Source organism: Polypterus senegalus, chromosome 13 (genome assembly GCF_016835505.1).
Source record: "Polypterus senegalus isolate Bchr_013 chromosome 13, ASM1683550v1, whole genome shotgun sequence".
Lineage (NCBI taxonomy): Eukaryota > Metazoa > Chordata > Cladistia > Polypteriformes > Polypteridae > Polypterus > Polypterus senegalus.
Window position 1 is genome coordinate 145,394,218 of NC_053166.1, and position 144,179 is coordinate 145,538,396.

A 144,179-nucleotide genomic window follows, 5' to 3' on the forward strand; every position below is an offset into this window, starting at 1 on the left:
AAATGGGAACTTTCACAGCTTTTAAAAATTAACTAGATGAGATATAGGGAAAATGTAGCTATTAGATAACTAACTAAGGTAGAGCCCTGGATGGTCAAATCTTGTGTGTTAAACTTCTTATACTATTACAACATAAGTTCCTCAGTATGAAAAATGATAAAGTTACAGTTTGAATATATAATATTTATTGCATAATCAATATGAACAGAAAAGCACAGTCTGTCATTACTCAGTAAGTAATATATACTACAAAGGTGTTTTTTAAAAATGCTAAGCATCAAAACTGCACACTATTCAGTTATCTCAGCAACACAAAACAACAGCAGAGTGAAAATAAATGGCTGTTTAAAAAACTGACGGAAACGTAACATTAAAACCACTATGGATTTAATGAAACACTCTGCAATAAACAGTAAAATAAAACACACATTTAAAAATGAAATTGCAAAACTAAAAAAATAAATAAATAAATAAATTGTACAGAACTAAGGGTTCTTAAAAATCTAGTGAACTGCCAAACACCTAAGCCTCTATACTTACAGAGCCATCTTTATCATCTTCAAGATCAACTGTACTCAGCCTTCCGATGCGGAAGATATCTGAACTTGAAAACTGAAAATAAATGCATAAACACATAAATAAACAAAATTAAAATAATAAAATAAAAACAGAACATAAAAGTGAAATTATCCATAGAAATAAAATCATAAGCCATGCGTTTGTCTGTTCACTAATCATGCAAAAAAATGGTTGATCCAATTTTCACAAAATTCTGCACATGCCTTACAAGTTAGTCCGACTTGAAACATAGGCTATGTGTCATATCAGGCAAAGGGGTTATACTGTAAGAGAAGCAACCCAAAAACCAGTAGGAAATGTAATCCCTGCATCACACATTTGGAAGCGGGATTACACTACAGTTGATGGAGGACAACATTTCTACTGGTCAAAACAAAATCTTAAAGACCACAGGTATATATGGCATTTTCTTCTCAACTAGTACAGATATCAGTTTCCTTGTCTCGCTGGATCGTGGAGTTTGTCTAAGAGTACATCTTTTTGTCTCATCATGGATTGTGTTTAGTCATGCTGAATTTTGAAAAGAAAGTGTTTCTCCAATCATCTATACGAGCAAAACTGGGTACTTTGGCTAGTTCAAAATAAATAATTTAAAGTTGAATTAAACAAAACTAAATTTTAAGGAAATCACATTTAAACTGTTTTGCTATAATGTAGAATGCACTAAAATACTACTGAAATCAAAACTCTATAATAGGTAATAGGTAACAAAGTATGCTGCAATACTGTCAATGGATGGGATGATAATAAATCCGCTTGACTTCAGATAGCCTGCTGTTTTTCTAGAAACTCCTAAAAGAAAATGTTGTGCTTAATTACTGTACTAAGCTAACCCCTAGAAGAATAAAAGAAAATTGATGCTACTCTTAACGCCCCTTAAAACCTTGTTGGGCTCCATCATCCAATCGAATGGGTTCTCTTATCAGTGCTATGCCGATGATACACAGCTGTACTTTTCATTCCCCCTGGAGGACAATACAGTATCGGCTAGAGTCTCTGCATGTGTTACTGATATCTCAACTTCGATGAAAGGCCACCACCTACAGCTCAACCTGGCAAAAAACGTGCTTCTTATGATCCTATCCAGCCATTCTGTTTAACTGCCCATCTCTGTACAGCTTAGCTCACTACCGCTAACACCCACCAGGTCAGTTTGCCATCTTAGGCTGGTGATTGATGAGCAGCTATCTTTTTCTAACCACATTCCTACTGCTTCTCATTTATGAAGGTTTGTGCAGTACAACATCCGCAAGATCAAACCTTTTCTGTAGTATGCAGCACACATCTGGTCCAGGCTTTGGTCTTGTTGCGTCTGGACTACTAAAACTCACTTCTGGCAGGAGTACCCACATGTGCTATCAAGCAACTGCAGATGATCCAGAACGTATTGGACCATCTTGTATTTAACCAGCCGAGATGAGCAAATGCCACTTCTCTCCTCAGGTTGCTACATTGGCTCCTTGTACCAGCATGCATCAAGCTCAAATCCCTGATGCTTCCCTACAGAGTAGTCAATGGGTCAGCACCGAAGTATATGGAGACACTGGTGAAGTGCTATGCTCCTTATCGTCCACTCATGTCTGCCAGGGAATAGCATCTGATGATGCAACCTTTACATGGCATCAAGTCTTAATCCATACTCTTTTCGTGTGTGGTTTTGAATTGGTGGAATGGGCTGCTCATCTCCAGCCATAGTGCTGACTCCCTCAATGTATTCCAGAAGCAATCGAAGACCCGTCTGTTTTGTGTATATGTCTAATTGAAAAGAAATAAAAAACTTTGCACTGCAATATTTTATATTCTTGGCTACTTAAGTGTAATTGCTTTATTGATCATAAATATTTGATTTATTACAATTTTTCACTTGCGCCAATCAACTTTTGTTACCTGTCCTATTACACGTGCTGAAAAAACAGGCCCCAGCCTAATGTTACTCAATTGTTTACCTCTTTTGTAAATCGCTTTAGATAAAAGCGTCTGTTAGGTAAATAAACATAAATGTAATGCTAGACAACTAACTATGCCATAGACTTGCTATACCATGATACTCATAGTGAATGCTGATTTTATTCTCCACATTCAGAGATAACACTTACTCTATATGGAATCTATCAGTCCAAACATATTAAAATGGCTTCAAAAGTACTGCAAGATTTTATTAGTTATAAAAAAAAGTTTAAAATATTATAAAAGTACAATTTCAAAAAAAAAGAAAATACATCAAAAGTACTAAAATATCATGACAAGGATTCTTTGGACTTCTCTCTTTAGTTACTTTTCTCAACAGATAAACTGACAACATACAACAGGCTTAACTCCCCTCTGCACAAATCAAACCAGCGTTCAAGGGCTGCATGGTGGCAAAATTATACCGGCCACCATATAACACTGTCCCTCTGAATTAGTGTTGGATTGCTACTAAAAGTTTGACTTTAGCATTGATACCAGCTTACGGCTCTCAGTACCATTACCAAAATGGTCCCCAACCAAATAACAGATTACTATAGCCTCTATAATGCACCACACAATTGCTAACCTCCCTGGGGTACTGCACCATCGCATCCCACTACACATCACTTCCCTCTTGATAGCCAAGAAGTCGAGATTGCATCAAAGCAATCGGTCCTCTGTGAACTCTTGATTACGATAAAGCATTTGTGGGTCAGGGGCGATACACAGTGAAAACAAGACCACATTCTTTGAAAGATCACCAACAAACAGCAACTTTAACTATTTTTTTTTAATAAAATATGTATTCTGTATTTCTCATTACAAGCCACTTAGGTCACTACCAAAATGAAATAAAATAATTAGCCCACATTTTAAACATCATAAGTTGCAACCAACTATCCAGTTAAACATACAACAAATATTATTTATATGTGTAAAATGCTCCAAAGGCTTTATCTTGACTGGTATATAAATTGATATGGCTTAACTACAAGTGAAAAGATATACTTTTTTTTTGTAAAAACATCTTACTCTTTTTTCCATTTCCTTGGACCTGTGAATGGACCACATAGTTTTCTCCAAATGACAAGGCCTGAGTCAGCCTTCATTGGAAAATTAAAATTATGTTTTTAATAAGCCAATGTATGACACACAAATTCTAATAGAGTCAACTTCTCATTTCTATTAGTGAACACTAGACGGACTGCACACCCTACATTAAAGATAAATTTAGATTATCAATAACTTTGTCAATTTAGTTTCAAATCAGATTCTGAGAAATGGCATTGTGTATTCTGCCATTGTGTATGACATTAGCCAGGTAGTGTTTTTGAGAGTACTGGATAGGTGTTAATTGACTTCCATATACCTTTTCCTTTACTCATAGACAAACTTTTACAGGAGAAATATTTGACTTATCAATTTACTGCTTAAGTTCACCATCACCTACATGCTTACTAAAGTCTAGTGTAAATCTCATACCTAGTCTCAACACTCAGTTTTTGCAGTAAGCACTAAAGACTTACCACCCCCAATGGCCTACAAAAACCAAAACCACAATACTGTTGATTCAGACCTCACCAAGGACTCAGTGGGGATGTTTTCAATATGTAAAATGTACACCAACTGCAGCCATTTCTAAAAAGTGTGGCTTACAAAATGACCCTTCATCCTCCACCTGTAAAAAGGTTTGGAGTGCAAAATAATAGCACTCCAAATAACTCCACTCAATATTTTATATGTATGAACTTTGCATATTTAGGATAATCAACTACTCTTCAAGCGAGAAGCAAAACAAGTCAAATATTGGACATGCACACACAGACGGACGGACGGATAGACAATTTGGCCTGGTCTGCTCAGAATATTAATTCTTCTCTGATATGCGAGAATGACTTCCATATCTAAAAGAACATATAAATAGTCTCACAAACTACACATTTAAAAAATCTCACTAGAATGTTTGTCTTCCTGTTGCCGTAATGCACTGGGTGGCAAATGATGAACCTACTAACCCTGGTTACCTAATAGCAAAAATCCATTTTTTCGACAAGTGAAGTAGCAGTTCCCTTTTACAGTTTCCATATCAGCCTCAGTCTCTGAAGCAATGTTCCTCATAAGAATGCAAATAAAGGTCTCTCTGATATTAAAGAGTAATGAAAGGTTTCTTTCTTCTATCTTTACATTTATGTGAAATTTTAATTAAAGTTGGACATTGCATATAAACAAGCAGAGTTCATTGATGGTTGTCTGCAGATAATAAATTACCTGCTGAGTCAAGAGGGATAGAACAATTAGTACAACTTTCCAGTATTTGGGTGAGGTCTTACGAAAAAACAAAGAGCTAAAAATTTTAAAATGTTTTACGAATACAAATACCAATCGGATAAAGATGCCAAATGTCAGAGATATAAACATGATAAATATCCCTGTGAAATTAATATTTTAATAATAAAAGCTCGTAAAGCAGCACATTACACATATGGTGCTGAACACTGATAAATCACCTGACAATGAAAGACCTCTAAAAAACATTCAAGTTTACAAAGGGGCTAGTCATCAGATGCCGGAACCTTACCAATCATCTGATTTAAAAAATCCTTCCAGATATTTAAGTATTCCTCATTCGTGGACACATGAATCAGGGTCCTATAGTTTCAAACTACTGACCTCCGACCTCACTTGAGGCTCAAAGAAGTCAGAAGACAACTAGATCTCTTTTATCGAGTTCGCTCAGGGCAGTTTTTATTTTTAACTTTATTTAAGCAAAGATCCAACCCGACCTCAAATGGGATAAAGGAGTATATTTCTAGGTGTCCTCAACGTACCATGCTATCTCGATCATTTTACCATGTTCAGTTGTGCATAGGTTTCAGGATATGCTTTTTTTTATTATTTTTAAAAAATGTTTAATCGCACCACTTTGCATTTACCACGGTAGACGTACGAGAAGCCTTTTTTTCACACCTATTCGGTTTTTTTGCATGCTCACCCAGTCTTCCCCTTTCTATTCTTACCTGTCTGCTAGTGCCGTTCAAAAGCGGGGTGCGCTCGGCGACTCCGTGGTCATCTTCCCGACTGGACCACGACACCTTCTTCATTATGTTGGACATGTTACCTAGAGGTAGGACCTCGGTTCCTCCGTCCTTCTCTGCCACCGTTACTGTTTCAAACTTATGTCATTGGCAAATGCCGAACAAACCACTTCTGTGTTTTCCTCTTCTTTTTTCACGATGACTTAAAGACTCTCAGCTTCAGGAATCCCGTGACGCGAAAATACGGCATGTCGGAAGGACAAAAATCACAGTAGCGTATCCCGAAGAGCAGGATTATGGGAAACGTAGTGTTGCGCAAGGTTTTTGTTCGCTAACTCCTTATGATGTCATAGACAAGATTATTCGGCTACACTGAAAACAAAGTAAAAACATTTTGTGGAATGATAAAATGAAAACGTTAGAGCAAATTTATAAAGTGTGTAAAATCAAGCACATCTACATAACTAAGCAGAGCTAAAGCTACCATAAAAAGGAAGTTCTTATTCAGGCTATTCATTTTCTGACAACAGTCACCTTACTTAAAAATATCTTAACATTTGATGAACAGTAGAGTAACTGATTATATTCATTTATCACAGTGCTTGGACCTTGACTTTAGCTGAGACACTTTCTGTGTGGGGTTTGCATGTTCTCCCCATGCTCCAGGGGATTTCCTGTTTTGAACTTTCACTTTCTTCCCATGTATTTAGCTAAAGTGGCCTGAATTTGAGTGAGCAGACCTTATGATGGACTAGCATCATGCTCAGAGCTGGTCCCTATGTTGCACCCCATGCTGCTGCGATAGGCTTTCGGTTGCTATAACACAATAATGTATAAGTACTGTGTGTAACAATGGATGGAAGAGAAATCCCATGTTTATGCATACAAGACAAAACTTGATTCATAACTGTGGAAAAAACATTAAACTTAATATTTTGAATCGTAGCACAATTAACTAGATATACAGATATAGATTATGCTTTATTTGTCCCTATGGGAAATTAAAATTTTATGTTTTTTGTTCAACCTGTGTATTATATATTGCAGCTTACTTCCTGGGCCTATCTTCAGTTTTCCATAACATATGTAGGGGTTGACTGAGAACGCAGAGCAAGTCCCAAAACAGTTTGGGTGTCAACTGGGCAAAAAATGTTTAATTTCAAACAAAACAAAAAAAAAATGAATTTAACAGGACTTTGATGGTACAAGCAAAAAGGTCACTCAATGACATCTTATCACCCTATTTTGGCCTTATTAGGTAATTATGGGTTTGGAGTCATTCCTGGCAGTTGGGCTCTCAGGTCCAAATTAGGGGTGGGGCTTATCTGCCTCTGTTGCCCACAAGGAGTGGCTTCTCAGCCCTAAGAGGGAAAAAATTAGATAAGACTGTTAGCGACTGCGCCCCCTTCTCATCCCAGGATGATACCACGTACCTTAGGTGAGCCAGGAAGGTGACCATCTGGCACACATGTGTGATATGGCACATTTTCAAAACTTCCTCATTTAATTCAGGGTTGCATGGGGATTATCTCAGAAGTATTGGGCATGAGGCAGGAACCAGCTCTAGACAGGATGCTAGTTTGAGACCTATTCCCACACACACTTACACACATTTTGTTTTTCATATAATTAAAAAAGTTCACATGGTAATTCTGTTGTCAAACGTTTTAATATTTCAATAACACTTTCTCAGTGATTTGATTTTTGCATGAAGCTTGTGAAGTTTATGAACAGACATATATAAACTGTATACTATATACATATGTATATATATTTTATATACTAGAGTGTTTGCCTCCTGCTTGCTTCGCTCGCCAACCCCTCCAACCACCTCTGCCACTTGCGTTGTGAAGAGGGAGGCTGAATGCACCCCAAAGGAGATGCTGTCGCTCCTACGAAACTCCCCTCTTAAACGGTGATACAATGGAAACAAATACAGTTTTTTTTTACCTCCTCTTTGCTTGAACAGCTGCTGGCTTGCTGCTGCTGCCGTGCCACGTGATCTGCATCTCACATAGCACTTCGAACATTTAAAAGCCTGTACAGCAGCTGCCCTACTCTTTGTCTTTTATTTCCAGACCCGGGCATGGTTAAATCTCTTGGCGTAAAGTTTCGTCTCTCGGGACATGAGTTCTTGATATTTTTTAGTGTATAATTTAAAAACGGAATAAGAATCTGAAAATCTAACAACATCACATTAAAGTTCGATAAATTCTTATAAGAATGATACCAAACAAATATATTTAAGTTTTAAAATAATAAGGCCGATTTAAAGCGTGACAAAAAACGTTACATAAAAACGTCACATAAAATCGTTGCACTTTAAGACTTAGGATTTTATATTTATAGAGCAGATATATATAGTGTAGTGTATATACAAACACACACACACACACAGTGCCTTTAGAAAATAATCAAACCATAACAGTTTTTTCACATATTATTATGTTGCAGCCTTATACTAAAATATTTAAATTCATTTTGTCTCTCATCAAACAGCAGGATTGTACTAATTTATTAAATGTAAAAAGCTGATATATTACATTGATACAAGTATTCAGACCCTTTGCTATGACACTTGAGATTTGGCTCAGGTACATCCCATTCTATCGATTGTCATTGAGATGTTTCTACACCTTGTTTTGAGGTCTACCAGTGATCACTTCAATTAACTGCACATAATTACGAAAGGCACACACCTGGCTATATGATGTCACACAACTGATAATGTGTATTAGAGCCCAATCCATGCCATGAGTTCAAAGGAAATGCCTGTAGAGCTTAGCAATGTAATTGTGTGGAGGCATAGATATGGGGAAGGCAACAAAAAAATACGTAGTATTGAAAGTTGCCAAGAGCGCTGTGGCCTCCATAATTCTTAAGTGGAAGAAATTTCAAACAACCATGATTTTTCCTAGAGCTGGTTCTCCAGCAAACTGAATAATCATAGGAGAAGGACCTTGGTAAAAGAGGAGACCAAGTACCCAAATATCACTCTGAGCACCAGAGAACCTGTGTGGAGATAAAAGAAACTTCTAGAAGGACAACAAACACTTCACTAATCTGGACTTTATGGCAGAGTTGCCAAAGGAGACATTCAAGCCCACTTAAAGTTTGAAAAAAGGCACCTGAAGTACTTTCAGACTATAAGAAACAAGATTCTCTGATCTGATGAAACCAGGATTGAACTGTTTGTCCTCAATTCTCAATGTCACATCTACAGAAGATCAGGAACCGCTCATCCCCTGTGCAGTTTCATTCTAGTGGTGAAGCATCTTGGAGTCAGCATCATGCTGGGGGGTTTGTTTTTCAGCAGGGAATACTGGGAGACAATACAGGGTTGAGAGAAAGCTGAACAGATGTACAGAGATATTCATAATAAAAATCTTTTCTAGAGCAATCTGGATATTCCACCAAAGGTTTACTTTCCTATAGGACAATAACCTTAGGCTCAAAGCAAAGACAACACAGGAATGCCTCAGGGTCATGAATGTTCTTGAGTGACCCAGCCAGAATTCAGACTAGAACCTAATCGATCATCTCTGGGGAGACCTCAAAATAGCTGTCCCCTGACAGGCTCCATCCAACCTGACACAGCTTCAGAGGATCTGCAGAGAAGAATGGTAGAAAATCCCTAAATCCAGGTGTGTGAAGCTTGTCATGCCATATCCAAGACACCAGGCTTTAATCACTACCAAAGGGCTGCAGAGAAGTACTGGGTCTGAAAACATGTGTCAATGAGATTTTTTTTTTTTAAATAAATTTGCAAAAAATTTCTAAATCCTGTCTCCACTTTGTCATTTAAGGGTTCTTTGATGAATGAAAAAATTAATTAAAATGATTTTAGCACAAGGCCATAACATAACACAATGTGATAAAAGCGAAAGGGTCTGAGTACTTTCTGAAGGCACTGTATAAGTTACATGAATTGCAATTAAATCTACTGTCAATTATCCATATAGTGAGACAGGATGAGAATAGATATAATTTTAGTCAGTGTAATATGTACAGTAATTCAATGACAGTAATATGTAATATACAAACTTCTAATATATTTATGTATTTCCAATATGTCTGTCACTGGTTTGCATTATTCTGTGTACAGCTGCATTCACTAATCATAAAATGGGGTTTAGGCTTTGTCTGCACTCCCTTCAAGCTCAGCAGAACGTTGATTGCTTAGCTCAATAACCTCCAGTACTGAAAGCCTGTTGTACAACTCCACAAGAAGTTCAGTGTGACCATTCACAACCTGTGTCAGGTCAGAAAGTTGCTGTCCAAGGGAATTAAGCTTTAATGCTTGGGTCTGGCACTCTCCTTTTTCTGCTGAATTAATTTTCATATCCCAATCTTTACTGGCTACAGACTGGCTTATGAGGGCAGCCTCCACTGATGCCATCAGGTTGTTCATTTGCATTTCATTTTTGTTGCCTTCAGCTGTTTTCTGTAAATGGTTCAACTGGTCTTGAAGTGCAGTTATCTTTTCAGTAATAGTTTTAATTTCAAAGCTTATGCCATTTTTGACTGCTGAAATTTCCGACCTCCACTCTTAAAAAAAACAAACACAGTGTAAGTGAAAATTGAGTGCAAACTGGCTTTGATAAACCATTAAGATATATGGTAGCATTACGCCTTTTGGATAACTCATGAAGAGTTTTCAAATTGATTTTTTCCATACAATAATAATAAACACTCTCTTAGTTTCCTTATTTTATCCCTATCATGTAAAGCCAAAAAATATTTATTTGGACCAGGAAGCTTGTGACAGTTTTCCTGTTGTTCAAGTGTGCCATGGTTGCACAGTGGTTAGAGCCACTGAATCATGGATGCAGCATCCTGGATTTCAATTCCGTATTTGAATTTCTTTCTCTTTGGAGTTGCAAGTGCTTCCTTTGTCTGTGTGGGTTTTTTTTCTGGCTAATAAAGTTTCCCTCCCAACCTTACCACGTACTCTTCAGAATAGGTAATCCACATGAAGCTAAGCATGTTTGGCCCTGGCCAGTACATGAATGGGGGACCAATCAGAAAAACCTTGGTTTCTGCTGGAAGAGCTGTTGGTGAGGCTATCAGGGGATGCTTACTATGTGGTCTGTGTGTGGATCCCAATGCCTCGAGTGTAGCAGCAGGGATTGGTAGATAGATATGAAAGGAGTCATATAATAGGTTAAACTTTACGAAAACTCAAGGAATATATATATAAAACATTTGGAAAAACAATACTGTACTTGTTCTTTATTTCCGGCCCCGGGCAAGGTTAAATTTCTTTCTTGCAGGACGTATAACGCTGCTTGCGTTGTGAAGGGAGTAGCGGCTCAATGCATGCTAAGGAGAAGCAGTTGGATCATTTGGTGGCTTGTTGCTGCTGCTGGTGAGCTGCGTATTCTGCTTGTCACACTGCACGTCGATCATTTAAAAGCCTGTACAGCAGCTGTCCTTTTGCCACTTCACGTCTCTGCCGCTCGCGTTGTGAAGTTAGGTGGGGGGGTTTGGCTGAATGCATGCTAAGGAATAGCAGTCAGATCATCTGCTGGCTTGCTGCTGCTGGCGTGCTGCATCTTCTGCTTATTTCATGTCATTGTTTTAAGAGATAGGAGCACAGGAAGCGTGTCTGGGAAAAGCATTCCAACAACTGCTAGGTTAGATGTCTGTGAACTTGTTTTAAATGTTGTCTCACTGCCTTGTCTCACGTGACATTAAAGTGTCTCTCGCAGGACGTCAAATTGTCTTCCGAGAAGATCGTCTCGTCTCCCTAGTCTCCCTTCCAATATATATATATATAAATATAAGTAAATGGGCGGCATGGTGGCGCAGTGGTAGCGCTGCTGCCTCGCAGTTAGGAGACCCGGGTTTGCTTCCCGGGTCCTCCCTGCATGGAGCTTGCATGTTCTCCCCGGGCGCTCCGGTTTCCTCCCACAGTCCAAAGACATGCAGGTTAGGTGGATTGGCGTTTCTAAATTGGCGCTTGGTGTGTGGGTGTGTTTGTGTGTGTCCTGCAGTGGGTTGGCACCCTGCCCAGGATTGGTTCCTGCCTTGTGCCCTATGGTGGCTGGGATTGGCTCCAGCAGACCCCAGTGACCCTGTGTTTGGATTCAGTGGGTTAGAAAATGGATGGATGGATGGATAAATATAAGACAACAAACCCTCAAACACACATAAGAATTTCTGGCTTGAATAAGAAAGTTGTTGCTTGTACTGGGAGTAAGATGTGATCAAATCTACTCAGTTGTACTGGTTTACATTTAAAGGAATTGAAGAAAAAAACTGAATGACAATGTTGCCAAGTGAAGTCATAAGTAAGTTATAGTAGATGCAGTACATACTGTAAAATGGTGAAAACATACATATAACAAGAATGACCGATGAGTATTTGAAAAATGTGTAGATATTTACTAAATGTAACGTGATTAGAATTTCACTTACTTATCTTTACATATGAAATGCTAAGTATTGTGTCCATCTGCCACATGATTACATGTAAAACGCTAGAACCTTGTTTTTGGTCTTAATTGAAAGCTCATGACGTGATGCATACTGATGAAGTAAAAAAAAAAACTGGTCATAGCAACCTCCACTAAGATATTTGGGTTCACATCTTTCTTGTGGCAAACTACTCAAAAAGGTAATGAGGAAAACATTTAAATTCCAGTATTGCGTGGCAAAATATATATTAGGAAGTAATTATTTAAAACACATAATATAAATGCAACACTTCCAAATTTTTTTAATTCAAATCAGGGATGCAGTTAAGTTGGAGTCTACCCCAGCAGCATTAGGCACAATGCATCAATTGGATGACTGTGTTCTCACAGAGCCCACTTATGCACCTGCCCACACTCCCACAGGGCCATGTCTGAATCACCGGTTAACCAAAACTGCACATCTTTGGAGATGAGGGAGGTGTTAAACCCACACAGACATTGTGAGAACATCTACACAGACAATGAGCAGATGCAAACGCTCTAACCACTGTTTCATTGTGCTGTCTCATATTAAAAAAAAATAAGAGTCTTACAATTTTATGTTGAAAACCAATGCAATAAGGCTATTACACGCCAAGACTAAGAAAAAAAACTTACTATGAGGTTTCTTGACATAAAGCACATGTAAAAGTCATTGCTTTCCTAACTCCTTAATTATTTCCCCAGTTATAGTAAAGAAAAAAAATATATAGTTGTAACTCTAGCTACTGGAATAGCAATTATCTCAGGATGTAGTTCAGCCAGGAATGAAGGATATATACCAGACTGAACTAAAAAGTGAAAATAAAAAAAAGTCTTACAAAAAATACAGAATAAAAACACTGTGTAACAGGATAAAAATAAAAAAAAAAAATAAATTCATATATATAGATTTATTATTATTTATGGCAATTACTCACAAACTATTGGGCATAGAACCTTGATCTTGGTCTTAATCAACAACTCATGGCCTTATATGTTCCTGAAATTCAACATAAATTATCTAATAAAATACAGTGCTCTCAAAAAGCAGAGCTGGCATGTTAAGTGGCTTTCTTGTGATCATACATTCAGTAAGAGAACACCGGCTTTGCATTTTATAACTTTACTACAGATAGAGGAACATTTTGGAACTGGTTAAATAAATAAATACACAAGTAAATATAAGCACTGTGATATCTGACAACAAAAAATATAGGCAATATGAAATGTGAGTATAAATAAGTGAATGTGTCATGAAATATATATTTTTACTGCTTATTTTGTTGAATTTTTTTATAAATAAAATGTATTATTATTAAGCACTTTAATGAAGGGAAAGGCACTATATGAATGAAATGCATTATCAGTATTTTGAGTGTAGGGAAGGCACTACAGAAATAAACTGTACTATTACTTATCATTATGGTAAAGAATACATACAGGCACATTTTATGAAAAAGAAAATCTATTCAGTATTTTATATAATGAAGTTATTGAATTATAATTGGTAAGTTGTACCTTGCAATGATGCAGCTTATGTAAATTACCACAAATGTTTGTAAGTGGCATAGCCAGGGAGAGGTTCTATCAAATAACAGCATAATACTGTAGGAGCAAAGGGAACCATGAAATATCCTAAGCATTACCCTGGGATAGCATTTCATTCCGGCTTCCAGCTTTATCAGCTTTTTTCCATTTCTGTCGATTTTCCAACTGGAAGTTTCTGAACTGCAGCCACAATTCAAGGAGTCCCAGGTGAAGCCTTGGTACCATCTGCAAAGAACATTTACTTTACTGACTGTTAACCAAAAAAACCACAGGACAGCAAAAGAATTTGTTACCTGCTCAATGTGCTCCCTCTCAAGAAATAAGCGATCACTTGAGTTGAGTATCTGGATGGCCTCCTTTACTTTACTCCATGCACTCTCAGAAAATGTATCAGTGCTTGGACCCCCATTTTGTTTGGTGATTCCTGGGAGCACAAACATGAAGCAAAATGCAGCAGAGAATCGAAGACTGTGAGACATGGTTCTTCTCTAAGTACTGTGAAGGAGCCAGCATGAGTGAGCTCTCACTCAATGAGTTGGTCTTATTTCAGCTGTCTGTCATGACAGATGACCTCTTGGTTGATTGCTTCACTGCACAGAGACTAACTAGAGTTAGGCGACATGCAGGGGAGATCTAATACAACTTGACCTGCACTTTTTTTGAAGATTGCAGTTTTTGTTTCATGAAGCTGTCTACTTTGTGGAAAAATAAACAGACCATACATTGAGGAAAGAACAAGGGGTGATTTATGAGTGCAAGATGGGCAGTGAGTCGCTTGTAAAAAATAAAATAAACTTCAAATGGAAAAAAAATATTTATATTCTAGCAACAATTTTTTGACAGTCAGCTCTCTGAACCGACTCCCAGGTTCGATTCCCGGGTCCTCCCTGCGTGGAGTTTGCATGTTCTCCCCGTGTCTGCGTGGGTTTCCTCCGGGCGCTCCGGTTTCCTCCCACAGTCCAAAGACATGCTGGTTAGGTGGATTGGCGATTCTAAATTGGCCCTAGTGTGTGCTTGGTGTGTGGGTGTGTTTGTGTGTGTGTCCTGCGGTGGGTTGGCACCCTACCCAGGATTGGTTCCTGCCTTGTGCCCTGTGTTGGCTGGGATTGGCTCCAGCAGACCCCCGTGACCCTATTCGGATTCAGCGGGTTAGAAAATGGATGGATGGATGGCTCTCTGAACCACTTCCAGGGTAAGGGATGGCACAAAAACTCTTGGGACTTGTTGTGTTTCAGCCATGGTTTTTTCCCTGCCTTGCGTGTATTTTCTGTTTCATTGTTGTTTTCGTTATTTTTTTTTAAGTATTATTTTTTTCATGTTTCTGGGTAATTCTTGTTAAGTCTGTTTACTATTTAACATTGCTGTACTGTGTTATTAAATATTCCTCTATTACAAATGTATTGTGGATTGAACCCCAGGAGGTAGATTCACTTTTAATTCATTGCTGCTGGGTCCACCCTCTGCCTTTATCTTGAGGTTGAAGAGTAATTCATTGTGTCTGTTGGACTTCTGATGTGAGCATTGCCTTCTACTGTTTCTGTGAGATTATTGGACTGCTTATTTTGCTTTTGTTTGTGGATACTGCTTATGGATTATGATTTTTAATTTGTTAGTTACAGGTTTAAACCCTTCTTGTTTTCTATTTTAATTTTTTTGTCTATTGATTATTCTTTTCCAATAAATTCTTCATTTCTAGATATACTTTGCTTTAATATTGTATTTTATAGCCAGAAGTATTATGACTTGAGTTTGTTTTTATATTTTCTTGGTTTTTCCTGAGGCATGAAAATTTATCTTGATTTTGTTTTGGATGTTTAAAAAGCCAAGGAATCCAATTCTGCTGTAAGAATTCTATTTTGAAGTTGGTTTATTTTTTACCTTTTTTTTGGTGAGTGCAGCCATTTTGTGGTATTTGTGTGATCTGTTTCCATGGAGATTCTCCCATGACATACTGAGGCTACAACAGTTGTAATGTCATCTGTGCACCAGTATAAAAGTTCCCCCAAAACAATCAAATCGATCTGAAATTGGACCAAACCTATCTTCTCACTTTAGTTGATATTTTGATTACTGATCAATGAAACAAAGCTCTGTCTTTCAACTCTGATTTTTGTTTAGGATTTATCTCTGATGCTCTTTCTTTTTGACTTTTGGTTTTGACCCATGCTTTATCTCATGTTCTTTCTCCTATGCATCCTTCCTGTTTTCTGACTGAGTGTTCTTTTTGCATTCAGTACAAGAGCTTTTAAAGACAGTTATATTTTTGTTGTTTTAATATTCTCTCTTCTTGCCAGAGGTTTTACAGTTCCTTTTCCTTGAAAGACAGTATGTATAATTTGGGACTATTGAGAAGCATTTTGAACTTGTATGCCAGTAAGCTTTTTTTTTTGGTCTTTTGGGAGGCCTTGCATCCGTGTTTGTGTCTCCAATTCACAACAGCACAGTCCTTTTATAGCTCCATCTAAAGGCTTCGTTAGTGCAATCCTAACACAATACCTTTCTTTCTAATGGGATAGGCACTTACTACCTTTCCATTAATATAATATAGGCTGCAGGAAGTCACATACAGAATAGTGGGTGTTTTGCTGCCTCTTACTGCCCTGAACTATATTTAAATACTCATAATATCTCATAAATATTTACAATTCCTGTTCTCACCTGGTCTGTCATCATACGAATATGATAATTGGAAAGCATGGTGAATCAGAGAGTCAATCTGCTTGTGACTGGCCAGCCAATCTAACTGAATATGAAAGGATGTTAAATCAGCAGATTAAAATTTATATATAAACATGTGTGTTTAATATCTGTTATTGACAATGGGACTGGATGGATAAACACAACAGAGTGTCTCACAGTGGACAGCATAATGGCAACAGTTCACATTTGAAAAATTGCTTGATTATCTGGCATTATAGCCACATTAAATCTTTTTTAACATGCAAGGGGGAAATGCTTGCCAGGAAATTTGTTTTCAGGCAAACTAAGTTATTCAATGAAAGTATTTAACCCTTAAACTCTGCAGCTTCAAGTAGGGCTAAATTATGCATGAAAGTTAGGAATGTAATATACGGCCCCTTTACAGACCCCTTCCTGGCTGAGATTGTCTCTCCCCTAATGTGTTTCTTGGCTTAAGTCATGTACACTCACTGAATCATTTTTATATTTCTTGTGCATAGATTTAACTCATACAATCAAATAAACTTAACTGGCAAAGCAGAACAATTGCTTCTGGATCAGGTAAAGCATTGTACCTACTCTGAAATTCCCAGATATTTTAAAGAACGGAATAAAGAATTTTTGGTAAATTTAGCAAGCACATTATGATATTTGGCAGATGGATAGATTTTTAAATGAGAACCCCAGGTCTCTGGTATTCTAATCTTCTCACAACTGTGAATTCAATAGACATTGTTGTTTAGCTTCAGACTGACACAGCCGTCTGGCACTTTCTCTCTTACTCTGTTTAAAATTGTTGCCCTAACAACTGTATTACAGAAAAAAAAAACTTGTTTAAATTTTAAAATAAAAACTACATTACACTGTACAGGTATGTAGAGAAATTACTGTTTTTAATCACATAAAACAGTGTGGATCCAGAGATCTGTTCACATGAAAGTAGAAACTAACAAATTTCAATTTACACTTCAAAAGTAGATAATATTTCTGACCAATTAAGTTCAATGCACAGACTTCTTACATTATTCTGTATTTTTTTTTTTAAAGTCATATGAATGATTAACTGGCTTTGCTCCAAAGATGATGCCTTTGGTTCAATGCCTTGGTTTATTGCCTTGATTACCATTACTTAATCATAATTATACCATGATGTATGAAAATTTCCCAATACATAGACATACTTCACTCGCGACAGATTACATATAACTTTGACTATGTCAATGCAAGCATATTATATTCTGTAATAAATGTCTACAATATGTCCAGCAGCTGTTAGAAAATACCCCAGTGTAATGGATAAATTTAAGAAAGACATTATCTGCACATATAATATACAATTGTATGTTTTCATAAATTAAAACCTTAGTAAGTAAGCTTGGTATTTCTTTATCATAAAGCAAAACATTGAAATCCATTTTTTTTTTTCAATTAATCATTTAGAAAGTCCTGACCTTCTTCACATATCCAGTGTCCTGGGAGTGAATCATTCATACCATTGTTGACTGTGGATTTTTCACATTTTCCTCATCGGTTTTATTTCAGTTATCTAGTGCTCCTTCCACATTCCCAAACAAATGCACATTTGGTTAATTGGTGATTCTTAATTGGACCTGTGTGAGTGTGGGTTTGTGCCAGAGTGGTCCCTGCAATGGACCAGTGCACCACCCAGGCTTGGTTCCTGTCTTCTACCCATTGCTGAAATGATAATCTTCATCTTTCTCCTACCATGAATTGGGTTAATAGGTTTAAGAGTGCTATGCTATAAAAATTTTCTGTTCTTAATTTGAAGGCCCAGTTGCTACATTCATACATCTCCTGATCCAGATTTTCACCTAGGTGCTCCATACTGGTGGAACCTTTTCTTAAGTGTACCTAACTGTAAGTTTTCTGTGAACACGTAGTGTAGTCTATTGGCTCAGACAATTAGCTACAAGGTTTAAATTTCATTTGTGATTCATTGCACGATTCTGAGCATTTTTACTGTAAGAATGTATTGTGTGCCATGGGAGATGCTTTGCAAGTTTATATAAGATGAAAAGGCTGTCTGAAAAAACAAGACATAATTGTAATTCAAAATACTGATTAGCATATAGGCTAATATTTTTTTTATTAATATCCATCAATATCATACTTTAAAATGCAGGGAAGTTGTTTAAGACAGTAATTGTATTGGGTCATTCATAGATTACCATATTATATAAAACCTTTTGTTAGGGGGAGAGACGTCTAGGTGTTCAGGAAAACATTATATTCTGTGAGCTGTCCCCCTCCAAGGAGAAAGCTTGGAGGATGAGAGACAGGCTTTAGGTGTATGAGCACAAGGAATGTTACCGGTGCACACCACTAATCAAGAAAGTTGCATAAAGTCAAATGATGAGCTGGCTAAGAAGAGAACAGACCAGACATTGACATGAAGAGAGCAGGCCAGAGAGAATCGAGTGTAGCTACAAGTTTATGTGCCACCTGAAATCACACATCCAACACTATCAGATTGTATGGCTTGAAAAGCCACCTTTTATTTGTTTTTGTTAATGGCACAAGTTATAATATTTGTAGATTAAAATTTATTATACGCAATGCATTGATAAATGTTTAACTTTTCCTCCTGTCTGTTTTGGTACTATATCCAATTGCCTGTGTTTACACACGGAAAAGAAAGGGAGAAGTGCTGAATTAAAATACCTAACAGTGTGGTAAGAGTGTTGGATTTGAGTAGTTTTGATTAAGTTTGTATAATAAAAAGTATAATGGGGAATAGTGTCACCCTAGGACCCTACCATGACAAAACAGCAACCAACAATAAAAAAAATAATTTAAAGCAAGCCATGCTTTCTCACATATTATGTTTAATAATTTGAGTACTTTTTCATTTGAAAAAAAGTGATATTAATTCAATTCCAAAGAAACTAAGGGGTGAAATTGCTTTGTACAACATGCTGTTTCAATTCCCTTCACTTTACAACCATTAGCAAAACAATTAGACATTCTGTTGGAGTAACTGTTTTTTTGAAAATGAACGAATGAACTGTAAACATTTGATCTGAGAATCATTCTCTGAAATCTTATTTAACAGGCTTCATGAGTAGTAAGACAAAAAGAGCTTCTGCACAGGGATACAGTGTCACATGCCAGGTCTGTAACTGGCTAATTGAGATCTGAGAAGTAATTCCTGCGACTCATGATTGATTCCCACTAATGTCAATGCCTCAAGGAGAATGGATGCTTCACTTAGCAGTACAGTTACACTTACCAATTTAATATGTCTCATGTTTGTGAAAAATAACTTTGACCTGAAACGTACTGATCTTATCCTTTAAGAATAAGCTCTGGCAGTGATAGTATTAATCTTCATGTTAGTTCCCATATCTGCGGTGGGTTGGCACCCTGCCCAGGATTGGTTCCTGCCTTGTGCCCTGTGTTGGCTGGGATTGGCTCCAGCGGACCCCTGTGACCCTGTGCTCAGATTCAGCGGGTTGGAAAATGGATGGATGGATAGTTCCCATATTTAGAGTGACTGCTCTGGAAATACTGACTCAGCAACAAATGTAGGAAAATGGTAGTGGGGATTACAGGAAACTTATTTAAAATCAACAAGACTGGTAGAGGACAACATGGAGGCAATCTGTGTTATATATGAATCCTTTCTGTATTTGGCAGATGGCAGGCTAACTGGGAGTTACCTGTCCCTTTAGAGAGTAGATGGGACACACAAGAATCTGCTTTCTAGTTTGAATTTTGAGATCCATGGTCAATCCCCTTTTATCTCCAGGCCCCTCTTCCATCATATATCTTTCAGCCTGATTCTCTGCAGGACACAGGAGCTTAATTTGCCAGAAGAACTTTGAAAATGACTGATAAGGTACAATGAAAAGTTCATGCCTTTTTTTCTTTTCTTTGAGTTAATAATCTAATTTTATTATTCTTTTCAAAGGTAAAAACATCCATTTGAAAGATGGTATTTACTCTGGCATACGGCCATCTTTTATGTTTCCATATTTGGTGACTGTTGCAAATTATAGAGACTGGGACTGGGCTCAGTTTCATCTTTAGCAAGGTCATCCATTTAAGGGAGTTATGTTTTGGCCAGGGTTTATTCTATGGTTTATGTCTATTTTCTTTTATTGTTAGTTTTGAAGTATACTTTTATGTTATGTAATTTCTGTTATGTTTTTATAATAGTCTGTATTTATATATTGTGTATTTAAAGTTGGTTTCTTCTGTTCTGTCGGTGGAACACCAAAAGGCAGGGCCACCATAACATCACACCTTAAGGACTGCCCTCCAACATTAGATTTTTGGTGAATGAAACAATTTCCATCAGGTTTTCAATGAGTGTTATTTGGAGTTTTGCAAAGATTTGCTTTTTTTATATATTCTTTTTTTTATAGATTTTTTGATTCTGTTTCTGAACTCTGATTTCTGGATTGTATATTGCAACTTGTTTGATGTGAATTGCCTTTTTTGGCAAATCCTTTTTGCCTTATTTTTGCCTTTGTCATTTTTATGCTTTACATTTATAGAAATAAACTATTAATTTAAAGAGATACTTTGTTTAGGTTGTCTCAAAAAGCCAATGGTTTGTAGTTATACTCTCACTTCTTAATACATCTTTGATTATTTAAAGCTTTTTAAACCTTCAAATCCAGCTTCCCATTTTAGGCCTAAGCAAGCCAAACCCTGTAGGTAGTAGTTTGACGATAGTTTCCGGGTAGGTCTATAAAAGTCCTGCCCAAAGGGCAATTTCTGGGCAGGTCTGTGAAGGTACTGCCTGCTTTTTGGGACTTTTAATAGGCTTTACACCGTTTTTCCATATTTGTATCACCATCTTACAATAACAGCTGAAATTTTGCCTTTTCAATATAGCACCCAGATCATTTAAATTTAACACTGTTGATTTCTACAGCTTTCTCTGGAATTAAGTAGCTCCACACTCTCTCAGTGGTCCTAAAGGAAACAGATCTTTGCAATTGTGGAAGTAAACCCTAAAATTCCAATCCCGATACACATACGCCCCCACAACAATCTGACATACTACTGTGTAAGGAGTCAGCTATGTCATTAAATAACAATGCTTGGACCAATCTTTCATTGCCTTTTAATGTTTTTTTTACTTGTGCCTTTGTACAACGATCCATTATTTCTATTTTAGATTAAAATATTTGGCTTTGACTTCCATATGATGGGCCCACAACAAAAATTAAGACATTAATGCAATGTTACTCATTGTGGAAATGAAAGCTTAGCAGTGAAGCACATACTGTACATACAATAATGTATTTTCCAATACTACAACATCATCAACTTTTTAGAATTCCTTTTTCTATAATGATTCCAGGGAGGCAATAACTATTAAGTCAGCCTTTGGTGCAAGGTGGAACACCATCCACTTTAGGACATATTCCTACTACTGTAGGTCCCTGGATATGTGAGGTAACAGTGCTCACAACCGTACCATGATGTCAGTCTAAAACCAATATGCTGTATATCTTAAGCAAAATACAATATAAACCATTGCCGTATGTACTTGTGATTAGTAAGCTACTGAAAAATGTGAAGGTGTGCTCATATTTCATACACAGCTAACAAATCCAGGGTCTTGGGTTCAGTTTGACACAGCAAAATCACCGAAAATACACCATGAAATACTTATTACTTATTACTTACTTTAACAATGACAAATGTTGAATGTGTAGGTTTTCTCTACAGGTACTTACTACAAATAATGATTAATTGGATGAGCTTAATTGAATTACACATAAAAATTCAACATAAAGACACACAATGACTGAACAAACTTATCAGGAAAGCCTTTCTCATTGCAGGGCTAACCCTGGACAGGCTGATAGCTGCTGTAGAAAAGAGGATGGTGGAAAAACTGGATATCATCATGAAAACCCCCCTCCATTACCTCCATTCCTCTCTTACAGCCACTTTTAGCTACAGCTACGTTTCAAAACGGTGTTCAAAGAAGCGTCTCTGGGGGTCTTTTCTACTCACTGTGATCAGGCAATTCAATGTTTCCTGCTGAAGTGCCAAAGTAATTTCTTTTTCTATCTATCTATCTATCTATCTATCTATCTATCTATCTATCTATCTATCTATCTATCTATCTATCTATCTATCTATCTATCTATCTATGGCTTTATTGTATTATTTGTACTGTGAGTCTGTATTTTTGTTTTGCTGTATGCATCTAAACTTCCCCATGGGATTAATAACATTTATCTAATCTAGGCTAATCTAATCTAAATATAAACTGAGCAGTTCAAATTCAATTCAAAATAATTACTCTAATTACTAAAAATAGTGGAAGGAATTAGGTAAGTGTAACTTAACTTAAGTCACTCAGGGTGATTTTAACTGACAACTGTAAACATAAAACAGTTATGTTAAACCAAATTACAGAATGTTAACTTCACAAAATTTAAATATGTTGTGCACTCTTGCATTACATGATTACATAACTTCCTATTAATTAAGTAATCCCAAAAAGTAATCCTTTGTTTTCAGATTTATCTTCACATTTTAATTTATCTGTCGAAGTGTCTGATTACTAACCATAACCATATCATCATTAAATTTTATTGTTAACTAACTAACTAATTACAGGTAATTCATAGATTTTTTTATGTTTTTTCTTTCCTGGTGTCACAATTAGAAGAAAAGCCTGCATGTGTGGTGGAGGATATTTAGCAGGTTTGCCAGACACACCCAGAGCCACATTCATAACCACAGAAATCTTTGGCACTTAAAACACTGTTATGTAAAGTCTTTACCTTTCCCTGACATGATAAATTAATGGATAGTGGCAAAACTTGGAAAATATAATAAAGATGGGGTCCCTTAAAGCATATTAACTAATTTTATGCTAAAAACTATCAAAAATAACTTAAGACTGCTATAATATATTTTGGAAAATATTCCAAAAAAATAGTACTATATCCAATCTTCTTTTTCCCCCACTGGAAAATTTGTAAAAAAAAAAATGTAAGTTTGTATCATTGCTCTTTCGCATCCTAATCTGATTGGTGATTCTCTGTCTATGAAATTTGTTTGCTTTTTATATGCATAAGTTAAGTTATTAAGACATCCAAAGAAATGTCAGTTTTAGTAGGAACAGATATGTAAAGCTTATAAGCATGCTCATGGAATCAGCTTAAAATAGGCATGTAATGTTTCCCAAAAATATTTTTTAAAGCTTATAAACATACAAATATTTAGCAAAATCAACCAAAGGTAATTGTATAACAGCAATATATCCTAGAAATGACATCTGTGAGTGGTGCAGTTAATTATCCATCCATCCATTATCCAACCCACTACATCCTAACTACCGGGTCATGAGGGTCTGCTGGAGCCAATCCCAGCCAACACAGGGTGCAAGGCAGGAAACAAACCCCAGGCAGGGTGTCAGCCCACCACAGGGCACACACCAAGCACAATTTAGAATCTCCAATGCACCTAACCTGCATGTCTTCTGACTGTGGGAGGAAACCGAAGCACCTGGAGGAAATCCACGCAGACATGGGGAGATCATGCAAGCTCCATGCAGGGAGGACCTGGCAAGTGAACCCAGGTCTCCTAACTGCGAGGCGGCAGTGCTACCCACTGCACTACCGTGCACTATCTTGCAGTTAATTAAAGAAATGAAATCCATTCATATTGCTTCTACATGAATAATTCTTAATGTGACACTAGGAAAATTTAAGTCAGTCACTAGAGATGGTTACTTAAAGCCTTAAAACTTACTCATTTTGAGGAAAGTCAATTTAAGCTAGCTGAGTAATAGCGATATACCCCAAGAGTATTTTTCAATATCTAGTGTAGGTGTGTGAATGATTGTGCTCTACGATGGATCATTTTATTGTATTTGTTTTCTCTTTAAGTCTATTTTCTTACAATTAAAGTCAAACTTGGGTAGTGTGTGTGAGTGCTGCCAATTGGTGTGCCATCACATTTTGATTCCTCTTTAGCACAGGCTTCTGCCATTGCTCAGCAAGGGATAAAATCAATGTGAATGGAATGGATCACATGACTTACTAATTAACTGATCCCATAGGCTTACAAAGTAACTCTATCAAAAATATTCTTGAACAACAAACTTTAAACAGCTTGAATGCAATCCTTTCAAATTATTCACATGCTAGCTTCAAAACTAAAAGCACATATTGGGATTTTTTTTGATGTCCTTTTCAAAGGAGTATGCTTCTTTTTAAATTGTCATATTAAATGTGCCATGGGTTCTCTGTTTTCTTCTTTAAAGATGAGGCAAGATGTGTTTCTTCTGCTGCTCTCCAAGACACTGCTTATGGGTTTTGAAAAAATCATTTATACAAGGAACTTCAAGCATATGCTTTAAAGTTAGTTTTAAATATGGAGAGGCTTAATGTGCTTCAGACAAGCAGAGGCCCTTTGAAGCACAAGGTGATATGCTAAAATCCCACCCTCGAGCATGTCATTGGACACACCCAGTGCTCCAGATGCACCTGTATCTAATATGTTGGTAATTTGAAGCGCTTTGAGATTTAGCACACCAGGAAAGGTGTTACATGAAACAAGATATAAAGGGAACATGTAAACTCCCAGTATTCTTAAAAACAATATTCCAGACAGCCACACGCTATGTGCTGCACATTTCCCTTCACTTCTGCAATATCATCCAGTGTGATGATTGTCCCCCGTGGGAGTCCTTTCCCCATTACAATTCCAGATACTTCACCAGGGGTCAAAGCTTGGTTCCACACTGCAAATCCCGCAAGGCTCCCAACAAAGGACTCGGTGATGTCAAATCCTCCTCCCATCGAGTCTTGCTCTTGACCAATGACAAGCGATCCTCCGGGGGTAATCTCATATCCCTTCTGAAATTTTGATCCAGTTGACACCAACCTCCTGTCAATGTAGTACCAATATTTACCCTCAATGGAAGACCAAATGAGACAGATGTGGTGCCATTTGCCATCCAGGAGTGAGTCAACAGGCAGTTCTCTATAGGCTGGATCACCAATAACAAAGTGAATACTGGTCTGGGTGGTGGAGTTGCGTCCGTGCAGCACAAGCTTGTTATCGTTTTCTTCTGTAGCGTAGGACAGCATTGTGCCCAGATAACCAGAACCAACCTGCAGCCAGGTACAGATGGAAAGCTCATGAATTCCAGTAGAAAAACCTTTCTTGAATGTCACATAATCATCCGTGGAAGAGTTAGGGAAATAAAGCATTGATTTCACGTTGCATACTATAAGAGAAGAGATAAATTACTTTAAATCTTGTGATCAAATCTACAAAGGCTAAATTAAGTGTAATATAGATTAGCCAAAATATAAAACATCTGTCTAAAATATGAACTTGAATCTGATGTTCCCAGTCCTGCTCCACTGACAGACTGAGGAGATCATTCCTCCCCCACACGATGCGACTCTTAAATTCCACCTGGGGTGGTAAACGTTAACATTATACAAAGTTATTGTCTGTTTTACCTGCATTTTATCACTCTTTAATTTAATATTGTTTTTTATTAGTATGCTGCTGCTGGAGTATGTGAATTTCCCCTTGGGATTAATAAAGCATCTATCTATCTATCTATCTATCTATCTATCTATCTATCTATCAATCATCTATCCTTTCAATCATCTATCTATCTATCTATCTATCTATCTATCTATCTATCTATCTATCTATCTATCTATCTATCTATCTATCTAGCTTTATTTCATTAATTTAAAAATAATGCATTTTAGAGTAGTTTTACATTATTTGATCATGACCAACTTATATCCTACATATTATTGCACTTCAGTTTGTGCTGATAACAAAAATACGAAGCACTTTGGAAGCAATGTGTGTAAAGTTGATGAAATTTGCACAAATTTCAGTGCATGATAGAATCAAAAATATTCCTCCGTTTACCCAGGCACCAGAGGCTTAATTCTGAAAACAAAACGTAATGCTGCCAGTTTTACTGTATAAATGAATTTGTTAATATACTAGGTTCAAGATCCATGCTGATTCTATCAAGGTATCCACCATATACATACAAAGTGATGTAATACGTAAAGAATGTACATCACAATTCCATTTGGAAAACATTTCAGGATTTTAAAGTATTAGGATGATTTTGTAACTGGATGGTCTCTGTTAAATTACACTGGTCAACAACAGTGTGTGTGTGATTCTGTACTCTAAGCATACATTATGATGCTAAAACCAAATATTAAGTCTGCTTTTCTCTCTCAGGCTTAGTTTTCTTGTGACATCATCCTTATATTTTCATAATTTTCATGTCATCACAAGACAAAAATATTAATAATTAAAACAGGCCTATATATTTTTCAAATATTAATCCCTATTGCATTGACTCCTCAAAAGTCAGTCTGAAAGCTGTCCTTCTCTGTAATGGAAATAAATTCCGTTGTGTACCTATAGCACATACTTCTAATATGAAAGAGTCATATGAGAATGTGAAGTTACCTGTAGAAAACATTCAGTATCACAAATATAAGTGGAATATCTATGGAAATCTAAAGGTGACTGCATTTTTACTTGGTTACGCCAAATCTTGCTATTTTTTTGTGTACACGTGAATAGGAACAAGAAGAACCACTATGTGTAAAAAGAGTGGCCAAACATGCCTCACCAGGAAAGATAAATGTGGTAAAGTAGTTTACTGCACTCCTCTGCATATCAAACTTGAACTTATGAAAAACTTTGTTAAAGCAATGGATAAAAAACACTAATGGAATTTGTGTACTTGAGAAATAAATTTTCCTGGATCGGTGATGCCAAGATTAAGGAAGGTAGGTCTTCAGATGTTGATCATATTCTTTATCAATGCTACCCATTAAATAATTTAAATTTACAAAACTACTGGTGACTGCCTTACAGTATATGGTAAATCAGTATACTAACTTGTGCCATCTTTGATTGGCATTTCTTGATTCTTGGAGATCTTTTGCATCTGAGGAATCAAAGTAGGGTTTTGAGGTTTCAGCTGGTTAGATTTTATCAGACTTTCAGTGGTAGGCTGGATTTCAGTTTCTTGAGTTGGGTCTACTCTGGTTGGCTGGGGCGGCTGCTGTTTCTGCTGCAATTGCTTGCTTCGCAAATGCTTAACATGGAGCTTTTGGTTGGAAGCCATTGTCTTCTTTACCTGCTTTGTAGGAGTTTCTGGGCTTTCTGAAGATTTGTCTTTGGGAGTTTCATTAGATTTCTGCTGGGAGAAAGTCCTAAAAGAGACAACATCATTCTGCAGAGCAGTTCTCACTTGCTCCTCAAACTTGTCCACTTTGACCCTTTGACCATTCACTGTTTCTTGCAGAATCTGCACATTTGCCTCTATTTTATCTTTGTTTGCAAAAAGAGAAGTGATTTGATTTTTCTGACTTTGAACTTCTTCTGTCAAATTAGTCAGTAAAAGGACCTGCTCTTTTTTATCCTTGGTTTGTTGCCTGTTTATGTCATTTACAGCTTTCTCCAAGGCATTTACCTTCAAGTCAAGCTTCTTGCTCTTCTTCTGAAGCTTCCTGGTCCAGAATTTTAAGCTGCTGAGGTCATTTTCTGCCGTAGCCTTGAACCCATTGATGCTATCTGAGATGTTCTGGTACTGCTCTGTTAACAGCTGGAAATGGGCATCAATGTTATAAGATACATTGTAGTTGTCTGCAATTCCTTGAAGGCGGGTAAGTGTCATTTGTTGAAATCTGCGGAACTGTTAAAGTAAAAATGAATTAAAATTTATATTTTTACTATATAGATATACTTTTAAGCATCTCATCAAGAAAAATAATGCTATTTATTTTATAAAGCTAAAATCAGATAGCAGATGGTCATGTGGAAATAATACTATAATAGTCTAAAGCATAGACTAAAGCATACTGACAAAAATCTGCTTGAAGACCAGCAGTCTGTAGAAAGTTTCCACTGCAACTTCCAAACAGCCCTCATAACCCAAGCCACCAAAATCATATTAACCCTTATATATGGGACCAATTTCTCTTTATAAACGCTTTGAATTTTTCACTAGCAATGGCTGTTTTGTTATGGATCTCTAACATGTATAATTGCTGAAAGAAACAGCCTATATTAGATACATTGACAATGTACTGACTCGCAAGAAACAGTAATATACAGTACAGTATATACAGAATATACACTATACGATCAGGCTGGGAGATACACATATTTAAAACAGACAGAAGTCAGGACAGTGAGTCAAAAGAACCTTTCTTTAAAGTTAAAAGACAAAAAGGTCAAAAACAAGAGCTACGATTCAAGTGAGAAGTCATATACACTAAGTAAGGATTTTTATCTGCAAACCCGGTTAACCTGGAAATGCTCAGGTCACCCTAATACTGATGCTCTGATGACATCAGTGATGTCAGACACTACACAGAATTCTTAGAATGTTCCCATGGAGATGACAGGGGTTAAATGGCATTGTGTAAAATGTAAATAAATTATAAGATGAAATCCATGAACACAAAATCTGATCTTAAATTCAAAATGAGTTTATATCCGAAACCCTATGAACAGCTTACTGAATGTCTGGTTTCATACAGGATATTGCATGAAAAATTTGCAAAAAGCACTAATCAGATAGATAGATAGATAGATAGATAGATAGATAGATAGATAGATAGATAGATAGATAGATAGATAGATAGATAGATAGATAGATTAATGTTTAATGTTTAATATTTGTTAGATGGATTACAGCATGTTTTGCACAAATTGAAGAATGAATGTTGCGAATTATCGACTTTCATGACTTGCCTCAGATATTGATAGACAGCTCTCTTTCCTCGCATTGCAGAAAGTGGTCTAATGGTGAGCTCTGTGACAATATTTGATAAAATCTGGAAATGCTGCCAATATTCTTCTCCTTATTACTTAAAGTATTTTCAAATATGAGCATTAGAGTTGGATTAGGAAAGTTAGGCAAATTCTTTTTTTTACAAAGTCCCTAACTTTTAAATAAAGAAAGTATGTTGAAGGGATTCTGTGATTAAAGCAAAACTCATCAAGTGGTGCAAACATATCCATCCATCCATCCATTATCCAACCTGCTATATCCTAACTACAGGATCACGGGGGCCTGCTGGAGCAAATCCCAGCCAACACAGGGCTTAAGGCAGGAAACAAACCCCGGGCAGGGCGCCAGCCCACCGCAAGTGCAAACATATAATCAATATAAAGATCTCTAAAGGTTGAGATACCTAGTGTCTTGCAAAACTCCAGCACTATATAGTTGAGGGAGGGCCAGGATGTAAAATTATCATGTAATGGAGCGGAAGCCAGCAGTGTCTTTTTCTTACATAGTTTTCTCCATTGGTTCCATGTTTTGAGTGAAGAATGATCTGATTGCTAGTATATTGGACAAAAGTATTAATAACTGGAGTACACAGAAAATACAAAAAGAATTTCTTACAGAATTTTATTTTCAGATCCACCCAGGCCAGTGTGTATTGCCACTGTCTTCGTCTGTCCACTGTCTCAAAATAAGAATACCTGCAACTCAGTAGGATAGTTGTAAGTCAGGAAACACCATCCTTTTTAAAGTAATGGTTCAGTAACGGCACTTTACTGGGTTTTGTTCCTTGTAAAATCATTGCTTGACAAAAAAAACTTTTCAGGTTTTCAGGTGGAGATTTTTATTACTTGGTGCAAAGAGAATTGTCTGCATCTTAATATCAGCAAAACCAAAGAACTGCTCATTGACTTTTGCCACACCAAAGAGACTTTATGTTCAGTTACTGTTCAGGGAATGAATGTAGAGGTGGTCCATTCCTATAAGTACTTTGGGGTCCACATTAATGACAGGTTGGACTGGTCTCAGAACACAGAGGAAGTATAAGAAAGGTCAGAGCAGGCTCATTTTACTTAGGAGACTTTAATGTGGGAAGTGACATCCTTTGCATCTTCTATAACTCTGTGATGTCCAGGGTGTTTTTCTACACTGTCATATGCCGGGCCAGGAACATCACTTCAAGAGAGGCCAACCGAATCAGCAAGCTAATTAAAAGGGCAAACTCAGTTATAGGATGTACTCTGAACACCCAGGAAGTAATAGCAAAGGAGAGAAAGAAAATAAAACTGAATGCCATTATGAATAATGCTGCACATCCTCTCTCTGACACACTAATACTGGGGACATTTGGCCAACAAATGATTCAGCAGGAGTGTGTCATGAAACACTGCGAGGGTGTGTGTGTGTGTTTATTTATTACTTTATTAAAAAATGTATTTTTATGTACTTATTTATTTAAAGAGCTTCAGCAAAAAGTCAGGTTTCCCCCGGGGGAGAATGAAGATCTATCTATCTATCTATCTATCTATCTATCTATCTATCTATCTATCTATCTATCTATCTATCTATCTATCTATCTATATATCTATCTGTTTCTTTCTGTTAGGGGTTCCTTGTTTATGAAGCTGTGCCTCTAAGCTTTAAAAAAGTTTCTAATATGTAGACATAACAGAAATCTTAAATGTATAATAGGCTATAGCAAGACACTAAGAGATCAGAAAAAAAATGAGCTTAGCCTGTTATTGTTTGCCTCAAGAGTTCTTTTAAAATCATGAGGTCATTGCTATTGAATTTAATCTCTATTATCTATATTGATCTATTATGTGCATGGTTTTTTTGGTAACCAACACTTGTACTGTTATAGCATCACTCTGAAGAACTACTTTGGCATCTTTATTTTTAAGAGTATATACCAACTTCTGGTTTGATCTTTACAATACTGCCTTTTTTAATATGTGTAATTTCTATAATCTATCAAAAATGTTTTTTTGGAAATTCAATCCAGTGCACTATACCATGTTTATATTTGTAGCTGATTCACTATAAAATAATATACAAAGTAAATATGCATTTAAATTTACATAAATAGGTAAATACATATTCTTTTGTTTAGATATTATTTTTATTGTAATTATGGAATTTAATATACTACAGCATTATCATTTTACCGCGGGCAGAACACTTGCAAGAGAATGTCACATCGGTTACTGTCTGTCTGTGATGTGCACGTTCTCTATGTGAGGTTTTCTAGGGTGTTAAGTCCACATATTCCTTAATAACATAAGGTACTGCTGAGTCAGGTTTCAAGTATAAATTGGCCATATATGAGTTGTTGTGCTTCAGTGTAAGCACAGCTAGACTGGCCACTGTCCAAGGCTGGATCCCACCTTTCGCCCGAAGCTATTGGAATAGTCTGAAACTGGATGAGCAAGTTCAGAAAATGATTGGAGAGATTCATATTTAACGCAGGAAGGTGTTTTGTTTTTGACCTGTTTTATCTAAAGCATGCAGTTTACAATAAACGGTGGCAGATTTTTTTCCTTCGTGAATGAATTTCTTTCATTTTTTCACTTTCTCTTGGCAAGCAGATAAGACAGATAGATAGATAGATAGATAGATAGATAGATAGATAGATAGATAGATAGATAGATAGATAGATAGCATGTGAGTGCGCGTCCCAAAAGGGCACACACAAGAAACCAAGTCCCGTATTTTGCCCAAGTTGCACGTGCAGTTAGGCGCACCCACCTGTTCCTCAAGTCTTCTTAACCTCTCGAAAAACGGTTTCCTATGTTCAGCGTGCACTGCTTCTTGCAAATATCCGGGTGAAGGACAAAAACAGGCTGAAATCAAAAGGAAGCAGGTTATCTTCCCATAGTGAAGCATGGCTTTTTCGTATTGGTGTCAATTACATTCAGTTTATCTTCCGACAGTTAAGCCGTGTAGTACTGTACGGCTGCGGTATCCTGACCAAATGGGAAGACTGGTTTTATATTTGGAAGCTCTCTGTCTCATTTGATTAATGACTTTTCCTGACCATGCAAGGCAGTAGGAAGGGACTGGGAGAAGGGAGGAGTGGTGGATTTTTTTTCTCTTTTGCCCAAGACCTGAATGGAAAGCAAAGTGTCTGTTATTTCGCAAAATGGTTTCTGCTTAAAACTCTTTTAGCACTCGTTCATTCATATTTGTAGAAAACAATTTTCCACTCAAGGGGATAGAGCTTCCAAAACACACACAGAAAGCAATTTTCATTGCCAGAATTCATCATATTTATCTACTGAATGTTTCTATGGCATTTCTCTGAACATACGGTGTCATTTCAGAAATGTAGTCATGCATATCCTCAAGTTTAATTAAAGCTACTAAATTATAGTTGAAACAATGATACTGTATCTTGTTCTAGCAAATAGATAGATAGATAGATAGATAGATAGATAGATAGATAGATAGATAGATAGATAGATAGATAGATAGATAGATAGATAGATAGATAGATAGATAGATAGATAGATAGATAGATAGATAGATATGAAAAGAATGATATGAAAGGCACTATATAGATAGATAGATAGATAGATAGATAGATAGATAGATAGATAGATAGATAGATAGATAGAAAGAACAATATGAAAGGTACTATAGACAGATAGATAGATAGATAGATAGATAGATAGAAGATAGATAGATAGATAGATAGATAGATAGATATGAAAAGAACGATATGAAAGGCACTATAGATAGATAGATAGATAGATAGATAGATAGATAGATAGATAGATAGATAGATAGATAGATAGATAGATAAGAAAAGAACAATATGAAAGGCACTATAGACAGACAGATAGATAGATAGATAGATAGATAGATAGATAGATAGATAGATAGATTTTAGTCTACAAAATAACATTACACTATTTTCATGTGCATTTAAATTCAAAAAACATATTCTCTCCTAGAAATTATTTTTCTCAAAAGATTTATGCATACTTTCTGTTTTCACTATTAACAAACAGGAATACCTCCAATCAGGTCACAAAAAATTTAAGAAATCAATGTTTGGAAACCTGGAATAGATGAACATTCTTTTGCCAAAATTATTTATTTTTATTTTTTTTTTAAACATAAGTCACACTCTGTTTGTATCTTGATCCTCATTATATAGTCAAATGAATACAAGTATAGGTTTAGGCTGTACACTATTAAAAATAATATTTTTTTATTAACATTTTATGCTTTTTTACTGAGTTGTGTGTTTCCTTGCCATTACTTGACAAAGAACCATTTATTCAGGGACAGATTCTTGGCATATGAATTTGGTTCTTTGTGCTTTGAAAAACTTACTAATATGTAGAAAACAAAAAACAAACAAAACAACTGAATCTTTTAATGTAGTGCAGGCTACCTGACTGGAAACTAACAGGAAAACTTAAAATTACCCTGTGTTACTTTACGTATGCAGTAAGGCTCATTTTAAAATTATGACCTATTGGTATTTCATAAATTTGTTAAACCATCTATTCTTGGTTATTTATTGTAACTCTGTTACAGATCAAAATAAATATTTTTTATTCTGGAACCTTCATGTGGTATCACTATGGCATTTCTCTGACGAACCTGGCACCTTTATTTTTTAGAGTATAGATAGATAGATAGATAGATAGATAGATAGATAGATAGATAGATAGATAGATAGATAGATAGATAGATAGATAGATAGATAGATAGAAGTGTTGTCCCATTCTTGCTGATATAGGATTTCAACTGCTCAAAACCTTGGGATTTTCAATCCATCCATCCATTATCCAACCCACTATATCCTAACTATAGGGTCACGGGGGTCTGCCAATCCCAGCCAACACAGGGCGCAATGCAGGAAACAAACCCCGGGCAGGGCGCTAGCCCACCGCAGAGCTTGGGATTTTCTTTATCATATTTTTATTTTATAATGTGCCAAATGTTTTCAATGAGTAACAGGTCTACACTGCAGGCAGGCAGGTTTAGCAACTGGACTGTCCAATAGCCCTTCTTCTCCTTAACCCTGAGGATGCAGTGTCCACGATTTCCAAAAAGATATAGGATATGGATATAACCACAGATTTAAGATGAGGTTAAGGCTGGTTTAAATCAATATACCCCTCAGTGAGAACGGCATTCTTTTTGCCATACGTCAAGTACTCCCTGAAATAGTGTGTTATAAAAATAAACATGAGCCCCCCCACCCTCACCCTCACCCAAGAAGGAGATGGAAAAAAAATTTCAGCAGCATTGTCAAGTCTGAACTCTGCCCCTCTGAAGTTCAGAAGAACACTAAGGGGTCTTTTTATTGCTACTCTGGGGCAAGTGAGTAAAACCTGATCTCTTCATCTGGAGCAAGGGTCACACTTTATTGCTTCCATTTAAGCTGATGACAAGGCCTAGAAAGACATTTTTGAAGCATGCCGATAGAAATTTCTTTCTTTTTTTGTTTGTTTTTAAATAAACATATAAATAGACTTTTGAATCTTTCTAAAAGTTGAGGACAGATTTGTCAGCTGATATGGACACAGAAAAGAAACTGAGATTATCCCAATCCAAGGACTGTTGTAAATGAGATGGGTTCAGTGCTAACAGCTTACAGTTTACACAGCAGAGATATTCAGTCAGTCATTTTCTAACCCATTCTGTCTTGATCAGGGTCACAGAATTGGGGTGGTTGATGGACACTATCCCAGTCAGCAAAGGTCACAAGACAAGCATAAACCCTTGACAGGGTGCCAGTCCATTGCAGAGTGAACACACTTACACACTCACCAACCATACACTAGGGACAATTTAATATCACCAATCCACCTAACTTGAATGTCTTTGGACTGTAGGAGGAAACAGAAGCACCAGGAGGAAACACACACAGATATGGGAGGACATGCAAACCCCATGCAGGAAGGACCCGAGACACAAACCCTGGACTCCTAAATGTGAGGCAGCAGCACTACCCACAGGATAATCAGTAATATTATTATAAAGCACAAAATGTACATATGTTCTGAATCCCCTGAGCCCAATTCAGGCTCGCAGACTCATGCCTATACCAGAAACTGTGGCCACAAAGCAGGAAGTGACGCTGCAAGACACCCTTGCGCACACTCCAACGCACCGGTCCCTATAGCCTTAAACAAAAAAAGTTCAAATTAAGAATGTTTCATTATATAAGATAAAATAATGATAAATAATTTAGAACACTATTAACATTTATGACAGATCTTAATATTAGCCATATTTGAAAAATAATGCACGCATATTGCGTTGCTTGCAATCTCTGTAAAGGACAACGTTTTGGTCCTTTTTAATTTACACGAATAATCTTATAAATTCTTAAAATAAACATATAATACTATTAAAAATACGTAATAGTGTTACCTATATACAAAAATACAGCTAATATTAAAAGGTAATAAAAAATCTACTTTGGTAGATAGTCTAAAAACCAGCATTGTGACTCTATTATAGAGATGGGCGGGTTCTTCACAGGTGATTCAGTGTATCCATTTACATTTACGTGTCGCATTTATCCAAGTTGACTTATATCACTTAGAACACAATTAATTACATTTGTTTTGGCTTTTCAATTGGAGCATAGGCACGTTACTTTCTCATGGTCACACAGTGTCAGTAGCGGAATTTGAATTTACATCATCAAGAGTCGAAGTTCAAAGCCGTGTCCAATACGCCACACCACCTATTCACAGGTGGGCCCAGCGCTGGAATCCGGGGACCCCTGGAACTTTCTTGCTATACCTTTGAAGTCCCAGAAGGATCGAGAAGGCAGGTGGAGACACCCATGTCATTAAACATACAGCCTTGCAGATGATAACGGAGGAAAAACTGGGAAAGGGTTACGACACGAGACGCTGGACAATGATCGGGATCGAGAATGAAATAGAATGCGAAGTGACTGTTAATTTGTACAGGGCTTTTCAGAGTTTGATTCTGCTAGAAGACTGCTGTAAATTATTTGTTGTGGAATAAACGCGCCCGTTATCGGGCTTTATTTCCATTCGATGTGTCTCGGTCATTCCATATCGGTGTTTGTTACAATACAAACAGCAGATGACATGTCGTAACACAGAATGGGAGCCGTTGAAAATGCAATCACAACGTTAGTATTGTGACTGTCTTTTCAACGTGATGGCACTCGTGATCGCGATCTACATGCAATTGTTTTCAATAAGGTGTTCATAAGGGTACAATATTTTCATTACTAATACTCGAAAATAAACCCTTTGTTAGGATAGAGCGGGTTGGAAAATGACCGACTAACTGACTAACATTTTGAAAAAAATAAGGTAAGTAAAAAGGTGACATAGTGTTAGATTATCCTGAGGCTAGGGATCTGCACTGGCAATCGGAAGGTTGCCGGTTCGAATCCCGTAAATGCCAAAAGGGACTGTGCTCTGTTGGGCCCTTGAAAAAGGCCCTTAACCTGCAATTTCTGAGCGCTTTGAGTAGTGAGAAAAGCTCTATATAAAAGCAAAGAATTATTACGTCTATTGTTTTTATTAATAGTGGTTACCCAGACCTTTTTTCCTGCTTGTGAAGTGACGTCCATAACAGTTCATGCTTTAGGGCCGCAAAAATGTACAGGTCCACCACCGCACTAGCATTTCACAAACTTGTTATCATCTATTCATTGTTATGTATAAAACCTCTTGCGTATCTACAGTAAATAAGTAAACATCCTTTCTGAAATCTTAATCAGAATGATTCTTTTGGGAAACAAAAATTGATCGCTTAAGGCTTTAGTCTGAAGATGTACTTTATTTTTAAGACACTGGGGCAATGCATTTCTCTGATACCGCAGAACTTCTGTCCACTGGACTTTAGAGTTTCCCTAGTCTGTGTTTGTGTACATTCGATACATACCAAAGACAAAAACGTTAGGTCAACTGGGTAGTTCATACCGGCGTAGCGTGAGCACATATTAATGAGTGTGCCTTTCTATGATCTGTTGGCCTGTCCAGAATTGACGGCGTGGGTACAAACTAATCCTGGGCGCGTCACCTAAAATTGTGGTTTTTTAAGAAAGATAAGTTTGGCTTGCTACCTAGAGCATGTCGTCTACTGCCCTCTCGTGTTAACAATGAATATTTCGTTACTTGCTGTCAGTCGTCTCAACCTTATGTTTATGTGTCACTGTTATTTTTGCAATTCTTAATAAATCTGTATCATAATCATTAAAAACTGATCTGGATGAGGTGAGGCTTGCAAATGACTAAGATTTTAGGATTGAGTGATTGACATGGTCCTGGGACTGATCGTCTTAAACTACTCTGGACTAAGCTGATCTGAGGTAAGACTCCCTGAGACGCTGACATGTTATAATTGAAGCTGGACTTTCAAGGACGGACAGCGGGATTCTACACGGAGCACAGTCCCAGATTTCACTGAAAAAGTAAACTCCATCCAATCATTATCCAACCCATTCCGAGCCAACACAGGGCGCAAGACGGAAACAAACATTGGGCAGGGTGCCAGCCCATCGCAGGGCACACACACCCACACACCAAACACACACTACGGAAAATTTAGGATCGCAAATGCACCTAACCTGCATGTCTTTGGACTGTGGGAAGAAAGTAGAGCTAACTGCTGATAAAGCAAAGGCGGTGGCAGCGAACGCTATTGGGAGTCAATAAGTATCTGCTCCTATTGGGCAATTCCAATACTAATAAATGGCTGAGGGACAACATATAATGTGTACATTGGCCATTTATAAAGTGTTACAAGATCTATCAAAAACTTACATGTCAGTAACTGACATAGGTGCACTGTATAGACATGCCGAAACCCTCTATTCTAAAATGTTAGGTTTTGGTGCAGTTACTGCGCTTTCTTTTCGCTTACACAGAATCAAGACAAGTATGACTGAATTAGATTTACTGCAATGAATTAAAAAAGTATTCAGACCCCTTAACCATTTTCACATTTTGCTGTGTTGCACCTTAGGGCTAAAATCATTTAAATTCATTTTTCCATTCATCAAATAGCACTCAATACCCCAGAATGACCAATCGAAATGTATTTATTTATTTGTTTTGCCAATTTACTAAAAAAAAAAGACAAATCTTACATTGCTACATGTATCCAGACCCTCTACTCGGTCCATAGTTGAAGCCCCTTGAGCAGCAGTTACAGCCTGTCTACTTGGGTTTGATGCAATAAGCCATACTGGAATTGCAGCTATTCTCTGCAGGTTTTCTCAAGCTCTGTCAGGATGGATGGAGGCCGTCGCAGGAATATAGAACTTAAGGTTTTGAATTAAATTTAACGAAAATGACGTACCAGTTCATCTGCACCTGAAACATCACTCGATTTCGGAATTCAGATGTTGTGAGGCATTGTGATGTCTTCCCTTCTACGGCTAAATATCGGTATGTCTATCATCATTGCCGCCTATAACAGTTAATATCGATTTATGTATTCCGCTTTAGCGAGTTTTTTTGCGTCAGATTGAACTCAGCATGGCGCTATATATTGCACAAATAGCACAAATACCTTTTTATTTAATGGATTTGTGCTTTCTCTCCGTTTCTATTTATCTATTCTTATTTTATGCTTTATTTTACCAGGGTTTCTTTAGATTTTCTATTTTTATTGTTATCTAGTCGATAACTGGGTGGTAAAATTGCTACTCAGTAGAGGGTTCTATGCCAAAATTTAAATGATATGTATGTGTACTGTATATAACATTATTACTGTATATAACATTATTACAATTTGCGGTGGGCTGGCGCCCTGCCCGGGGTATGTTTCCTGCCTTGCGCCCTGTGTCGGCTGGGATTGGCTCCAACAGACCCCCGTGACCTTGTAGTGAGGATATAGCGGGTTGGATAATGGATGGATGGATTTTATTACAATGGGCTTTAAATATTTACAGTGCTGTATTTCTCTTCCACGCCGCAGTTTAGATTATATAACTTTTGTGAAGTTTAATTTTTTAACACTACTCATGTTTAAGCCTTCAAAGATTTAAGAACTGTACACTTGTGGCTTAAGTTAAGCAACAGCTCGCAACAGTCCTGGTGCACCTTTACTTCAAATAAAGCGACATATGCTAGGGAGTTAATATTAAGGAAGCCGTGTATTAACCGTGCTATTTTAATAGCCTTGTTAGCGCCATGAAGTGGATGGGCTGACATTTTATTTTTTTGTTCTGTTTTCTTTTATGACCCGTTTTTGCGCATGAAGTGTGCTGTACTGAGGTGTTTTTAAGTTGGTTATGGCATACAAAGAAGTACAACATTTAATTGCTTTGACCGACCCAACTTGAGAATGGCTTGTTATGACTTGTTAAATTCGTCATTAGATACGGGGGTTTTCCCAGACTGTCTTAAGACTGCTGTAGTTAAACCCCTGCTCAAGAAAAATAATCTTGACCCCTCTGCTTTTGAAAATTTTAGACCCATCTCTAACCTGCCTTTCTTAAGTAAAATTCTAGAGAAGGCAGTCATTTTACAATTAAATGACCACCTCAATAAACAGGCTATTCTTGATAAATTTCAGTCAGGCTTCAGAACAAATCACAGCACAGAAACTGCACTCGTTAAAGTAGTAAATGACTTGCGGGTGAATGCAGACAGAGGCCATTTATCTGTTCTCATCCTCCTCGGTCTGAGTGCCGCGTTTGATACCATTGATCACAATATTCTTAGAAATCGCCTTAGTCAATGGGTGGGCCTCTCTGGCAGTGTCTTAAATTGGTTTGAATCCTACCTGGCAGGTAGAAAATTCTTTGTGAGTTGTGGTAATCACATCTCAAAGACACATGATATCCGATATGGTGTTCCACAAGGCTCTATCCTGGGTCCGCTGCTTTTCTCAATCTATATGCTTCCGTTAGGTCAGATTATCTCAGGTTACAACGTGAGCTACCACAGCTATGCTGATGACACACAGCTGTACTTATCTATAGCACCTGATGACTCCGACTCTCCTGATTCACTAACACAATGTCTTACTGGTATTTCTGAATGGATGAATAGTAATTTTCTCAAACTAAATAAAGAGAAAACTGAAATTTTAGTCATTGGCAATAATGGATTCAATGAGGTTATCAGAAATAAACTTGATGCATTAGGATTAAAAGTTAAGATGGAAGTAAAAAATTTAGGGGTAACTGTTGACTGTAATCTGAATTTTAAATTGCATATTCATCAGACCACTAGGACAGCATTTTTTCACTTAAGAAACATAGCAAAAGTTAGACCTCTTATATCATTGAAAGATGCTGAGAAATTAATTCACTCTTTTGTTTTCAGTCGACTAGATTACTGTAACGCACTCCTCTCAGGACTACCCAAAAAAGACATAAATCACTTGCAACGAATGCAGAATGCAGCTGCTAGAATCCTAACTAGGAAAAGAAAATCCGAACACATTTCTCCAGTTTTGATGTCACTACACTGGTTGCCTGTGTCATTCAGGATTGACTTTAAAATACTGCTTATGGTTTATAAAGCCTTAAATAATCTCGCTCCATCTTATATATCAGAATGTCTGACACCTTATATTCCAAATCGTAACCTTAGATCCTCAAATGAGTGTCTCCTTTTAATTCCAAAAGCTAAACTTAAAAGAAGTGGTGAGGCGGCCTTCTGCTGTTATGCACCTAAAATCAGGAATAGCCTGCCAATAGGAATTCGCCAGGCTAATACAGTAGAGCACTTTAAAACACTGCTGAAAACACATTACTTTAACATGGCCATCTCCTAACTTCACTTTAACTTAATACTGATACTCTGTATGTTCAATTCATCATAATAACTATTCATAATGGCTCCTAAATCCGTACTGACCCCAACTCACTCTTCTGTTTCTTTTTCCGGTTTCTTTGTGGTGGCGACCTGCGCCACCACCACCTCCTCAAAGCATCATGATGCTCCAACATTGATGGACTGAAAGCCAGAAGTCTATGTGACCATCATCATCGAGTCCTTCAATGAGAACCGTAAATACAAAGAGGACTTTATGATTTATGTTAGGTAGAATGCCCAGAGGGGACTGGGTGGTCTCTTGGTCTGGAAACCCTACAAATTTTATTTTTTTTCTCCAGCCTCTGGAGTTTTTTTGTTTTTTCTGTCCACCCTGGCCATCAGACCTTACTTATTCTATGTTAATTAATGTTGACTTATTTTTATTTTTTGTTGTGTCTTCTATTTTTCTATTCTTCATTTTGTAAAGCACTTTGAGCTACATTTTTTTTGTATGAAAATGTGCTATATAAATAAATGTTGTTGTTGTTGGTAGCTTGTGATGTCACATTCGGCAGGGCGAGGTTATCTTTCCTATAATCAGTTGTATTTTCACAAATATTTATGGTAGATCCAAAGTATTATGGACCTTGTTTGAGCTGTAATCTCGTGGCATTGCCCTCCTGCTGAATTCGTTGTGGCACTGACCAATGGATGACGTAGGTTTAACTTAACAAAATGTGTTCCTGCCTTATGAACATTCTTCATTAGCACTTCAACTTTAATATGACATACTAAGACGAACTCTGTTAAATCCTTATAGTATCTGTTATCTGACAGCTGTCCTGTAGGGGGCAGTGTAGGATCGGAGTACACTTTTTCTGGACACCCGAAGTTGCTCTTTAAAGCCAGTGGAAAAGCCTTTACACGTTGATTACTAAGGGGACTTGTGAAAATGGCCACATTATTAAAACTGTTCCCAACTTGCACCCGGGCAGGTATGATTTATAGCTGTTTATTAAAGTACTGCGTTTTATTATTTTTTTTTATGAAGTTCCTTGTTCTTTTTTCTGGGCACTGTTTTTCTCATAAAGTAATTATGTTATTTTGGAGACGTTTAAATCGTAAAGAGCAAAGATCACAGAAATAAAGTTTTCTTTTATATACTTTAGCCGTCATAAAAAAGTGACTAACGTCACTAGAAATGATTATTTCGAGATTGCATTCAAAGAAGCCTATCATGCATATTCCGGGCATTCAAAAATACCTCGTTAAAAAGATCTGACTGTGTACCGAGCGTCCCCAAACTGACCTCCAGACTCCGAATCCCTTCGTTTTGTCCGCCGATGTCAAGTCAGCTTGACGTCCAACATTTTCAGTTTCATCGAAATCCGAATATTTAAATACATTTAATGAAACAGACTGTGGACATAATGTTTCAAAATGTGAATTTATTTGCAAACACTTTTTTAGCAAAACGTTTTTTTTTTTGCAAAGATTAAAAACCGACAAGTTATGGATTTATTCAAACCTTTTTTTATTTTTTAACGTAGTTAATGTTTTATTAAATAACAAATCAAGTAACCAAACAGCAAGTATACTTTGTGGAAACTAAATTATATGTGTTCCAAAAAATATATACTTTTTTATTTTTAAAGATACATGCTTTAAATGGCATTGACCTTTCACATTTTACCTTAAAATGTTGTATAAAGGTCCCTTGATTTCAACAGATTTGCACTGCAGCCTCTCCTCTGCAGAGACAGGTATACACTTCAAAGTAAAAGGCACATAATTTATAAAGTAAAAGTGGACCAAATCCATAGATGCAATATAGATTGGAGATTTGGGATTTGAAATGCAACAAAAGTGTTAAGGATTGACATACTGTAATTGTTTTCGAAAACGGTAAATTAGGGGTGAGATCTTGCTTTCACAGTTCCTGTTTAATTTGTGAATCATTTATTGCACTTTTCACAACCTGTTGAAGTTAACAAAGCTGTTAGATTAGATTAAGTGCGCATTGTAATTGAAACACATTAGACGTACCATGACAACGAAATGCAGCCTTGCATCTATCCTGAAGTGCAAAACTAAGTTCATTGCACGTAATTAGAGAAATATAAATAAATACAGCAGTAAGTTAAGAGTACATTCATAATGATTAGTGAGAGTTAAAATACTATACAAGTTGAGCATGGATATTAGTACAATAAAATATAAAAAAGTTTTATAAAAACAGTAATATGCAGGCAGCTGTGTATGTACAACATGCAGAGCCCTGATAGTTCTGGGGTATAGGTATTAATGACTCAAGACTATAGTGCAAACATGGGTGAGGTGAGAAGGATGGACCATCATTGTGATGGCTGCAAGTTGGAAGCTGTTCCTGAGCCCGTTGGTGCTGGCACGTAGGCTCCACTACCACCTCCCAGAAGGTAAAAGGGTAAACAGACAATTTCTTGGGGGGGTGAAAGGAGTCCCCGATGATACCACTTGCCCTCCACATGTACCATTTTTGTTGGCACCAGTAATGTACTAGGCAGTTTTCACCACATGCTGCAGAGACTTCCAGTTTGACAGCATGCAGTTACCATCCCATACTTTAATACAGTTGGTCATAATGCTCTTCATTTTGTGTAAGTTGGACAGAAAATGCAAAGGACGAGTAATCTGGTGGAGAGTAGTTGTGTTGCTGCTTGTAGCTGTATTGTGTATTCAACGGCCAACTTTATTTGTATATTTCATCCTTTCAAGTCGGAGCCAACCTTGCATGATCTCAGACATATCTGCCTGTCCTTGTTAGAGACAGCCTTGTCTGCCTATCTGTTAAAGTTTCTAAACTGTGTTGGCTTGTCATACAGTGCCTTCTGCTGTTTATTTACATCCCTTGAGAGGCAGCTGTTAGAATCCATCCCTTTTTTTCCATATATCAATTACACTAAAAAGTCAGTAGATTTACTAAATAATGTATATAAAAGCGAGCATACACCTTGATGTTACACTTATCCTGTATATGCAGTGTGCATGTGTAGTAGTATGACTCTGGCCCAGTATGTGACTGCAGCCATAATACCACAGAAGAGCAGAAGAGGTCATCCACCTGAAGCTAAGCATGTTCGGGCACAGCCATGACTTGGATGAGAGACTATCTAGGAAAAGAAAAGCTTGAGTTACTGTTGGAAAAGGTGTTGGTGAGACCATCAGGTGGCGCCTACCCTGTGATCTGGATGTAGATCTCAATGCCTCAGTGCAGTGACGGGGACACTATGCTGTAAATATGGTGTTATCCTTTGGTTGAGGCGTAAAAAAAGAGGTCCTGACTTTCTGTGCTTATAATAATAATGTGCTGTGCTTATTAATAATATTAAAGATCCCTGGGCATCCTTCAAAAAGAGTAGGGTTTACCCTCATGTCCTGGTTAGATTGCCCTTTCTGGCCCCCTAATCATCCCGTGACTCTAATTATCTCTTCTCTCACCACTTCAGCACCTAATAGTTAATGTGTGGTGAGCATACTGGCACAACAATGTCTGCTGTTGTATCATCCAGGTGGGTGCTGCACATTGGTGGTGGTGGTTCCCTTGTCACTAAAGTAGCATTGAGTAGCAAGAAAGCAATATGTAAATGTAAGGAATTATTATTATTAATGTGTGTATGTGACCTGCACTGAAATTGGATCACAAGCTGGAGGTGGCTTGTGCCTTATAAGAAATGGTATTGGGGTAGGCTATAGTCCTTCTCTCATCCTGTTGAAGCTACATTGCATTCACAAAATAGATGGTGGCAATTCCTTAAGTAGTACTTTACTTCAACTGTCAAATACTTCTAAAGTCAAAACATAATGTGTTTTTTTGTATCTTGCAATGTTGTAGGTCGACTGGCTCACCTAAGCAGAAAAGACTGGGCCCAAAGTAGAAGAGGGACACTTCTGCCGTGTTTTCCTGCTAGCCAGAGATGTGCATCTACAACCAGCTATTTGACTGTAGAGATGGATGACAACACAGGTAAAAATGTCAAGCATCTCTAAATCACACATTTAAAAAATTACTGTTTTTTAGTATTGCAAGGGTAAACAAGGCATGATATAAATCAGTATTTCTCAATTATAATATTGTACCATATTTAGGCTGACACAATTGGAAATTGACTAAAGTATTTGTCCAATTTTAAAAACTGATGTACAGAAGCAGTGATACTTGAGTATGACATGATTTCAACCCTGGTGCAGAGGAAGTAATTATTGAGCCAGAATAGAGCTAAACATGAGGTCTATAGTAGGGTTAAAAGGATAAAACTTTTATTTCACAATAAAATAAGCTATACATCATGGCATATAGTCTTACAAGTGCAAAATGGTGTTTTGTGCATATCTTTGCACTTATACCAGAGCTTCATAGTCGAGCAGAAATCACCTGAAGTCCTAATATTTAGCACGCAGGCTCTAACTGGAGGAGTTTCAGAGGCCACAAACTATCAAGTAGGCATTCCCAGAATATGCAGGCCATATTCATTGTTTTGTTGGAAAATGGGTCAAGGCAGGCCTAACAAGAATGGTAAGATGAGTGAGAGAATCTCCTCAACTTATTGTCACGCAGTCACACTATTAAGGAGCAAATCCATTATATGCATGTGCACATTCAGCCTCCATCTGCTAAAAGGTAGAAGCATGTCTCATCTCTAAAGGTTATCCAGCAGTAATCCTCAGCGATGGTGAAAAGTTATTGCCATGTGTCAGCTCATTGGCTCATGGCCAAAGGTGTTACCCAGTGATTAACAGTGTTTAAATGGCAGAAAACGTTGTAGCTAGTGCTTTGTAACTGTGCTCAATCCACTGGTCCTCTTAGGATGTAGATTTTATGCTCTTCCCTTCTTTTTCCCAGTTATTATGATTACTGTGGCTCCACAAACCATTGAAGGGTGAGGCCTTCAAAAATAGTCCACAAAACAAATTTCACCCCAAGGCAAGCCTGGCCCCAGGAAAATGGTTGTTGACCTCAAAGTGGAGGTCAGTCTTTAAAATTCAAAACAAAGGGCAAAGATTTTAAAATGTTTTGAATAATGCCCCTCCAAGGGGAGAACCGTGAAAACTGTGGCTGGTAGTAGCAGATAAGACCACGCAAAATCTTTATAAAATGTAAGATTTATTAACAAAAATAGAAAATATAACAAAATGCTCAAAAGAAAAAAAAAAAGGAAGGAGGCAATTCCAGCAAACAAATCCCTATACATCAGGGGTCTCAATCTCCTGTCCTGGAGGGCTGCAGTGGATTCAGGTTTTCATTTTCAGCCTTTTCTTGTTTTTGCTACTAATTATCTTCTTTTGAATTAATTTTACTGTGGCGGGCTGGCGCCCTGCCCAGGGTTTGTTTCCTGCCTTGCGCCCTGTGTTGGCTGGGATTGTTTCAGCAGACCCCCCGTGACCCTGTGTTCAGATTCAACAGGTTGGAAAATGGATGGATGGATGAATTCATTTTAATTGACTTGCTGTTGAAGACTCAGAACCTTAATTGTTTCTTTTTCCTTAATTAGCAGTCAAAACAAGAATGAGATAAAAAATGAGCCAAAACATGACCAGCAAACTGTGTCAATCATACAATATTTGAAAATAAAGGTAGGTGTAGGTCTCAGGAATGTTGATCTACTCAGGACCACAAAACATTTGATCAGTGCTCTTAGAAAAGAAGAAATCAACAATTTCGGAAATGTTTGCCATTGCACAATGAGAGAAACAACAAGCCATGGAATTAAAGAACGGGTTTAATTATAACAAGAATTGGCTCCTCATTAAGTAACTGGTGGGAGTGAAATTGGTTGGAGTTTCAAGTCCTGACTTAAGTACTAGGGTGTTGTACCGTGTTAGCCATTATGAATGTAGAGAAGAGCCAAGCAAAATGACACCTTTTATTGGCTAACTAAAAAGATTACAATATCTTGCCTGAAGAAGGGGCCTGAGTTGCCTTGAAAGCTTGCATATTGTAATCTTTTTAGTTAGCCAATAAAAGGTGTCATTTTGCTTGGCTCTTCTCTAAGCCCTGACTTAGTTGGTCTTCTATTGGCTCACTCACTTCACGTTTCATTTCTTTTTGGGTGCAATTTAAGGAAAGAAATGAAGCAATTCAGAGAAATGATGAAGACATTCAGGGGAACAAATTTTAAAACACAAGTCAATTAAAATAAAAGGAAAAGGAATTAATTAGCAGCAAAAACTGGTCACCAATTAAGAAAAGGGTTAGAATGAAAACCTGCAGCCACTGCAGCCCTCCAGGACCCGAGTTTGAGATCACTGCTATACATAAACCAGAAAGTGAAATTTAGGGATGGGATGTTTGATTGAGAGGCTACGAAGTAGCTTTAATGAAACACAGTGTGTGAAACCAGTGTTATCAATACTTGAAATGAAGATTTGTTACTATGTGACTGATGACATTCGAGGATTCAAACATCACTAAAGCACCAGGAGCAGTCTGCATGCTTCAAAGTTTTGTGCTATCCCACATGACATAAAAGGGGATGTGAAACTACCAGTCATATTTTATACAGAGTAGATACTGAATTAAATTTTAAGTCCTGGAATGTCGGACTTGTTATTCCTTCGATTAAGTAAATACCATGCTATACTATTCTGCTGTAGTAGGACTTATAATGTGTCATTAATACTCTAACCTACTGCATGCACATTTTGTATACCTGCTTACTGTATATGTGCCCATTTCCACAAGCACATTTCCTAAACACCATTATGATTTTCCTTGCCCCTTTGAGGAATTATTTACCAAACACTAACAGAAAAATATGAATCTTTCACATTGACACTCAGCAAGAATCCACTGATTTGAAAAAGTATCACATAATTAAGAAATGGTGGTAGCTTATAATGAAAAATTGTCACACCGGCGCTCGTTGGCTCTGATCGCCGATGGATTCTTCTGTTACAATGGCGCCGGCAGGTTCCATCAGCCTGGGGATGAGTTGCCAACAGAATGAGCTGACATTCTATAATTCAAGTGAGCAGCTTCTGAGCCAGCTGCAGTGTAGCCAAGAAAAATGATAAGCCTGCCAAGTTCGCACAAGAATTAAAACTATGCTGAACAGTGTGCTGTCCTTCTAAGAACAGCCATCCACTTAAAAGAGTAAAGTAAAGAGCAAAGAAACAATCAATTTTAGTGCGTCCGTCCAACTGAAACTATGTAGCCAACATAGGCTTTATATATGCTTCATGTACTAGCTGTGTCAAGCTCATAGCTGGTATGATTTCTGTGAACCACCAGATGTCATTACTGTTGAAACTTCAGCTGTTTTTTCCTGCACAATCAGGAAGAAGCCTCAAAAGTAAAAAAATGTTTTAAAAAGAATAGCTACAGTCAAAAGAAGAACTCTCCAAACCATTAATCACATTCAGTGAACGTCTAGAGACTGCATTTCCCAACAGGCTTTTTGGGCTGGGAGCAGAGGCTCATGTGAGGGACAGGTGGTCCTGCATCTTATGGAACCACCCACAAAATACAAGGAACAGCAGATAACAAATCTAAGCACATAGAAACTAAATAGTTAATTGACAAAAATACATAATCAGACAAATAAAAGAAATTTTATGTGTAAGCTAAGGGAAGAACTGTGCCCTACCCACAACACCAGTGGGTAAGAGCCTTATTGTACGCATCATCAGTTTTAAATCAGTTTGCTCCCTTATGTTGGGCTGGCCTCATGAACAGCGGCTGGAACCCATAGGAAGTTCAATCAATAGTTTGTACAGCTGGCAGATATCACAAAGACATTCTAGGTGTCCATTTGCAGCAATACAAGCCCAGGTGACCATGATCTTGCCTGCTACTATTACTGGTTGTTTATGATTGGCGCTTTAATTTTGGCCATAAACATTTCACTGATGTGTAAAGATAATTTGTGTATCAGACAATGCTAGTCTCCCTTTGGTTTTAGGTGAACTGGGCCACTCTTCGAAACATTTTTTTTTTCCATAGAGGGTATTAGAAGATGTAAAGAGTATTTTTAGGTGCTCTGTAATGACTATGATGCAATTTATGTAACTTGGGTGTATCCCTTCATAATACACTTAAAAATAACTGAATTATTTAGTAATGTGAATCAGTTTCACAATTCTAATTAAAATGTTTCCATATTATATAAGGGACATTAAAATTATTTTACTCTAGAATATTGTCTAGAAAAGTTGAAGAGTACCTTAATTGTTGTCCAAAATATTGCAGGCTTCCTGTAGCACTTAACACCACATACCAACACACATTTTTATATTGTTTTTTATTTCTGTTCTGTTGTATAGGTGAGTGCTGTAGTGGTTAGCAATGCTACCTTACAGCTCTTAGGATAGTATGGCACACAGCAAGCATTGATCTGTAAAGGGTCTGTGTGTTCTCTCATTTATATTTTCTCTGGGTGTACCAGTTGTCCTCCTACATCCTTAAAGATATGCAGGCTAGACTGACTGGCATCTCTAAGTTGGCCAGCTTTGAGTGTGTGCTTGATTATTTCCTGTGATAGACTGATGTTCCATTCAAGGTTTGTGATGTCCGGCTAGGTACCAGTTTTTCTTTAAAACAGTAATAAAAGGGCAATAAGTGTAACCATTCAATATTAGCAGATTCCATCTACCCATTCTGTAAAACTTATATCCGTGTTTAGGGTTGTGTGGGTGATGCCTGTGTCAGCATTGTGTCCTTAGAAAGTGGGAAGGGAACGGGTCTGGTGTGAACATGTTAGCTCCACACATACGGTGCTACGCAGATTCCCCAGGCAGTGAGGCAGTAGTGCAAACTGCTGTGCCACTCTATTTTCCATGACATAATTTTGTTATGTATGCAACACAGTAATTCTTACCGTTTATTATCCTCATTTTTCTTCCAGGTGTTGCTGTTGTAACAATGAAAAGTCCTCCTGTGAACAGCCTCAGTCTAGACTTTTTGACTGAGTTTTCTATCAGCATTGAGAAGCTTGAAATGGATCGGAAATGCAGAGGAGTTATCTTGACTTCTGTATGTGCAATAAGAACTTGTCATAGATAATACAGTAGCTAATTTTGTATGGCTTGTATTTATTCATGTAGATATAAAGTAGAAAGAAGGGATATATCACACATGGCCAGGCTATATTTTTAGTCAAGTTTTTAAACAATTTTTTTTGGATTTTATTTAATTACAATAGATCTCTTTTATTGTACTTGGACATGTTTATGTACTGTATACTGCCATACTGCTCCATGGTCCAAGATTTACTGTAATTCCAGGGATGGTTATTGTGTGTATGTGTGGATAATCCTCCTTCATCCCTGCAGCATATTTTTTCATTTGCTCAGTGTTTCTAAAGTGGACCTGTGACTGAGTGTATCTTCACATCTTATCAAGAGTTAGCCTTAACCTGCTAATGGAGTAGTACTGTCTGAAAACAGACTCATGGTTTCCAAATTAATTCTTATTAGTTAGAACTAAAGGACGGCTCGGATTTCCACACATAGTGGCATACTTCTAAGGATTAGATAAAGATAAAAGAAGCATAAATATCCTAACTTTAGGGTTCTGCATCTTTATATGTTTTTATTTTATAGTTTTATTAATGACAAAGTCTTCTCGCAACAGGGTCTTCCAAAAGTATTTTCGGCAGGTTTGGACATAATGGAGATGTATGGAAAGAGCCCAGAACATTGTGCAGAGTTTTGGAGAGCTGTGCAGGAGATGTGGTTAAAACTATATGGATCCAATATGATTACCATTGCTGCAGTTAATGTAGGTATATACTGTAGCTGGTTTACTTGCATAATATGCAAAATATTAACTGAAAAACATTACAATTATGCCTATAATGCACACTTTCATTTATATAGTTACTAATGTATACATTATTAAAGGCATAGTATCCATCCTATTATTAAAATGTCAATAAATAAAAACAGCAATATGAGGGCAAATAAATATGTGTCATTGTCATATTTTAAAATTATTTTTAAGGGTTCAAGTCCTGCAGGGGGTTGTCTAATGGCCATGGCTTGTGACTACCGAATAATGGCAGATAATCCTAAATACAGTATTGGACTGAACGAAACTCTGCTTGGCATTGTTGCTCCTTTCTGGTGAGCAAAAATCTGGGGCTCTCTCATGCAAGGGACTAAGTGTATCTTAAATGAAATAATTTTTGTAATTATATTGGGATTATTGATTTTGGTTCTTATGTAATGAACTGTTAAATAATTTAAAACAAAATATTTTAGTAACATTAATAGTGTAATTAGTGTAATAAGATTTTGGGAGGCTTTATCAACATATACTGTATACGATTGTTGAATTCTGAAAACATTCACATTTGTTTAAAAAATAAATTGGGAGATTAAAAATACAAAAGTTTAATCAAAACTACAGAACATGAAAATAATTGATGTATGCATTTTGTTATTATTAAGTGCCACACTGATTATCCAATCCATCTTCTTAACCTATTCATCTCTCTCACTTTTTAATCTAGATACTCTACTTTAGAGTAAGGAGGAATCATAATCTGAAATTGACTGAAAGCAATAGCCAATCTAGAATGGAACTCTTGTCCATTACAGTGCAGTGGCTCACATATCCTCAGTCACCCATACCAGGGCAATTTATTGGAAGGAGCTAATATAGCATACACATCTTTTGAGTGTACACTTAAACTGGAATGTTTAGAGAAAACCTGCCAACAAATTGCAGTTCCACACAGGCAAAGATCACAAGTGCTGTATAGTACCATCTTCTTATTTGCTATTTTATGTTTTCTTTTTAATCTTAAGTCTGGCAGATGTTGATGTTCCACTATCAAACCTTATCCCTAAAAAAATGGGTTTAAAGGTTTCCTGTACTGTAGGGGTTGGTGCTTTGCATTCTCCCATGAAAGACAGCTGCATAAATCAGCTATGCCTCACCAACAGTCTTATATCTGTATGCCACTTCACCGTGGTGTACACTTGGGGAAAATATCTACTTTCTGAAGCTACTAAATGAGGCACCAGTCCAGGGAAAGGTAGACTTAAAAACACATGCCTATACTGACTCATATTGGGGAGCTATTTAGATTTGTGGAACAACCTAATTTGTACATTTTTGGGATTTGGGAGAAAGACCTGCTTCCTTTTCATATACCTACAAAGAATCTGGACATACACCACTGGAATCTACAGGACACAGAGATGAGAAGTTTATTCTACAGTATCTGATACTTCTGAGTAGTAATGTTAAAAAGATTATTTGAAATCAGTTATTTGAAACTATTGCTTATTAGTTAATATAGTGGGGGTGATGGTAGGGCTTCATAGGTAATCTGTTCAGAGAAATATATACATTTGAACAATAGCCTGTTGGTGTCATACATTGGCATCAGACATTAAAGCCAGTGTCACATCTTTGACAAGCAAACACAGCTACTCTCCAGTGGTTAGAATGTTTTTTCAGTGTTTTTTCAAATATTGTTTTTCATCTATTATTGAACCTGCTTAATCCAATTCAGGGCAATGGTGGCCAGTACCGATCATGACAGAATCAAGTAGAAAGTAGGAATCCACCATGGGCTGTTTATGTTAGCTTCACAAAAAAATAGGTTAAACAAATTACACATACAGTCACAAGCACATAACCACTACTCAGAAGCATTTCTCTAGCTCTGAAAAGAGTAGTGATACATCTAGCACAAGCACATCATGTAATTCAAGGAAACAGCAGGGCAGTAGCATAGTGTACAATAACGTAATGGTGGCTACCTAGAACTGTCAGCAGACTTGTGGATTTATTTGAAATAAGACATTACCTTGATGTATTTTTCTGCTTCTATGAAGTAGTTCTATGTAAAAATGCACACTGCTTTAGCTTATGTAATGTTTCTAAACTGTTCTTATTTTGTGTTGCTGCCAACAGATGTAGACAATGCCTCCATCACAAATGCAACCATTACATTTTGTTTTCAGTAGATGGCTTGCTATGTAACAGTAGTCTTTTATTTAGAAGAAAATCTGACTACAGCAGCAGTGAACTAATATGAAACAAAATGTTTTGTGCTTTCTGGTTTGGAAATTGTGTTGTAGTGGGACTATACTTTTAACCAAATTCTTTCTCTGATAAGTTTGTGTTAAGCATAACACTGCAAATCAAGGCCAGCTTCATTAAATGCACATGATGCATGGCTTATGGCATAGTATTTAATTATTATAGACAATGACCAAGTATGTTTTTGTAAAACATGTTTACTGTTGCTTAAAACATTATTGATGTCACAAATGTATATTTTTGGCAACATCCCTTCCTTAAACTATCTTCCCTTGCCTCTACTATGCCGGGATTCTTACTCATTGTTTTTGGAGTTGATGTGCTAACCACTGCACCTCCATGCCACTAGGAAACTGCTTACATTACATCAAATATGACATGGACCAGTCCTGCTGATATGCTCTGCTATGCAGTAGGCAAACAACGTAATGCTTTGTAAACATTCATTTACTGACTATAATGAGCTCAAGTAGAGTGTTTTGACTGTGATTACATTAGGATGCAAAAATTCTTTTATGTTTATATTGTACAAGAAATTTTGTATTTTGTATTGCAGTTGACTAATAGACAGTGAATATCTATATTTCTGAAAACTTAAACTTTTGATTTAATTGGCAACCAGCTGGTGGTATTTTTGAGAACTGTGGTATAGTTTGATTAATTTCTATTTGTTTATTTAATCACTAGGTTCAAGGATACCATGATGAATACAATTGGTTTCAGAGCTACAGAACTTGCCCTCCAGTTGGGCCTCTTGCACAATGCTCCTAACGCCTTACGAATAGGCCTGGTTGATGAACTTGCACCTGAAAAGGAAGTCTTAAGTGCGGCTTCCACTGCTATTTCTAAGTGGCTGGCAATTCCAGGTGAGATTTGTGTGTGTGTGCGTGCATGCAATGAGTGCTTTTGTTTTATAAACTTGGAAGCCCGAATTCCCAAAGTAGCCCTATAGAACCTAAAATAAAGTTGAGGTGTTCTCAGCCATGAAACAAGCAGTGGTAAATCAGATGACTTGCTGGATGGACAGTTGTGAGTGGTGTTTGCGAATGTTAGTTTTATAAGTGACTTGCTTACGTTACTCATTACTTACAAAAAAGTAGTGTTATGTTACAATGCACTACTTTTTCTTTTTTTTCTATGAAAAACTGCACATTACACTGTCCATTCTTGAGCTTTACTCACCTGGATTTCAGCAATATTTCCTAGGAGATCCTTTCAAGCTGTGTTAGGGGATGGAAATGGGATGGAAAGTATCTATAAGCTGCCATCTTTAGGTCTCTCCTCAGATGTTTTATGGAGTTTAAATCTGGACTATTGAAGAACAGTCCAGCGTCGTCTTGGCTGTATGCTCTGGGTCATTGTCGTACTAAAAGGTGAACCATAGCCCCAGTCTGAGGCCGCATGCATTATTGAGCAGGTTTTATCCAAGGACCCCTCTGTATTTGGCTGCATTCATCCTTACCCTCTTTTCTGACCAGTTCACCTGTCCCTGCCACCAAGAAGCACCACCATACTTCACCACAGAGATGCTATTGGACAGGTGATGAACAGTGCCTGGTTTTTGGCAGACATAGTGCTTGAAGTTCTGCCCAAAGGTTTCATTTTGCCTATGCTCTCAGAGTCATTTAAACTGTTATTTTTTACTTAAGAGTAGCCACTCTACCATAAACACCTGATTGATATTTTACTGCTGTTATGGCTGTTATTCCAACAGGTTCTCCCAGCTCAATAGAGGACTTATGAAGCTCAATTAGAGTAACCATTGTGTTCTTGGTCACCTCCCTGACCAAAGCCCTGCTTGCCTGCTTCTTAAGTTTGACTGAACAGCCAACTCTAGGAAGTGACATGGTGGTTCCAAACTTCTTCCATTCCACAGTTATTGAGGATACCATGTTCCTGGAAACATTCAAGTCTTCAGTGTTTGTTTTATCTCTTTGCCATATTCTATTCCTCACCACAATATTATTGAGGAGGTATACAGAGAGTTCTGTGGACTTCACAGATTAGCTTTTGTCCTGACATGCAGTGTGAATTGTGGGGTCTTATATACACAGCTGTTTTCCTTTCTAGACCATGTCCAGTCAATTCAGTTTGCGACAGGTGGACAGCATTTAAGTTCTAGACTCATTTAAATTAAAGCAAATGGGATACACCTGGGCGGCACGGTGGTGCAGTGGATGCGCTGCTGCCTCGCAGTTAGGAGACCTGGGTTCGCTTCCCGGGTCCTCCCTGCGTGGAGTTTGCATGTTCTCCCCGTGTCTGCATGGGTTTCCTCCGGGCACTCCAGTTTCCTCCCACAGTCCAAAGACATGCAGGTTAGGTGAATTGGCGATTCTAAATTGGCCCTAGTGTGTGCTTGGTGTGTGGGTGTTTGTGTGTGTCCTGCGGTGGGTTGGCACCCTGCCCAGGATTGGTTCCTGCCTTGTGCCCTGTGTTGGCTGGGATTGGCTCCAGCAGACCCCCGTGACACTGTGTTCGGATTCAGCGGGTTGGAAAATGGATGGATGGAAGGTTATTAAGAGTAGATTGTAGAAAAAAACTGGCAAGTTTCTCCATTTAAAATGCATCTACTGTACAACACAATAGAATGTTCAGAATGTGAAGAGATCTTAATACTTTCTAAATCCTCTTTAGTATGAATCTGCATAGTTTGCGCTCACTGCTGCCAAATCAGGAATAGACACTGGACTTGTCACCCTTCCATTGCACAGAATCTCTGTATATACCCACATTGGCATTATAGAGTTGAAATCGACTTACACTTTATAAACTTATTTGGAACATGGGAGAAAATTTACACAGAAAAATTCAGATGCAGTACAGGGTTTGAGCTGATGAATCTAGAGCTGTGAGGCAGCAGCACTAAACACTACTACCACCATAATGTATTTTCTTTGTCTAGTCTGAAATATTTGTTTTCCTTTTGTGCTGCAGATCATGCTCGCCAGATTACTAAGTCTATGATGAGAAAGCCTACCATTGACCGTCTGCTGTCTCATAGGGATCAGGATATTAACAACTTTGTAAGCTTCATTACCAAAGACTCTATTCAGAAGTCCCTTCAAGTTTACATGGAAAGGCTAAAACAGAGGAAAACATAACCATGAGAAGACTTTAGCATGGAAACATAGCTTCAAGCAGCCTAGGTGAATAAAAATGAGTTTTTGCTTCCTGGAAAAGCTGTTCTATCCATGGTCTTTAGCATCTGTGAAAAGAAATAATTTTTTTTTTTTTTTTTGGAAAATGTTCTCTCTAAGGAGATATCCCTTGTTTTGCAAACATTTTATAGTGTTGACTTACCCATGATCCTGAAATCAAACTTACAATTATTAATGTGTTTCTGTACTTTCAATTGATTAAATAGTCAGACTACTTTATCTAATTATACAGTGTACATTCCTTTGTTTGCTAGTTTTGATAGCATTTCTGTAAAGCAATAGAATGACTAAAAATCTATATTTTTATTCAACTCTTGAAAAGCAAATCCAGTCCATCCATTTTTAGGATTAATTTTTGTCAGTATAGTATCGTAGGAAGCCATGTCCAATCCTAGCAGCATTGGTCGCCAAGTAGCAACTCATCGTGACAGGGATGCAAGTCCATCACGGACATAAAATTCCAGTCTTTTTGGTTATTTAAATTCATGTTGACTTCAGTAGGTAATCTGGTTAAATCCAGAAAGGGGAATGAGAATAGAAGCAGGTCACAATATTCTAGATAGGATGTGCTGCTTGGCTAAAGCAAACACTTCAGAATGGTTAGATAAGGTGCTATATATGAAAATTATAGTATATTTACAAATTTACTGGAGTGAAGATATCCTTTGAAAAAATAACCATTCTGCCTAATATTATAAATATTGTATATGAAGCTTTCAGTCTATTGTATGATTGATTGATAGATTTTTTTAATTAGTGACAGGATATACAATACATATTCTGCTTTTAGTATCTATGTAGAATCCAGAGCCAAGACTTCATGAATAAAATGTTTTATAATTTTTGTCTTCATGGGTTCCGAAGTTCAACTTCCACAGGAAAATGGTCACTAACAGCAAGTGCCTAAGAAAGATTAATAATTAAACTTAAATATATTAAAACAAAGTATTTTGGTAATGTTAACGTACATTATAGCTACAGTAAACACATTTTACAGTTGTAGATCATGTTATGATACATCATTATATATTTATATTATTATACATACATTATATAGACTTGTTGACTAGTTTTAAACTGCTTTTAAACTATAAGACTGCCAAGTCCAATTCCTATCATTGACTTGCTGTAAGTCTCAACTCATAAAGCTTGTTCTGGTTAATAGTTAAAATATACACATGGTGTTTTGTAATATGTTTTGGATAAAAGTGTCAAGCTAAATATTCATTCATTATTGAGCCTGCATAATTAAGTTTAGAGGCTGGAGCTGGAGGAACCAACCCTGAATGGGTCATTAGTTAAACATTAGGCATGCACTCACGCTCACTCATATAGGCACAATTTGGAGATGCCAAGTGACTTAACACGCACATGTTTAGGAAGTGTTAATTAATACCTGCACAAATAGTAACCAGGCTGGGATTCAACCCAGAACTCTGGAACTGTGGCTGTGAGGTGACAGTGTTAATGTAAAGGTAAATATGCAGGTGAAGTGCTTCCACTTTCTACAACAACAATTATATATATTACGTTTTCATACAAATGATGTCGCTCAAAGTGCTTTACAAGATGAAAAAAGAAAAGCATATATATAAAAATAAGATACGGCAATACTAAGTAACAATGAATATAGTATACTCCGATGGCCAGGAGGACAGAAAAAATAAATCAAAAATCTCCAGGGGCTGGAGAAAAACAGAAAAACAAATCTTCAGGGTTTCTGAGGCCATGAGACCACCCAGCCCCATCCGCACTGTGCATTCTACCTAACGCAAATGATCTAAATCAGTCCTCATGGTTTTCACGCTTCACATGGAAGAATTAGATGATGATGGTCACTTTCTAGTCCAGTTATGTCTCTTATTGATAAAACAGAGGTGCTTTTGCAAGGATTTTATTCAAATTTAGCCATGAGACAACGTAGTCTCCAGGGGAGCAATTTTGTTTACATTTTCTGGTAACTTTTGTATGTTTTCTAACTTATTTGTTTTAGCTTAAATTAACCCAATTTCCATTTGAGTTAAAGAAATAACAGTATAGCATTCTTAATTTTAAAACAAAAATGTATTATTTTTTTTTAAAGAAAAGGGTTGATTTACACTATTATATTTTTAATGTACAAGGTTTTGCGCATATAGTCCAGCTTGTTGTAGCATTTTTAAATTTGTTTGCCCTATTCATTATTGGGTGGTTAAATAAAAGAATGTAACTTACTGTAGCACTGCTAAGTTGCAAGGCACTTTGAAAGTTGTAAATGTTCGCAGATCCAGGAACAACAGCATTCTGCATTGCTAACCCATGAGCAACAATTCTGTTAGATAAAAGATGATAATGTTATAACACCACTAACTACACTGGAGATTTCAAACTGGAGCATACAGTATTTAGTACCTGGCATTGTCACTTTTTAATAAATAAATATCAAAAAATTTAAACCATCCCAAGCTAAGTTACTTCAGAGTACAAATTGTGAATATGAGGTAAATAAGTTACAGAAATAAATGTGCATTTCTTACATGTGAAAATGAATATATGTGGGCAAACCCAATATGTTTGCAGTTAATATTTGCTTTTTGTTGCAGGATTGTCTGATGTAAATATTTTTGATGAAAATATTTAACATTCAGATGTGTGTTTTTTTTCTGGATTTTAATTTTAGCACACATTTTGCCTTAAAATATCATTCTTTATTTAACACAACTTAGACTAATATTACACATTGCGTGTGTCTTGAATGTGTGTTCTGAAGTTCACACATTTACATTGTTTTCGGAAAGCATTTTCACTTTTTGTTACATTTTGCTATGTTGTAGCCTTGTACTAAAAATAATTTTGTCCCTTCATCAGGCAGCCCCCGATACTCCAGAATAACAAAATGAAAACGGGTTTTTAGAAATGTTTTCAGATTTATTAAAAATACAGAGAGCCAAAATATTGTATTCTTACCGGTCATAAGCACAGTTGGTATTAGTAACAGTTGTGTCAATGCTGTCAGAGATGAGCCATTCAAACTGCAAGTTGCTGCGCAGACGAATTTTGGACCAGTCAGAAGGTCTCACGTATGAGCAATCAGCATTGAAGTCCCCCATCAAAAGAATGTTCTGAAATGGCATTGAGTTAATTAATGCAGATGGAGATGTGACATGCTGGGCCAGTGTAGCTGAACTTCATATATTATGAATGGGAGAATTTATGGCCATATGGCTCATTTTCATTTCTTGAAACGATCTATTCCAATAGAGGTTTGTAAGGATTTGGAGTTGGGTGCTGGGCAAGAACCCAATCTGAATGGGGTGCCAGTTTGTTACACTCATGCACATATTTAGACTTACTCATGTTGGCTTCAAGAAACTAGAGAACATGAAGAACTCCCATGGACTTGAGTAGGATGTGCTTACTCCATGTGTCCACTATGGGACATACTGTAGTGATGGGTATAGTTTTTCCATGCATCAAAACGTTGTGAATAGGCAACTGGGTGGAGAAGAGATTGTTTGGAATAAAGGCACCAACAGTGAAAAAGACCTACAGAAAGTGTCAAGGCATTAGAGAGAGCTATATATACAGCAAGAGAGGTCCAGGTTATGCCAGTATAGGAACACCGGAGACACTAGTCAGCTGTACACTTTCTATTTATGTGAAGGCACAGGAAATGTAATAGATAATGGCACTGTCACAACTAAGATCTGGACAAAAGCATGTTATGTTTTACCATAATGTTAGAACATGCCAGACAGGAAAAATGTCAGCGGCATCAACCTGTTAAACCATTCCTGTTTTGGGGGTCGTCTCATTGTTGCCCCTCTAGTGCCATCCATTATCCAACCTGCTATATCCTAACTACTGCTAGATGGAGGGGTCTGCTGGAGCCAATCCCAGCCAACACAGAGCGCAAGGCAGGAAACAAACCCGGGGAGGGTGCCAGTCCCCTCTAGTGCCACTGTTGTTAATTTCATTAACACCAAAACAGTTGAAACTGATTAACGAGCCCCTCTGCTACTTAACTGAACAGATCAATAGCCCAGAAGTTTCATTGACTTGATGCTATACTCTGATTAAAAAGTATTCCTTTATTTTTTTGAGTGTTGTATATTCACTGTAATCTACTATACTACAGTTAACACTTCAAAGTTCATGTAAGTCTCTTTATCTGTTTGTGACATGAGATAGAAATCCAGTATGCTGTTTCTTGTTTATAGCTGACCAAATGAAAATGATCGTCACCGTACGTCTGATTTCCACTGGGATGTTGTCTCTCTGCAGACATCATAAAGGGCATCGATCTCTTTCACTGCCTCATCAGGAGAGGTATGCTGAGGTATAATGGCAAACTCTGAAATGGCTAAAAAAAAAATACAACCTGCTCAGTTAAAATTTAAATAATGAATTTCGATGAAAATGACACATTGAAACTGAGTAGGAAAACAAACGCACCTGAAAAAGGTGATGCAAACTTTACAACAAAGGGCTCCCTATTAAAGGTGTCAGTACCACAACTCTCACATCCGTCATCATATTGAAAGCTGGAAACTGCAGACACCTTTTTGGCCCTGGAGCAAGTTGAGAGAAGAGAGAAAATTGGGTTAGGGTTCCTCAGTATCGGCTATGAGGACACAAAAATGTTAAAAGGCATATTTTCTGCTTGACCGCCATATTACTGTATTTGTACAATCCCCATGCAAAAGGACTTTCTTGTTCAATGTGACACAGTAGGTGTATTGAAAAAGAAAGATGACAGTAGATGAGTTCTAAGGGTTACAAAATGATCTAGAACTGAGATTTGAACTGACCTCCTCATGGTGTAAGGGAGAATGCTCCAGCCACTAGACCACACACTACTTGTCAGATAATGGCAAAGAAATCCATTAAATGGTTTACTTTATATTTACAGGGGTGGCTCATCCTGACTTGGAAATTCTTTTTTGTGGAGTTTTTACATTCAATCTATGACTCTATAATGTCTGACATCCCAAAGATGTCAATTGTAGCAGTGAGTGTGCCCTGTAATGGATTTGCACAAGATGTTTCTCTAATCCTCAGCAACCTTGTATTGGAACAAATGGGCTTACATTATGAATGAATGGGTGAGCAAATAGTAAATGCATTTTTTGTGTGTTAAATAAACCTAAAGTTAAATCGTTTTGTGACTTAACAGTTTCAAACCTTCTTAATCCAAATCAGTGTTATGAGGAGCCAGCGACTATCCTGACAGGAAGAACGTGCAACATGTAGATAGTGGCAGTCTGTTACATTTAGTCCTTGGCCTCGTTTCTCTTCCCATTCCAGTAACTTCGTCTGTCTCCAATCTTGGAATCAAAATGGATACGTTCCTAAAAATGGATGCTCAAGTCAACAGCACAGTAAAATCCTGCTTTTTCCATCTAAGGCGAATCGCCAAACTCAAGCCTATTCTGCCTAACCACCTCCTGGAATCAGTAATCCATGCATTCATTACGTCCTGGCTTGACTACTCTAATTCCTGCCTTTTTGGTATCAGTAAGGCCACTCTTTCTAGACTCCAACTGGCTCAAAATGCGGCTGCAAGGCTTCTAATTGGAAGTTAGCAGAATCCAACACATTTCACCGATTTTAAAAACCCTACACTGGCTGCCGGTTAGATTCAGAATCAATTTTAAGATTCTCCTCCTAACCTATAAGGCATTAAACAGTCTAGCCCCCGCCTATTTGAGTGTCTTGCTTCATTGTCACAATCCCCCTCGTGTTCTTAGATCCGCAGATCAGCTGCTCCTAACCGTTCCCAAGGCACGTTTTAAAGCTTGTGGTGAAAGGGCTTTCTCCGTCTGTGCACCCAGGCTCTGGAACTCCCTGCCCTTAGTGGTTAAGCAAGCCGCTTCAGTCGCCACATTCAAATCTCGCCTAAAAACGCACTTCTTCACATTGGCTTTTAATTCTTAACCTGTTTCATTTTGCATTTGCCTTTTGCTATTTTCTCTATTTTATTTGGTCCCCTGACCTGTTTTTAGTATCTCTGTTTTAATTCTCTCTTAATGTTTGTTTTTAATATTTTGCTTTTAGTCCTGCTTGTTGTAACTGTACAGCGCTTCGGTCAGTTGTAATGCTGTGTTTTTAAGCGCTCAACAAATAAATATGGTATGGTATGGTATTACAGGTCCCATTCATGCATGTTCAGCAATGAGGAAGGAACATACTTGCAGACATAGAAAGATGGAGCAGAGGAGGAGAGAAGTTGGGAGCATGCGCTGATTTTACAGCACGTTGCCGCACCCACTGCTCAATGAACCTCCTGGATTGAGACCCGAATGCAGCCATGCAACGGGTGACACATCAATGCAACGCTGTAACAGTGTGAGTTTTTTTGTGGTGGCTGGAGTGCCAATCCTGCTACCAACCCCTAGGTTTTCCCTGCAAGTTGACAGACCTGCTTACAGGGAATGGATGCAGATTAATGTTATACCCAGGATGAAGCAACTGCAGGTTAAGAGCCTTGCTCCAGGACCCAACAGATTAGAGTCACTTCTGGCATTTACGGGATTCAAACCAGCAACCTAGATCCCTAACCTCAGAGCCACCATTCCACCCATAAAGATTGAACAGATGCCACATAAACACATAGTCAGAACGATGGATTTGTGATACAGCAGCACTAAGCACCACACCACCCCATCATTTCCATTGTATCACCATGTGTATTGATTTTTTACATAATGCATTTATTAGAAAGTGAAATTGTTCAAAACCTTACCTGTATTCCTGCATATCCTATGAGCATTTGGTTCCTGCCCTTCAGCCACCAATGATAAAACAAGCTCCAGCCACTGCGCCTCTTAACTGGATACAATTGGTTAAAAAATGGAAGGGTGGAAGGCTTACCTGTATACAAAAAGATAACGCTCCTTGTAGGTGCTTCTCCCCAGGGGTTCACTCACAATATGCTGATAAACATGTGCAGGGTCACTAAGGAAAAAATAAAGTCCATTTTCACTTGCAGGTTATGCAACACCTGTATTAGCACAGTAATCTGGTATATACTATGCTCTATACTGATTAGAATAGAACAATTGTGATGAGAACAGTCCATTCAGCCCTAAAAACACATCCATCCTATTAACCCAGATTGCCTAAAATAGCATCAAGTTGAGATTTAAAGGGCCTTAAAGTCCTACTTGCCACAACACTGCTTGGTAATTTGTTCCATGTGTCTGGTTATCTGTGTGAAGAAACACTTTCAAACATTTGTGCAAAAACTGCCCTTAGTGGGTTTGCATGTCCCTGTGTTCTTGTTGAAGAATTTATTTCAAAGTAACAGCTGGGATACTCAGAGCACTGTACTAATTTCTTTCAGGGTAACACTTTAAATTAGGCGTTGTAAAAATGCAACTAATGCTAATTACTCTTATGTAATAAGACCTCAGCATATGCTTCTTTGGGTCTTCATAATACTCACAAAGTATCTGTAATGTGATTACTTCAGTGTGGCCAACTAACAAAACTTCACTTCGTCTGAGGTGGCTTAACTGAGACACATTTCTCTTGGTATTCTGTATTTTGTGTAAATCCTTCATATTAACAAGTCATTTTAACAATATATCAATATGTCACCCTGCACATAAATGATTATCCTATCGACTGATGTTTTATAGGTGTTATGAAGACCAAGAGAAGTTTTTGTTAAGTTTTTGTTACATATGTTGAGAGGTTTACTTACATTGGCAGTGACATTCATGTCTCTGGTGACTCTTCCTGTAAAGTCAGTAGACGGATTGGGAGAGCATGGGGGGTCATGAGGTCGCTGGAAAGGGATGTGCGGCGCTCCCGATATCTATGCAAAAGGACGAATGTCCAAATCTTTAGAGTCCTGGTGCTTCCTGTCTTGCTATATGGTTGCGAGACATGGACGCTATCCAGTGACCTGAGACGAAGACTGGACTCCTTTGGTACTGTGTCTCTCCGGAAAATCCTTGGGTACCGTTGGTTTGACTTCATGTCGAATGAGTGGTTGCTCATGGAGTCTCAAATGAGGCACATTACCTGCATTGTGAGGGAGCGTCAGTTACGGCACTACGGCCATGTGGCGCATTTCCTCATTGTTAGGGACCCAAGTGGCTGGACCAGGCCAAAGGGTCACCCACGTAATACCTGGCTGCGGCAGATGGAGCGTCATTTCCGGTGGTTAGGACTGGACCACGTGTCTGCCTGGGGGGTTGCCAACCAGGATCCCGTGTAGTGGGTGCGGCAACGCACTGTACCAGTGCATGCTCCTCAACTTGACTTGAACTTTGTTACATAAGAGTAAATGAGTTATAGATGCATTTTTGCAGTACCTAAACTGAAGTGTTACCCCTTTCATAATTTTAAACATCATGTGATCATTATATCATAATCATGTTACTCCTTAAACTTAGTTTTTTCTCATCTGATATATAAAGTTTAATGTGTGTATGTATGTGCATGAATGTGTGTGTGTGTCTGTCTTTGCTCTTTATACAGTTTTCCTCCCTTGGTCCAATTTTAGAAAGAGACACTAGGCTACTTTAGAACCCCAAATTTTGACCTTTGGGTACCTTTTATCTACTGTGTCTTTTAAAGCCATGACCTTACCACAGATCTTGAGCCCTGAACTAAAATAAATCAATTTCATTTGTCTATAGATAGTTGTCTATAGAAGTTAGATAGTTCTGCCTTAAAATTGCTTATCCAGACAATGCTGGGTGCTGTTGTTAGTAGCTCTTACTGTAAATCCCAGTCCTGAAATAAGCCTACTGACTCTCCTCTGGACTTTCTCTAGTGCTGTTATGTCTTTTTTTGTAATATGGAAACCAAACAGTTACAAAATACTCATGAAGAGGCTTCATCAATGCATTATATGACTTAAGTATAATCTTCCTTGTCTTATACTCCACACAATGAGATTTACAATACAACCTAACATTCCTACACTTTCTGGTAGTCATTAGTGATAATTCCACTATGACTCCCATGTCTTTCTTATTAAGGTGGTACTTTTAATTTTCAGACCTCTCATTGTGTATGCAAATTTAACATTTCTACTATCTACATGTAATACTTTACATTTGCATACATTAAATTTCATCTGCCATAAATCTGCCCAAGTCTGTATGCTGCCCAAGTTCCACTGTAACAGTTTAGTTGATTCTACATCATCTTCTCTTCTATCTAGTTTAGTATCATCTGCAAAATTAACCAGATGATAATGCCTTTGCCCGTGTATAGACACACAGAGATAATTGGGTGACCCAGGGGTTCATATGAAGAGTTTTTATAGATGCAGTCACAGACTAGCAACATGAGCTCTTGGAAGTGTTGTAAATGTGCATTTCTGGTACTGAGAATTTGAGGGTTTGACAGTGAAAAGTGTTTCTGGCATTCCAACTGAGGTGAACCTGATTTATTTTAAACAAGTATCACAGGAGAATAAAAATATTCACTCTCATAACAGTTCAGGGCAAATTCTGCTTTATTTCACTCCTAGTAAACTGAGAAGTAAAAATTCTTGTACCTGTTCAGTTTCTTCATTAGGCTGTTGGTGGCTGTCAGATCAGCATCTCGCACTTCCTGTATTAGTATGATGTCGTATCTCTGCACAACCTAGAGGAACAAAGAGAAGCCAGTCAGCCATACAGCTTCCCTATATCATAGTAATTTCATCCATCCATCCATTATCCAACCTGCTATATACTAACTACAGGGTCACGGGGGTCTGTTGGAGCCAATCCCAGCCAACACAGTGCAGGGTGCCAGCCCACCACAGATCATAGTAATTATTGTGTATAATTCAAACTAGTTTCTGCCTTAAGACCTTTAAATATAGTGCTTCACACTTGTCCACACTTGTGGCACCAACTATTTCAACTAGCAGGCACAATCCTGGCAGTCTCTGCCGTGTCTCATTTGCTATTAGGCATGTCATATAATCCAGACCATGGCTTTCACCCCATGCTCATTTTTACAAGTTGGGACTCCTGTTCCCTATATTTTGAAGCATGTTTCGTCTTTTTGTCTCCTGTTTAAATTACATGTTTCATTTTTCTATTTCATATTGGCATTGTCTAAAATTTCTCTATTTCGTCTTATAATACTACTCGCCATTCTAGTTCTACAAGCCTTGGTTCCCCCCGCAACCAATAAACACTGCACAAACAAGCTTGTACCCCTCTTCACTGACATCTTCAACCAGTCTCTTGCACATTGAACTATTCCACATCTTTAGTTTTTGCTGCATGTTCCCAAAAATGATTACAAGCCCATTGCATTAAAGTCAGTTCTAATGAAAATATTTGAAAGGCTATTTCTAATCCATCAGAAGTCTGTTACTGCTTCTCGTCTTAACTCACTTCAGCTTGCATACAGGGCAAATAGATCTGTGAACAACGCCATAATCATGGGCCTGTGCTTTGTGCTAGAGCATCTGGACTGTTAAGGAACTTCTGCCAGAATACTCTTTGTAGACTCCAATTCAGTGTTTAACACAATTGTCCCTGAACTATTGTTAACTAAACTCCATGCCTCCATCTATAAATGAACACGTTTTATGACAAATCAGAAACAGATGGGATCTCACCTCTCACACTGCCTATGTATTAGCACAGGTGCCCCTCAAGACTATATATTTTCACCCCCTATTCATTTCCCTATACATCATGACTGTAAGTCCACTGAACGTTCATCCAAAATTGTTAAGTTCACTGATGACAGCACCATTTTTGGACTCATTTCTATTGGAAATGAAACAGTATACAGAAAGAAGGTGAGCCATCTTTTGTCTTGGTGCGCTATGATTAACCTGGTACTCAAAACCACCAAAACAGTGGAAATGATAATTGAGTTTCATAAGCAGTGGGTACAACCTCTCCCTCTAGAAATTAATGATTCTACAGTCAATATGGTGGGCTCTTTCAAATGTATGGGCACAACTATCTCAAACACTTTCAGATGGGACATTAACACCACTTCTATCACTTAGAAGTGTCAGGAGCAGATGTTATTTTTTTTTTTTACACCAACTAAAGAAATTAAACATTTCCCAGCCTACCCTAGTACAGTTCTATAAAGCCATAACTAAAGATGTGATCACACTGTAAATTGTTGTCTGGTTTGGTTAAGCAATGGTCCACTCCAAGAAAAAAATTACAGTGTGTTGTGAGATGTCCTGAGAAGATAATGAGCTGTGCTCTTCCATTTGTTGCAGACCTGGATGCATCAAGTGTCATAAATCACGTGAAAAGGATGACCACAGACTTGTTTAAAAAATCCCCTCTGGTAATCATGTTAGGTCAATTAAAACTAAAGCTAACAGACACCTTAACAGTTCTTTCCCAGAAACATAGCACTTAAAAACTAGTACTTTAGCCTGTCTGTCTCGCTTATTTGTGTGTTCTTTCATATATAAAGGTATGTGTGTGTGTGTGTGTGTTTAAGTATTACTACATGTATATGTGTGCTGTGCATACCACACAAACACACTTTCCTTTTTTGGTGATCAAATTTTTATAATGCAAGCATAAATAGGTCTGGTAACAAGTAAGCAGATACAACAAACCTGATACAAAACCACCTAACTTTTGTACAATATACAATGTTTTCACCAAAATTTCAAGTGTCAAAAGTGTAGCATTCCATTTTGGACACGAATGCAAATATTTCTCAATACAATGACATTTTTCTAATGCATATGAAATTACTGTGGCCAACTTTAAAGAGTGAGCTTTAAGTTTAAATTACAATATGGGAGGTCTGAAGGTCATTTAGGAAATACCACATTTACATCAATAGTACTGTGGTGGGCGGACGCCCTGCCCAGGGTTTGTTTTCTGCCTTGCGCCCTGTGCTGGCTGGGATTCGCTCCAGCAGACCCCTGTGACCTAGTAGTTAGGATATAGCAGGGTGGATAATGGATGGATGGATGGACATCAATAGTAAGCCAGGCAGGAGGAGTGTCATGAGGAGAGAATCAATTCCATAATGGATGAAGAAACAAAAGCCCAGTGATAGAGCTCCATATCAGGCAACGAGACTTCCCACTCCTGTGTGCTGAGTATCAGAATAGAGTGCTTTAGAAAAAGGACATTTATCATTCCAAAGGAATCAAGAAATCAAAGATCTAAAAATGTTTCAATAATTGAGAACATCGCACCAATAAAGTTCAAAATGGGGACAATGTTCATTTTTATATTTGTTAGTCTAGATCTAAAGGAAAGGGAAAATAGATACTAGGTGGAAGATGGAAAGAGAGTCCTTAACCTTCTGGAAGATTTTGCAGTAATTTTAAGTAATGGAGATATCTTTATGCACAGATACTTTGTAGAGGAAATGACTGGAGGGAAGTGCAATAACTGCATGAAGAATTTAAGAGGAAAAGAGATGACTTGAACGAGTTTATCCTATATCTAGATAATTTTCCAAAGGATAGGCCCAAGACATATGGAAGATCTGAGGGTTCATTTCCCTAGAAAAGTAGAATATCATCTGCATATGAACACCCAGCATCATTTGTGCATCTCCTTTAAAGCTGCATTTTTCTGCAACTGTTTGTAATGCATGTTGTTTAAATTATGTTGTTTCTGTTATTTGTATGCGGTGTTGTGTTCTGTTATAAGCAGCGTCCTATCTACCAAGTTAAATTCCTGTTCATTAAGTATTTGCGAATAAAACTAATTCTGATTCTTGTTCAGTTTGTGGATCAACCTCCACCATGTCAAGATGGCATCTGAACTCAATCCCAGATCTTTCTTTTCTGTGGTATTTGCTCTGACTCCACCCATTTCAATCTGTTGCTAAGCAGTACTAATTAATTATCAATTAATTATGCTCTTCTCATGGAAAACTGTAATCCCTTGCTATATCGCGCTTCGACTTTCGCGGCTTCACTCTATCGCGGATTTTATATGTAAGAATATCTAAATATATAACGCAGATTTTTCGCTGCTTTTGCGGACAATGGGTCTTTTTACTTCTGGTACATGCTTCCTCAGTTGGTTTGCCCAGTTGATTTCATACTTGGGACGCTATTGGCGAATGGCAGAGAAGATACCCAATCAGAGCACACAGTTAAGTTCCTGTGTGCTGATTGGCTCAGCGACGGAGCGCCGAATTGATTGCGCTTCGTTAACCAGGAAGTCTCGTCTCGCTCATTCAGCATTAATGTGTTCCTCTGTGTAAAGAGTTACCTTCTGTGCTCTTTTGTGTTTATCTTTGTGCACAGTCAAGCCCTTCGTTATGGCTCCAAAACGATCTATCTATCGTAATGGCTGTAACATATGTGATATCGGAGATGCTCGATATCTTTAAAATAATATTTAGGTTTTACTGTATATAAACAGTGTGTTTACATGCATAATTTCAACGAATCTTACCTAATATCTAAGAGAATACAAAGGGTTTATGCTGTATAACTGTGCGGGAAATGTTTATAAGAGCGCGGGAGAGTTAATAAGGGCTTAAAATATATAAAAATAACCATATGAATATATGGTTTTACTTCGCGGATTTTTACCTTTCGCGGGGGGTTCTGGAACGCAACCCCTGCGATAAAGGAGAGATCACTGTAATGCAGCCAGGGAATTTTGTAATTATTCTTGCTGTACAATATGTAAATATAGCACACTTTGGTCATTTTTGATCACACAAAGGGATTAATGTGAAACATTACCTACTATCAATCATTACAGCTTACATGTCAGACAAAAAAGCCCAAGAATTCATTGCCAAAGTCACTTAATAAATAAAGTAGAGGTGCCCACGACAGCATGAAGGCTTTGATTCTGGCATAGTGCAGAAGATCACAAAGTCACACTGCGGAAAAAAAAAACTGAAAATTGGTACTCTGACTTAATGGGCCTACACAGAAATTCATGTAATTAGTTAAAGTGAAAGCAGATCTAAAGGAACAGGGCTTGATTGGCGAGACAGTGCAGGACTGAGCTGTTTGGAGAAGGTTGATTAAGCACATCAACCCCACATAGAAGTGGGAAAAGATGAAGAGGAAGAAGAAGAAGTTAATTTTCTAAACCTATTTCATCCTATACTCTACCAAACAGTTCTGACGTCTGTTATGCACTGTAGGAGAAGCCAGGCAGAACTGTAAGGCAAAAGACAGGGACATTATCAAATATGACCCTAAAAATTAGATGAAAAAGCATGAACATTTTGAAAACTGCACACCAACTAGGGTAATTGGCAGGAATGGGTCACAGAGCCCAAAGCAACAGCAGTAGTCCATCACAGAGCAGAGTCACTTGTGTGTGGTTAGTTTGGAAGTTTCAATTAACTTTACCTGCACATTTTTGGGGATGTCAGAGGGAAACCTATGTAGATTCAGTGAGAATGTGTAAATGTCATACTCGCAATACTTGGGCTGGAATTCAAGCAGAAGACCTTGGACCTGTGAAGCAGCACCATTAACAACTATGCCACCAGCCCTCTCCCCTATATATTCTTCCCATACTAAGTCAGGGTTTTCAGGGCTAAATCATTGATTAGCAACCGGAGAACACCAAAATATCTGGAGAACAGCTATTACATTCAACCATCCATCCATTTTCTAACCCGCTGAATCCGAATACAGGGTCACGGGGGTCTGCTGGAGCCAATCCCAGCCAACACAGGGCACAAGGCAGGAACCAATCCTGGGCAGGGTGCCAACCCACTGCAGGACACACACAAACACACCCACACAGCAAGCACACACTAGGGCCAATTTAGAATCGCCAATCCACCTAACCTGCATGTCTTTGGATTGTGGGAGGAAATCAGAGCGCCCGGAGGAAACCCACGCAGACACGGGGAGAACATGCAAACTCCATGCAGAGAGGACCCAGGAAGCGAACCTGGGTCTCCTAACTGCGAGGCAGCAGCGCTACCACTGCGCCACCGTGCCGCCCCTATTACATTCACATTTAATTTATTACATTCCAGAGGTGGAACTAAACTAGGATCCAAGTGCTGTGAGGTAGCATTGCTAACCACACCACTACAATTAAAGCAGATAGCATTTCAATGATTTAGACCCATGATTTTTTTTTAATAATCAATTAGGACATCACGAAATGTTAGATCCATCACTTACTTTCACAATTATATCAGCCAAAGTTGCATTAGACATTTTAGAGTCTCCAAACGACTTTATATTGAAGGCTCCAATCAGAAGACCACACAAAACTCCTGGCACTGATGAAAGCAACAGCAAAAGCAGGCATGTCCTCTTTGGCAGCATTCTGAAAGGACAGAAAGGACCTATATGGCAGCTGAATTCTTCAGAACACCTGGTGTTGAAAGATCTCCAAATTTTTCTTTTGATGGCCTATGTAGGCTAGAGATAATCAACAGCTACCACAAGTATAGAGGCAAATTCTAATTTTTGTGCTAGCAAGAAAACCACTTCTGTTATCAGCTACACTCGATGCCTGCCTGTGTAGGCCTGATTTTAGATGTGAGAAATGAACATCCTCCAATCTCTGTGGCAGTTTATATTTATTGTAAATGTAGGCTACTTTGAATATCTGGTTTTACAGATCAGAACTGTGAGATACTGTGCAGCTGAAACTGCAAGAAACAATGTTTTGTGTGTGTGAAAGACCAGGTGAAATGTTTACTTTGGATGTGTCTCTTCTAATCACTTAAACTTTTTATTTTTCTTCATACATACATTTCACATTTCTAAAATGTCCTTCACCTCTACTGGTAAACATGTCTGCTTTAATTCAAACGATAAACACCTGCCACAATTCCCATTTGAGTATCTAGTGACCTTAACCCATATTATTAAAAATAGCCATATGTCAAAAGACCTTTTTCAGATGAGACACATGTGGCTATCCTTCAGGCCCTTATATCTCCTTTAAACTTTCCAAATTCATTTTTTATATTAGAATGCACAGCCATGTTAACACTTCTCACAACACTTTGAAGTTCTTCCCCTTTTTCACTTTTAGAGATTTGTTTTTTGGGCCGGTCATTAATTGGTTTCTTTTATTAGCAGAGCTGATGATTTTCTTTGGTATGCTTATTAGAGATTAGAAAATACATAAGATCAGTTTAGCATCACTCACATACACCAATGGGGAACATTGCAATCAACGTCCACCAGATGCTCTGAAAAAACAAGAAGCTGGCAACAGTCCTCGAGTGTTTACATCCACCAGTCTTGTGTGGCTCACTCAGCTTCTACCACAGTCGCAATCCCAGTATCCTGATGCCTCTAGTAACATCTTCTTTACGAGGATCATCAGTCTCCTGGCACAACTCTGCCAATTCTTTTACAGTGTCTATTAAAAAAAAGCATAAATCTGCATTCCTGGTTTCTCACAAAATAATGAAAAAAGAAGTTGGGGGGATCCTGGTTGTCAGCAGGCAACAGGATGATGCCGACAGGGAAAGGGGAACATTTATTACCTATTGTTATGCCAGCAAAGTGCTTTCCTTAATCAACCATCATTGCCCAGGCAACATTCTGCAGCCAGGGGTATCTCATCCAACTTCTGACACCAAAACATTGTGGAAGAAACAGATACTTCAGCCAGCATTTATGAAAGAACAGGTAAACACTGTTCAGTGTATCTTAAATTATGGGTCGTGACCCAGATTAGGCCAGGGACATGTTTGTGATGGGTCACCTTATGGTTGTGTAGCAATCCTTTGCATATTCACTTCTCCTGCTGCCCAACTCCATGCAATTCACTGGAGACACATAAACCCGAGGATGACTGGGTGTGCACAACTAACAGTGGATGAATAATCACAGGGATAATGGTAATGGGGTTAAAATGGACTGGATCTGCCAGTCTAGTGGCAGGAATATTTCTTTGAATAACAAAAACCAACAGTTTTCAAGCATCTTGATTCATTTTGGAGGCCCTGTAGCCCTCGTTAGCCTGCCAGATGTCAGGCTGTGGTGGTGGTGTTGTACGTTGTATACTAAATGCAGTTTTAGTGACCACGGACAACTGGTTGATACTGAGTTTATTGTGCCGCACTGAAGAATATTTTTTCTTGTAACACTATTTTAAAGTGTTTTCATAAATCTCAATCTACTAGTAGTGTGAGGGGCATGTCTGTTAGACCATCTAGAACTGTAAGAACACAAAAAAAATGTCAAAAGGGTGGGATAAGCTTAGAGTTTTCAGCATGATGTCACTCTGTAGCATTAAACGTGTCAAACTGGATTGTTCACTGAGTTATTTATCGAAAATTTTCCTGTGTGCCATATAAAATACAAATAACGAACACAAATTACAACAATTTAGCTGTGTGACTTATCTTTTTATGCAGTTTATTGAAATGTTAAGTGAAACTGGAACTATTTAAAAAATGTATTGTAAATAGGAGTGCTCATTTGTTAAATGCTATTTAAATGTTGTGTAAGACAAAGTAAGCAAACTGCATCAATTAATTATAGTTTACCAGTGTGCTTGCCCTGTGATGGACTGGCACCCTTTTCAGCATTTATTCCTGCCTTGCACCCTATGATAACTTGGTTAGGCTCCAGCAGACCCCTCCGACCTTGTTCAGGACTAAGACTGGGTTTGAAAATAAATGACTGACTGACAATAAATACAGTATTTCTGTAGAAAAAAGAAAAACAACCACAAAGAATAAAGTATATTTTAAAAATCTAAATAAGTAAAAAAAAATAAAAAACAAAATTGCTGAGTATCTATTCTGTGTCCAAACTATTGCCCTGGATGCCTACAGACTAAATTTTGACTTCTTAGAGCCTTTCTCACTGTTAGCCACTCACCCTGAATTGGTGCTGCTGATTTTGGTTGCACACTCACTACAGTGGGGTCATGAAAGACTGAGGCCAAGACCTAAGTGGCTAAAGTGTCTAAACCAGAGAATCTCAGACTCTGCGTCTCACTGTGGCTGCAGGTTTTTGTTCTAACCAGCTTCGGTTTTTAATTGGACTGCTGAGCTAATTAAATGAGCTGTTTTTCCCAGATTCTGTGTTTTGGGAACAATATAGAAATTAGAACACTAAGTTTGATTAAACAAAACACAGAAAATATTAAAATATACTGAGCAATTATATGGGAATAATTATTTTTTTTCTTTTTAACAATGTTTTCAGCTTGGTTTTCATTCTATATTTCCAGGCGTTCTAATTGTTTAATTAATCCATTATTTGCTAATTAGTGGATCTGACGCTAAAGTAATTGTATCTTTTCATGATTCAGTGTTGTTTGCCTGGGTGTCTGCTCTGCTCGATAATAATTGTCATTATTAACAACAACATTTATTTATATAGCACATTTTCATACAAATAATGTAGCTCAAAGTGCTTTACATGATGAAGAAAAGAGAAAAAAAGACAAGTCATAAATAAAATAAGACAACACTAATTAACATAGAATAAGAGTAAGGTCCGATGGCCAGGGAGGACAGAAAAAACAAACTCCAGACAGCTGGAGAGAAAAAAAATAAAATCTGCAGGGGTTCAAGACCATGAGACCACCCAGCCCCTCTGCGCATTCCACCTAACATCAATGAAACAGTACTCTTTGTATTTAGGGTTCTCATGGAAGGACTTGATGATGATGGTCATGTAGACTTCTGGCTTTTAATCCATCAATGTAGGAACACCACGGTGCTTTGATCAGGTGGTGTTGGCGCAGGTCGCCACCACAGAAAACCGGGACAAGAAACAGAAGAGAGAGTAGTACGGTTAGTACAGATTTTAGAGCCACCATGAATAGTTATGATAATAAATTGAATATGCAGAGTATCAGGATTAAACTAAAATGAAGTTATGAGAAGGCAATGTTAAAGTAATGAGTTTTTAGCAGTGTTTTAAAGTGCTCCACTGTATTAGCCTGGCAAATTCCTATTGGCAGGCTATTCCAGATTTTAAGTGCATAACAGCAGAAGGCTGCCTCACCACTTCTTTAAAGGTTAGCTCTTGGAATTCTAAGCAGACACTCATTTGAGGATCTAAGGTTACAATTTGGAAAATAAGGTGTCATACATTCCGATATACAGTATAAGATAGAGCGAGATTATTTAAGGCTTTGTAAACCATAAGCAGTATTTTAAAGCCAATTCTGAATGACACAGGTAACCAGTGTAGTGACATCAAAACTGGAGAAATGTGCTCGGATTTTCTTTTCCTAGTTAGGATTCTAGCAGGTGCATTCTGCACTCGTTGCAAACGATTTATGTGTTTTTTGGGTAGTACTGAGAGGAGTGCGTTACAGTAATCTAGTTGACTGAAAACAAATGCGTGAATTGATTTCTCAGCATCTTTCAATGATATAAGAGGTCTAACTTTTGCTATGTTTCTTAAGTGAAAAAATGCTGTCCTAGTGATCTGATTAATATGCGATTTAAAATTCAGGTTACGTACAGTCAACAGTTACCCCTAAATTCTTTACCTCAGTCTTGACCTTTAATCCTAATTCATCAAGTTTATTTCTAATAACCTCATTATATCCATTATTGCCAATCACTAAAATTTCTGTTTTCTACTATTCATCCATTTAGAAACACAAGTAAGACATTGTGTTAGTGAAACAACAGTGTCAGGGTCATCAAGTGCTATTGATAAATACAGCTGTGTGTCATCAGCATAGCTGTGGTAGCTCACGTTGAGCCCCGAGATAATCTGACCTAACAGAAGCATGTAGATTGAAAAGAGCAGCAGACCCAGGATAGAGCCTTGTGGAACACCATATCGGATATCATGTGTCTTTGAGTTTTATTTACCACAACTAACAAAGAATTTTCTACCTGCCAGGTAGGATTCAAACCAATTTAAGACACTACCAGAGAGGCCCACCCATTGACTAAGGCGATTTCTAGGAATGTTGTGATCAATGGTGTCAAATGCGGCACTCAGATCTAAGAGGATGAGAACAGATAAATGGCCTCTGTCTGCATTTACCTGCAAGCCATTTACTACTTTAACAAGTGCAGTTTCTGTACTGTTATTTGTTCTAAAACCTGACTGAAATTGATCAAGAATAGCATGTTTATTGAGATGGTTATTTAACTGCATAATGACTGCCTTCTTTCTAAAATTTTACTTAAGAAAGGCGGGTTAGAAATGGGTCTAAAATTTTCAAAAGCAGGGGGGTCCAGATTATTTTTCTTGAGTAAAGGTTTAACTACAGCAGTTTTAAGACAGTCTGGGAACACCCCCGTATCTAATGACGAGTTTACTGTGTCAAGAATACTATCAATTAGCACGCCCGATACATCTTTAAAAAAAAATGTTGGTATTGGGTGAAGGACGCAGATGGAGCGTCTCAGTTGAGAAATTATTCTATGTAAATCTATCCTGGTGAAAGAATTTAATTTGTTTATAACGGATTACTGGGGCTTGGGAGGATCCGCAGTGCTGGGGAGATATACTATATTATTTCTAATATCATTAATTTTTTGAGTGAAAAATACAGCAACAACCTCATAGGTTTCACTGGAAGTATTTTGGAGGCATTCCTTTGCATTACGTGGGTTTAAGATACAAAGAAGGTAGGAAACTGCACAGAGAATGGGTAACGTATAACGAAATAAAAAAAAGAAAGTTAAGCATTTAAATCTATAGAAAAAGAGAAATATTTCTAAATGTCTTATAAATGCAAAAATCATGCTGCTGTGCCTTTCTGAATGTAAAATAAGAGTAGAGGAAAAAAAGTACCAGCCAAATTATGTATTTGGTTGGAACAAAAACTGAATCCACATGGGCCCCCTCCCCGGATCGACTTTCAGAACCCCTGGTCTAAACAATCCGAGTCAATACAATTTTCGGTTTATCTAATCGCTATCAAGTTTCGAATGCGGTCTTCAAAAGTTCTCATTTTTCAGACTCTGTTAACACGTGCATACTTAATTGAATCAACATTGTAAAACGGGGTGGTCATTTCTACATGCTGTGACCGAAATGCATGCAAATATCCTTAAATTAAAGTCTGCAGTGTGTACTTTTGGAATGGATCAATGAATAAGACTTTAGTAGGCTTTGGAATGACCTGTCCTTCACGGAGTATAATGGTTCGCGGTGGTTTAACTGGTTGTTTTTATTGACCTGCGTCTGTATGATTGATTTTGCTTTATTTTAGTGCAGCACTTTGGCGCAGCATTTGTTGTTTTAAATGTGCTTTTATAAATAAATCTGATTGACTGACCTTAATTACGTCCGACTTGTTTGATTTTTAATTTAAAACTGTGGAGCTGAGGGGTTAATTGAACTTTGTCCCAAATATTATGGGGGCACTGTATAAAGAGCATCTCTGGTCTGTAGCCGCATTTTAAAAAATGCAAAGGTAGACACATTGAGTTACATGAGGACAAGGCAGCATGTATTGCCGGAGCAAATCTTCGCTCCCTTCCCGTTTGCAGCGAACCCGCTTACCAATGAGCGCGCATACGCACGCACGCACGCGCGTTCTCGCTGGCTGAGTCGCTTTTCGCACAGTTTGATGCAAAAGGGCCGCCGTACATTCAAACTCGCTCTTCCTGTAAGTGAGGCGAGCTATTGTGTGCCGTGGATGCCAAGAGTTTAGTTTGTTTTAACACAACCAAAAGCCAGAAGATGCAGGGGTGATATATGGGAAATACTGGTAATGCTTATCCACAATGATTTTTTTTATTTCAGAAAAAAATGATAATAATTCAGAACACTGCTGGTATTCGTTAGGCCGCTAAGCTCGGGCTTTGCCAGACTAACGGCACCCGAAGCTGAAGCAGTTTTTCGCGGCTTGATAGCGTAGGCGTTTCCTCACACCGTCCATTGAAACCACGGTTATTCATTGACCCGTTTGTTCCTTACCATTTTAATGCTGGTGTCCCGGGGAATTTTAAAAGTTTCACTGTGTTGATCTCCAGCTTTGGCACTTTATAGTTTTACTCGACCCGGCGACTCTTACAGTTACCGCTTTATAGTAAGTCAAGGAGAAAAATGCAAAAGAAAACCCATTCAACCGTGCCACGTGTAATTAAAAAAAAAATAAATAAATAGCGGTGTATAATTCTTTTGTTGTGATCATACAAAGTAAACGAATTCATCGTGAATAGTTTAGTGTATGGAATGTATTTTTAAAGACATGCAATATTTTAGCAATTGTTTTAAGTACAGTATTTTGATTCATAACTTAATTGGTATTTTTTAACCGTGCCTACTTTTTATTATGTACGTAATCATCTCAATATGAAGCAATCTCTATCTTTTAATCGTAAATCTTGAAGATTTACAAATCTCACAGTATTTGAATAATTTGATAAAATGCTAATAGTGATACAGTAGTTTGGATTTTTTTTAACCTCCAATTCTTGTGTCGGTGCTGATCTTCTTCACCTTGTTTATTTAAGTGTAGGTGGCACAGTGGTTAGTGTTGGGCAGAGACCCCTGCAGGTTTGAGGCTACAAGTCACAAGTTCACCACTGTGTTTGCGTCTGCAGGAATTTTGTTTGCGTACTTCTAACATCCTTAAAAAAATCATCTTACCTTAACATTTTAGGTTAGGTTTTTTATATTTGTAATTATCTCAATTTGAAGGCATCTCAATCTTTTAATCATACATATTCAAGATTTACAAATCACACAGTGTTTGAATAATTTGCTAAAATTCTAATAGTGGTATAGTAATTTTGGATTTTTTTAACCTCTAATTTAGATCTTGAGACAGATCATCTTCACCATGTTTACTTAAGTGTAGGTGGCACAGTGGTTAGTGTTGTTGCCTCACACCTTCAGGTTTCTCTGCTCAAGTCACAGGTTAACCACTGGAATTTTTGCGTGTGTATTTCTGACATCCCTAAAAGGGACATCTTAGTTTATCAAAAGCAACAACGTTGTTTAATTTTGTAGTACATTTGAATATATAAGATGTAGCTCAAAGTGCTTTAAAATGTCAAAGAAATCGTTACAACAAAAGAAACACAAATTAAAATTAGAGTAATAATAATTAGCAAATCAAATACTAAAATCAATATGCACTTGTATAAAAAAAATCTAATTCGTGTAAAGCAGAGTCGTGAAATGTAGTATTTTCCTTTAAGTGTCTAGTGATAAGTTTGATGCTATGGTCAGATGACTGGAAGGGCAGAAAAAAATCTCTAGGGGCTAGATGCTGGAGACAAAAGAATCTGCAAGTGTTTTAACAAATCCCCAATCCCCCACTGGGCATTCTTCTTAACAAAAATGTACTTAAGTTGTTTGTCTGTGTTTTTTAGGCTCTGTCCTAGAAGACCTGATGTAGTGGGTCTTGTGGATATTTAGGGTATCTGCTTTCATTCAAGCATCAAAAACAGCTGCACACTGCTTTGACCAGGTGGTGGTGGTGGTTGTGTTTAAAAATTAGAAGAGATGGCAGAGACAAGTAGATGGTCTGAATTAGCATATGCCGACTTAATTGAGAGTGTTCATAAGAAATGTATTGATTTACTTCATGAGGTGGAAGTATATAATAAACAAGAATAGTTGTAGCGGGGATTTTAAAATGTGTTCTTCAGTTTAAATATTTATAAAGTCTTAAGTATTTTTGATTGTAATAGAAATCTTCCAGTTTTTACCCTGATAGAGGTCCATAGGAGGCCAGATCCCTAGTACAGGATCAAACATAGCATCAAATTCATAATCACTGACCTTGAAGTAGTCTAAAACGCTACTCCACATGCTTATGTTTGAAATTTGTCATTTTTTAACCTTCTGGGAGCAGCTCTTAGGGGGCTAAAAAATCCAAATATAAAAAATATGGTCATATTTGTGATCAACAACCTCAAATAGCACACTCCACATATTACCAATTACCATTTTTATTCAAATTTATTGAAAAGGATTAACTTTGACCCCTCATGTCTCATTAGTGGGCGAACCCCTGGGGTCGGTTGATGTGGCATGCACAACTTCAAGGCAGGGAGTGTGGTGTAGTGGTTAAGGCTTTAGACTTCAAACCCCAAGGTTGTGCATTCAAGTTCCGCTACTGACACTGTGTGACCATGAGCAAGTAACTCGAACTGTCTGTGCTCCACTTTAAAAACCAGAAGAAATGTAACCAAATGTATCATAAATGTTATAAGTTGCCTTGCATAAAGCCGTCCGTCAAATAAGTAAATGCAAGTCATTCTGATCATTTTTGCTTTAGACACTTGTTTTACTCTATCATAAGGGTGTAATTTCCTGCAGAAAATAGGGTGAAACAATTGCTTACAAATTAGGGATTTTTTCTGTTCTAAACAGAAGGTAGGTAGGAATCCCAAAAAGCTTGACATCTTTTGTAACTAGACATCAAGACAAGTCAAAGAAAATATCATATGTGGGGGATTTTCCATACCCGGGAGTTTTGAAGCACCGGACAGAATTAACTGAACTGACTTAAAAACATTTATAATAATCTTTATGAACACAATAAATCAATACACACATAAAATAGATATATAATTATTAGAAAAGTAGAGTCCTTATTTGTAGTATCTTTTTTTTTTTTTTTTTTAAGTCTCTAATGGTGAGTCAGATGTTAGGTCAGAGGGCTGAAAAAAAATAAAAAGAAAACGGTATGTTGTGGGGGGGGGAAGCAAAATATGCATGGATTCCAAGGCCAAAAGACTGCCAAACCCCCACTGGGAATTTTACCAAACATAAATGTATGTACTTAAGTCATTCTGTCCTAGAAGATTCGATGCAGTGGGTCTTGTGGATAGTTGAGGGGATCCACATTTATTCCAACATCACGGGCAGCTGCACAGTACTTTAAGTACGGGTGGTGGTGGCCCAAAACATGACCACAAAAAAAAAAAAAAACAGGAAAGAATACAAAGAAAAGTAGAGATTCCTAGTAAAAAGCCTAATGATTTAAAGTTTAGGTCCGAGCCCATGATTACAGCTAAATGCTTTACTTCTGCCTTGATTTTTAATGCTGAGGGATCAAGTTTACTTCTAAGACTTTCACTATTCATTTTTTTGTCAAGAACTAAGACTTCAGATTAGCTGCCCTAAAGTGATTGATTTGATTGAATGTGGCTGTGCCTTGGGATTCTGTCTACAGTTAGGCTTCTGTTCCCCACATATGTGCTATGGAAACTCATTTCCAGTTGTCCATTGTCCAACCCTGCTTTATACTGAGCAGGGTCACAGGGAAGCTGCAGTATATATTTATTTGTGTTGCATGTTTAATTGTTAAATGTAAATCATAAACGGTGTACTGTTTTAAAGATGGACTGTCTGTATGAACTATTGGTTTACAGTGAAAGTATAAAATCAGTATTTGAATTTAACATATTTTTAAATCTTAATCCCATTGTGTGAATTTGAGGATAAGCATTTTAACTAGAAATGTGTTTTTGTCCATGATTTAAGATTAGTAACAGAAATTGCCTAAAAATGGTAATACTTATGATCTGAAAAAATACATATTAGGATTTTCCAGGTGTGGTGTAATTGTCAGAATATTGATGAGTTTAATGTTAGCTTTCAGAAATTGATTTGTTGACACTGTCCACAGACAATTTTTTTTATTTTTAAATATACGTATTACCTATCCTTCTTCAATAGAAAGAATATTTTGAAACACACTCAAGTCCTGGAACAGCGCAGAATTAACTAGGGGTTAGTTGAAGGACTGTACACTTTTAGAGGAGAAATGGGTCACACTGTACAGAAAACTGACATTTTGTAATTTCCTGACACATACCAGGAAAACATTAATGCTTTTAAAAATGCACAACATTGTGCCATTTTTTTATTTTATGATTAGATTATTTATTGGTCTCAACCAAATTTGTAGTGATATATTGATAATTCAAAACCATGGAATGCTAGTTTGACAGTGGATAAGGGTTGGGGAAAACCCAGACTGGCAGCTGGACAGTCCTTGTGTATTGTAGTTCTGAACATACAGGAATAGTGAGAATGGAGACTTAGGAGCCATAAATTCTCTGGGAGCAACCCACCAAAACATGCCATGGAGGGTTACCGCCTTGATATATCCAGATGGTCATAAGAACATAGTACTTAGGAGAAGTTGTACTTTGTTTTCTTATGCAGACATAAGCAGCCAGGATTTTTTTTAAGATGTGTCAGAGTAGAGAGTATGCATATTTCATGGAATTCCAGGGAGTATTGTAACTTGGTAGCCATGGGAATTTGAGTAAAGTTCATTGGCAGAGTTTGTAAGAAGGTGAAAGGGAAATGAATGGGAGGTGAAAAGGAGGGAGAGTATTTTATGGCAGTGCCAGAAGGTAAAATAAAAAAGATGGAAGACACTCTTTCTATTTGAGTAGACAGGGTGAAAACACTATAAACAAAGCCAGAGAGTTGTAGAATTTTGCTTTCTCTTATTTTCATTTTATACACTCCTGCATTTTTTTGTCACTTAAATTCCTGAAATTTGGAAAGACACAAGGTGGCTGTTCTGTAAACCATGCTTGTTTGCTTATTATTATTTAGTAGAAAGCACTTACTTTGCAAGTTTTTTATGTTGTATATTAATTTGTATTTTTTGTTTTATTTCAGGGTACAATGAGTGATATACGCCATTCCCTCCTACGTCGAGATGCTCTCAGTGCTGCAAAAGAAGTTCTTTATCACTTGGATATTTACTTGAGTAGTCAGCTTCAAAATGTCACAGTGCCAGTTGTAGACAAAGGGACGATTGAACTTGTGGATGAATTCATATTTCATGTTCCTAAGGAACGTAGTGTTCAGCCAAAGGTAAAGTTGATTTTCATGTTTAATATAACGTAGCTACTTTGTAAAAGCCATTTTTGCTAAAATCATAGATCAGAGTTAGAGAGCTAGATTGCAAATCTAATTTGTCTGAGGTTTTCTGAAATGTCAAATTGATAGTAAATGGATGTTGCTAGTTTGAAAATGATAGATTTCATTATTTTGTGTTGTACATCTTAAAATGATTTCTTTCCGTGGGTATCTTTAAAGTTCGTAGGTTTCCTGTTTATACTCCATTACTCAGCGTTTTGTCAAGTTCAGTTGACCTCTGTAAAAGCTGTTTGCAACTTTGTAGCAGTTTCTAGTTAACTTGGATATGTATCTATCATTATATATTCTGCGTATATTGTCAGGGATCTATCATGGCTGGATAATATAAATGACAATTTAGCCTTCTGTTCATATATTAATGTTCCCTTTATTTGGGGAAAAAAATAATAATACTTATGATATGGACTAGAATTCATCTAAAAAGATATAAAGTCCTGAAACATTGTACTTGTACTTCACTAGTTTAACTATTATTTTTCCCCCACCTCAAAGAGGTTGAACTCCTTACAGGAACTCCAGTTATTGGAAATAATGTGCAGTTATTTCCAGGAACAGAGCAAAGATGCAGTTCGACAGATCATCTTTTCTACACTGTTCAGCCCCCAGGGGAACAAGACTGATGACAACAGAATGGCCATGCTTGGCAAATTGGTTTCTATGGCCGTGGCTGTCTGCAGGGTGCCCATTTTAGAATGTGCTGCTTCCTGGTTTCAGGTAACATGGTTTAAGGAAAGATATCAGCATAAATATCTAACTTTACTATTATTATGATTATTTTTTTTTTTTAGTTTTAATACAAATGGTTTATCACATACCCTCTAAATAAGGTTTTATTATGTTTCATTGTTTGCTTAAGGAATGTATTAATGTCTTTGTTTCCAGGTACCTCTTTACCTGAGAGTGCTTAAACCTTATTTGTGTAAATTCTTTAGAAGGCTTTGGTTTTCTTTCACAATTAAAATAAATGCTTTTATTTATTGTGTATGTATGCATTTTAACATGAATATTTTTTCTCTTTTTAAAGAGAACCCATGCTGTCTATTGTGTGAGACTTGCCAGAGTCTTGGTAGACGATTACTGCAGTCTTGTTCCAGGGTCTGTTCAGACTCTAAAGCAAATAATCAGTGTCAGCTCTAGGTTTTGCTGTCAGTTCATTAGTGCTGTTACTGCACTATACGACTTATCAACAGGTACTGTAAAATTGTGTGACATTATTAAGATCCTGTCGATACTAGTATAGTATGAGTTTTATAAAATAGTAACTAATTTGTATTTCTTGATTCATTGCATTTCACCCAATTAGGTATTCATTAGAGACAATAGTATGTTTCTGCTTTCTGCCTTTAAACTCTGAGTTAATATCAAACACACCAGGACATGATACATGCTTAATGTAAACATAGCAGTCAAATATGTTTCTCCCAAGTTTGATTTTATTTAAATATATTTCCCCAGATAGTTTGTATAGGTTCCACTTAGCTATGTCACTTTGTGGAGTTTGCACCATCTACCTTTGTCTTAGTGGATCTTCTGTGAATAGCCAAGTTTCCTTCTGCATTTTAAAAGTGATGTGTTAGTTCAGCCGCTCATATTAAATTAACTTATTATTATTCCTATTTTGTGTGGATGACTGTTTCTTGATATGATTTGGCATACTGTCCAGGGCTGGTTATTGTACAGACAGGTCAAGGCTTTTCATTTTGCAGCCCTGTAATGGGAAATTTAATTAAAAAAATAAGTAGTAAGTTATAAATTCAAATAGTTTTATTCTGAAAGTGTCACAATTTTATGTGGCAAAGGTAGTTCTAAATTATAATTTAATAGTTTGAAAGTAGTACCAATATAGATTAGAACACCCCCATTTTATGCTATTACCATGATGAAAGCTTTCACAAAGAGGATTAACGTATTATGGTTAAACAGGTTAGCATGAGCAATGCCAGATGTTTGTCTCCCTACTTTAACTATAAGAGTGACTTTCTTAGACAAAATTGTTCAGATGTCTTGTTTCAGTTTGTTTAATATTTTGATGTAAATAGTTTGAGCACATTTGAAACATTTTTACCTACTTCTTATGAACATTGTAGAAGTAGAAAATATTGTTAATTCATAAAGAATATGTTTTGATTTCATAAAAATAAGTTAATGGTTTCTCTTCAAACAATTTCTGTTTATCTGCAGATGACTTGATCCCTCCATATGAACTACTGGAGATGGTTGTCACCTGGATTTTTGATGACCCCAGATTAATTCTTGTTACATTTCTTAACACCCCAATAACGGCAAGTCTTCCACTAGGAAGCTTGGAACTAACCCCTTTGCCTGGCCTTGTACGCTGGTGTGTAAAGTCACCGTTGGCTTACAAAAGGAACAGAAAACCCACTCTCACAAATGGCCATGTCCATAAACTCGCAAAAGAATGTGAAGTGGACAGGGATTCACAGCCTCTTTATTCAAAGCTCCATCTGAGTGTTCTTCAGGTATTTGTGATGCTGCAGGCGCATTTAACGGAAAAGAATATGTATGGTCGCCTTGGACTGCTCATGTTTGATCATGTGGTCCAATTTGTAGAGGAACTTAATAGGTTGATTGATGAACTTAATCCTCTCAATGTCACAAAGGAAACTGAACTTTCTTTGGATAGGCTTGCACAAGCTTTGCAAGTTTCCATGGCATCAGGAGCCCTGCTATGTACCAGAGGTAGGTTAAACATTTAAATATAATTATATTTTTGGGAAAGTTTTCTTCTGCATGCAAGGAAATTGTGGAAGACCTCCAAGATGTACATTTTTTTTAAGCGCTGCCATATTTTCAGTATTTGACCATTATTTCCAAACACGAAAGCCTATTATGAGGGAAAAAGTATACTGTATTCTTCTGAACATTTTGGCTATTAAATAGTAACTATTAACAATAACTTGTGTATACTGTAGTTATAAGATACAGTTTATCTTCAGCCATTTGAGTAGTCCATAGTTTAAGCATATACTTTCACAAAAAGCTGTTGTTGACAAGTGATGGTCATTCCGCTTTCCAAAGTAGTGATCCTTACGTAAACTACTGGCCATTGGAAGTATCATGGTTTAGGGTGTGTGTCTGTGTTTACAGCTATCACATCTGAAGTTTGGAGGAAATGTGGGAAAAAGCATATTTCTAATCCTAAGCAATAAAAAGTTTTATAAAATTCTTTATTATGGTTTTAATCATTCAAATTCAGAATTGAATTGGTTTGCAATTCACATAATTTGCTTCTAAAAAAAGTGATTGCAAAAATTCCTTTACAATATTCCATATAAAGAATCTGGCCACTTGCTGTTTACTGTATACTACGATAAATGCTGAAAAAATGCGGTTCTTTTATAAGACTTTTTTTTTTTCCTAAGGGGTTATGTATATAAAATGTGTTGAATATAGATCCAGACGTTTCTCAACATCTTAAGTCATTTCTGTTTTATAGCATCCTTGATAATTTAATATAATATTTTAAAATTTAGAAACAGACCAGTTTCCTTTGGTGTACATTCTTTTATTACTTAAGATCCCATTTTTCATTTTAATATGCAAAATATGGTTTTGAAATTGAATGGTGTGCCTAAAGATAATTTTTTCACATAAATTGATTTGTAATTCTTAAATAACAGTATGCTAAGTGTCAGGAATAGGAATCAATTCTTATTTTGGTAGTCATTAAATGTGTAATACATTTGATTATGAAATGTAAAAATGATCACTATTTCATCTCTGTTGATCCATACCTTAACTAAATAATTTTTGAAAATTGTTGAAACGGAGATTGAAGTTTGCATAGAATTTATCTTGTAAGACCAAGTGACAAAGAAAGGGAAGTTAATTTCTGGGCAGTGATGCAGTTACTGACTTTCTAAATTTGCATGTGTGTGTTCTTTTTTTTTGGCAATATTAATAATGCATTATTTAATCTTTTTTGAGTTTTTCAGTGTATTATGCACCTACTTTCTAGTTATGTTGTACCATCTTTCCGTTTTCTGAAGACACTTTTTCCATTATAGCTTTTAAGGGAGTTGAAGCCTATTCTGACAAAAGTCGGAACAACTCAGGAACCAACCCTAAATGGGATGCTAGTTTGAATTTATATACTGGCAAAGAATCTCAAAATGGGTTGAATAAAAGTTTACAATTAAATATATCTTTAAGATACCAGATTACAAAGGACCATCCATGCAGACATAGAAGGAATATGTGAGTTCCTCACAGACTTTGTTTGGATAGAGAATTGAAACCAGGCCTCTAAAGCTGTATGGGCATAGCGATAACCACAGCCACAGCCACCTTGCTGACTATTTTTCTTCCTTTTTTTCCTTTCTTCATTGGCTGTGCTTAAAATGGGATTTAAATTTGGTCATCAGTTTTAAAAAGCATATGAACAGAAAAAGAAAATGTTTCATGAAATGTCAAATGTACTTTTTCATTAGATCATTCAATTTGTTTTTTGACTACACTAAAATTATTTAAAACATACTTTATATAATTAATTCAGCATTGTAGCTTCAGTAGTGAACAAGAAAGTATGTTTTAAGGAAAATACAGTGCAGCTCAGTAAGGTGTGCTTATTTTTCTTCTCTTTAAGATTAAGAGGATGGTTATTTTAAGATTACGAAACACATTGACCTAATCTTGACATTATGACAGATCTGGGGGTTCAAATCCATCTTCTTAGCTACTTAGGCATTGACCTCACAAATTCAGTTAAAAGTCATGAAAGTTCTTTAAGGCTACCTCGTATCTGTCAAAGTTGAGACATTTGCAGGTAGACACACATGGTGTACAATTCCAAGTTGATCCGCTAATTGATGACTGGTTTGCAGTTCTATTGGTGGTTTGAGTTATGCCCCATAATGCCCTATTGAGAAAGTCCTTGCAAGATGGATACACCTTTGTTAAGGTTTTATATAATGTCAAGCTCAAATTATTTTATATACAGTATCAGATAGCGGAGAGGCTGTCTGTTAAGGGGCATGCAAACATACAGTACACTGCATTATATGTTCTGTTTTTCTTTTTTTGCTCTACAGAGGATTTGAGATCATTGTGTTCAAGGCTTCCTCATAATAAGTGAGTATTATTAGCTTGAATATGATTTGCTTGCAAGAGTTTTACCTTGACCTTTTAACTGGTTGCTTGTTTTTTTTTTTTTCTTTTTTCATAATTGAGCATTTACCCACTCATTGATACAAACTAAATTGAATTATGTATACATAAGAATTTACATGTCACCTACAGTATCTTCCAGTTGGCATGACTACATTTGGAAATAAAAAGGTATTAAAAATATTGTGTTTTGTATATTTTGACCCTCAATAATACATTATTAGTTTTTATTAAAATATTTAAATATAAATGTTTACGTGCATACAAAAACTCAACTTGAAATTTTTATACCATTGTTATTGCCTTCTCATAAACATGAAGGATGTGAAAAGTGTAAATTTAAATGAGGAGTGAAACATGATCAATGGAAAGTTGATCGGACCAATGTATCATAGTAAAATATGTTGGAGCCGATTCATGATTTAAAAGAGAGGATAGTATAGAATGATAGTCCATATGCATTTCCACTGCTAATTTTGGTCCCACTGCAAACATTCCAGCTAAGTGTTTTATCCATATTTAATTGAAGTGTTTGGTTTTTAAATTGTTACAGAAAAGAAAAATTAGAAAAATTCAAGTTTGTGTTGTACTAGGACTGTCTCTTCTCTTAAAGTTTTTTTTCTTCTGATCAGATATAGAGAATTATCAGTTTTGCATAGCAGCATCCTAAGCTGAATTCGATTATCACATTTGGCTGCAGTGTCCACATATGTTTTAATTGATTCTTGTACATTTTAAGTTAAGTCAGGCTTCAATAGTGAGAGGAGAAGAAAAGTGGCACAGCAGCGGATTCTGTTTTTCCCCCAAAATGTTTAACATGCAATTGTTATTTTACTTTTTCTTTTGTATAACAATTTCATAATTTATTGTGTAAACAGCCCTTTAATGGTATAGCAACCCAATACGAGAATATATTCACATATAATTCACATAGGTATTCATTTATTAATAGGTTTTAAATATGAAAACTTTTTATCAGTTATAATCTGACAGTGCTGCTCCAAATATAAGGGCAGGTCTCACAATGAATCACCCAAAGCTAGGGTTAATTGGGGTATTGATTGTATAGTAACTACATGTTTTTACTTTAGAGACAGGTGAGATACTTGATCTGTTTCTACCATTAGAATGGGTTTCATTGGGAGCAATTGTCAGTACAGTAGTTTAACACTTTTAACTATACAGGCATGATTTCAACTTTAGGTTCAGTCAAATAAAAAAGGAGTAATACATTATAATATGTTGTACAGTTGAACCACAATACTTAAATAATATATTACAAAGCATTAAAAATCATATTTAATTGCAACCTAATGTATATGTACTTCCTGATTAAAAATTATAGGCTGATATGCAAGCTCTAATTTCTGATTTTTGCTAATGATTGATGTTTTTAACATTTTATAAGGAGTAATGAATTACCATTAAACCAAATGATGTGAAAGACTGGTTCATGATATGCGGCAAGCTTAATACCTGATACAAAGTGATTTTGTTATGCTCAAAAGATGTCTCTGAAGAATTTTTTTTTCCCCCCCAACAGCCTACTTCAGCTGGTTCTGTCTGGTCCTGTCCAACAGCCTCCTCCACATACTGGACTTCCTCCTGGATTTTACCCACATATCCATACTCCTCCATTAGGCTACCCTTCTCGTCCTGCACACACAGCACACTCGACACTCCCTGTACATCCCACTCACAACACACGCACTTCTCTTCCTGTGCAGACCTTCCTACCAGGTATGGCCTTTCCGTATAGGCCTATCCGTTAGGAGCATTGAGACATATGGCACTGTAAATTTTCCAGAAGTTTTGGAAGATTTAATTATAAAATGTGTTCATGCAAGCTAACAGCATATTCTTGTCATTTTGTTACTGTAATGGCCTTTGAAGGTAAATAAAAAAACTGTTAATTGCTGCTATTTGTTTTGTTGAAAATACCGAAGAAGGTTACATTTTTTACATTTTTAAAATTTGTATTGTTTAAACTTTCAAAATAATGAACTCTGTGGTATAAATTAGTGCTGTTATACAGCAGGCAAATTTAACAAGTAGTCAAATTATTTTAACCCTTGAAAACAGTAACATTTGAGGAAGAGAGAGACAAAATCTCAGTGAAACATTCAGTTGATAATGGATGACTGCACAGTTAAATATGTGTGACTTTTGGTGCATCAATCATTTATGTTAACAGTGGAAATTTTTAAAATAATTGAAACCTAGTCTGGTATAAATTAATTTCCCACTGAATGTTTGTTGATTCATTAGGAAATGTGTTTCTACATTGGTCTGACACAGGTGTATATTTGATAATTTCAAGTTCATTTTATGAGTGGAGACTAAATATTTTGACAAGAACTCGATATTGAAACAGATGAGGTTGGTTTTCAAACTTATGGTGTTTTGATCGAGGTGTTTTAATGCTATGAGGGTGAAATGTAGTCAAGAACATTAACAATAACTGTTACGCTTGTATTTGTTATAAGAAAATGTAAAAAGCATTGGTGATCACACTGTGCATTAAGCTGATTAAGGAAATGTGAAGTTTGATACTTTTAAGTCTTTTTTTCCCCCTGTGAAGTTTGTTCTCAGGACACTGCAAAAATCATGCATTTAAAAATTAATATTACATTTCTGTAATTTCTGGAATTTTTTAATTTTGCATTCTCAATGTCTGGCCTCATTTTCATAAAACATCAACCAAAGAATTGCAGTTTGCATTTATTTAGGTTTACATAGCTCTTACTCCTGTAATAAATTTTTATTATAAATATCCATTTGTCTTAGGAAATGAATGCTGTTAATTGTATGTGTAAAATACTTTAGCAAGGAACTTTTTTCAGATTTTGTTTTCCTCTTCTCAAATGAGACTGTCTGCATGGAAAAATCCAGTGCTCGGATAATTTATAGAGTGCAGAGCTGAATATTGCGGTAATAAATGGCTTCTACATGATGTGCAGATTTTATCACTATTTTTATTCAGCAGATATATTGTATTGACAGTGAATAAAATGATCACACGCTCCCCTTTTTCTATTTGCCATTTCTGGGGAGGTTGTAATAAATTTATATACTAAATATACTGGTGTGCCTTCTCATTTGTTTTATTATTGCTTTATTTCCTTTATAGAAATTGCCATAACATCTTGTTTTAATTGTTCTGGCAGCTAGGGTCCAGTTTATTACAGATGCTGCCACAACTTGTCATCTTTCCTGTGATATCTTCTTATTCAGTAGGTATTAAGAAATGTACATAAGTTTTCAAGGCGGTCTGAACAGCTTCTCTAGTAAGGCCTTGTTTCTGATTGGATAAAAGAATAAATAAAATGGTGGTCTCAAATTGCAAAGCCTTGTCTATTAGTACCATTACATTATGTTTCTCACAGCTGTGAAATTAAAATAATTAAACTTATACTGTATCATTTGTACAAGATGAATGAAAATTGTATTGTAACTATTGACTTTATTCCAATAAATCAAATTTACTTAATTCCATTATACAGAAAAATATTGAAAAACATCATTTAACTTCCAAAAACTTGAAATGTAACAGCATTTTAGCTATAGTTTAACAAAAATTAACACAGTATGTGGCACTTTACCATTTGTACTGTTACTTTCCAAATAAGCAGCTGTTTCATATTAGTCAACCTCCATGTAACAAACCGTTTTCAAACCCATTAACTAATGTCAGAATTGCTGGGAAACTGAAAGTTATTTTTACTGTAGATAACAGTGAATCTGAGAGAATAGAAATAAAAAAATTAGAAGTACATTTTGCACTTTGGCTTCATTGGAGAGCTTTGGAAGTACTTGCAATTTAGAACATTTTAGTTTTTACAGAGTTACTCTGTAATATGTTTTATTTGGTGTCCCTTTTTACCCATATAGGGTTTGCTTTTTATCTTGCAGTCGTGTTGCTTTCTCTTCAAGCGGAGCTTCTAGCTGGTAAAGTGAGCTGCCTACCTCCATTTAAATTCAACTCCCTCAATGTATTGCATATGAAGACCTCTGAGAGGTCCCCATTTTAAACGTAGGCGTTGTTTCTTCACTTGTGACCAATTTTGTAACCTTTTCATTTAGATATCCGTGAATCTGAGAGAATATTAATACAATCATAAAATAGAAATACAATTTACATTTCAGCTTCATTAGAGAGCTTTTGAAGTACTTGCAATTTAGAACATTTTAGTTTTAACAGAGTTACTCTGTAATTTTTTTTGTTATATATTGTATATTAATACTTCTTGTACATCAGGGTGCCAGAATTGTGTCTTTTATTTTTAAATCCTGTAGAATTATGGATATTGGCATGTCATTTATTTCAGAATAAGTGGTTTTTAAAGACTATGAGTGAATTTTAAAAGAAAAGTCTGATAAAATCGATTCATCCATTTTCTGACCCACTTATCAGACAACAAAGCCATGTGTTGTGTAAATTAATGCACATTGCTTATTTTGGCAAATAAGCATGTTAATTAAACAGATGCATTTTTTTTAATTTGTAAGTATGCATCTCACTCATCCACAAAGACACCAGTTAGCTCTTTAGTGACTAATTCCTGCATTACTCCTGATTTATTATATCTGTGAACACTTTCCCCCTATGATAAAAAGCTGAATCCTGGATACTGCAGGCAAATTTTAATAATAGTTCTTCTGATTACAGTTTTTTTCATTATTCAAAGGTTTTTGGTATGCAACTCGCTCTAGAATTGTGTTCTCAGCTTTGTAAATTTTTTGTATAAATCGGAGGTGTTATATTTTGCAAATATCTGTCTCTTTCCTGGATCCTTGTAAACCATTTCAGGGTAATTAGGAAGCTGAGTGAACTCTAAAATTATTGGGCAAAATGGACAAACCCAGGACATGGTGCCACTTACGCCCACACTTGCTCTGTGACCCTCAGGCAAAACTGTATGTTAGGGTGATTTGCTTTCATTAAATTGGAATTGCACTATTTTCTCACTTGCCTTAAAGATTTACTTATTCCCAGGTTTAGCTCTGCCAGGACTAACTTTAATGTTTAATACATTAAAGACATTTTGACTGTGCCATCTACAGTCGTATTGTGTGTATTCACTCTTAATTTTATATTTTGATTCAATTAACTGGAGGGCTGCATACTTTTCCCTGTTTTTAACCTTTTCCACCACATTATTTTTGCCTGCCACCTCTGTGTGTCCTCAAATCTCAACCCATACTCTTCATGTGTAGCTGCTAGCTGGTAAAGATGCCCACTTCGGTTGAAATTAGACTCCCTCAAAGTATTTCAGAAGCAGACCTCTGAGAGGTTTTTTTTGTTTAAACGTGGTCAGTGTAACTTGGTTTCATGTTTTTCTGAGTTCTTTACTTGTGGTGACCAATTTTGTAACCTTGTCATGTAGTACTTGTTCCTAAACAGCCCCCAGACTGATGTTTACTTGATTATCTTCACCATTTTTGTTAATCACTTTTAGTAAAAGTTAAGGAAATGTAAAAAAATAGGTGCCCAGATTCTGTTTCTGTGTGTTTTTTTTTTCTGTCTATCCATATCTTTTGCATACTCTCGCACAACTTGCTGGTCTTCTGCAGTGCTTATTCAAGTTTAAGCGTTTAACCTTAGAACACTAGAAATGCTGCGATGAGAAAAGGCCATAGAGCCCAACAAGCTTGTCCAACCTGTTCATCTAGATTGTCCATAATAACATTAAGTAGAGATCTGAAGGTCCCTACAAGTCCCTACTGTTCACCACTCTCCTTGGTAATTTATTGCATGTATCATGTTTTTATGTGTAGGTTTGAAGATAAATTCTACTGGTTAAACTAGTTTTCTTTTCATATTGATTTTCTTCCTTTTGAGTTCTTGTTCTTGAACCCTGTGATTGCTCCTGTTTTTGCTACATCCAGGCTTGGTGAATTTCGTGCTGTGTGGTTGGGATACTTCAGCTGTCTTTCCAGTCAGCTGCCAGTCTGATGTGGTGTTGAGCAGGCCCAAGGCTGCTGATAATTTTTGGCTTTACTCTGTCTCTAACGAAGGACATGTGATTTCCCCCGGCCATGTTGCTTGCTGTTGGTAATGGCTTTTGCAATGCCCTCTGCTACTGGTTTTCGCACCTGATCATGGTGTCACCTTTGGTGACCTTCACCATGGCTTTAGGACAATTGCTAATGATGTGATCCAGTAATCCTTTTCTTAGGCAGAACGGGCATGATGGGTTATCACTTTTGCTCCAGATATGGAGGTTTGTAGGGCTTGGTGAAATATTGTAGACAGCCTGGATCATGAATTTAACACTAGATGTCAGTCCAGGAAATCTCCCACTCCCACGTTGTTCACGATCTCTGCTGCTGCATGGCTACTATCTTGCTGAACCTCTCCACATCAGCCACTATTAACCCCTCGATGAAGCCCCGGACAGTCTCTACATAGACTTTTTGAGCCTAAGTGGGCTCCAGGGCAGGAGAACGCAATTGTGTGTACAGAAAAAGTAATTTTCAAAATGACCTCTATGCGTCGCTGCGGTAGACTTTCATGCAACCGGAAGGAAGAGGAACCGTCAGTAAAGACCGTACGCGGAAACGAGGTGAATGTTTATGTTGGTTGCTGTTTTGCTTCAGTTTGAACCTTCCGCTTGTGTTGTCAATTTTTTACCTAAATCATGTCAGAAAAGACGCGTTAAAGGCAAAAAGCGAGAAAAAACATAGCACGACAGAAAAGACAAGAAAAGTCCGGATTGGATTCTATTCTTTTCGCTGTCCGCGCGAAAATAAAGGTATGTATCGTTGGGCTGTGTGACAAAATTATTCTCAACTTGTTTGGTGTTTGTATTTAGTGCGAGATAAGATATAAAAATATATTTTAAAAAGCTACTTTTTTTTTGTTTACGTATTATCATTGTATCCAGTTAAACGTAGACAAGCTGTAGTCAGCCTTTGCACGGCGTGTTGACTAGCGCGTATTTGGCTTATTTTTTTGTGTCTCGGTCAAACGTAATAAAAGAAAAAGAAGTGGGAGTGGCATTGAAATTGACATTTATGGATGTTTTAACGGTTTGCTTTTCTTATGGAAAACGGAAGTGTTTTTGGAGTCACGAGCAGGTCAAATCTCAGGCTGTCAAAGAGTGATTTTGTTGCCTCGTCATACCAGTTGTTCATTGATTGATTTATTTCAGGGGTTTTTCAGCTCGTTCTATTAGCATTTGAGTTCTAAAATAACTGTGTAACTGTTTTACATACTTATTACCAAAAGGTAAGTTTCTGCTCTATGGTAAGCATAGTTCTAAAAATGAGAACAGTGTACTTGGATGTGGTGCCCTTTAGCCAGACTGGCCATAAAGGGCACAGTATTTAATCTTGGTTTTACACAGCGGCTTTAAAAACAGGCAATATTACAATACAGCTTCATTCACTCAGCTGAATACAGCAGCCGGCATAGACTACATAAATAGCAGTTAGATGGTTGAGAGCCTGGCCTAAAACATTAAAAGTTGAAATCAGAGAAGTACCATAAGGGCAGAGCGTCAGCACCCAGCCGGGCCATCTTAACAACATCATGGGGCCCCTGTTTTGATTGCAAAACCTGCAACATACATAGGCCCCTATGCTCCTGGGGCCCCTGGCCCGTGTCCATGTGTTAAGATGGCCCTGGTGTCCAGTTTGTGCAATATGAATGTGTATCAAACACTGACCAACTGTAAATGATCAAAGTACTTCCACCAGAATTGAAATTGTGTGTGCACATCTTGCAATTGATATTTCTGGCTATTTTAACAGTTTATTTTTTATGGAAAATGGAAGTGCTTTTGGAATTACGAGCAGCTCAAATCTGAGGCTGTCAAAGAGTGATTTTGTTGCCTCACCAGTTGTGCCTTGTTTATTTATCTCATGGGTTTTTCAGCTCGTTCTATTAGAATTTGACTTCTAAAATAAGTATGTAAAACAGTTACACAGTTACAGTAGTCTCGCTTATCCGACCTTCGCTTATCCAACATTCTGTATTATCCGACGTCCCACCCCAAAAAAAAAAACGCATCAATTGGCAACAAGGACTGCAAGTTGCGAGCGTGAGCGTAGTCAATTTTTTGTTGCTAAGTTCATTTTTTCAGTTCAATTTTTATGTTGTTTTGTTGTAAAACATGATTACAGTGGATTATGTGACCAGCCCTCTCTGGCATGTGTGCGTGGTGTCTCTCTCTTGCGTGCTTGTCTGTGTGTGTGTGTGTCTCTCGCACGCATGTGTGCTTGTGTCTCTCTCTCGTGCGTGTGTCTCTCTCTTGCGCAAGTGTGTGTGTGTCTCTCTCTCTCTCTCTCTCCCTCTCTCCCTGTGCAGCGCGAGAGAGACACACACACTCACGCGAGACTGAACACGTGCGGAAATCATCAGCGCGCACAAACCGAAAGGGAAACTGGCTTGTTCCTATACCGAATGTGTGGTCGTGAACAGAGGCAAAAGTTTGGCAAACTTTTAGTCATAACCCGATTTGTATGTGTACCGAGACGTTCATGAACCAGGCCACTGTATTAGGTTAGTAATGTGTAAAATGATAACATAGTTTGATGTTTAATAGGCTTTTTCTTAACACCTCCCATTATCCGACATTTTCGATTATCCGACATTCTGCCGGCCCGTTTATGTCGGATGATAGGACTCTACTGTATTAACAAAACATAAGTTTCTGCTGTATAGTTAGCATACTTGTAAAAATGAGAACAGTGTACTTGGATGCAGTGCCCTTTAGCCAGACTGGCCATAAAGGGCACAGTATTTAATCTTGGTTTTACACAGCGGCTTTAAAAACAGGCAATATTACAATACAGCTTCATTCACTCAGCTGAATACAGCAGTCGGCATAGACTACATAAATAGCAGTTAGATGGTTAAGAGTCTGGCCTAAAACATTAAAAGTTGAACTCAAAAGAAGTACCTTAAGGGCAGAGCTTCAGCACCCAGCAGGTGCCTAGTGAATTGGCATCTTAAAAACATCATGGCCCCCCTGTTTTGATTGCAAAACAGCAACATACATAGGCATCAGAAACATCATAGGCCCCTATGCTTCTGGGGCCCTTGGCCAGTGCCATGTGTTAAGAAGGCTCAGTGCTGACAATGTGTGACCATTAGTGAATTACTACAGCTGGATGTACTCCAACTGGAAAAAAAAATAAATTTAACTAATTTTATGGCAGATGTCGTAAATCACCTTGGATAAAGGCATCAGTCAAATAATAAGTAATGTTAATATTATTAGATCATTGGAGGTGCTTACTAGATACAGTTATCCATGAATAAAACATCCTGCCTGAGATAAATTCCTGCTTTTCCTAGTGAATTGGCTTTTGTTGATTGTTATTGCAAAACACAGTTTTACAAGTCACTGTACTCTTTTGAATTGAAATGGGTAATCAGTAAGAATAATGTGAAAATTGAGTATTTAATTTTCATTTGTTTATGTCATTCATTGAAGTACTTCTTTTACTTATTTATTTTTTTAAATCAGTTGTTTGTAGTCCCCCTTTTAAAGTCTGCCGCTGCAAATGTATATGTAAAGAATCTTGGAGAGCGAGGAGGGGGCATGGGGTGGTTGGACATCCCATGTCAAAGTAAACAGATGCGCATCTAATTACAAACTGAATAGTGACCGGATATTGAGGCTGTTTGGTGTGGTGAAAGTCAGTAACCAGTTTCTTGTTTTTGCTGATGCTACATTGCAGACAATTCCTTCAGTACAAAGCAATAAAGTTGTCTGCCTGACTCCATTCCTCTTATCAATATGCCCCATAAGTGCAGAGTCATCTGTGAATTTCTTCAGGTTATATGGGTTGGTGTTATTTTGTAGCAGAAAGTGTACAGAGAGAAGACGGGACTGTTCCTTGTGGTGCTCCAGTGTTGCTCACATCCATATATGAAACAGTCCATGAGTCTAACAAACTGTCCCAACAAGCAGACTATTATCCAGGACACCACAGGATCATCCACCTGATTGTCCCTTAACAGAGATGGATGGACATGCATGCAGTCACAGTAGGCCAGTTCATAATCTACAGTTAACCTAACTCTACACCTTTTTTGAGTTTGTTTGTGGAAAATCCACACAGACTTTCACACTGAATGTACAAATTCCACACTGAAAACACCCAGGACACCGGATCCATGAAGCAGCAATGCCAGCAACCATGCTTCCCCCATTTCAAGGTGATTTGTTGAAACTATTAACATTTATGAACACTTTTTAACACTAGAACACTGTCGGTTGAAGTCACGTACTCTTAGAATTGGAAGCCTTGTAGTTTGTGGTCCAATGCTTTGACTGTGACCAGAATTGAAACATTTAGAGTAGACTTTAAAAATAAATTGTCACATACAAACAATAGAGATACATTGTGGAAAAGCAGGGAAATTATAGGCCTTCAGGTTTTAATTTGAATGTGGAGACAGAGAAGGAGCCTACTCTACATACAAAGAGAGGGAGGGAGAACATCATAGAGTGAGTGCCACAAAGCTGAATGAGCATTCACCAGCACAAATTCAGCAAGGCCTTGAAAATGTGAGGCCGGCATCCAAGAAACTGCTGATTTGCAAGTGTTCACGGTAAACATCACAGAGGAGAGTCCTTGAGATTCAGTTTTCAGGGCTTCATGGGTATGTAGCAGAGCTTTAACAGTAATTCTATAATAAAGTAAAAGAAGATTCAGATAATGCACAGCAGTAAGGTTAGAGATGGAAATATTAGTGCTGTGTAGGAAAGGAACATGTCCATAATTAAGATTTACATGTATGTAAAAGTTTCTTTTTTTTAAATGTTTCTCTTGAATTAAAATCACATTTTGTCCTAATGATATAGCTGATGATAGCTTAGGACTAAAATTACATGCAGCATGAATTTTCTAAATACAGTCAAACTCAGTTATAGTGAGTTTCACGGGACCGACACTATTTGCTCGTTATAAGCGGAATTCGCTATAACCGGGAAATGCGAATTTGACAAAAACTAACTCAGTCTATTAAAGTAATGATTTATTGAAAAAAAATACATTTAGCCCATAATGAAAATGTACATTAAGTACAATATACTATTTTCTAAGAAAATCCAAAATACTTTTTTGTTTTAAACTTTGTAATCTACAGTCATGCAGTTTGCTTCTTAAAACACTTAAAGAATCCAACGCTTGCTTTTTCGCGTCAGTCCCTTGAAAAAATGCCATCAATCTATTGCAGCCATTTTCGGCATCAAACAATGTTGGTAAACTTCATTCTGGTAAATCCAATATGCCAGTGGCGTCTTCCTCCTTGTCATCTTCATCGTTGTCATCTTTTGGAAGCAACGTGTTTATGATTTCGTCTTCAGTAGGAATTCCGCTAGTAAACAATTCGTCCTCTGCATGTTGATAGTCGTAATAATTTACATTATTAATTTCAATATTGTTTTTGGCGAACCCATGTAGATAACGGCAATACATCCTCTTCTTCAAAAATATCAAGATGTTGATTTCCTGAAGCAGTTCTGTATGGTAACAGTCGTCACATTGTTTCAGGCATCAGAAAAGAAATTTATTACATATTGAAATTTATTCCGCTAGTGGTTCGCAAAAGTCCAGGATGTGGTCAAGTGTTGTTCTTAATAACCAAGATTTCGCTCATTATACCAGGGCAAATTTAAATGTGAATAGCTGGTATATCTTTCAAAAATGAATTTTTTTCATTATAACTGAGAAATCTTTATAACCGAGCTCATTAAAACTGAGTTTGACTGTATTTTAGAAATTAGAGTATTGTTTTCTTGGATGCTGTAGTAGTGTGTGATGTTTACAAAACAGTGGCCCGTGTGACTACTTTAAATGCTAATGTTCTCTTTCACCTTGCAATGATGTTGAGCCAATTTGGGTTAGGGCTATCAGGTTGAATGCCACTATTTGAGGATAATTTGAATGTGGTAAAGTATTATTCAAAGGCAAAAACTAACATTCCAATTTAAAAGAATCGTTGTTTTACGCCTAAGAAGTCTTACCATCGGCCGCATCCTGGCACTGAGGGTTCTCATTGAGCACAAACGTGAATATCGGCAGAGTTTCTTTGCAGCCTTTGTTGATTTTTGCAAAGCGGTCGACTCAGTTGATCGAGCAGCCCTGTGGGACATCCTGAGGGTTCGCGGGATTCCCCTCGAGGTTGCTGGATATCATGGCTGACCTGTACACTGGTACTGTGAGTGCTGTGCAGAGTGGAGGCAGGATCTCTGCATTTTTCCCAGTTGATTCTGGGGTTCGTCAGGAGTGTGTTCTGCTCCTACTCTGTTCAATATTTGTATGGACTAGGTGTTGGGCAGGGTCGTGGGGTCCAGCGGCTGTGGAGCATCTGTGTGTGAAGAGAGATTCACAGATCTTGACTTTGCTGACGATGCTGTGATCTTCGCAGAGTCAATGGGGGCTCTGATCAGGACGGTCGAGAGACTGAGTGAGGAGTCTGAGTGTCTGGGCTTGCGAGTGTCCTGATAAAAACCAAGATCCAGGCCTTTAATGACCTCTTGAGCACAGCGGAGAGAGTGTCGACCTTGTTGAGAGGTTTACTTACCTTGGCAGTGACATTCATGTCTCTGGTGACTCTTCCTGTGAAGTCAGTAGATGGATTGGGAGAGCATGGGGAGTCATGAGGTTGCTGGAAAGAGGTGTGTGGCACTCCCGATATCTATGCAAAAGGACGAAGGTCCAAGTCTTTAGAGTCCTGGTGCTTCCTGTCTTGCTATATGGTCATGAGACATGGGCGCTATCAAGTGACCTGAGATGAAGACTGGACTCCTTTGGCACTGTCTCTCTCCGGAAAATCCTTGGGTACTGTTGGTTTGACTTTGTGTCGAATGAGCGGTTGCTCATAGAGTCCCGAATGAGGCACATTACCTGCATTGTGAGTGAGTATCAGTTACAGCACTATGGCCATGTGGCGCGTTTCCCCGAGGGTGATCCGGGTTGTAAGATCCTCATTGTTGGGGACCCGAGTGGCTAGACCAAGCCAAGGGGTCGCCCATGTAACACCTGGCTGCGGCAGATAGAGGGTCATTTTTGGAGGGGTGAGACTGGACCGCGTGTGTGCCTGGGGGGTTGCAAACCGGGATCCCGAGTTGTTTCGTCGTGTAGTGGGTGCGGCAATGCACTGTACCAGTGCATGCTCCCCAACTTGACTTGTTTTTTTTTTACTTTGCACTAATTATATCATTGTGTTACTACAGACGTATTATGCAATACTGCGGTATTTTACAGATTTTTTTTTTTTGCAAATCACTACCATGATCAGCCTTTTTACTTTTTATAATGATTAGCTCATATTGTCATTAGTAAAATGGCAGCCTTCTTTTTCTTAAAGCTATGTTATATTATGTGACTTTTTTCAGTGATTTTCAGTCGTAGAAATCATTTAATCCTAGTGAGTCTGAGGTTGTTGGCAGGGTACTCCCATTAAACCAGTTGCCTAACGTAACATACCCAGTGACTGACTCCAACTAGTCTGTGATTTGCTATGATAGAATTAAATGGGTTTGATTTTTGTCATTAGTTGTAGGGCGGGTTTGTTGTGCATGAGAATTATCATCCAAGGAATGCTCATCTGGAAGTACAATTCATATAACATTTCAATGAGAAGTAAGGAATGCTGGTGTTTTTGATCTGATAAATAGAAGGGAAACTACTCTGTCTGTTTTACATACCACAAACAGAACAGAGAAAGAAGAAGGCCAGAGATTGTTGCTGTTCTCGCCATACCTGGTACTCCTGATGAGACCTTGTTGGGATAAGTAAGCCTAACAAGATTTGGTATGTTTGGCAAGTTGCATTGCCTTACTGTACATGCATTCTGTATTGCTAATCAGAAGGCTAACACAAGCTCAGAATTTTTTTGTGAAGATAAACTGCAGTTGTCTCATTTTAGAAAGTGTTTTGTTTGCTTTTTTCCATCCGTTTTTGGTGCATGCATGGAGCAAAAAAATGGGTTCTAGCTTACTGTGCATTTATATCAGTGGTCACACTGAAGCTACATTAGGAATCACAGCTATAGTGTTTATATTTAGTCATGTCTCTCTGTTTCCCTTAAAAGTCTAATGCTATTGGTGATATCATTACTTTCCAAAATTCCAAGCTGGATTAAAAAAAACAAAAAAAAAAAGATTTTTGTAGTACAGTACATAGTAATTGCTGTTTCTTTATTGACCAGTAGATGTCAGTGGAAAGCCATTTCTTTGAGCACCTTTACCCTGTGAGCCTTTGAGATTTAAAAATGCTGAAAAACTGTTTTGTGAAATATTCCCATTAGTCTTTCAAATCCTCTCTGGGCCATGTACAAGAGTTTTAAAAAATATGTGACAGGTAAGAGGCTATTTTTACTTTATACACTGGCAGTTGTTGTCGGATAACTGTGTCATTGTATACATTAAGTACTTTTTTTTTAAAAAAAAAGCACTTCATTTGTTCCTTTTATTAAATATTAGATTTTTCCTGAAGGCCAAAAATATTCAGAGTGAAAAATATACAATAATAGGGGATTTCAAGAAGGCTGTATCTAGGATGGAATCCAGACAAATAAAATAGCATTGTCCATTAACAATCATGCAGCTACTTTGGAAAAGGATGTTGTTAAATGAAAACGTGATTTTTTGACCAGTTCTAATGTTGTCTATGCCGTATCAATCTGTGGTGAAATTTTATTTCAGCAGAGTTATTATTAGATTTGAAGAAAACAAATAAAGAGGGCACAGTACAGAAATATTTACGAGGATTCTTTCAGATTACGAAAATCCTGAACCTTTCATCCGTCCATTTTCAGTGACACTTTATCCAGTTCAGGGTCACCAACCAAAGGCTTGAACCTGTCTGCATGGAACATCATTTTATCTAATTGAACAGTCACATACTTGCATCATCTCAAACATGGTCTATTTAGATCCTTCAGTAACTTTTACATGCATGTTTTTGTGATGTGGAAGGAAAACCAAACTATACAGAGGAAAACAAATGTAGACACAGGAAGAATGTGAAAACTTAATATAAATAATGAGTGAAACACATGAATTCAGTCTCTGTAAGGCAGCGATACCAACCATGGGACCATCATGCTAACTAGGGTCACCATCCAGCAGAATAATAATACAAAACACTGAAAATGTTTGGTGCATTTTGAGAATGGTTATCTAAAAGTGCTGTACCGGGAACTTTAATGAAGTGGGGCATATTTGCCAAGAGGAAAGGGCAAAATTTTTTCTGAACTAGTGTGTAAAGCTACAGAAAAATACCCAAAAAGACTTCTTTCTGTTATAGTGGTGAAATGTGGTTTAATAAAATATTGATAGATATAAACACTTACAAAAGCAGCAGATTTCAGTTTTTAATGTTTTCAAATTTCTCTCAACTCATTTTATATTTAAAATGTTTTTCTTAATCAAGTATTCGAAACTTCTGAATACATTTGCAAACCACTGTATATTTAAACCTAATTTAACTGTAGGATGTGTCGTGTTATAAAAATGGATGGATATTTAGTGATTTGCTATGATGAATGAATTGTTGAGCCTTATTTGCTTTTTAAACATTAATATGTTATATTCTTACAGGGTGAATGACCAACCTGGTGCCCTCCAGCGCGCTCAGCGAGATCAACCTTCGTTTACTCTGTCACGATGACATAGATACTGTAAAACATCTGTGTAGTGACTGGTTTCCTATTGAGTAAGCACAACTATTTTTTATTTTCAGATGTTTTCCAAAAACTGTGTACATTTATGTCTTCCTTACATTAGACAACTTGTTAGGAGCATTTTGTTTGACATGTTAAGTCACATTTTTCATAAAAGTTTTACTTAATACAACTAGACTTTATGCAGTAATAGCACCACTACAGAAGATGTTTGATCAATTTTCTGTAAACCCTTATTTTTGATAACTGACATTCACTTAGTAATTGCGTTTTTTTTATATATTTAGTACTTAAAATATAATCTTTATTTGTCTCTTAGTTTATTTTTTCAAACTTTTTTTGGTTACTTGTTATAAATTTCATTTTAATAGTTATGAATGTTAAATTTTATGCTGTTGGCTACTTCTTTCTTGTTAGATATCCAGACTCATGGTATCGAGACATCACATCAAACAAAAAATTCTTTTCCTTGGCTGCTACATTTAAAGGTGTCATTGTGGGTATGATAGTAGCAGAAATAAAAGGAAGGACAAAAGTGCACAAAGAGGTGATTTGGTTTTTATTTTATATACATTCCAATAGTCCTTTGTCTAATGGTTATGTATCTAATTGTACTATTTGTTATCTTATAATTATATTTAAGGTTTGTAGGAGCCATGGGATAAGGTCAGTAGTTCTGAAAAATCAACAATTAGTCCATTACTAAAAACAACAAGAAATAAAAGAACCTCCCAGGATATGAAATTAAATTAATAAGAATCACTTGGCATCAATAGGCACGAAGATGTATTCAAAAAAAGTGTAAATCTTCCTAAAGTAGTGACTAAGTAAACCTATCAGTGCAACATAAGAGAATGTTACATTAATAAATGACGTGTACATAGTAATATGAGAACATCGATTAAAATGGAAATCTGATAGGAATTGCAGTTAACTAGAAATATTTTTCATATTTAAAAACTTCATTTTTCGCCCTTGAAATAGTTATCGGTACAGCATGTAAATAGAAAAAATTTTGTGGGATTTTCAGAATACACCATATATATAATTACTGCAAAACTATTTTACTTCAGTACAAATATTGCTATCTTGTTTTAACAATCTAAAAGTGATTGCAGTAACTGTTAAACATATTTTTACAATGTACCATAATGTACATGTTATATTTTAAATGTTAAATTAGTGCTAATCATAAATATCTTGGGTGTATCTAAGTACACTTGTCTGTTATTTCTATCATTATGACATTCGTCAAATGCCAGTGGTGCCAGTGTAATTGAATTAGTACAATATGTATATTTTAAATAATTTGAGTTTACTTTTGTTCAGTTTTAGTTTACATTGTCAGTCAGTATTCTTTAACCTAAGTTTATTTCAGTTTTTTATTTTATTTTTATTTTTTTTTTTAGCATTAAAAAACTGGTACTAAGATAGATAAAAAATTCAGGTTAAATAACATTCTTTTATTCTTTGCCTGTTTTATAGGATGGGGATATTCTAGCTTCTAGCTTTCCTGTTGACACACAAGTTGCATACATTTTAAGTTTAGGAGTTGTAAAGGAGTTCAGGAAACATGGAATAGGTAAGCCTGAATGTGTGTGTGTAATTTAAATTAAATTTTTATTTAAACTAGTGCTTAGTGATGAAATACAAAAATGCAATACTTAATTCAGATGCTGTTTTCTAAAAACTGGTTTGCTTCAGTAATTTAATTACACTTCTCTTTTGCACTCTGTCTTATTTATTTTCCTTATTAAAACTAAGCAGTGGAGGGACTAATTTCCTGGTCAGATTTTTAATTTTATTTAATTTTGTTAAAAAATTTTGTTTACTAAATATAGTTGTTACAAAAGTGTTCACCTGCTGTGTAAGGTGAAATCAAAATTATGCAAATTATTATGCTAATTGTAAAAGAAAGTAGAATGTAACCATACTACTCCCCCTTGTGTCACTTTTTGACAGAAGTTATGATAATCAGCAGTTTTTGCCTCTTTTGCTTTATAAAATCCATCAAATACCCTGAAACTGGATAAGGCCATTAGGAAAGCCAATTACAAATTCTCAGTTGAAGCGAGTCCATGTCTTTAACAGAACAATTTCAGAAACGACTGTTTTAAGCTGTTTTGTTGCTTTAGATTGTACATTTTATGCGAGTAATCTTCTCCTAGGCTTTTCACATATTGAATGAGGTTTTTTTTTTGTTTGTTTTTTTTTCTGTTCTGTGATTTTTTTTTTCCCATTACTTTGCTGTATTCACAACTCTTTCAGGCTGTACTGCCAAGAAGCATCTCTGAAGCATGATGCTTTGAATGAAGTGATGGTGTTCTTAGATATGGAATGTGAAACTGAATTGATGCTGAGGTTGGTTAGAGATAGCTGAATTAGAGTAGTTGAAATGTATTTTATTATTTGGTTTAAACTGAAGATGGGGCAAAAGTGTTAATTGCTTATTGCTTAAATTAAAGTGTGTAAAAATAATCACAACTTGTGGCTAAAACCAACATACATAATTCAGACCTATACTTTAATATTAAGTAAACTTTTAACAGTGTAAAGTTTGCAGTACCAATACAAGTATCCTATTAATTAACCTTTGAGAAAGACTTTTTGTGTGCACTGTACTCTGCTTTCCTTTGAGCAGAGCAGCTTCTGTGTGCAAAGAATCTGAAATCTTTGTCTGAATAAGGGTATCAGCCTTTCTTTGCTGCAGCTAGCAGGAGTTTAAAGATAATGCTGTAATGTTCTAATAAAGAACCAATTGTTGACTGGCTTCCCCATTCAAGGCCAAGGTTTCACAAAAACTCTGCTGTTTTGCATTGGATGATTGGTGTCCGTTTTATTGATGAGAGTATGAAGCTATCCAAGTAATTATAAGTATAAGATGTTACTGGTAGTATTGAGAGGATATGAGAGAGCAATCTGGAAAATTTTGGAAGGTTACCTTATGTAGTGGTGCATTATGATAAGGCAACAAGGAATAGAGACATCTGAAATTTTATATTCAATTTTGAATACTTAACTCTTTCAGGGCGGATGTCGACTTTTGTCGAAATTCAGGGGTAGAGGATGGTAGTCAGCCGTAAAACTTGCTGTTATGTTTTAATTTGACTCTTTTTTCTAAAAGGAAAGTTAGCTTCGTTAATTTGACCTCGATTGCGTTTTGTGTATTATTGCCAAATCTGAATCTGAGTTGTCGGACTCCAATTTTCAGGCAGTTGACCTGGAGGTGGAGATTGAAAGTGAAAGTGAGGTACCGGCTTCAGCTGAACGGTCCCCAGCTGATCGTAGTGTTGAACACACTTGGGTAGCTGATGCGCCTATGGCAAAGTTCGTCTGAGAGGACCGCCACTTATGATGAAAAAAAGTACTAGACAGATTGTGATGCACTGCCACACAAAGACAGCCAGGTAGCCAACCCGCCACGTATTCCTACCGGCCATCAAGCTGTCCCTACACAACCACCAGAGACCCTGAACAGGTGCCAACAGCAGCCGCACCAACAGATGTTTTACGTTGATTTACATGTGAAACCTTTGCTTTGTATGCTTTTCAAAAGTGAGTTGCCTGCAAAAAATATTCAGCCCGAAGAAGAGTTAAACTGTAATACACATTCAAAAATATTTTAAAATTCTTATTTGAATGTAAAATCTCTACTGTGGATAAAGATACTAGACCATTGTGGTAATGCATGAAGGGCCAATTTAAAATAAACGTTTCAGCTCATATTCGTAAATTTGAATATTGCAAGAAATACAGACTATCCAGGGGAAAAGAATGCATAGACATCGGGAGAACTCTTGGACTCCATGAAGATTGTGATGTGGCTGGGATTCAAGTTTTAAACCAATCTTCTGAAGCTATGTTGTCCGAGTTTAAAATATAAATAAAAATGTATAAATTGAAATCAAATAAAAAGTACAATTTGGTTCATATACTCACAATTGGAAAAATTATCTTTGTAATATACAGGTGCTGGTCATAAAAGTAGCATATCATGACAAAGTTGATTTATCTCAGTAATTCCATTCGAAAAGTGAAACTTGTATATTAGATTCATTCATTACACACAGACTGATGTATTTCAAATGTTTATTTCTTTTAATTTTGATGATTATAACTGACAACTAATGAAAGTCCCAAATTCAGTATCTCGGAAAATTAGAATATTGTGAAAAGGTTCAATATTGAAGACACCTGGTGCCACACTCTAATCAGCTAATTAACTCAAAACACCTGCAAAAACCTTTAAATGGTCTCTCAGTCTAGTTCTGTAGGCTACACAATCATGGGGAACACTGCTGACTTGACAGTTGTCCAAAAGACGACCATTGACACCTTGCACAAGGAGGGCAAGACACAAAAGGTCATTGCTAAAGAGGCTAGCTGTTCACAGAGCTCTGTGTCCAAGCACATTAATAGAGAGCGAAGGGAAGGACAAGATGTCGTAGTAAAAAGTGTACAAGCAATAGGGATAACCGCACCTTGGAGAGGATTGTGAAACAAAACCCATTCAAAACTGTGGGGGAGATTCACAAAGAGTGGACTGCAGCTGGAGTCAGTGCTTCAAGAACCACCCTGCACAGACGTATGCAAGACATGGGTTTCAGCTGTCGCATTCCTTGTGTCAAGCCACTCTTGAACAAGAGACAGTGTCAGAAGCGTCTCGCCTGGGCTAAAGACAAAAAGGACTGGACTGCTGATGAGTGGTCCAAAGTTATGTTCTCTGATGAAAGTAAATTTTGCATTTCCTTTGGAAATCAAGGTCCCAGAGTCTGGAGGAAGAGAGGAGAGGCACAGAATCCACGTTGCTTGAGGTCCAGTGTAAAGTTTCCACAGTCAGTGATGGTTTGGGGTGCCATGTCATCTGCTGGTGTTGGTCCATTGTGTTTTCTGAGGTCCAAGGTCAACGCAGCCGTCTACCAGGAAGTTTTAGAGCACTTCATGCTTCCTGCTGCTGACGAACTTTATGGGGATGCAGATTTCATTTTCCAACAGGACCTGGCACCTGCACACAGTGCCAAAGCTACCAGTACCTGGTTTAAGGACCATGGTATCCCTGTTCTTGATTGGCCAGCAAACTCGCCTGACCTTAACCCCATAGAAAATCTATGGGGTATTGTGAAGAGGAAGATGCAATATGCCAGACCCAACAATTCAGAAGAGCTGAAGGCCACTATCAGAGCAACATGGGCTCTCATAACACCTGAGCAGTGCCACAGACTGATCGACTCCATGCCACGCCGCATTGCTGCAGTAATCCAGGCCAAAGGAGCCCCAACTAAATATTGAGTGCTGTACATGCTCATACTTTTCATGTTCATACCTTTCAGTTGGCCAGCATTTCTAAAAATCCTTTTTTTGCATTGGTCTTAATTGATATTCTAATTTTCCGAGATACTGAATTTGGGACTTTCATTAGTTGTCAGTTATAATCATCAAAATTAAAAGAAATAAACATTTGAAATACATCAGTCTGTGCGTAATGAATGAATCTAATATACATCCATCCATCCATCCATTTTCTAACTCGCTGAATCTGAATACAGGGTCACGGGGGTCTGCTGGAGCCAATCCCAGCCAACACAGGGCACAAGGCAGGAACCAATCCTGGGCAGGGTGCCAACCCACCGCAGGACACACACAAACACACCCACACACCAAGCACACACTAGGGCCAATTTAGAATCGCCAATCCACCTAACCTGCATGTCTTTGGATTGTGGGAGGAAACCGGGCGCCGGAGGAAACCCACGCAGACACGGGAGAACATGCAAACTCCACGCAGGGAGGACCCGGGAAGCAAACCCGGGTCTCCTAACTGTGAGGCAGCAGCGCTACCACTGCGCCACCGTGCCGCCCATCTAATATACAAGTTTCACTTTTTGAATGGAATTACTGAAATAAATCAACTTTGTCATGATATTCTAATTTTATGACCAGCACCTGTATGCATATTGTGTAAAAGGTTTTCAATCCATATTCAATTCATATTCATCCCTTACTTAGTACTATAAAATTTATATATTTACAAATATGTATTTAATAATATATTTATCCCTTACCCCTGTGAAATGGGGTTAGAATAAGGACACCATCTCTCTTGCATGTCAGAAAACCTGACTAAAGGATGTTGGCATCAAGAAAGGCACCCAGTCTTAAAGTTTTCTGCTCCAATAACCCTTGTCGTGTTGAGTGCAGATGGAGGTACAGCCGGGATAGTGATAGCAAGGACAAGAGACACATGGAAGAAATTCTAAGAAAAGTTAATGAAAGTTGAATTGAAAGCCCACCTCCCCAGGGTTCCTTCCAGGTAATAGCTCATTCATTGGCTACCATGGCATTTCACATAATGTCAACATTGCAGAGCACTGTCAGAGAGAAGAGTACAATTACAGAATAAAACAAAACAAAAAAAAGTGAAAACATTGTCATGTGAGAAGTATGTCTTATATTAGGGCATATTCAAGGTACTTCAACAAGGTTGATTCACCAGTGCACCTGCACAAACTGCCATTGAAACACTTAAACATAGGCTATTATATCTTAATGGCCAATGAATGATGGAGCAGGTAAATCTTTAATTCAAAATCTTGATGCTGTTTAAGCACATCCTCCAACTGTTCACAAGAAGTGGCCTATTTAACAATGTTTTAGCAAAAATACATGTGTTTGGGATTTAGTAAGCATACGACTAATTGTCTTGCATGTGGATTATGCAACCTGAGTATACTGAAATTTTTTTTCATAGACATTTTAATATTGTTTGCTGTTGGTCCGCATTTTAGCATATTGTGTTAGGATCTTTTTATGTTTCTGTTCTACATACATACACAAGATTAAAAATTTCTTTTAGACCATTATTACAGAAATCAAAGGTTAAGTAATAAATAAAGTGTAATTTTTAGGTGGAGTATTTTTTAAAGCATGACTTTGTGTTGCTTTGATTTGTTCCCGGAATTAAAAATGTTTATGGGGAAAAACCCTATTTACTTAATTTGAGTGTTCTGTGCTCATCTGAGTAATCAGTTTCAAAATAAGCTTTCTTAAATTTGCATTTAAGCCTAATATAGTAAAGTGATAGCACATAATAGAATGCAGCAAAAGTCAATAGTTAGTACTCGAATTTGTGTGACAGTGCCACCCTAAACATGTAAATATAAGTGTCCTTTACTTATGTATTTAAGAAAAAAATTCATAAACGAAATAAAGATGTATAATAGTTTGTAGTTTGTAATACCATACCATACCATATTTATTTGTTGAGCGCTTAAAAACACAGCATTACAACTGACCAAAGCGCTGTACAGTTACAACAAGCAGGACTAAAAGCAAAATATTAAAATAAACATTAAGAGAGAATTAAAACAGAGATACTAAAAACAGGTCAAGGGACCAAATAAAATAGAGAAAATAGCAAAAGACAAGTGGAAAATGAAACAGGTTAAGAATTAAAAGCCAATGTGAAGAAGTGCGTTTTTAGGCGAGATTTGAATGTGGCGACTGAAGCGGCTTGCCTAACCACTAAGGGCAGGGAGTTCCAGAGCCTGGGTGCACAGACGGAGAAAGCCCTTTCACCACGAGCTTTAAAACGTGCCTTGGGAACGGTTAGGAGCAGCTGATCTGTGGATCTAAGAACACGAGGGGGATTGTGACAATGGAGCAAGACACTCAAATAGGCGGGGGCTAGACCGTTTAATGCCTTATAGGTTAGGAGGAGAATCTTAAAATCGATTCTGAATCTAACCGGCAGCCAGTGAAGGGTTTTCAAAATTGGTGAAATGTGTTGGATTCTGCTACTTCCAGTTAGAAGCCTTGCAGCCGCATTTTGAGCCAGTTGGAGTCTAGAAAGTGTGGCTTTACTGATACCAAAAAGGCAGGAATTAGAGTAGTCAAGCCGGGACGTAATGAATGCATGAATTACTGATTCCAGGAGGTGGTTAGAAAGAATAGGCTTGAGTTTGGCGATTAGCCTTAGATGGAAAAAGCAGGATTTTACTGTGCTGTTGACTTGAGCATCCATTTTCAGGAACGTATCCATTTTGATTCCAAGATTGGAGACAGACGAAGTTACTGGAATGGGAAGAGAAACGAGGCCAAGGGGTGGAGCCTGTTTGCAGTCGGGACTAAAACAATGACCTCGGTTTTGAATCGTTCAGGTGAAGGAAGTTTACAGCCAGCCAGTCCTTAATGTCAGATAGGCAGTCGAGGAGAGGTTTGGTGGAGTCAGTTGGCTTGAGGGAGAAATAAATTTGGCAGTCGTCAGCATATAGGTGATATGAAATTGCATGCTTTCTAAAAATTGCACCTAAAGGCAGGATGTAGATTGAAAAAAGTAGTGGCCCTAAAATGGAACCCTGGGGAACCCCACATGGGAGTGGGACTGATTCAGATGAAAAATCGTCTAGCATGACTCTGAGAGTCCTGTTGCAGAAATATGACCTGAACCAGTCGAGGGCTAAGCCAGATACACCAGCCCAGGATTCGAGTCGGGAGATCATGATGTCGTGGTCGATTGTGTCGAAAGCAGCAGATAAGTCGAGAAGAACCATAACCACGTGGAATCCTGAGTCAAATGCCAAAAGGACGTCATTTAGGACACGTAAATGCGCGGTTTCTGTGCTGTGTTGGGGCCTAAAGCCTGACTGAAAAAGATCCATTACCTGATGGTCCTGTAGGTGATGAGTTAATTGCTCATAAACTACTTTTTCTAGTATTTTTGACAAGAAAGGTAGCTTGGAGATTGGACGAAGATTGGAAAGAATGGCAGGGTCAAGATCAGGTTTTTTCACAATTGGATGTACAACTGCGTGTTTGAAAGCATGAGGAACTATAGCCGAGGATAGACTACTAGTTATGATCTTTAGGACATCATATCGAATCACAGGAAACACATCTTTCAGCAGTCTGGACGGCACCACATCGTCCGGAGAGCCCGAAGGCTTCATTGAGGCAACTATTTTTTCCAAATTTGAAAACAAAGCTAGAAATACACAGTCACTATAATTTAATAAGAAATAATTATGATAATGTAGAAACTTTTGTCAAATATTAAAGTGTATATATTTGCTAAATACAGTGATGTTTTGCTTATGTCAAATGTTACATTTTTTTCTTTCTTTTGTTTTTTGTTTTTTTTTAGGTTCTCTTTTACTAGAAAGTTTGAAAGATCACATATCTACAACAGCCCAGGATCATTGCAAAGCCATCTATCTTCATGTTCTTACTACAAATAACACTGCCATTCACTTCTATGAGAACAGAGACTTTAAACAGCATCATTACTTGCCATATTATTACTCAATACGAGGAGTACTAAAAGATGGATTTACATATGTTTTGTATATCAACGGTGGACATCCCCCTTGGACGATCTTATATCCTTTCCTTCTAATGTCATTAATTTTATTGTATATCGTACAGCTGATATTGAATGAAGGTTTAAATCTACCTTCCACAGTTGGCTGTTTATGTGTGCCTGATGCTACTGGAATAGGCATATGCTGCCAAAAACTTAATTAAACGGATTGGAGGATAAATGGTTTGATAGATGGACTCCCAATTTACTAACCCAGATTGTGGTTCACTTTTATAATATTAAGTGTTTAATTTAACATAGATAGACAACTGATCAGTCAGTTTGTCTGCCTGTCCATCCCAAGGGGAAATTTAGCTTTTACAGAAGCTCAAAAGTATATAAATATTATAATAAACCACAACCCTCTCAAATACACAAAGAGTAACAAAAAAGAAAAAAATATATATATAATAATACAACTACATTGTACATAAAAAATATACATTTGTCTATGTGAGTAAAAAATGAATTAAAGCTTCTGACAGTTTTAATGTAAGTTGCTTGCTATTTTTAAGAATGTCTTCTATTGGATCTGTTATTAGTTGTGGCAGTTTTTGAGAACAATCTTGAAGTCCTATTCCAATATCAGTAGATTTGCTTGGATCAATGTGGCAGCATTACTTTACAACACCAAAGGACACCAAGAAGAAAAATAGAACTTGAAAGAGTAAAATAATAAAGCAGTCACAATAATTATAGTTTCACCAGTTTCTCTAACAGAAGTAGGTTATGTTAAAGTAGTGTGTAGTGAATAATTTCACTTCTGAAAATTTTAAGAAGGTCTGTGGCTTGTGATTTTATTGCATAATTTCAGGAATATATGTATTTCTTTAATGTGGACACTACATTTTAAAAGGAGAATGTTAATGGGTGTGAAATTGAAACATGAAAATATTATTGCCTTTAAGTTTGTATAGAATTGTTTTTACATTTAATTTACAAATCTGAAATTTGCTAAGATTATCTATATAATTTCTACAGGAGGCAAGTGGTAAATCTATTTTTTTTACTCCTATTTCCTTAAATTCATCAAGGATTTGCTTTACAGTTCTTGTTATGATATTGTTAGATAGGTATTGGTTATAAATTTTTTAAGCAATCATTTTGGGAGTATGCTGTAAAGCCTGTTTTAATTCACACTCTGGTTGGCTTTTGAGCCCACTCCACCTTCTCCACCCCTTAACTTTGCTTTTCTCCACTTTGTGCATTAGTTATCTCTGATGCCTCACAGCCCCAGTGGAGAGCACATAACTGCCCCTTTCCAAGGCTGGTTCCCATAGTGCTTGATGCTGCAGGACAAGGCTGCAGCCCTAAAATTATTAGTGGTGAATAGATGGATACCAGCAGTGTATATTTTCTGCTACTCGGGATACCTAGTATTGGCTTATGACATTATTTTGTATTTAATTAATAGGCTGTCAAAAACAGTGATGATAATGAAAAAGATATTTAACTTTTTAAATTGCCTATTTCTTATAACTTTAATACTAACTGGTGAATAGTTTACTATTTACTGTGTTTTTGTGTCACTGCTGGAATCCCATAAGCTGTAAACTGTGATAGGTGCATTAAGCCCTTCTAAAATTTTTATGTCCCTCTTACAGTTGTCAACAAATCTATTGAATCACCAACAGAGCAATAGCTGGACTTTCATTTATATAGCTACCCATAATTCACATTATACCAATAGAAATATTTGAATCATCAAAGTTTTGAAGTTGTATTAGTTGCTACATTTTTTTATTTAAAGAAATCTGTTTACATTATTAAAAAAGTTCCTCTTTGGAACTGTGTGATGATTTCTTCCTTAACTTGTGCTTACTGATTATATTCAGCATATAGGCTCTGCACTGGCAAATCTGAGTCCTTGTACAATTCCACAGAGGATATATCGTCAGGCTCAGAATCTTCTTCGTAGTTTTTTACCCTGGTCAGGTATTTCTGTAAAAAGTGGTATTGAATATAGCAGAACAATGTGACTGACCTATAGAAGTTATGAAGAATGGACTCAGTAAGGTGTGTATTATGTGAAATTTCTGCTTTTGATTTAACATGTTTTACCTAGTTTATGAAGCCAATTAAAAGAAGTAGTTTGAATTATGTATTGCTGTAATTAAGCAGCTGTCAACTTAGTAATGTTAAATGTTTGTTCAAGCCCCTAGTACTAAGCATTAATGTACTGTAGCTTCTACTTTATCTTATTTAAGTTATCTGCTAGTATTCAACCATCTGTGGAAATGCTTTATTAAATGGCATTTTTTAGGTAACAGCAAATTAAATATTTCTTTCTGAATTATAACAATAGTCATATGCCTATACTGGTCTTGAAATGAGTACTGAAATTGGACTATTTTAAAGGACATCTTTGCCACTGTTGCTAACATGCATTTTGACAGGTTGATGATCATATGATTGAACAATGTTTAAAAGTATGTACTGTACCACAAATTGTATTTTATTATTCTAGTAGTACTGATGTGACATTGTCTGTACAGATGTATTTCAGTGTCATTGTGATTATTTTAGGATGTAGGAGGTTCAGGTTATGTAATTATTGAGGGAAGTGGTTCATATGGCCACAAGTTTCCTTCTACAGTGTTGCAGAAAACTGGAATATATCTTCTTTTATATGAATGTTTAAGAAATAGGTAGAAGTGCAGTTGAACCCCTTTGGTAAGATAGCCCCACCTAGACTTGATCCTTGCTCTCTGTTTCATTCAGAAATGTCTTCTTGATTAAAGGTAAAAGCAAGAAATTTGCTTGGTGAAATATTTTCGAGGATTAAAAAATACACAATTGTATTAAATTGCACTGGCCAATTATATTAAAATAGCAGTGCTTTCTGTCTCAAGTGGCTGGCTCTTTAAACAACAAAACTAAACAATTGTTTTCTGAAGACCCTTTAGTAATTTGTTCTTGGTACAAAATTAACTACTAGTCTTTTCTTCCCCTCTCAGTAGGTCAGATTTTGTTACATTTTATTTTTGCATTAAAGAATATTATTTTCTGCTCCATATATTTAAATATGCAATATCTGACATTAAAATTGATCAGAATTATTATTACTACTAATTAATTAGGGTACTTACTGAAAATATAGTTTTGTTAGGTTGCATATGTGGAGGAACTGGAATCATGTCCAGGGCTGATTCTAGTTTTGTTCATAATATGATTAAGTACAGGTTCTGGCTCTCTTTAACTCTGTAATGAAACACACAGTTTCAGGAAACTCGTAATTGATAAATGTACTGTTCATATGTTTTCTGAGGCATTTAGACAATATTTTATACAAAATTATATTTGCCTTTCTGGTAAATTTTTCTTTCATCATATATTAATTGTATCTTTCCAGTGACTTCCATCCAGATGTAAGACTAAAGTGAATACTGAAAAAGAGGACACATGAATTGAAGAAATATATAAATAAATACTAAGACGAGCAATGGTGCTTTTATAAGCTTGTTCACTAAATTTAGAGTTAATTCTTTTAATGGATACCATGTACCTGTAAATTTGTTTCTCCCTCCAAAATCTAACTGAACTGTTTATATAATTTTTTTAAGTTTTGTAGTTTTTATCTTTATGTTTTTGTGTTCAATGAAAAAGAGAAAATTCCTTGTCATAATGTAAATAACAGTGTTAATTCTCAGGACCATGTGTATATGTTTATCGATTAATGTTTCCATATTGTCCATGAGTGTATGTAACATTGATATTAACAGTTCATTAAGACCTGCATGGTCTGATCATATCGTATTGGAAGAAATTTGACAGTTTACTTTGGTTTTTACATTTACAACTAAAATGCTTTTGAGGTATGCTTCTGATCAAAGACTTGGATGCAGATTATACATGAGCAGGGGTTAGCCCACTAATGCATGCGTGCATGTGTAGCATATTCTTTCTATTTTTGTATATAAATATATATTATAGCTAGTGAATGTATAACAACCAGGCTTTGTTAGCAATACTTGGGCCAAGTAGAATGTACAATTAAAAAAAGCAGACACCTCCTGTATAAACAAATTCATGAAGGGAAAAAAGATTATATTTTAATTATATATTCGTATATCTGTTCTAACAGGCAAAAGACTGATATAAATTGAATTGTAATTATTTATTTATTTATTTTTTCAAACAAAAGAGATGGGTAACTTTTTTAACTTTTGTTTTCATATTCTAATTTGCACTGTTCTTTGGATGAGTTGGGATTTTTCAGTTATTGTTAGGATACTTAAAAGAGGAATTTGTACAAAAGAGCATGTTGTGGCATTGCCAAACAGTTTTAATTAGTCCATAGTAATATTGTGTATGTTTTTTTTTTTTATAGATTAGGTTATTTCCCACTGCATTTTAGATGATTTAATATTTTAGTTTGAATAGGTGGTTGTTATTTTTATACATTCTTTAACATCCTCTTTAGACAGGATTAGAAACCTCTAAAATTTACAGAGTGATTTTTTTTTTCCCCCAAAATAAATCTCTCTCTTTTTTTATGCTTTTTACTAGCACTTTACGTCTCAATTTTTCTGTTGTCATCTTGATATGATCCGTTGTTCATTATAATACTGAGCGAACAATATTTCTCTTAGTTATAGTGTGTGTCTGTTATTTTCTACCACCCTGAGATAATCAGTGGGTTGAACAGTATAATACACAGTATGTCAGCCTTTATAGTGTCTTTAAAAGAAGTATTTTAATGGAGATATGCAGCGCTAAACAAAATACAACTATTTCATTAAGTGTAGTTCCACTGTTGCTATGCAAAGTAAAAATATGTTGCAGTTATTGTTTTACTTATATTGTATTTTAGTGGTATAGAATTTATTTAAAGAAGAGTGAAATGTGACTATTTTTACATATCTTTGAAGTCTGATTTCAGTTCTTGTTTCAGATCTCAATGTTTAAATGATAAAGCAGGTACATTATACAACAGTTTCTGTAATCTTGGAAAACAATGTTTTCACTTACTTAAAATATAGAAAATTCTGAAACTGGCAATATTTACAATCCATACCTAAAATGTAAATGATGGGGGTTGGGGGTTGGTGTGGGTAGATGAACAAAGAGACCTAATTAGGAATTAAACTGTTTACTTCTTTGCCGTTATTTTATATTTTTGTAACCATTATAATTTAAAAAGATCATTAACTCTCGGCAAACAACTTCCTAAATAACTGCATTTACCTAACACTACATTTAAGGTAATACTAGTGTTGTGGCATTTCATATACTGATGAATGGGAGTATTTACCACAATAACTTAATGTCTAGCATAAGAATTTACAAAATCTGTAGATTATTGTTGGTAGAAAAGAATGAAGTTCAAATTATGTTTGTTTACCAGGTGTTTAATTTCCTAAATGTACATTTTTTTCAAGCATTTATTTTGTGATAATTTAATACAGGTTTAAAGTTGTACCTTTCTGGCAGTCATTTGCCATTTTTTTGTACAAATAATGTACATCAGGTGTCCTCTGGTTCTGTCCTGCATGTTTTTGTTCCAACTCAGTTTCATAGTTAGAAGATAGTTTTTCCTGGCTGAAGCAATTATTACACAAGAAACATTGCTGTGCTTCATTTTAGTTAACTGGCTTTTTAAGATTCCCAGATCTCAGTGGCTTCTTTTGGCTGTATACAGAACTCACTGTTTTTAGTTGCTTCTTGTTTTCTTAACTAGCTACCAATTAACAATAAGGTGCAAATAATGTGATAACCAGCATCTCACCAATTAACTTAGCCCCATCTACACTTGTGTATTTCATCATGTATCTGTTTTAATAAAAAAAATTGAAAAGAAATGGAATAGAAAAGTTGATGGTCCGAGAATTAGTAATCTTCTCCTGGCAATGAATTATTTAGATGATATTCTTGGAAAAGAAAAATGTACAATTGAAGAATGACCTGAAATGGTGGAATTACAACCACTAACAAGCCATAAAATTCAATAACAAGTTCTGTTACCGACAAGGATTGGCTTCTAATTAATCAATTGGGTTGGACTAAAAATCTGCAACTACTACAGCCCACTAGGACCAAATTTCAGGACCTCTTTTCTACCTATATAGTATATGCCATATATAAAAGACTGACTTATTTTTATTGTTTAAACTATACTGTTTGTATTAGTACAATTCTGAGTTTTTCTTGTATGATTGTAGTATTACTACAGTTATTAAGTTGTTTTGAGGAGGGAAGCTAATAACAGATTTACAGTTCATTTACATATTTCATCTTTTTGGCTAAGTTATACAGCTTTGATGTTGACCCATACACACACATACACAGGGAAGTATAGGCAAGGAGACTTTGTAGAAAGTGCATTGTGTTGCTTCTTAGGACAAGTGCAACAATGTAGTTTTACTAGATATCTTGTGGCTATTAATATGAATGTCTATTTATGTGTATTTGTTTTCAGAAGTTTACACCCTTTGTACATAACACCATTATGATACTGATTTTTAATTTATTTTTTGTTTATTGATTTTTGTTTTTTTTCTGTCTGGGGATTTTTTATGTGTTACTAATGTTATGTAGTTTCACCTGAAACAAACTTAATGTTTAAGTAGTTAATTTTCACAACATGTAAGTACAAATACAACAGAACAATGATGTACCCCAATTGTCTCTTTTTATGCTTGTATGAAAGAAAATCTCCTAAATGAACAAAAAAACTTTGGAAATGACATGAGTTGCATGAAAAAATGTATTACACTTTGTGACTTTATGAACTTTGTGAAGGATGAAGTTTAGTTGGTAATGATGTTTTTAAAATGTTTGGGCCAAAAGAGCCTAGACTATTTGCAATTAATGGCATTTTACCTTAGCCAGCATGTTTTGTACAAAATACAATTTAAACACACTTTGATATACTTGTTCTAGAAGACTTTAGTATATATTTCAGACACTTAGCTATGGAAAGAGTACAGTTTATTTCAATATTTAGTTTTTTCCTTTTACCAATATATCTGTACCTTTTCCTTGGAGAGAGGGGTTAACTGTGTTGAATTCCTTTATTTAGTTATTTACGTTTTCTCCATTTTATGTTCTTTGTTAAAATCTGTCAAGATGTTCCCTGTTTCCTAATTAAATATTTTAATGAGAAACTTTGCTTATGATCTTTTTTCTTTTAATAATGTTTAGCTGTGTCATGTATGTATGTGTGTGTGTGTGTGTGTGTGTGTGTGTGTGTGTGTGCATGTATGAGTGTGCTTATTGCTGTATTTTTTTAATCTCTCATAAAAATACCATCACTGAGAAAAGTTTTTTTTTTTTAAACAGGTTTTCATATTATGGCCCTTTTTTAGCACAATGATTGATATATACTGTATATAGTTACAGTATATTTTAAATCATTTTAGGGTCCACAGGCACTGAACTGTTTTAATAAATAAGGTGTGCTAAAGTGCACTCTGGGTCTGTGGCAGTGTGTGTGTGTGTGTGTGTGTGTGTGTGTGTGTGTGTGTGTGCTGAATTACAGAAACAGTGCTCTAAGGCTCATGGTGGGTTGTTGGTTTTAGAAGGAGGCACCAAAGCTCATAAGCAGTTTTTAATAGACCCTGACTTTGCTGGCTTTACACTCATTTTATTGGATTATTTATTCATTGATTTTCATTTTAACCTCTTCCAATGTACTGATTTTATTCTGAATTCATCATTTATTGAATAGGTGACTGCACTATTGCTTTATTAATTGAAAGCACTATTTTCTGAGTAAAAGCACTAGACACATTGCCCCATCTTTTACTCTGTGTGTGTCCACATTGCCCAGTCCATTCTTGGTTTACCTCTTTAAGAAGAGTATGCCGGCTGCAGGCATTTCAGGCACCACAAAAGGGAGTATATGTTTACAGAAATATTCAGCTGGAGATTCTCTTTCATTTTAATAAGAATTATAGTTGTTACTCTACTTTCCAATTTGGGGTAGCAGGGGGCCAATGCCTACCCTAACAACATCAGACGGAAAGCAATAACCAGTCTTGGAGAGGGTATCAGTCCATCACAGGGTTCACTTATATGCACACATTCACACTAAATTGGGCAAGTTTGGAATCAGAAGATTAAGTAAGTTTGAGAATGATGTTACCATTCTGTTGTCTTCTATGTGTATTTATGTGTGGATTTACGTTAGATATATATCTGTTGTTGTTGAGATATACAAACCGGATTCCAAAAAAGTTGGGACACTATACAAATCGTGAATAAAAACTGAATGCAATGATGTGGAGGTGCCAACTTCTAATATTTTATTCAGAATAGAACATAAATCACGGAACAAAAGTTTAAACTGAGAAAATGTATCATTTTAAGGGAAAAATATGTTGATTCAGAATTTCATGGTGTCAACAAATCCCAAAAAAGTTGGGTCAAAGCCATTTTCACCACTGTGTGGCATCTCCCCTTCTTCTTACAACACTCAACAGACGTTTGGGGACCGAGGAGACCAGTTTCTCAAGTTTAGAAATAGGAATGCTCTCCCATTCTTGTCTAATACAGGCCTCTAACTGTTCAATCGTCTTGGGCCTTCTTTGTCGCACCTTCCTCTTTATGATGCGCCAAATGTTCTCTATAGGTGAAAGATCTGGACTGCAGACTGGCCATTTCAGTACCCGGATCCTTCTCCTACGCAGCCATGATGTTATGATTGATGCAGAATGTGGTCTGACATTATCTTGTTGAAAAATGCAGGGTCTTCCCTGAAAGAGATGACGTCTGGATGGGAGCATATGTTGTTCTAGAACCTGAATATATTTTTCTGCATTGATGGTGCCTTTCCAGACATGCAAGCAGCCCATGCCACACGCACTCATGCAACCCCATACCATCAGAGATGCAGGCTTCTGAACTGAGCGTTGATAACAATTTGGGTTGTCCTTGTCCTCTTTGGTCCGGATGACATGGTGTCCCAGATTTCCAAAAAGAACTTCGAATCGTGACTCGTCTGACCACAGAACAGTCTTAGTTCAGTTAGTTCCTTCCACTGTCTGACTAAATCATCAGCCCAGGTCATAATTTTTCCAACCTTGCTGAGAACAGCCTGAATGAAACCCAGCCTTCCCCTTCTGAGTTGCCTGATGGTTTACCAGAACCTTTTTAGCCTGATTGATGGTGGTTTTCCATGGTTTTAGTTCCAAATTCTTCCCGCACTGCGGTTTTTGCTTCTTTGTCCAGCCTGTCAGTACGCCTCTGTTGTTTTGGAAGTCTACCATGCTAACCATACACGGAAAGGCTCCTTCTTTAGCCTGAAGCCATCCCTCACCTCTGATATTCACTATTGGGTCTTTGAGTTGCCACCTTGAGAAATTCCCAGTCCACCCTCACTTCTTGCTTAGGCTTTCCAGGTCTGTCCAGACAACTCTTCCACCATCTGACCTAAATTGCCACCAGGTGCTGATTTATTAGTCATGTTATATTAAAGTTCATAGCCAATTTATCCACACCTTTCTAGCCTGACAAACTGGAAAAGGATACCTGGTCTGGTGTGTTCAATGATATGGTGAGATTTACCATAAACTTATGTCATTCATTCATTTTCCAGTCCTGCTTATCCTGGGCAGGTTCTCCGGGAAGCTAAAGTCCATCCCAGCAATCTCAAGGAGCAAGGCAGGAACAATACCTGGACCGGGTGCCAGTCCATCACACGTTCATGATACGGCCACGCAGCGAGGGCTACTTGACTGATTTTGCCAAACTGTTGCGGAGTGAGGGAAAAGTCCTTGTGCTATTCGAAGACTTACGGTATATCCTTGTTGTGGTTGGCTACTAATCTTATAGCCACGCCCCCGGGAGCGTGACACGGTTCAGGGGGAGAGAGCGACTATAGCTGCTTATTATTGTCAGAACGGCGGGTTCTGGCACGAGGCGTTTCCGATCTGGATGAGTTCCACACGCCGGAGGAGAATAACGTTACAGTATAAGTGGAGTTCGAGGTAAGCGACGTCCTCTCGGTTGCACTTGTTCGTTAAACGTGAAGCGAATGAAATTCTTAAGCAAACGTTTTCATTTCTGGTTTAAAAGTTCAGAAGGATTTGTTCACGTTTTAAGCGTCTCAAGTTACTTCCCCGCGGTAATTGGAAAAGCCACGCTGTGTCCTAAGTAGTTTATTATGCAGTTCAGTTTGATTTAAAAAAAAAAAAAAAAAATCTTGTGTCAGTTAATGCGTGATATAAAGACGCGTGAAAACAAAATTTTAAAGTATTGTTGATCGTCCGTAAACTTCATTTCGTATAGCATTTTTTTGTTTGTTTTGCCATTTTATGTAAGTGTGGGCTGCAGTCAGAGGAGGTCACAGTACGCTGAAAATAATATAGAAGGACGACGGCTTGAAGTTTGTTGTGCCAGTAGTTGTATTCTGTTTTTTTATTTAAGAATCGTTAAGACTTGTGGTCGCTCCCGCCTTCGTCCATTGCTGCAGGGCTAAGTTGCAGCTCCCCATTTGGATCTTTATGAATTAATAATCGGTTTATATGTGTGTTACTGTGCTGTAGTATTTGACTGTAGGCGGTGTATTTAAGAAATAAAATAAAGCTTTAGAATGATTTTTAAGCCACTTTCATATAACGGCGACCGAATTGTTTTCATAATTTTAACTGATCACTGACTGAATTACTGATTTATTTAAAGTTGCATACAAGCCCATGGTTTTGTGTGAAGTGCTGGAGCCCAAGTAGCATTTCCTGACACATTTAATGCTGAATAATTTGTTTGGTGTAAGTCCCCAGTGTTGTGTGAGAGAGGGGATATACAACATTGTTCATAATGGCACTCGGTTCTGTTTTCATTCTGTCCTTCACTACTGTCTCCAAGGCGAGGGTCCTGAGCCTTCCCTTTTGATTAGCTTGTTGACGTGGTGGGCCTCTCTTGTCATCAAAGGATGGTAGAATATCTAAAGGATGTCATTACCACATGAAAGGAACGCAGTCTCCTAAGAAAAAAAGTGTCTGCTTTGCCAATGCTTATGAGACCAGTCCAGCCTGTCACTGATGTGGACCCCCAAGTTCTTGTGGCAATGCCTTACCTCCATCTCCATTCCCTGAATGTTGACCTGATGTAAATATGTTTTGGTGGTACCAAAATCAATAAGCAGTTCCTTGGTTTTGCTGCTGTGAAGCTGCAGACAATTCCTTCTGCACCAGGAAGCAACATTCTCCACCTGACTCCTATACTCCGTCTTATCCCCCTTATCAATACACCTTATAAGTGCAGAATCTTGGAGAAGTTCTGCAGGTGACATGACCTGGTGTTAAATTCGTAGTCAGAGGTGAACAGAGTGAAGAGAAAAGACAGGAATGTACTTGTGGTGCTCCAGTATTGCTCACATCTGTATCAGAGACACAGTCCTTGAGCCTAACAAACTGTAGTCTGTTGGACAGATAGTCAATTATTCAGAACACCAGAGGCTTATCCACCTGCATATTTCTGAGTTGACCCCTTAACAGGGATGGCTGGTTTGTATTGAAGGCACTGGTGAAATCGGAAACATAATCCTTACTGTGCTGTCAGCTTTGTCCAGGTGAAAGTAAGCCTTGTGAATCAGACACATAATTGTATCCTCAACTCCAGTCTTTTTCTGATAGGCAAACTACAGTAGGTCCAGGTGGTCTACCATAAGAGGACTCATAGTCCAGGACCAGCCTCTCAAAGGTCTTTATGATGTGAGACACACGTGCCAGTGGTCTGTAAGTGAAAAGGAATTGATTAATATTTAGATGACTTAAGAACATAATTTGCCTAAGAAATGTGGATATAAATATATATGAATGTGCTTTTGGTGGCAGTATGGTGTAGTAGTTAATATATTTGGCCTAGGACTTCAGACATTGAGGCTGTGAGTTCAGATCCTGCTGCTGACACTGTGTGACCATTAGAAAGTCACTTTGACTGCCTGTGCTCCAACTAGAAAAACAGAAGAAATGTAACCAATTGTATCCTCAAATGTTGTAAGTCATGTTGGAAAAAGGAGTCGGTCATAATAAAATGTGCCCTGATGTATATTAAGTACATATTGCATGTGGTTTTTCTGGCTCACAATTCTGTGGTTGTCTTTTTTTTTTTTTTTTACTATAGTGCCCTTGCTTGTACAGTTCCTTGCAAAAGTATTCAAAACATTTACAATTTTTCATTGTTGTTGAATCAATAATGATGCATACGTACACCAAACTGTGTTTTTATTGGAAAACTCACAGGGTGAAAAAGAAGAATTTAAAGCCTAATCCCTTGTTAGCCGATAAATTGCAGTTAAAATGTGAAATTGTTTGGTTGTGTTAAGTATTCATACTCCACACAACAGCTGTTTTTTTTATTTTAAAAGCCAGTGTCTACCAGCTATACTGGTTGTATGGGATTGATTTATTTCCTTTACTCTTGACATAGTCGCTCCATATTATTCAAATTTCTCATGCAGTACATGAGCATCTGTGAGACATTTTAAAATGGCAGTCCACAAGGATGTCAAGGTCATGGCTTTGATTGAGCCCCTCAAGTGAAAATTACCCTTTTACCTGTGAGCCATTCTATTATTACTTTGGCCTCGTCATCTTGCAAGCTTTGAATTTTTATCAAAATGAAACAAGTTCATTTGCAATATTCCCCTGTAATGTGCTTTATCTATTTTTCCTTCATCTTTAAATGCTTACAAAAACATCTTGAAAGGTGCATACCCAAAGTAATGAGCACACTGGAATTAGCAAACATAATTGAAATGCATGATATCATGACTTATAGTTCCATTCATTGTCTCATACCTGAATGAAACTACTACTTATCTCAGTCGCATGTTCATAGTTCAGTGCACGAAAATAGCTGATGGGCATACATTATTTTTGGTGATTGAATTTCCTGTGAAAGAAAATATCCTTATGGCTAACTTTTATGCCTGAGTTTGGTGTGTGTATGGTCTTAATTGTATGTGCTCTGACAGTATTAGATTATAAATAAAAGGTTCCGAAAATGAGAATACACACACTACTGACCACCTGTGTAATGGTCATTTGTGTATTAAAAAAAACAATGAGCTTGTTGCCAAGAATAAATGCATGACAGTCTGAGAAATGGAAGGAAAGATTGGCATAAGGCTCCCTCAAGGAAGTCTTGCGATCTTCAGACTTATCAGATGGTTGCAGAGTGGGCTGGGCGGTCTCATGGCCTGGAACCCCTGCAGATTTTTTTTTTCTCTCCAGCCGTCTGGAGTTTTTTTTTTGTTTTTTCTGTCCTCCCTGACCATCGGACCTTACTCTTATTCTATGTTAATTAATGTTGTCTTAGTTTATTTCTTTCGTTGTCTTTTTTCTCTTTTCTTCATCATGTAAAGCACTTTGAGCTACATTATTTGTATGAAAATGTGCTATATAAATAAATGTTGTTGTTGGTAAAATGAATCAGATGGGGTGAGGATTTCATAGTAAACAAAAGAGTTGGCTGGCATGTAGTATTTTCCTGTTACTTTTTAACGAATCATAAAATGGATATATGTTATTTTTTGTATGACTCCCATACACAAGATTTGATATTCTGTTCAGTAATTAAAGCTAAACAAAGAAAAGGGACCCAATCCTGTATGTTGTGAACAAAACCCTATGCGGAACCACTAGCATTTTTTTTTTTTGCAGAATGGTGCTAGGATTGGAAACTCCAGGTTATTTCCTACTGATTATCAGAAAAGGATTGCATTAATTTGACTTAAATTAATACTCAACCCCCGATTGTTTTGTTTTCTTTTAATTTAATTTTATGTTACTTACCTCATGTAGTCTGATATGATGGCCGAGAGTAAAATTTCATGTTTTCGTACAGAGCAGAGATAACACATTTTCTGATAAAATAGCCGTTCGTGGTGAACAGTGTTAGACAACAGCAAAGGATATCAAAAAATCTCATGTTACTCATGTTGTATAATGTCAAGTCATCCAGTCATAAGCTCAAAACATCCCAAACTGGTGTTTTTTCTACAGTACTGTTACATAAACCACTTTTTCTAAAAATGCTGTCTTAAATACACTCCGATATTTTCAAGCATTTGAATTGAAGTCCTGCCTCCCTTTCATTCATTGGTCATGCGTCCAGTCCAGTAACAACTGAATCATTGGCTAACAGTGCACTTCATATGAAATCAACATTGAAAATGAGTACAACAAATGATTAAACATAAAAAAAAAAGTGAAAAAATTTGTCAGGAGGCAAATATGCCTTGTATTGGGGAAATCTGCAATGCTTCCACAAACAGAAGGTCATTTCAACCATGCAGTTTTGCAGACTGCCGCTAAATACTCCAGTTGTGGATGTGAATATAAATATAATGACAGGAGACGGGTCTACAATTCAAGTACTCATTTGTGCTTGAATGTGTTCAATCTTCAGAGAGCTTTTTCTAGAAGTGGTTTATTGAACAATATTGTTGTAAAAACGCATGCGTTTAGGAAGTTGTGTGCATATGACTCTGTGACTTGAAATGTGGATTATTTTACAAGAATAACGAGATTTTTTCGATATTGTTTGCTTTCGTTCAGCATAATAAAAGCCTGCTCTGTTAGAAACTTTATCTGTTATCTCTGTACTGCATGAAAACATAAGATAATTTTTTTTCTCAACTAGCGCTACAAACTACATGAGTTAATTAACATGTAATGAAAATTATAATTTTGGGGTGGAGTATTCCTTTAAGAAAGCAAAAAGGACTTTGAGCTCCTGATTTGTTCAGTTACTGGAGGAAATGCCTGAACGTGTGCAGAGTTGTCCTTCCATGGTACCTGCAAGGTTAGTGTTGAAATAAAAGCTAATGGAGACAGAAATATGATGGGTTCATTGTGGACCCTGAAATGCAACATGTGCAATTCAAATTTCTGTAAGTGGAATGCTTACTGTGCTCTTGATTAACTGGTTAACAAGAGTCTGAAATTATGTGAATGATATAATAAATACAAATGTAATGCTTTATGGCTGATTTGGTTTTTTTTTCTGCTCTTTATTTGTAATTTCAGTTTTTCTTTAATCAGTACGTGTTTGTCTGCTCAAATAGATTATTTTATCTTCAGCTGCCTTTTATATAGTACATTTCATGATATTTCAAAGTGCGTTTCATCTGCAATACTGCATCATGTTGTAAGTAGTGGTGATTTTTTTCAAAGTGTCAAGCTTGATCCTTCCCCAATAAACTGCTTCATTGTGCTGAATGAAAATATATGGTTTACTTAAACTAGACTCCAATCCTGTCATGGCACTGAAGTGGACCTTTGTGAATTTTCAAATGTTATGCATGTTAGTTTGCTTAAACTTAGTAGAGGTCAGCTTTTCTTTTTTCTCCCCCAGTTTTTGGTGAAGTAATGACAGATTTCCAAAGAGTAAATAGCAAAATGCAATTCAGTTTGGACTTGTTTTTGTCATAAATACATGCTGCTCTTCAGCTGTATTTATTCACTGGTGGTAAGGTTAGGGTATATATATACCATATGTTGTGTTACACAGTTCTGAGTATTAGCTGTATGCATTAATCCAACATTTAACTACTGCACAGACATATGGCTACTTTACAGTTCACCAATCTCCCTATTGTTTTGATGGAGTAATTTCTAAAATTGTCTTACATACTGTATTGTCTGCTTTTTTTTAAGAAAGGAAGCTGTCCACCTCTACTCATTGATATTTGCTATCTTTGAAATTTGTAGGTTATCAATTTATTTTTGTGAAGTTAGCATCCATCCTTCCATTTTCTAACCCTCTTATCCAGCTGTTGAGTGCAAGTTAGGAATCGTATGGAAACAGGGTAATACACTTGTACACACCCATATTCACTCATAGAGGGCTCATTTAGAGTTTCCAGTCAATTGAACATGCTGGAATTTAGGATTTGGGAGGAACACCCACAAATATGCACCTTATATACAGGTGATGGCATTGTGAACAATATAAATGTTAATATATCTGCTCAGATATCAAATGAGTGATTTAACCTGCCCCCATCTTTATTTGTAATTTCTGTTTCTCTTTAGTCAGTACATTCCTGTTTTGTGTCTGTTTGTTGTAATGCAAAATGTCACATGTAGTTATCTACGTAAGCTTGTTGTAGAAAGAGCTACGTCACTGTTTAATTATCCTGCTCAAATCTGATGGATGGTAAATTCAACTTATATGATATTGGCATAAGCAACTTTCTTAAAAAGGAATAAACTTCAGTCTCAAAATTTGTTTACCTTCCTGTCATTTTGGAATGCAGTATTAAAGCCAACTTGATATTCTCACCTAAGGAAAGCAAAGCCCATTCTGAGCAAGGCTTATTTCCTGTTGTTTTGATTTGTTTAACAAATTAATTTCCTGGTTTCTCTTCCTTGATTTAAATTTTGCTCCTTGCTTGATGGTCTGTCGAATGAAGATTGAAAGAAAACTTTCTCTGAATGAGCACACACTGCTAAGGAAAACATCTTGTGTGATTCATTTTGTGTGGATGTTGTCTTCGTCAGTTTGCTGACATCTGAAGCGTCTGTATTAGTTTGATTATTTGTGCCCTTCACTATTGCTTGAAGTAGATGTAATTATGAAAAACAGCAGTTAAACAGAAAGAGACATTTTGTTATGAATATTTCACTTTCCATCATTAAGCCAAGCTGAACTGCAGCTGTGCCATTACCAGTTGCCTCTTTTTCTTCACTACTTTCTTAAGTTGAGCTATGCAAGAAAAAATATGACTGTCGTACTCCTGTAGTGTACTTGTCCCCTGTCTGGCTTTTAGATGCTAAAGCCTGAGGTTTCTGTTTTGAAATCATGTGAAACATTATAGACATTTCTTGAATTAAATGGAGGGTTGGTTTAATAGAAAGATTGTTTTTTTGATTCCAGAGTTTTTTTTTTTTTTACAGAAGCTCTTTAAAGAAACAAATAGTATATAGATAAGTAAGTGATTAAATAAATACATATGCACACATTTTTGTCTGAACACACACTGGAATGACCATAAAGCTAGAAAATTAAAAAAAGAAAAATTCTGACTTGGCAGTTACAGTGAGGCATTATGCAGACATATTGCTGTTGGTATAAAGGACTACCAGTAGCTTTCTTGACACACTTCATTGTTTGAAAGTCCTCAGTGTTAGTGTGTCAGAGAGAGGATATGCAGCATTGTTCCTAATGTAACATAGTTTTGTTTTAATTCTCTCCTTCACTATTATCTCCAGGGTGTCCAGACTGCATCCTATAACTGAGCTTCTCCTTTTAATTAGCTTGTTGATTTTGGTGGGCGTCTCTTGAAGTGATGGTACCATTCACACTGGTCATCACAAAGTTATAGAAGATGTGAAAGGATGTCACTTCCTACAGTAAAACAACACAGTCTCCTAAGAAAAAAGTGCCTGCTCTGCCCGCTCTTATATAGCTCCTCTGATTTCTGAGACCAGACCAAACCTGACATTGATGTGGACCACCAAGTACTTGTAGGAGTGCACCACCTCTGTGTCCACTCCTTGAACAGTGACTGGACATAGAGTCTCTCTGGTGTGGTGAAAGTCAAACAGTTAAGATACAGACAATTCTCTTTACACCAAGAAACAAACTTTTTTTAGCTTGTCATTTACTCATTTGCTTCATTTAAAGTTCCATCTATCAATTATCCAACCTGCTATATCCTAACTACAGGGCCACAGAGGTCTGCTGGAGCCAATCCCAGCCAACAGAGGGCGCAAGTCAGGAAACAAACCCCGGGCAGGGTGCCAGCCCACCGCAGGACACACACACACACCCACACACCATTTTCCAAGACAAATGTCAGCTTCATTGTTTTTATGTGTCAATTAATTTGTGAGTACATGTAATTTATGTTGAGAAGGTTTTTTTTTACAAATAAATAGATTAATAATTAGTCATTTTCCTCATCCCTTTCATTGCATACTTCTAATGGCCAATTAGCTGTTTAGCACTATTATGATTGCCAGCTTCTACTGTTGCATATTGTCAGTTATAACCGAGCATCCATGGTAATCACATTTGATAACTGTTTTACATTTTCAGCATTTGGAAGATCCCTTGTTTTGTGGCATTTCAATAGCCATATAGAGCAACCTGTGATGAGCTGATCATGAGTAAGCAAAACACCAATAGTAATTTGATTTTTTTTTCAGCCTGTGCCTCTTTGCATAATTCTAAACAATTGTGATCTTTTTACATCATATGTGGTCTTTCAAAAGTGCATGAATCTTTTTTTTGTCTAGAATTTTTGGCTATTTATGCTATGAATGCCCTCATTAACAGCTGTAATGTAAAATAGCAAACCATGTCCAAGCCAGATATGAATTCTATAGAAATAGTTCTGTAATATAGTAGAATAAAAAATCCTATTGGCCCTCTAATTGTACCACAGTAACAGTCTACTACATGTCAGAGATGGGTTCAGCACACAATTTGCAAGAGTGTCAGTTTCACTATTCACATGCAGCAAGTCAATCAACTGAACGTAATTGAAGTTTATGTATGGGGTGGGTGGTCCCATTGTGTGTTTTTTTTTTTTTTATAATAGGCTTGGGCGACAAATGCAAAGATACCCATTTCAAAAGACATTGCATCCGGACAGTTTTCAATTTTCTGTTTAGCATTTCAGTTGTGAAACATAGATCAGCTGCAAAGATTTGTAACTGCTTTTGCTTTTAAATTATTTGAACAGTTTACACCCCTAGCATGTTTTGAGACAAGTCTCAAGAAAACATATTTAACAACTTTTTTTGACATGTCACCTGTAGTCACAACTGAGGTATAACCCTGAGACCATGTAAACAGATCTAGGGACCCCCTGCCATACACTTTTAAGGTTATATCAAAAAAGGTCACACTGATGCTGTGTTTTTAGTACTTCAAGATGAAAGTTGGGCACCTTCTGTGAAGACTAATTACTGGTTTAGCAAAAGCAAAGATTGAATAGCACAATCCAGTTCAGGGTTGTGGGGGGGCAGAGCCCATTCCTGCATAATTGTGGAAAACCAGAAGGATCAGCCGTAAATGAAATGTCAGGCTATGACAAGCATGCCTACATGTACACTCATATGGGGTTAAAGTAGAACTGGCAGTTAACTTAACAGGCACATCTTTGGGATGTATGAGGGAAAACTGTAGCACCCAGTGAAAAACCCACAAATGTATAGAAAGAATAGACTATATAGCTGCATAATGCTATATTTGACATAATTTGAGAACTGGCAAATTGCACAAGATTTCTTCTAAAATTCTGGATTTTTCCTTGGCCGAGCATTTAAAACTTCTGCAACATTAGTTGTGTAACAACAACAGCAGCCAAAGGAAAACTGGCAAAACTACAGTGGTCTCTCTCTCCCTGTGGTCCTGTCTTTTAGGTACCTTTGGGTATGGGTGGGCTTAACTCTAATGCCAGGTAAAATAGAGCTATGACCAAAACAACTGAGCAGGCCCTGTTTATTAGTTTTCAAAGACAATACTAAGTGTTATTGAAAAAATTAAATCTGCAACAAAAAAGGCTGTCATCTTTGATAGGTACAGTGAGATCAAAGAGGCCGCAAAGTGTTTACTCCAGGCAGAAGGAGATAATGAGTAAATGGAGGTTACTGTCATGGGATTTCTCCAGGTTACTAGGAGACGGCCAAGGGCTATTCTGCTGAGATGGCTGTGTGGTGTGTGTGTGTGTGTGTGTGTCTGTGTCTTAGTCAGCCTAGTAAGGTGCGAGATCATATCAGCAAGTGGTTACTGTTGGTAGGCAAGGGAACATGTCTATTTTATAAGCTGTTTTTTACCCTCAATGCACTTGAGCTGTCTCACTCTGTTTGTATGTTGTCTAATCTGCTTTGAATCAGCCTCACAGATGACATGAAAAATCTCATGCAGAGATGTGAGAGCAATGAAAATATAGTAAGTTAAAAATTAACTGTAGGCAACTGGCTGCACTATTAGTGTAGAAGCAACCGAACTGACGGCAGTTATTGTTTTTCTTTTATTGAATCAAAAATAAATTGCTGTTGCGATTTACATTATAAAGTGGTTTGCAGTAAAGGTTACAATGAAAAGGTCATTTGTAAAAAATTTAATATTTAGCTGGATAATTTATCCAAGGTGACTTACAAGATCAATTTTACAACAGTTTATATCTAACATCGTTCTCAACACTGCTTAATTCATTTTGTGGAAGAAAGATGCCAGATCCTGGCCAGAAAGGATTTGGCCCACATGCAAATACACCCAGACTTACACAGTACTAACTTAGAACTGCCAGAACTAGCAAGGATGACTTTGGAGAAGTGGGAGCAACACCCATTTATACATGGTGACAATGTACAAACTGCACACCAGCAATGATGGGGTCTAGGATTTGAACACAAGATGCTGAATCTGGTAGGTAGCAGCTCTGACATATGTTTTTTCTAATTGGCAGCACAGGCAGGTTAATTGTCTTCCTCAGGGTCAGACAGTAAGTCAGATGCAAGGATTTATCTGACCACCTTCTTGTTTTAAAATGAGTTGATTCAGCTGCTGGATCACATTACCTATCTAAACATAAAGTAAACAATGCTTGATTTTAGGCTAAGTGTACTTTGTCTTAGTGCAGTGGTGTTTTTCCCAGCAGTCAGAATTGCTTATTTATGATGTCACAGTCTGTAAATATATATGGGCATTTACACTGAATAATTTTTACCACTATCTTGCATACTGTATTGCATGCTTTTAAGAAAGGACAATATCCACCTGTGCCAATTTACAATATTTGCTGTCTTTAAAATTTATAGATTAGCAGTTTTTATTTTTATGAAGTTTCCATTCGCCAACTTTTGGCATTGCATCCATCCTTCCATTTTCTAACCCTCTTATCCAGCTGTTGGCACAAGTCAGGAATTGTCTAGAGACAGGATGGCAGTCCATTTCAGGAAACACACTTGCACACTCCCTCATTCTCTCATACAGTGCTCAAGCCAAGGTATTCACTTTGCTCAGTGTAAACTGGAAAAGGGACTGGAGTTAAAATGGGTAAGATCAAACCAAAAGATCTTTGGGGGAGTTAAACTGATAATCAATTAATTTCCATAAAAACACCTATGGCTGCTTACCTCCTGTCTTGTGTAAAAATATACTGCATACATGTGCATGTTTGAGGTGCATCCCTGTGCAATATTTACCATAGTTATTTCGTCCATGGTTGATTTTTGCCAAGTTCCAAAATAAGCACTAGCTGTCTGTGACCCTGCATAGATGAGCTGATTATAAAATTGATGGATGTATTTGGATACAGTATGTCTTAATTATTTTGGCAATGGTTATTGGCATCAGTAATTCCAAATAAAGGCATGTAATTATTGCTGACGTAAATGGAACAAAAATATATATATATTTTTTTTTTTAAACCATGTCAACACATCATTCTCACTCAGGTAACCAGTGGTTGTTTTAAATGAAAGCCATTATTTTAAATGCTTTCAACTCACCCAAGTCCTCTCCTCCATTCCTGCCCTAGTCAATGGCAGCATATTAACAAGTAATGGATCTGCCCAGCACAGCATCCAGCGTGATGCTTAAAAGGTTCTAGTGTTAAAATAGGAGACTTTCTAGAGCAAAATAAGTGCCTCTGTCAGCAACTGAATCCATTAAAATAGACTAAAATGTTTGTAATTAATGCAGTTCTTAATAACAATGTAATAGCTCCAGGGGAAAAAAATATAAACCCTTGACTCATGGATGAGAGTCTGACTGGTCATGACAATTGTCTATTAGATTTTTATCATCCATTATTAACCTGTGTCAATTCTGCAGTGGTTTTATAGAATTTAATTGTCTGCTTTACTTGTGTGTATATTTTTGATATTGTAGAGGATGGTCCAGATCTAATTATGCAATTTTCATAATCGCTATATCTTAAGTTTATTACATAGAAAATCACTCGAAAAATCCCAGACCATCGAGAAGTGTGTGAACTGACTGCATGAAGAATCTTGGAACTGGAATCGTCCCTGCATAAATCAGAGTCATCCAGATGATCTGGATCTGCATAATTAGATCTGGACCACCCTGTGGTATGCCCAGGGATTGAGAGTGGTCAGTTAGCCTATGTTATCAAACCTTTCACTTTGTAACAAAACCATATATTGCTAAAACTGACTGTGGGCTGCAGAAGTTTATTTTCTGTGGTAATGCTTCTGACTGGACTTTTTGCATTTCTCTCTCCTGTTATTAGTTGGCTATTTTCTCAATTAAAATCTCACAGACATTATTTTGTGATGCTTTGTTTTATGTGTGTTTAATTAAGTTAATGTATACATAAAGGTAAATGTTGTATGGTTTAAAATTTACTGTTGTAGATGTGGATTAGTTTTTGCAGCCTAAGCCTGCTTGTTCCTTCAAATACTGCATATGGTAATTAGTCTTTTAAAGTTTTCATTTATTTTACTCATTAGTTTCTTACGTTGTAGTCTTGATTCCTTTGTAATGCCTTTTTTTGATGTTGTAGTCTAATTGCGGCAACTCTCCAGTGTAAGCTGTTTTATTTTAAAATGTGGTAAACTGAATTAATGGTGATAATGCGGCCTAATGTTAAAAATGTTGCATAAATGGTGTTTATTAAATGTGAGACATTTCTAAATTGTGGGCTCACTATTATAGGAAACTAGCCAACCTGCAGCGTAACATACACTGCATAATCAGGCCGGTTTTTTAATGATTTTTAAGCACAGGGAGAAAATTAACATTTGAAAAATCGGTAATGTAATAAATCAGCAAGAAAAGCAACATTGTAACAATGCACGGAACGAACCAACACACAATCGTCCGTGACTGAAAACCGGCGGACCGCTATCGCTCATGTGCCCACCTCCAACTCGTCACTTGAGTCGTTGTCGTCTTTGCACAGTCCAGATGCACCTGTGACTCACGTAGACTTTCCATGTTCCTACAGGAGCATCTAGGTAGACGCATGTTTGTCGTGGATGGGAATTGCTGTATGTAGCGTGTAAAACAGTTTGCTGTGGTGCACGCAGTCGTGCGTCGTAACCAAAAACTCGTTTTTTAAAGACTGCTTACTTCATTGTGTTTTAACCTCAGTTGTAAAGGATTGTTTTAAGGATCCCATGGGATACCCCTCGCAAACCGTTTTACACGCTGCATATGGTGATTCACCTCCGTGAGAAACATGCCTCTATGAACAGTCAACGTGGCTCGGAAGTGCATGTGGCCTCTACGACAGACGAATATAAATGACGCCGTTTTTCTGTGTCGTCGCGTCCGAGTTGGTGGGCGTGGCTCTGCGAGTTGTCATTGTATCCAATGGTCTTGGAGTTGGTGGGCGTGGCTCCTCCCTGTGTGTGCCATAGGTTTCTTACTTGTCGGCGGCTTAGTGAATCCACGCCCCTTCCGGCGTGCTTTCCATGGGTGTCTTGCCTTAGTGAATTATATATATAGATGATGCATTTAATAAATGTGTTCATTAATAGATTTGCCCAGCATCTTGCCTACTTTTAAAGGGCCAATCCAAAGTTTCATATTTAAATATCTTAAATTGGCATCTTTCACTGCTGAAAGGGATCAGCTAGTCTGATGGGGAACTGCGTTGAGCTGGTGAATTTGTTTATGCCAAATATTACTCCTCCTCTTTATTAGAAATATGAAATTTACAGAATTTAATGAAATATATTCTTGCATTAAACTGATCATTTGATAAAAACATTAGACTCACCAGCCATTTTGGAAATATATTATTACTTTGAGGCCCTCTCCTTTTAGTGACTGGTCACTGTATTACAAAAAATTCCTAACAATATGAAATGTTTTCTTTCACACTGTAAGATTACTCCTCAGGAGAATTCAGTTTATTCAAATGGTCTCTATTAGTATTATTGATAAAATGGCTGTTTGGTAAATGTGCATTTTAAAGAAGAAATGGCTAGCAATCATTTTCTTTCTTGTACATCTATATTCCAGAGGTTGGTTACATCTATAAAATAAGACAGAAATTTTGAGGTATGTAATTTATTAATTGTTGCTCTGGACAGTAGCAAGAATTTCATTTCACTCTGCACTCATGATAATAATGACTCCATAAACCTATTTATCATGGGACTCTTTACTTAAGATTTTATATTTTCTATATTTTTTTTCCTCACGGGTAATATAGTCTGTGTGGAACTCTCTGTGAGGGCCATGTGTGGCATTCTCACTAGTGTGGCCTTTGTCCGCCTTTAACTAGTAAGCTTTTAATCCAATAAGCAGGCTTGAAATACTGAGTTACCATTTTCCTTTACCCCAGGAGTTCAGGCAGCTTATTTCACAACACAACTAAGGTGTGAATGTTCACTCTTTTGTAAGTATTTTTTATGTATTGTTTCTATTTTACTACAATATATTGCATATTTTCAATTTGCTATTTGCATATTGGTACTGAAATTGTGAATTGCTATTATTTTTCTGGTTATGATCTCAAGATATTTATCTAAAAAGCCAGCATTATTGCCAAAAGAAGATTTTCTTTCTCAGTATGCACTCATTTTCCAAAGTGTGCCTGCTGGAGATACATTTTTTTAAGGTATTCTGTGTAAAACAGGCTCTTTTTTTTACTTTGATCAAAATCTGTGTAAGGATAAACATATGTCTTACCTCAATTGGGTCTGTGTTTTGTGTTGCTTTTGATGAACTGGTATCCTGCCCCGGCTATTCCTTGTCTCATACTTCATGCTGTCACAATATGCTTTATTACCCATTATCCTGAACTGGATTTAATAGGTTTAGTAGTGGATAGCTAAATGAACAAGTAAGACACATAAATCTGCACACCGTCATTCACTTTACTTGGGGTCTCTTGTTGATGGAGAAGTATGTAAGATGTGTAAGATGATAGAAAGACTTTAAAATAGGAAACGTCTTTGACTGTCTGAAAGTGCAGCAATAACTTATAGCTGTAATGCAATTTGTCCTAATATTGATATATTTATACATTGTTACAACATCTGTGTGTTTGTACATTCTTGTACTTGAACAATACAGTAGTTTATAAATTACTTGAAAAGTCTTAAAAGCATGCATTCATTGGTGACTAGCGGATGTTTGATTTACACTTCTTAAACTTGAATCGATCTATATACTGCTTCTGGGGCTGTTATTTATTTATTTTGACATCTACCACATTTTTCCATTTAGATTTACAGTATATTCAAATTAGTATTTGATTTTGGAACTTCGTATGTAATTTTTTTAAAGTTGATTATTATGGAATATATTATATAATACCATTGTTTTATAAATATGCCTGAGAAATTGTACACTTTTTTTTGCCCTCAAACCCCATGAACAGAGGTTAAAGGAAAGAGAGAGACAAGTGATTGAAAGTGAATATGCATAACAGGCTTAACCAAGTTACACATTAGAATGTCATCATCCTACTAAATAAACTAAACTAAAAAAATGCCATTAAAGTTATCACAATGATGTTTTGAAAATGTAAAATTGAACAGTAGAAATTCCTTTTTGTGTTGTAGAAGGTGGTCTTAGTAGTATGATGTCACATTCTTGCAACCATGCCAAATGGCGCTAAAGACCATTTAAAGAATGATTTCTATCAGCAAAAAAAAAACTATTCTGATTATTCAACTTGGAGATCTACTGCAGACATTGCCAAAATAAAGCCTGTGGCCAAATAAAAAATTCCAAACATCCTTGGCATGAATTTGTCTTGTCTCTGTTTGTGTAAGATGGTACTGTAACATCAAACCTTAGATCAGAAGTTTCCATTTTTTTTAAATATTTTTTTCCCTCACTGTGCAGTGTATGTCGTGAGTGGGTGATGGACTGTTTTTGTGTTAATCCTAAGACTAATCAAAGACTACCTATAGTATAACACAACAGCTGTCATCATTTTCTCATTTTGTCTTTTTTTCTGTGATGTAATTAAAATAGTCAGCAGCCAGTTTTCTGATACAGAATTCCACCTATTTAAGCATGACTCCCCTCCATTGAATTTTGCACTATGCAATAAGAAATTTAAAGGAAAACCTTTAGCAATGCCATGCCCTCATATTCATTGTCCTCAGAAATCCTTGGAGACATATCCTCTCACATTTGCCCTAGCAGTGTCTGGGAATTTATTGGAAGAAGCTTTAGAATATTGCTGGAGGTAGGGTTCCCTGTTTTTTCAGCTTGATGTGCTGAGGCCTTTTCCTGAAAAGGGGATGGACAGTAAAATTGAAGGTAAGAGAGAAAAAATACATTATCACCATTGTTGTCATTTTCTGTCTGCTGTTTCTGGTGACATTTGTAGTAGCAATAAACTGAGATGGGCTTATCTGCCAACCATTCCATTGCTCACCAGAGATTATTTTGATGAGATCAAGTGAACAGCATTCTTTGCAAATGACAAAGATGCAACTCTTAGGTTATAAAACTGGTTACTCTCTAAACCTCAACTACAAATTGAAATTCTGTTTAGAAAAATCTTGGTATTGTCTTACTACCAATTATGGTAACATTGAACGTGAACAACAATAGCTTCACAAATGGAGGAACTGAATGGCACACGGCTGCTGCCCCAGTATCCCATATGCTTCTGGCACTTTCCAAAAGATACCACTTGTTCCACCATCATAAGCTTTTTCCAAGACCTCAAAACCTACATAGATAGGACTGGCAAATTCCTATTACCCTTAAAGGTACAGTGTGCAAAGACCAAATGATTTCTACTTGTGCACAGAGGGAATGTGTATTGTTCCTTCTGAGCATAAGGTTCATTTATCAAAATTCTGACAGTTTTTTTTTTTTTCTTTCTAGGGAGACTGAGGAGTAATATCTCTTGGTTTTTCAAACATATATTTTTGTTCCCCATTTGAAAAACTGGAACCATCACCATAGTTTCCCAACCCAGTGCACTGTCTCCACGTTTTACCATGAAAAGGTGAATTACCCAAAAAAACTCTCACAGCATGTTGTCCTTTCAGCCTATCTGGTCATATGCCCTCCGTGCCTGCTTTTCCACTACAGTGCTTTGTAATCGTGACATTTACCTCAGCCACAGAGATGTACCAACACTAACCAATGCCTCTGTCACTGCGTTTTGGAGACCCTTATTGTGTTCTCTTAGCAATATTCCTCAAGTTTTCTACTCTCCAAATTGAAGTTTCTCTGAGGCGACTCCCTCACCCACCAGAATAACCTAAGTTGTACAATGCCCAACTGGAGGCTTGTGTGAGTATCCTCACACCTGCCTGTCGCCTCTCCCATGAGCAAATTGTGAATAGAAGGGAGGCCACTCTTGATTATAAAGTTTGGCTCAAGAACTAGTACTGTTTACAGAGTTGAGTCATGTTATATATACAGTACTTGGTATTTTTAAACCTCTATATGAATTCCAGCAATATCCACAATGGAGAATTTTATATTGCAGTTCCTAAGAGTTGGTGCTTATTGGATAGGATTATCAAATTCTTGCCTATCATCTGAATTATTTGTACCTTGCCCTGTACTTTTTGTATGTGTGATGAGCCCACATGATGACTCAGTGCTGATTGAACCCTACCGGGTTTCATTGGTCATCTTGCCACCAGGTGCTTGCTGATGAACATTGCTACCAGGCTTGACTCCAGATATCCATGTTCTGGGTAAGATCCTCTTTGATTGTTTGGAATATTCATGAAGAAATGTTATGGATTACTCTCTGTTTGACTCCTCCCATTATACCAGTTCTCTGTGGATAATGCAAACAGGAGCACATGTAGGTAAACCATATATCTCTTAAGGATGATTGAGGCACACAAGACCTCCAATCTAGCACACCAAAGTCACGGTCCTATGAGAAGAGAAAACCTATCATAGTAATTTATTTTATTTTTTTTCTTTATTTTTTTGCAGTTGGGGTTGTTTGTGAAGGAAATTTACTACTGGAAAAGAAAATTCTGTTAGAAACCATGAGTAATGGGTTCCCCTTGGTTTATTTTGCCTTCAGGCTGGGTATAATTTCTGTTTAAACATGTACCACCTGACTGCTCCCATTTTTAACAGCCTGCCCTTTCTTCCTATTACCCTTTTTGTGCCTCCATTTGTAAAGGCAGGCAGGTTTGAAATTCCTTGATGAATTTGGAAATTAGAAGGTCAGGTGGGCTGGCCGAAACTGACCCGTTATTAGGTTGTTTGGAGAGTGCAGGTTCAGTTTTTTTTAAACCGTGTTGCTGTGTTTTGAATTTTTACATCTTTTAATCTTGTTGACTCTCTTGAAGCATGCTGAAGAGTAAATTGCTGCTGACTACTCAGTTTTGAATGGTTTGTGTTCATGTATCTTTATATGCCTCACTGTAGTTGGCATACTTTATAGTTCCTTTTGATCACTCTACTAATCCTTCTGGCAAAATTGATCAAAATGTTAGTCTGTGCTATTTTTTAATTTCAGTCATTGTAGTATTGTAATAATATTGTTTTGTAATCTGAGACATTACTTAGCTTTTGGTTGTATTTGAAATGAGTGCGATTTCTGAGATCTAAGCTTTGTGTTTTTTCCAATCTTCATACTACTCCTGTTTGGATTTATATTAGCATAAGTATATGGTAGATTGATAATGCGCTATTTTGTCAGGTGATGATTGCTGATACTGAGGTTATTTTTGACCCATTTTGTCATGCTGAAGTGCCAGGTCCCTTACAGCAGTAGATCTCACATTTAGTCCTGAAGGACCTCTGTGTCTGCAGAATTGTTGTCCAAACAAAAACTTGGCTTACTAATTTTTATTGGATTATGGATTAAAAGTGAATTTATTTATTTTGTTTTTTTGATGCTCAGGGTGTTTTCACCATCATTGTGATTTTCAATTAATTTTCCAGTCTTTTTGGTTATTTGAGCTAATCTTTACTGAGCATGCAAATGGATATGCCAGCACTTACAAGCCTTAAGTGGGTAGCTGCAGCCTTTCAACATTCAGTGTTATTTGCCAGTATCTACTGCATTTATTGTTAATTGTCATTATTAGGGTATACATAAGGATGCAAACTCTACAGGAAAAGCGGAGAATTAATTGCACATCGACAAAAGAGAGTTATGCATGTAAAGTTGTGGCAAAATGCAATATCGGCAGTCCCTGGGTTACATACGAGAAAGGGACTGTAGGTTTCTTCTTATGTTGAATTTGTATGTAAGTCAGAACAGGTACATTATTTTAATAAATGCTATAGTTGACCGACTGTAACCAAGTGCTCTGCCAATGAATGATGGAGTTTCACCTCTCTCTGACATTTTTATTATTTCTACTTTATTTTCCATAGTGATGTTTTTTCTCTTCTTTACTGTGTCACCAGCACTTGCATCTGATTTGTGTTTCAGAGAAGAGGTGAAGGGTGAAGACAAAAGGTTAAGATGAGCTCTTCTGCACAGCATTGTACACGCTATCACAGCAGGAAGGCACCCGTCGTCAGCACGTCTGGTGTACTGATGAGAGATGACTTCCTGCTATGTACGTAACGGTACAAGTAGGCTTGCTATTGAGAATGAATGGGGCCAGCGAGGGGCGGTTCACGACCCGCCCACCACACAGTCACCTCCACTTGCATACAGTATGCTGCCTGCAGCATCCGCCCACTGAGAACGAACAGGGTGTGGCTAAAGGCGGGTAGTGAATTGCCCACCACCACCCCCATTCAACAGGCAGCCACCCGAGGCACACTACAATGCTGCCCCCCGCCGCCCCATTCACCCTCAATGGCCTCCGTTCAGCCACAACCGGGTCACCGCTTGCAGCATCACCAGCCACCCACCGAGAATGAATGGGGCAGTCAGGAGCAGTTGCTGCGGCAGTGGCGTGGTGGGCGGGCAGCGAACCGCCCCATCAAGCATCCTTCCTGCACACGAGTGGTAGCTGTGGCCCCGGCGACTATGGACCCTGGGTCACCACTTGCCGCACACCCAGCCGCCCACTGAGAATGAATGGGGTGCGGCTCCTACCGCGCCATTCATCAACCAGAGCCGCTCGAGGGACACTACACTGCGCAACCACCAAAATCGCCCCCTTCAGTCACCGCTTGCAGCGTCTCTAGGCCGAAGATGATGGAGCGGAAGTTACTGAGGAGCCTACGTCACGTCCCCCAGACAGATGAAGGAGCAGCCGCGGCCCCGTTCATAAGTTGTATGTCGGATGTCCGTAACTTCGGGACTACCTGTACTTCTAAAGTACATCTAAATGTTAATTACTTACTACTTTGCTTTACTGAATTCTTTGTAAGATGAGAAGTAAAATGAACACCTAATTAAACAATCAGCTAGGGGTAAATTGACTTTCTGGGTGGAACATAAACCTTCAGTTACAGTGGGCCCTGAGGATTGAGCTTGGGAAGCACTGACTTACAAAATATCCAGAATTTTGTTACTGTACCTTTTTGTGCTTTGTAAACCTGTACAGTGTGAAAGCAAATAACTGATTCCTTTTATTAGAGTAGTCATACTCAGCCTGATCTAAGTGACTTTGTTTCCTGAGATTTGCTGAGAACCAGTTAAGGTGTTCATCCAAGCAAAACTTGAAACAAAGTTTGTCATCTCTGTTACCCAAGGGAAAAGTTTGCAAATGCAATTGCATACCATGGAATCATGTTTAAGCATACCATATTTTGCAACTACCTGTTAGAATTTAGTATTTTTAAAATAGGTTTTAAACTGGGTTCCTGAGAGTATTCCCATCTAGTCTATAGGTGTTTGGTGGACTTAGTAAAGATATACAGCTGTAGTTCATCTGCATTCGAATGAGCCGGAGCAGGAGAAAATTTATCTCTTGGCTGGCCTGTGAATGTCTCTGTATCCCCCTGGAGGATGTGACAGGGGTAGAGGGATGTCTGGGTATCTTTGCTTAGACTTTTGTCCCTGTAGCCTGGATCTAGGAGAGGCAGAAAAGTGAGAGAGGGATGGTTTTAATCCGAGCGCTACATAATGTTATTTTATATGGTGCTTGGACCTAGGAGTAAATTAAGCAATTTTCTTGTGCATTAGAAAGCTGCCTTTCTTGCATTGATATTTTTAAAGATACTGTCCTTTTTTTTTTTTTTTTTACTATGTATTCTATATATCATCTCATACAGTTTGACTCATGAATTTTCAGAACATTGTTTGATAGTCTCATTTACCAGCTTTACTCAGTGCAGGACAACTGTTTTAATTGTCTTTGTCACTTTTAACCAACCACCCCCAATATATTTTTTTATACATAGATGTCTATCTTTAAAATTAATTCTAGGTTGCAGAATTTGGCTATGCTTTGGCTGGAAGGGTTAACAAGGCTTAATGGGGACTTTTTCCTATGGAAAATTACATTGTCTTCTGACAGAGTAAATCAGAGAAAACATTGTTAACAGCATTCTGTTTCTTAAAAGAAATATGCAAATTACACACATCTTTCGCCACTTCTCACATTATACGAAAGGCTATTTTGGCATATACCAACCAAATTGTAGCTGTCAGTGT

General features: G+C 37.0%; 7 protein-coding genes across 9 annotated transcripts in view; 4 read left to right on the top strand and 3 right to left on the bottom strand.

The window, feature by feature from the left end:
* The window catches only part of clcn7 (chloride channel 7), a 44,905-nt gene extending 39,085 nt beyond the window's left edge, over nt 1-5,820 (bottom strand). The window contains exons 1-2 of the mRNA XM_039774986.1: nt 5,547-5,820; nt 541-612 (exon numbers count right to left, since the gene is read on the bottom strand). Of these exons, the coding sequence (XP_039630920.1) occupies nt 541-612; nt 5,547-5,642 (168 nt within the window). The 5' untranslated portion in view covers nt 5,643-5,820. The remainder of the gene's footprint in view (nt 1-540; nt 613-5,546) is intronic.
* A 17,961-nt stretch (nt 5,821-23,781) lies between these two features.
* LOC120543204 (pentraxin-4) lies at nt 23,782-31,985 on the bottom strand. Its single transcript, XM_039776143.1, has 3 exons — nt 31,779-31,985; nt 27,134-27,932; nt 23,782-25,463 (listed from the first exon to the last, which is right to left on the bottom strand). Exons 1-3 carry the CDS (start codon nt 31,914-31,916, stop codon nt 24,823-24,825), a joined length of 1,578 nt encoding a protein of 525 aa, XP_039632077.1. The 5' UTR covers nt 31,917-31,985; the 3' UTR covers nt 23,782-24,822.
* Nucleotides 31,986-41,652: 9,667 nt separating this feature from the next.
* eci1 (enoyl-CoA delta isomerase 1) lies at nt 41,653-56,792 on the top strand. The gene is made up of 7 exons (XM_039774916.1): nt 41,653-41,754; nt 44,631-44,762; nt 49,639-49,766; nt 50,367-50,513; nt 50,736-50,857; nt 53,478-53,656; nt 55,725-56,792. Exons 1-7 carry the CDS (start codon nt 41,712-41,714, stop codon nt 55,889-55,891), a joined length of 918 nt encoding a protein of 305 aa, XP_039630850.1. The 5' UTR covers nt 41,653-41,711; the 3' UTR covers nt 55,892-56,792.
* On the bottom strand, nt 56,767-71,346 carry dnase1 (deoxyribonuclease I). Its single transcript, XM_039774917.1, has 8 exons — nt 71,013-71,346; nt 65,448-65,536; nt 62,801-62,884; nt 60,383-60,498; nt 60,178-60,290; nt 58,895-59,049; nt 58,163-58,259; nt 56,767-56,851 (listed from the first exon to the last, which is right to left on the bottom strand). The coding sequence occupies exons 1-8, from the start codon at nt 71,157-71,159 to the stop codon at nt 56,798-56,800; spliced, it is 855 nt and encodes a 284-aa protein (XP_039630851.1). The 5' UTR covers nt 71,160-71,346; the 3' UTR covers nt 56,767-56,797.
* A 5,994-nt stretch (nt 71,347-77,340) lies between these two features.
* On the top strand, nt 77,341-90,859 carry c13h7orf26 (chromosome 13 C7orf26 homolog). 2 transcript variants are annotated; one of them, XM_039774908.1, is made up of 7 exons: nt 77,341-77,397; nt 82,389-82,586; nt 83,145-83,366; nt 83,677-83,842; nt 84,834-85,352; nt 87,704-87,743; nt 89,323-90,859. In XM_039774908.1, exons 1-7 carry the CDS (start codon nt 77,359-77,361, stop codon nt 89,549-89,551), a joined length of 1,413 nt encoding a protein of 470 aa, XP_039630842.1. In that variant the 5' UTR covers nt 77,341-77,358; the 3' UTR covers nt 89,552-90,859. The 2 variants fall into 2 exon arrangements, with proteins under 2 accessions (XP_039630842.1, XP_039630843.1); XM_039774909.1 differs by having other exon boundaries at nt 77,347-77,499.
* A 3,462-nt stretch (nt 90,860-94,321) lies between these two features.
* Nucleotides 94,322-119,889, top strand: nat15 (N-acetyltransferase 15 (GCN5-related, putative)). The gene is made up of 7 exons (XM_039774804.1): nt 94,322-94,534; nt 103,346-103,460; nt 103,846-103,975; nt 104,914-105,010; nt 112,568-112,802; nt 114,606-114,799; nt 116,136-119,889. The coding sequence occupies exons 2-6, from the start codon at nt 103,351-103,353 to the stop codon at nt 114,760-114,762; spliced, it is 729 nt and encodes a 242-aa protein (XP_039630738.1). The 5' UTR covers nt 94,322-94,534; nt 103,346-103,350; the 3' UTR covers nt 114,763-114,799; nt 116,136-119,889.
* Nucleotides 119,890-122,601: 2,712 nt separating this feature from the next.
* Nucleotides 122,602-144,179, top strand: part of carhsp1 (calcium regulated heat stable protein 1) — a 53,643-nt gene continuing 32,065 nt past the window's right edge. Inside the window, exons 1-2 of one of the 2 annotated variants that reach the window (XM_039774082.1) lie at nt 122,616-122,712; nt 139,520-139,643. The gene's annotated coding sequence lies outside the window, so the exon portion shown is untranslated. Of the gene's footprint in view, nt 122,713-139,519; nt 139,644-144,179 lie in introns of both variants that reach the window. The other variant, XM_039774081.1, reaches the window with a different exon arrangement.

What these genes read in the sequence shown, in the direction of transcription:
- eci1 (XM_039774916.1), top strand. Translation starts at nt 41,712, where the DNA reads ATGGCCACATTATTAAAACTGTTCCCAACTTGCACCCGGGCAG. An exon ending in AGAGATGGATGACAACACAG is followed by an intron (nt 44,763 to 49,638) that starts GTAAAAATGTCA and finishes TTTTTCTTCCAG; the next exon opens with GTGTTGCTGTTGTAACAATG. An exon ending in GGCATTGTTGCTCCTTTCTG is followed by an intron (nt 50,858 to 53,477) that starts GTGAGCAAAAAT and finishes TTTAATCACTAG; the next exon opens with GTTCAAGGATACCATGATGA.
- LOC120543204 (XM_039776143.1), bottom strand. Translation starts at nt 31,916, where the DNA reads ATGCTTCACTATGGGAAGATAACCTGCTTCCTTTTGATTTCAGCCTGT. An exon ending in TAAGAAGACTTGAGGAACAG is followed by an intron (nt 27,933 to 31,778) that starts GTGGGTGCGCCT and finishes TTACTTTAACAG; the next exon opens with TTCCGCAGATTTCAACAAAT. An exon ending in GCCAATCAAAGATGGCACAA is followed by an intron (nt 25,464 to 27,133) that starts GTTAGTATACTG and finishes CTTCTCTTATAG; the next exon opens with TATGCAACGTGAAATCAATG.
- c13h7orf26 (XM_039774908.1), top strand. Translation starts at nt 77,359, where the DNA reads ATGCAAAAGGGCCGCCGTACATTCAAACTCGCTCTTCCT. An exon ending in GTGCTGCTTCCTGGTTTCAG is followed by an intron (nt 83,367 to 83,676) that starts GTAACATGGTTT and finishes CTCTTTTTAAAG; the next exon opens with AGAACCCATGCTGTCTATTG. An exon ending in TCAAGGCTTCCTCATAATAA is followed by an intron (nt 87,744 to 89,322) that starts GTGAGTATTATT and finishes CCCCCCCAACAG; the next exon opens with CCTACTTCAGCTGGTTCTGT.
- nat15 (XM_039774804.1), top strand. Translation starts at nt 103,351, where the DNA reads ATGACCAACCTGGTGCCCTCCAGCGCGCTCAGCGAGATCAACCTTCGT. An exon ending in AGTGACTGGTTTCCTATTGA is followed by an intron (nt 103,461 to 103,845) that starts GTAAGCACAACT and finishes CTTTCTTGTTAG; the next exon opens with ATATCCAGACTCATGGTATC. An exon ending in CATCCCCCTTGGACGATCTT is followed by an intron (nt 112,803 to 114,605) that starts ATATCCTTTCCT and finishes ACTTGTGCTTAC; the next exon opens with TGATTATATTCAGCATATAG.
- dnase1 (XM_039774917.1), bottom strand. Translation starts at nt 71,159, where the DNA reads ATGCTGCCAAAGAGGACATGCCTGCTTTTGCTGTTGCTTTCATCAGTG. An exon ending in GTTTGCATCACCTTTTTCAG is followed by an intron (nt 60,291 to 60,382) that starts GTGCGTTTGTTT and finishes TTTTTTTTTTAG; the next exon opens with CCATTTCAGAGTTTGCCATT. An exon ending in TGCAACTTAGCAGTGCTACA is followed by an intron (nt 56,852 to 58,162) that starts GTAAGTTACATT and finishes AATCTTTCTTAG; the next exon opens with GCACTTGCTGTTAGTGACCA.